Below are 144,179 nucleotides of genomic sequence, written 5' to 3' on the forward strand. Positions count from 1 at the left end.
CCAAGATATGAATCAAACCCATGTCCCTGGTGCTGTGAGGCAGCAGTGCTAACCACTGTGCCACCATGCCAACCAGTGAATGTCTTGAATGTTCTGAGGAGTGCAGGATAAAAAGCTCCAAGAAAAATATTTCTCTTTTTTCTTTATAATACTCAAGCTCAGTACAATCAAATGACATTTACACACCAAATACATTTTTACAACATCAAACATTTAATTCATGTGCAAAAACCTTTTATCACAATGGGCATTTGAACTCATAATTTCACATTAAAGAGCCCATAACTACTTGTAGCTGTCAAGGGAAATGGTAGCACAACGGTTAGCACCTTTGTTTCACAGCTCCAGAGTCCCGTGTTCGATTCCCAGATTGGGTCACTTTCTGTGCGGAGTCTGCACATTCTCCCCATGTCTGTGTGGGTTTCCTGTGGGTGCTCTGGTTTCCTCCCACAGTCCAAAGGTGTGCACGCTAGGTGTATTGGCCATGCTAATTGCCTTTAGTGTCCAAAAAGGTTAGGTGGGGTTGCGGGGATAGGGTGGAGATGTGGGTTCAAGTAGGGTGGTTTCCAAGAGCCGGTGCAGACTTGATGGGCTGAATGGCCTCCTTCTGCAATGCAAATTCTGTAAATAAAATATCAAACTGTGAAATAGGAGGCACCATACTGTGGTAATGGCTATTTATTAAATAAGTCCTGCATCACCAATCCTGTAATGAAAACCCTGAGATTTTTGTCAAGAGGGAAAGTGAAAGAACAAGCAATATTTTTGAAAGCTCCAGACATTTATTACAAAGATTTAAAGGGCTGGAATTTTAAATGCCTTGATAATTGACAGCTCCCTTTGACAGGTGCTTCTGAAATCTTTGCCAGTTAATTTGACAATTCTGTTGACAGCTCCAATGAGCTTGACAGTAATTAGTTCATACACTTTTTACACAAATTTATGCCTTTTTTTAACACTTGCAAAGGGCAGCTGGCATACCCCAGGAGGCAATGTACTGATCCCAAAGGGGTCCCTGGAACATATCTAAAAGAGCAACTTACCTCTCCAAATGTGTAGCTGAAGCTATCCAAACACATCTATGAGAGACAGAGCTGATCTTACCTGGTCTAATCTGCAGAAATTGGATTTCATTCTTCCTGGTCTGCCAAAACTCCACTTCAGTGTGGACATTTGGTGATTTAAATGCCCAGCTATCTCCCCAATTGGCATTGCGTGAAACATGCCAATTCCGCCGCCACGCAAATGGGAAGTGCTGTGCCCGGGACATTTTCCGGCTTTTCTGCTATTTTTGGCATGACGGACAGCCTCTCGTGGTGCAAATCTGGAGCCAACTGTTTACACCTACAGCTATTCGAGAACTTGAAAAGTGTACAGGTGTGTCCTAATTGGACGTTCTGATCGGTAAACAAATAAAGGATACAAATTCACGGGAGCACAATGGAAATATTTTAATGTACTGACTATTTTAATTTCTGCTCTTTAGATTCAACAGAATAACTTATATTTGTGAAGGAATGGACAATCTGAATCTGGGTTTATATCATGTCTCAGCTCAGATTATGCGTTATCCCTTGGTTATTGGCTGTTGAAACAGACACAATGCATGTCCATGTTCTTTTTGTCGACAAAGAACAGGGCCCTGTATCTGCTTCCAGTAAGTACAAATGCACAACACTGCAAGTCTGACTGACAAATTGGATGTTGAAACTTCCTTGAAGAGAGATAAGTGCAGAAAATTGTGGATTATTTGGAGAAAGAAAAATATATTTCTTTTTCAGAAGAACTGTAATGGGTGGTTCACCGTGGCATAGTACGAGTAGGCGCCGGATCTGATCCCTGGTCTGAGTTGAATGAACTGATCTCAGACAAGGTGGCAGGCGTGATGCTCTAATTAGCCTCAGCCACCCCCTGTTAGACAGGAGAAAATCGATCAGGGCTTTTGATTGCTATCCATCGATTCTTGCAGAGAATGTCTGCGTATGGATGACCAGTGAGAAAGGAAACAGCCCAGCTGTGATGTTCTCCGGATTGAAAAACTCATTGACACTCGGGAGTAAATATTCTGATTTTGTACTTGCCGGCCTATGATATTCATTTTAACGAAGGGCAGATCAAGGCTGGGGGAGGGGGGGGATTTCTGCAAATCACTTCTTATCTATGCCCAAACATGAGTTGCTGCTTCAGTGAGATTTCAGGAGATGCCGAGTTGTGTGGTGAACAGAGGAGATTATACAACTGGTTGAGGAACTGTGGAATGATAAAAAATAATGTAAAAAGAGAAGTTATTCTGCAGGTCAGGAAAAAATGGAGGACAATATGTAATCACCTTGTGCTGCAAACAAATGTCTTTTCAGGTCTGGCTGCAGAAAGTATCATTGCAAATCATATCTGCTTTATTTTATGCACATGCATGTTTAAGATAGAGGCTATCAAATGTTGAATTATGTAAGAGTCCTCAGTAGATAGTTACATTTTCTATCAGTTGAAGTATAATACTGTACATAATAAAATGTTACTTGTGTTAAAATTACAAACCTCAACCTCTGGTGTAACTAGTGTTGCACATACTTCCAGGGTAGCCTCCTTGCTCTTCTGTGTTATGCCAGAGCTAGTAAAGGAAACACAATTGCCACACAAATTCTTAACCATCTTCGTGACTTGCGCAACTACCTTTAAGGGTCTGTGGACACATAGCTCGATATTCTTCTGTTCTTCCACACAACTCACCACCTTCCACACTTGCCCTTTTGCACATCCCCAGATGCAGTACCTCACACTTTGGTGCAGCACAAGGAGTCACATATCTGTAGGGCTTAAGCAGAGTCAGTTAGAATTATAGTTGAGTTTGATTTCTTGGGTTTTGAGTTTGCTGGTTATCGTGAGTGCAGATCACATTCTGGCACCTCTCAGCTTTCCTATTTATCAATCGGTTTAGTTTGTGGATACAGCTTGCTTTACTCTGGGCGAGACCTCCTGGCTGTTCATGCCAGCGGGGTCTTCCAGTCCTGCCGTCGGCGCAGCCCCGCCGCGGATTTCTAGATGGCATGGGGTGGATTCAATGGGAAGTCCCGTTAACAGCGGCGCAACAGAAGATCCTGCTGCCACCCAATAGCGGGCCACCACCCGCCAGGAAACAAGCCACAGGGGAGGCCAGAGAATCTCTATTGTAATGTTGCATGTATATTATTATACATGTTATCTGTACTTTGTAAAATCTGTCAGATAGAATCATGGGTAAAAGAGGCCATTTGATACATTGTGCCTGTGTCAGCTCATTGACTAAGCTGTCTAATTAGTTGCATTTTCCTAGTCTTTTCCCATAAGTCTGTAAATTTCTCCCTTTCAATTATTTGGCCAATTCCCTTCTGAAAGTTATTGCTGATCCTGCTCCCATCATTATCAAGGTAGGCAATACATTGCAGATGAAAACAACTTGCTGTGTAAATTTTTTATCCTCATGTCGCCTTTAGTTTTTTTCAGCAATTTACCTCAAATCTGTGAACTCTGTAAACAGTTTCTCCTCACTTACTCTATCAAACCCATTTGTGCCTATGCTCAGGATATGCAATGGTTTGCAAGCTATATTTAAAAAGTATGAACCTCAGAGTGAATAACATATGTGGAATGTTTCACAGATGTTTCTCCACTAAAAACAGAACATAAGAAGATAATGCAACTCTTCTATGTGCTGTCGTTTAGAAAAGGTACCTTACTATATCACACAATGCTCATCCATTCTGGCAATTTGCTGATCTATAAAACAACTTATCATCACACTGTCCCAGCCTGATGCATGTACACATGTGCTGTGGCTAAACCTTACATCTGTTCACAATGTTGTCTTCAATGGAAAACAATGAGAATTAAATACTTCACTTTAGTATGTCTTGTAGAAGTATACTTAGTACAATCCTTATAGACTATAGTCTTCATACCCTCTTTGTGTGCCAAAGGAAAAGTGTATTGCAATGGATTGATTCGATAGTGAAACACATTGTCCTGCACAAAACTTTCTGAATGGGAAAAAAATGGATGAAATGAAAAATAAAATGTTACGGAAGTATTGCCAGATAACTGAGAATAATGATAGGAAACTCAAGTGAGACAAAGGGAAAATGGATGTGTGTATATCTTTGTCTTCCATTCAGGAACAAATAGGTAAAAGAACTTTAATATTGGAGATGGAGGGGCAGCGAGGTGGCCAAGCAGTTGGCACTGCTGCTTTGCAGCGACGGGGACCTGGGTTCAATTCTGACCTTCGGTGACTGCCTGTGTGAAGTAGGCACGTTCTCCCCGTGTCTCTGGGTCTCCTCCGGGTGCTCCGGTTGCCTCCCACAGTCCAAAGATGTGCAAGTTAGGTGGAGTGGCAATGCTGAATTGATCTTTATCATCCAGATGGGGTTACAAGAATAGGATGTGGGAGTAGGCCGAGAATGGATGCTCTTTCAGAGGGTCGGTGCAGACTTGATGGGCTGAATGGCCTCCTTTTTCACTGTAGGGATTCTATGATTCTATGTAAGGGAGAATTTACTGACTGCACAGTTCTACACTGCAACGGTTCAAGAAGCAGCTCGCCACCACCTTCTGAAGGGCAACTCGGGATGGAAGATAAATGCTGGCTTAGGCTGCAAAACCTACATCCCATAAATACATTTTTTTTCTAAATTGGTCCACCAGGATCATGTAGTAGCTGCCTACAGACAGTGTAAAATCATGAATCATGCATGCCCAATTTCCAGTCTGCACTCCTTACAGGCAAGTCTCCTGAACAGAGATGTGAAGTAGTTAAAAACAAGGAACATACAACTCCAAGGATCCTGGGCTGTATTCTCTCTTGGCAGGATCCTCCACTTTGCCAGCAGCGCACTCATGCCCGCGATTTCCCGATGGTGTGGGGGTGCCCACAACGGGAAACCTCATTGGCTGGCTGGCGGGAGGTAGGATCCCAATGTCAGTGGGTGCTCGCCCCACTGGAAAACAGGCAGGGCGGGATGGAGAATCCTGCCCTTTTTTTTGATCCTTTAGAGGCAGCAGAGGCGTTCAAAGGGCAGAAGGTCATGGTCTGGATTAAGGTTTGATATGATGTTCTATTATCGTTACCTCCATTTTGTACAGTTTTGCTGTATTTTGTTGACATATTTGGCTGTTTGTATTATATTAGGATTGTATACAAATATTTAAGAAAGAACTGGGGTCAAGAATTAGTATGTTTAGGAGGGGAAAAAAGAAAAAAACATTTATTTGGGGGGAAAAAATAGAAAAAGAAGGAAATAGGGGAGAAGGGCAATATGAAGAGGTCCCTTATATTTGAGACATTAATGTACAGGGCTGTGATGGGAGCCACCTCAACAGTAAGCAGGGGCTGGCTAGCAAACAGAAGAGTGGTGGGGGGAGTGGCTGCGACAGGTCAAACTGGCTAAAACAGGGTTACGCCGGCCAAGGAGATGTGAATGAATCGGGAATAGGGGTAAAGATAAGGAAAGTAGTTTCAAGTTGGATTGGATTGGATTGGATTTGTTTATTGTCACGTGTACCGAGGTACAGTGAAAAGTATGTTTCTGTGAGCAGCTCAACAGATCATTAAATACATGAAAAGGAAATAAAAGAAAATACATAATAGGGAAACAGAACATATACAATGTAACTACATAAGCACTGGCATCGGATGAAGCATACAGGGTGTAGTGTTAATGAGGTCAGTCCATATGACGGTCATATAGTAAGTATCTGGAAGATTTATGGAATATGGTGGAGGTTGGGGGAAGCTTGCTGATGGAATTATGGAATAAGTGTCGGGTGGGTAAGGCCAAAGGTTCTAAAAATGAGGTGAGGGATTGAAAATGCTGGCGAGGGGACAGTCATTCCCCTCAGAAGGACGACAGTTTAATGGGTAGAGAAGAGAGGTCAGAAATCCCCAGTCCAGTTTGTGGAACGTAAGGAGACTGGGAGGTGCAGCGAAGAGGAGAAGAGTCCTCTCACATCTGAAGAGGTTGAAAGCTGACATGGTGCTGCTACAGGAGACTCATTTGAGGGTAAAAGATCAGTTACTGCTCCAACAGGGTCAGATGTTCCACTGGGGTTTTAATAGCAGGGCCCTCGGGGTGGCAATGTTGGTGAGCAAAAGGATGAAACTTCAGATGGAGATCAAGGTGACGGGTACATCATCGTCAAGGGTATATCGGAGGGAAGATCAATGGTACTGGTCAGTGTATATGCCCCAAACTGGGACGATGTAGGATTTATGAAAAGGCTGGTGGCCTGCCATTCCCTGCACATCAGTTGTTTTTTGGTGGAGATTTAAACACTGTACTGAACCCAAAGTTGATCGTTCGAATTCACGCACATTTACTCCTTCAGGTGGGTGACATGATCTCGTACAAGGCACAGATGGATGGGAAAATAAGGGAGGAACACCAACGACTAGTGGATAACATTTTGAAGGAGGATGGGAAGAATGCGGAGAAACCCACACCCGGGTTATTGCTCAGCAGAAAGGAGCTTCAAATTAAGTTTAATTTGTTATCGACTGGGAATGTGGTCTGACTGTTAAGACGGGCTAGAGGGGCAATGTATGAATATGGGGTCAAAATTAGTCGGATGTTGGCAAGCCAACTTCGGCATCAGGTAGCCCCGTGGGAGTTTATGCAGGTATGGGAAGAAACAGGGAGTTTGGATCAACACCAGAACAGGTGAATTAGGTGTTCAAAATGTTTTATAGAAATTTGTATAGATCAGAACTCCCGGGGAATGAGTGGGATATACGAAAATTCTTCGAGGAACTGAAATTTCCTATTCTAGATTAAGAAGATGAGGCTGGACTCGAGGGGCACATAGGGGTGGAGGAAACACATATTGCAAAAGGGAAGATGCAGCCTGGGAAGGCAACAGGACTGGATGGATTCCCAGTGGAGCTCTATAAGAAATTTACGGTAGGTTGGATCCACTACGAGTAATGATGTTTAAAGATGCAGGGAAGGCGAGGATGCTCCCAGAGATGATGAGGAAAGCTTCAATTTCACTATTGTTGAAAAAAGATAAAGATCTGATGGAGTGTGGGTCATATCAACTGATATGATTCTTAAATGTGGACATTGAGTTATTGACAAAGTGATTGGTTCTTAAATTTGTTATGGGCGAGGCGTTTTCAGAACCCCAAAATGTATCACGGAGTTCAACCAACCTCTCCCTTTAATGGATTTGTTGCTTTTCCTAGCACACGGCTTTTTCCCTAGGTGTGGGATTACAATTATGGACATGTGGGTTTTTAAACACAAAACACTGTTTATTCCATGAACTCAACTTAACATCTTAAATAAACATTGGATCTCTTAACACCCCTTACTTCAAAGATAACTCAGAAAATATTGCAACAGTAAATAATTCCTTAACATGTTCCTTCAAACTTCCAAGAAACTTAACACCTTTAAACAAAATCACATCAAGTTAAAGGCTTTACAATTATGAGTTTAAATCACCCAAATGGCCCAGAGATGATCTATTGTGGCAGACACCACAGCTTACTGCAAACACAGACACACACAAGCTGTTTTTAAAACTTGCAGCTCTCTGGAAACACACAGACACACACAAGCTGTTTTTAAACCGCAAAACGAAACTGCAAAATTAAACGGCAAAATGGCTGACCTGACCTCAGCCCCACCCACTCTCTGACATCACTGTTTTCTTAAAGGTACATTGCTTAAACATCCATGTCTTAAAAGTACCCTCACATCACAAATTAGAGAAGTGCCTGCCGTGGATAGTAGGGGAAGACCAGATGGGATTCGTAAAGGGGAGATGGTTAGCTTCAAATGTACAACAGCTGTTAAACGTGGCTTTGACCCCAGCAGAGATGAAGGAGCAGGAGGTGATACTGGCATTAAATGCAGAGAAGGTGATTGATGCAGTCGAATGGAAATATTTGTTTTCAGTGTTGGAACAGTTTGAAATTGGGCCTAAGTGCATAGCTTCAATCAAATTATTGTACACAGATCCGAGGGCGACTATACGAATGAACATAATGAGCTTGGAGTATTTTCGGCTACAGAGGGGAACGAGACAGAGGTGTCCCCTTTACTATTTACATTAGTGATCGAACCCTTGACCATTGCACCAAGGAGGAAAAAGATGTGATCACGTTGAAAGATTTGTTTCTTAATAATAATAATAAGAAGAATAATCTTTATTACTACAAGTTGCCTTACATTAACTCTGCAATGAAATTACTGTAAAAATCCCCTAGTTGCTACATTCCGGTGCCTGTTCGGGTACACAGAGAGAGAATGTCCAAATTACGTAATAGCACGTCTTTCGGGACTTGGGGGAGGAAACTGGAGCACCGGAAAAATCCACACAGACAGGGGGACTAACAGACAGACTCCGTACGGACTGTGACCCAAGCCGGGAATCGAATCGCGGACCCTGCCACTGTGAAGCCACAGTGCTAACCACTGTGCTACTGTGCTGCCCTTGAAGGTTGTTTTGCAATATTTGAAAAACTGAGGGAAATATAAGCTCCCAAGGAGGGATGCCTTTACGTATACACAGATCGGAACTTTCGTATTGGTGATCTTCCCAATGTTACCCCTTTCTTCTTTGCTGGAGAGGTATTGATGGTGTTGGGGCAAGAAGGGAAAGTTGCCTCTACTATTTATGGAAAATTATGGAAGCAGGATCAGAGTCCCTGGATAGTGTTGAGGCCAAATGGAGGAGGAATTGGGGGAGACAGTAGAAGAATGGGTTTGGTGCAAAATTTTACAGAGGATAAATGCATCAACCTCATGCGCGAGGTAGTTCACAAAACACAATTGAAGTAGTTCACAAAACACATTTGATGAGATCGAGAACAGGTCACCTGTTGTTGCTAATTGTGTTGCTCTCTTTGGTTGGCTCTGAATATGGCGGTCAATATGGGCATCTTCCTTAATTCTAATTACGTTTTGCTCTAGAGTCGCCAGGTATCTTTCAATACCGCCACAAGGTTCAGAACGAATACTGATCAAAGACTCGATACACCAGTTAGTTAGTTCAAAGTCAAATGCTTATTTATTTACACACACAGTTAAATATACTCATGCACAAATACTACAGATCACTACTGCTAAAGCCTATACTAAGCTTCGGGCGCCCACTCAGTCAGAGGAACAATGGCCGTTGTTCGGTTCTGAGGCTGCTGGGGTGGAACTTCTTGTACCCAAAAAGGGCTTTGCGTGCTTTTGGGCGGGCCTTGAACTTGGCCCCAATTAACTGGGCCGTTTCTCAATCGTTCCTACCGATTTCCTGCAATAAAGGGGTGGGTGCCCTGATGGCTGGGCATGTCTTAGGTGGCCATTGGCCTGCTTTTTTCTGGTCTCCTCTGGTGCTGGGGTGCCTGCCTTAATATCGTTTACTTAAATGTTACTCTTTTGTCCCCGGAGATGGCCCATTAGTATGCCAATGGGTTTGCAGTTTTCGTCTTGTCTGGGAGGTGTGGCTCCAATCAACAGACAAACCCTGAACCTGCTTGTTTTCTCAGTATTTTCGATTTTCCCTGCAATCTTTGCAAAGTGTCCATTTTGTAATCGGGAAGTGGCCATCCCAGATGGCGACATGCCCTCTTTGTGATCCTCAACGCAAAGCGTGAAGGATCACATTACCGCGTGTCATCATTCTATGACCAAGCAGGGCACCCATAAGCACTTCACGGGCTCTACACTGCCCTATCCTATGAAATGCAATTTTTATCTAAAATCATTTTAATTACATAGATCAGTATAAAACTTTACGGGGTGCTATGACATTCAGGCATGCATTACAAAATAAAAAACTGGAACCTCTAACTATCCTCAATAAACTATCCTCACTCAAATAATCAAAAATAATTCTACAACACTTTAAATGTACAAATAGCAGCAACACAAGTTTCTCTGGCTTGGCAGTCAAGCACAGAGGTTTACATTTCTTTATTGAACAAAACACACATAAAGAAAAACGGATGCACTTTAATTCACTCAAGGGGTTGGGGGGTTTGGTTTATTCCGAAAATAGGGGACCTAAACGTGTATAGAGAGCGGTAGGCTCTCCTTCGCCATTTTCTGAGTCTAAATGTCTGCACGACACTGCAGAGTAGCGCCAGTACTAAGAGTGATTCTGCTATGTAAGGTAGTGAATACCAGGTTATGAACTTGTCACACCAGGTCGGGGTGTCGGTAACTGTCTTGGGGTTAACTATCTCGAGGTGTAGTGTATGGTAGGGGTGGGAATCATTCACGGCCTGTGTGGGAGGGGTCATGGGGGTAGCGTCCGCGTGCAACTGAAGGGATCCCACCAAGATCCAGGTGAAAAACGTGAAGGTTGTCTTCATCTTTCCTTTTGTCGGTCTTCTTCTTTTTCTTTCCCTGGGGTTCCTGAGATTCCCGAGTTCTATGGACACAAGCATAATATCTGTTATTATCTTGCTTAAGATCTCGCATGTCTGTCTGTCTGTATTTTGTTGCCAATTGCCCTTTATAATTGGTCACCATCTGTGACTCCCTCATTTTTTTGTTTTCAACCGGATATTTGGACAAGACATCCGAGAAAAATACTGACACAGTGCGAGCCATCTTGCAGCCTGTGCAATCTACCATCCTAGTGTTTGAGGATGTAAATAGCATACGGAGGCAAACTAAGGGTTGCCAAAAAACAAACAAAAGAATTTTGAGCCAAAATGGGGTGCTTATGGGCCGCGGCGGATAAGAAATGGGTGGAATTCCCGGGTAAGACGGTGATCAGTGCTATATGTGCTCTACCCGAGCGTAGCTAACCAGAGGGGTGGTCCTCAGGCAGGATGGGGATCAGTACCGTTTCTCCACTGCCTGAGCGACCGGCAAAAATGGGTAAGAATGTGGTCGTCGTGGGGGGCTGCCACTCGTGATCGAATCAGGAGAGTAGCTATGAGTGGTGTCTGCCGACAAACTAGTTCCTCTGAACGGTTGTCTGTGGACAAACTTGTTCCATTAACTGCCATTGGGCGTCAAAAGAGTGGTGGCGTGGGGCCATGAAAAACTTTCAAATTCACAAACAACAAACATGTACATTAAACGAACAAGCATACAACAAACATGGTGCAGGTTCCATTAGAAAGGACACCGTATCTTTCCATCGGTTCCTTTTTACCATCATCTGGACACCTCATTGCTCAGTAGCGAACAGGGTCGCAAAGGGATTTGTTTGGTGGGAGTCAGACTCTATGTCATCATCTTCTCCCGGCTGCCATACTCTTGACTGGAGTAGTTTGGCTAAAGCTGCTTGGGGCGAATTGGCGTCCATCTCATCATTCCAGATGAGCCTGAACGAATTGTATCGGTGCCAGAATCGTGTGTCGAGGTTGGAGCTACTAGGGTGTAATCCGTAATCGTCGGGCGGTGGGTCTGGTTCAGGGGCTTTGATGTATGTGATTTCAAAGAGGTCACTAGAATCATGCTCGGATTCACTGGGAGTGGGGCCTGGTGCAGGGGTATAATCATAACGTGGTGTGCTGTGGCTGTCGTCATTGCTGTCGCTATCACTGTCGCTGTCGCTGCTGGTTGAAGGAAGGGAGAGGCGGAGTCGTGCCTCTAGGGGTGGAGTTGAAGATGTGTCTGAGGACAGGCTGGACTGGCTGGGGGAGGGTAGGAATATGTCATCTGTGGGCGGGGCTTGCTCGTCTGCTGCTGCGAGCAAGATGTGGTGTGAATGGTTGTTCTGCGAGCCATAAGCCTTAAGCTGGTTTATGTGGAACCACGCAGACTTGCCATTGGGATATGTGATCTTGTATACAGAGGGGCTTACTTTGTCCAAAATGGAGTACGGTCCAGAAAATCTGGGGGAAAGGAATGAACTGGGGTTGTCTCGGGAAAGCATCAATTGCTGCCCTACTACAAACTCGGTGCGTGTACCTTTTTGTCGAAACAAGCTTTGCTTTGTTTCCTCCAGGTCCCAAGTCTCACAGCTGCTGCGTGTTGGACTGCCTTTATGTTCTCAATTAACTGCTGTACAGCATTTTCATGCATGAGAGTGGTGACTGCGGGGCTGGCCAAATCCAATCCTCATAAATACTCTGTCTCTTTCATGGGGCGTCCGGTCATGTGGATTTGGGGGGTTTATCTTGTGGTCGTGGATACCGTGTTTCTTAAGAACATTAGTGCAATTGGGAGAACTGAGTCCCAGATGCTGTTGTTCTGTTGTACCATTTTCCTGAGAGTGGCTTTTAGAGTTCTGTTCATCCTCTCTACAATGCCGCTTGACTGGGGGGTGGTAGGCTATGTGAAACTTCTGCCTAATTCCAAAAATTGTGAGCACGTTTTTCATTACTCGTCCTGTAAAATGGGAGCCTTGATCAGACTCTATACTACGTGCGAGACCCCATCTTGTAAAGATGTGCTGTGTTTGGATTTTAGCTGTTGTTTTGGCCATATTTGTTCTCGATGGAAAAGCTTCCACCCATTTTGTGAAGGTGTTGATGAACACCAACACATACTTATAACCATTTCTGCAGGGATGTAGGGGTCCTATATAATCTATAGGGGAGTCCTATAGGGGCCCTATAAATTTGGGCAGCATGGTAGCATTGTGGATAGCACAATTGCTTCACAGCTCCAGGGTCCCAGGTTCGATTCCAGCTTGGGTCACTGTCTGTGCGGAGTCTGCACATCCTCCCCGTGTGTGTGTGGGTTTCCTCCAGGTGCTCCGGTTTCCTCCCACAGTCCAAAGATGTGCAGGTTAGGTGGATTGGCCATGATAAACTGCCCTTAGTGTCCAAAATTGCCCTTAGTGTTGGGTGGGGTGGGTTGTGATGATGGAGTGGAGGTTTGACCTTGGGTGGGGTGCTCTTTCCAAGAGCCGGTGCAGACTCAATGGGCCGAATGGCCTCCTTCTGCACTGTAAATTCTGTAAAATCTATCTGCAAATTCATCCAAGGGCCATTAACAGGGCGGGTGTGACTAAGCTGAGCCTTTCTTGCATATCTGTCCGGATTGTTCTGGGCACAGATCAAGCAATTTTCAATGTAGTGAGTAACATGGGCTTTTAAATCAGGCCACCAGCAGAGAGGTCTGAGGTGGGTTAGGGTGGGTTCAATGCCTTGGTGTCCATGATTGTCATGGAACTGACAAATAATCTGGTTTCTGTCCTGGCTGGGAACTACAGAAATGCCTTCTTTCAAAATCACACCGCCATGTGTGGTAATTGCGTTCTTAAACTTGTCATACGGGGCTGGGATGGTTCTTTTAAAAACTGCTCTGAGTTTTTCATCTTCCTTTGGGGCCTTTGCTGGATCCTGAATGTTGGTCTGTGAGACCTGAACTTCGTGTACTGGGGTGCTCTCGGGGGGGTTCCAAAAGAAACCGTGTCTGGAACCTGCCTTCGCTAGGACGTCTGCTTTAACGTTACGGGGGGTGGGGGGGGGGGGAAGAATGGTGATGACTGCGAACATTAATTATGCCGTATTGCCTATCTTCAGCTGTCTCTCGGATATGTCGGAGTAATGGGGCTGAGGATAGGTGCTTTCCGGCTGTGGAAACAAATCCTCTAGTTTCCCACAGGGGTAGGAATTCCGTTAAACTATTACAGACATATAAGCTGTCCGAATAGATGTCTGCTGGGGTCAGAAATGAGTCAGGGTGGTCTACAATGGATGCTATGGCTGCCAGTTCTGCTGCCTGTGAGCCTAGATGTCCTGGCAATTTTAGTGAAATCTCATCTAGGGCGCGTCCCTGCACGTCTTCTACATAAATGCCGCAACCGGTAATTCTCTTTCCGTTCTAAACTGTGGAGGAGCCATCCACATAAATTTTCAGGGTGCGCACATGTCTGTGGGCTGGGGTCTCTGGGGTGTATTTCCTGCTTTCCTGGGAGCTGACTTAGGTATAAATGGTGTAGCCACTTAAAATGGCCAACTCCCGATTGAAAATGGCGAACGGCAAAGGCTGATGGGAAAGTCAGCCAACAAGACACAAATGAGCAGCTGCAGGTTGGCTGTATATTTACCTCTGGAAAGGCCAGACAAGATCGATACCAGCAATCATCAGCATAACAAAACACCAGCCATCTGCATACTAATGAGAAATCCCCGGGAACAATAAGCAACATTTAGACACACAAAGCAAAACCAGACTCTGGCCAGTTCTTAAACGTAGAATTTGTGCATGAGTAGTGATTACTGTGTATAATAAATGTGCTTTGATTTAAATCTTACTGATCGGTGTATTGGATTATTGATCATTACTCGGACATGAACCACATGGCGGTATCATAAAGATACCTGGTGACTCAAGAGCAAAGGTAACTAACAGAGCAATTGAACTAAGGCAAAATTAGCAACAATGGGCCTGAATTATGGTTTGTGGTGATGATCTCACACTCATGTGGGGTGCCTGCATATTGCAAATTATCGGGTAGGAAAGTGTGGGTCTTGGTTCTTTTAACTGTAATGTCCCGTCCCTGTAAAAGAAGGGTCCAACGGGCTGCACGGATTTGGATGACTGTGCCATCTTTAAGGCGACCGTCTAATAATAGCTGTGTTGGGGTGTGTTCAGTGGGAATGGTGATGGGGGTGAGTCCTGTAATGTAGGCAAAGTACTGTACTGCCCAAAAAACTGCGAGCAGGTGCCTTTTGCAGGAAGAAAATCCTTGCTCGACAGGATCTAACACGCGTGAGGCGTATGCCATGGGGCGTAATAGGTCATGATGTTCCTGGAGGAGCATGGCCCAAAGAGTTCGGTTGGTGCTTGCAACTTCGATTGCATACGGGGAAAGTGGATCTGGGACCTGTAATGCTGAGGGCTCTCTAAAAAGCATCCACGGCATCCGTGTGCTGTGGAAGCCATTCCCAAGGTGCCTATTTCTTGAGAAGGTCGGATAGGGGCGCTGCTTTTGTGGCGAAACCGTCGATATGGTTTCGGCAGTAGCCAACCAGTCCTAGAAATGACCGGAGGGCTGAGACATTATGGTGAAGGGGCAATTTGACGACCGAGTCATTTCTCTTTTGCTCGATCTCGCGTTTACCATGAGTGATTACTGTACCCAAGTAAATCACTTTTTTCTGCAAAATCTGGGCCTTCTTGGGGTTGACTTTACATCCAATTTCTTTTAGGAGTGCTAAAAGTTCGGCGAGAAGTGAAATGTACTCTCCCTTTGTGCCTGTCTGTGGTAGCAAGTCACCTACATACTGGACCAGACAATCGGGTCGGGAAAATTTTGCTCGTCCATTTGCCAGCTGTCGGTGGAAAATGGAGGGGGAGTTGATGAAGCCTTGTGGAAGGCACGTCCATGTATATTGTTGTCCCTGGAATGTAACGGCAAATTTGTACTGGCACGCTTTATCCAATGGAATGGAACAACAGCCGTTGCTAATGTCCAAACCCGAAAAAGTTTTTGACTGGAGTCCCTGTTTGAGCATGGTCTCGGGATTCATGGCTACGGTGGGGGCTGCTACTGGGGTAACTTTGTTCAGTTCCCGGTAATCAATGGTCAGTCGCCATGATCCATCAGGTTTCCTGACGGGCCAAATTGGTGCGTTGTTCATGGAGGCTACTGATCTGAGTACTATTTGATAAAGCAGACTCTCTATTACTTTGGAGATCTCTCCCTCTGCCTCTTGGGGAAAACCATACTGCTTTTGGGGTCTGGGGTCGGGACCTGTAATATTTACCAAGCCAGCTATTTTGCCACAGTCGTGCTTGTGCTGTGCAAATGCTGCTTTGTGTTGCTGCAGGTCTTCCCTAACTTGTTTGTCCTGACTAATGGCTCGAGGGTCGAACCAGAAGTCTCTACTGATCTAATCCTGTTTTCAAAGTCTCCAACTGTGAGCATGGCGGGGGCTCGTGCTGCCTTTGCCATTCTCCATACACTTTTATTAACTGGATCAAATGAGAGGTTATGGGAGCTAATAAAATCGATTCCTAGGATGTGTTCAGCTGTCTGGGGTAGATCGACCAAAACTACAGGGTGTTTAGTTGTAATGTTCCCTATTTGTATCGCTACAGGGGCTGTGATGGATACTTGTTGTAAATGACCTGTAAAGCCGCTGGTGTGATGGTGTCTGTCGTGGGCCACGTGTCTCGCTGGAATATCGTGGAGGAACTGAGTGTGGTGCGGGAACCTCCTGTGTCCCAAAGAAATTCTACGGGGTGCCCCCGGACTTTGCCTGCTATGACCGGTCTACCGGACTTGTCCCAAACGGTGTTGCAGACCCAAGTTGGGTTGCCTGAACACCGTCAGTCGGTGACGTTCATCTCTATGTTTTCTGAATGAGTGCTAACGCCAAGGATTGACTTTGCCCTATTCTTATTTATGGTGCCTGTCTGTTGGTTTCTCTGCTGCTTCTGGGGGGCTTGACACTCTCATGCCTAGTGTCCTTATTGTCCACAGTTGTAACATTCCTGGGATTTTGGCTGTGGTGAGTTGTTCCTGTCCTAATTTACCCATGCGAGGTTCTGGTGCGCTTTAACTGGATTCATGTCTGCCTGCTCTTCCTCGGGTTTTGCAAGTGTGGTTTTGGCTTGGACGGATTGTTCCCAAGGGCGGGACAATCTCTTCAAAACCCATTTCTCGTTGTGGGCCTCGTCTGAGGCGTCGTAATTTGCGCAAGCTCTCTGTCCTGCCTCTGTCGCATGAGAGACTAGGATTTGGCCATATTATCCGCGGACAAATGGGCGCGGGCTAACTCTCCGAATACCACTGTAAAATGTATCCACAAGCATCCAGCAAACGCTGTGGGATGCTCTATTTTCTTTTGCCTACACTTGTTTAGGCCTTCTAATGGGTCTCCTCTGTTATAGCCGATCGCATCTAGGATCGCTGTGTGCATCTCTTGGAGTGTGCCTCCTCCTACATTCTGTGGGTCGGGAAGGGCTACCACGACTGAAGGGTCGAGGCTTAAAACTGTGAGCTTCACTTGCTCCTTTTCGTTCAGGCCGTACATGGTAGCCTGCTGTTTAACTCTAGCGAAAAACTAGTGGGAGTTTCATGTGGGAAGGAACGGTGTAATTTCTCCACACGCTTCCCATAATTGGGTCACGGTTAATGGGGTTGTGTATAGGAAATCTGCATTTCCTTCTGCTGCGGTGTGTTTTTACAGGGTTCATGGAGGGGTGTTCTGCCTGTTCAGTTGGGGGTTGCAGCGTTTTCCTCTTTTGGGGTTTTTCTTGCATACATGTCCCATGTACGTATCTGTGGGCAGTTTTATTTAACTCCTGCCAATCGGGGCCGTTTTCCTGGTCTAACTGGAGTCCAAACGGACTTTGAAATCCATTCGGGACAGAAAGCAGAGATTGCAATTCAGCAATTTGCTTCCGGCACTTTGCGTGATCTACGGAGCTCTGCCTTTGTTCTGTCGTGGAAGTGTGGAGTTCTCGTAGGGCTGCTTTCAAATCATTGCACTGTTTCTGCAATTGTTCTACCTGTTTCTCGGTTTCTTGTCTTACCAAGACCGCACGTTGCGTGTCCTGGTAGGACTTTTCATACTGGGTCTGGAAACTACTCAAATGGGCGAGACAAGACTGGTGTGCCTACTTGGCATCATCCACCTCTCTGTCCCTCACTGCTAACTGTTCTCTTAAATCATTAGTTTCCTTCTCAAACTCGCTCACATCTCCCTCACTTTTTCTGTCTCTCTCCTCAATCTCTCTACGGAGCATTCCAACGACCTCCTCTGTTCCACGCAATTGTGCCAAGCAGGACACGATTACCATCGGCTTGCAAGCTTTCCCTAAGCTCTTCTGGTGGATCTCTGACAGGTTCTCCCACCAAGTATGTCCTATACTCCTGGGACCTGTTTCATCATTCGCGCAGAATTCGCTCCAAAGGGGCCATCCTTTCCCTTTGAGGTACTTTCTGATTTCCTCTCCCCATACGGGACACTATCCTACTCGACTGGTTGCTGCAACCTCAACTTCCTGGGGGTTCATAAGGCGTTCCATTGCCTTCATTGACATTTTCTCTATCTCTGTGGTTCTCTACTGAATTTGGAACAGGGGGTGATAAAGTGGTGATGTAAACACGGGTACTGCTTACGCTATTTTCCGGCCTAATGTCGCCACCTGGGTTGGCCACCTCCCGACTTAAAATGGAGGTCCGCAAAAGCTGCAGGGAAATTCAGCCAACACAGGCAAAAACTAGCAAGTGCAGTCATCCTGTGTATTAGAACTTGCAAAAGCCCAGACAGCACTGAAACTCACAGCCATCTGCTTACTAATGAGCGATCCCCGGGTTTAAGGTGAATAAGGCCAAGCCAGACTCCTCGGCGCCAGCAGGAGCCAAGACAAAGGAAAGCCAACGGACAATCAGGGACCACTCAGCGATCAGAGAACAGCTCCAGTATTGGAGAAATCGATCCAAGTGATCAGAACTTAGTCCAATCACTTGGAACCAGGTACGGGGTCCACCACGAATGGCACAAAGCCCCTGGGAACTATAACGTAGAGTCCCCAAGTTCAAATCATCCTTCTTGGCAAGGTCACTCAGCAGCGAATCAACCCTCGAGAGTGAACTGCCCAAGCTGCCGCACCAACCAAGTAAGTCTCCAGTCAACGCACGCTACGAGATAGGTGCTCTTAGCTACCAGTCCATACCAGCTTTTGAATCCTGCAGTTACAGAACCCAAACAAAAGGTCATTTGTTACCTTGACCTGGTGGACCAGTCCAAAGCTAAGTATAGGCCTTTTAGTGATAGAGAATAGTCTAGAAAGTAGAGTTTATGCTTGATTAGTGATTTACTGTGGATAATAAATGTGTTTTGATTTGAATCTTATTAATTGGTGTGTTGAGTTATTGATCAGTACTTGAACTTGAACCTCGTGTCTTTGTAAAGATACCTGGTGACTCTCGAGCAAAGGTTATAAAACAGAACAAATTGAACCAACCAAAAGTTATCAACACTACAAAACTCTTAACAGTTTTACGCAACAAAATCTCTCAGGTTTAGCTCATATCCCTGTTAGTACGCATGCATTAACACACTTCCGAATCTCAGAGGTTTGATCAGTATCGTTCTCACACTTATGGTTTTTCTGTTTCCAATTGGATTCCAATTCAAATTTGGGTTCTCTCAGAGTGACTTGGCCACTTCTAAGTCGAGTCCCGTCAGAGGTTGCCAGTAAATGTTGCTAATTGTGTTGCTCTCTTTCGTTGGCTCTGAATATGGCAGTCAATGCGGTCGCCTTCCTTAATTCTAATTACGTTTTGCTCTAGAGTCGCCAGGTATCTTTCGATACCGCCACAAGGTTCAAACCGAATACTGATCAAAGACTCGATACACCAGTTAGTTAGTTCAAAGTCAAATGCTTATTTATTTACACACACAGTTAAATATACTCATGCACAAATACTACAGACTAAACTATCACTACTGCTAAAGCCTATACTTAGCTTCGGGGCCCACTCAGTCAGAGGAACAATGGCCGTTGCTCGGTTCTGAGGCTGCTGGGGTGGAACTGGTGTGGGATAACAGCTAAGGACGTCTGTCTGGTAGCGTGTGTTGACCTTGGACTTACTTGTTCTGGTGCAGCTATTGGGCAGGTCTCTCCTCGGTGAGAGCCGGAGCCAAGAGAACGATTCTCTCTTGGGGGATCCTTCTTATACCCAAAAGGGGCTTTGCATGCTTTTGGGCAGGCCTTGGACATGGCCCCAGTTAATTGGGCTGTTTCTCAATCGTTCCTATCGATTTCCTCCAATTAAGGGGTGGGTGCCCTGATGGCTGGTCGTGTCCTAGGTGGCCATTGGCCTGCTTTGTTCTGGTCTCCTCTGACGCCGGGGTGTCTGCCTTAGTATTGTTTACTTAAATGTTACTCTTTTGTCCCCAGAGATGGCCCATTAGTATGCTCATGGGTTTGCAGTTTTGGTCTTGTCTGGGAGCTGCGGCTCCAATCAACAGACAAACCCTGAACCTGCTTGTTTCCTCAGTCTTGTCCATTTTCCCTGCAATCTTTGCAAAGTGTCCATTTTGTAATCGGGAAGTGGCCATCCCAGGTGGCTACACTGTTTGAAGGGGTTGAGGACATTTGTGATAAATGCAGGAGGGGGCTGGCCAATCATGTACACATGTTTTGGTCGTGACTGAATCTGAGGAAATTTTGGAACACCTTCTTTGGGACCACGTCGGCAGTGTTACAGTTGGACCTAGACCCCAGTACCCTTGGGGCCATATTTGTGGTGTCGGACATTCAGGGAGCTCCAGATAGGGGCAGGGGCAAATGTCTTAGACTTTGCCTCGCTGGTGGCGAGCAGGTGGATCCTATTGGGTTGGAGGTCAGTTTCTCCACCCTGTGCCTCAATATGGCTGGAAAATGTAAATGGAGTTCATGAGCCAAGAGAAGGTCAAATTTAGTTGAAGAGGGAATGAGGAGGGGTTTCATAAAAGATGGCATCCATTCATATCTCACTTTAACTAAATAACCTCAGTCAGCAGCTAAAAGAGGGGGGTATTTATTTAGTTAATGAATTGTTTTTGGGTTGAGGAAGGGATTGTTAAATGATAGTTAAATATGTGTGATATAATTTATGTAAACAAAAATTGTAAATGCTAATCAAAATATTTTTAAAATAGACATTGCTAATGGCGGTTTCTTGATGCAGACACCAAGGATACAAAGAATCTGAAGAAAAAACGGTTTGTAAAGTTGAGATTCACGGAAAACAAAATACAACGGTGTGCGAGAATTATTGGCAATGTTTTGAAAACTTTTGCTTCTCCCAACGCTACTCATTATAGTGCTATTTATTAAGCTCCCGTGCCCTTTAAGTTGCTTTCATTGTGCTGAATTGAATTTTAATTGCATCATCACCACCTTTTAAATGCCTTTCACTTTTCTATTATAGTTGCATCAACCAATTAATCTGTTTAAACTTGCGTTGATTTGAAAAAAATCTCCTCCTTTAAAGTTCAGATTTAGTCGAATATAATTCCATTCACTGCCCATAGAGACAGCATGTAGAAATGTCATTTGATGGTTGATAAATTAAGCTGATTGTTTTGTTTACTTTTTACAGCACATCAATGCGTTGTATTATCTTGAAAATCCCTTGTCCCGCTAATTCAGAGTCTGTGGATCAAACCTATATTGAACATTTTACAATGAAACTTAGGCTGATTCAATATGCTTAGACGTTTTGTCTTTACCTTTGCTCGAGAATTCCCTTTAATTGCTTGCAGACTCTCACTCCATGGAGATAGGAGTCGATTTCCCATTGCCTTGGTGCAGCAGTTCGATCTTCAATAAGCTAAATTTATATTAATTTCGCTTAATTTATTTGGATGAGTTTACCAGGAATCTACCAGCATATTGTATTAATTATGCTGCAATTTACTATATACAGTCCGTCGAGGTTGAAGTGAAAATTTTCATAGGCAAATTCTTTACAATGTAAGCACAAAGAGGAGTACAGAATACACAGTACAAACTATCCTGGATTGTGAAATAGTATTTTACAAGGTCATATTGAAGCATGGATGTGAACACAGTGGAGAGAGGAGACATACTTTTCTCCCCCTGAGTGCACATGGACCTTCTTTTGGCACATGTTATTACCTCTGCCACACAGCCGTGTGTCAATCGCAGTCCAATCATTTGGAACCAGGTACGGGGTCTGCCCCGAAGGGCGGGAAGCCCCTGGGGACTATAAAGTAAAGCCCCCAAGTTCAAATCGTCCTTCTTGGCAGGGTCACTCAACAACGCGAATCAACCCCTGAGAGTGAACTGCTCAAGCGGCTACATCAACCAAGTAAGTCTCCAGTCAACGCCCGCTACGATATAGACGCTCCTTGCTACAAGTCCATACCAACTTTTGAATCATGCAGACTCAGGACCTGAACGAAAGGGCATTTGTTCCCCTAACCTGGTGGGCCAATTCCGAAGCTAAGTTTAGGCTTTTGAGTGATAGAAATAGTCTAGAAAGTAGAGTTATATGTATAAGTAGTGACTTACTGTACATAATAAATGTGTTTTGATTTGAATCTTACTAATTGGTGTGTTGAGTTATTGCTCAGTACTTGAACTTGCACCTCGTGGCGGTATCATAAAGATACCTGGCGACTCTAGAGCAAAGGTTAAACAAACAGAGCAAATTACGAATTAAGAGCCAACCAAAAGTTAGCAACAATAGGATGCTCTTTCGGAGGGTCGGTACAGACCTGTTGGAATGAATGGCCTCCTTCTGCACTGTAGGTATTCTACGATTCGACAATTATTCGCAGCAGTTTGTCAATCTGACACTCTCTTATGAAACATCAATGGATCATTATTGTCTATTCCATATACACTATTTTCTACAACCCATCAAGGTAATTTACAAACAGCCATTTCCGAACCTCATCCCACCTCCGCAATGGAGAATGACCAGATATGGAATTACAGGCTGGTCATGAAGATCGACTGGGCCAGCATGTCACCAATCTTACTGGTGTAGCTCCAACTTTAGGGCTTGTGGGCACCTTTCCTCAGTTGTTCAACAGTTTCATAATTTCACCACCAGCAGTAATGCTTCTTTCGATGATTTTTCTCCCAACTGACCATACCAGAACACATCACCCAGAATCCTTAGAAGGCTGCAGAATGTGTTTAATCTACTAGAAATCATGTCCCTCCTGCATCCAGCTATGGTAGCTCACAAAGACAAACAGCCTTTTCTCTCTGAGGTCTGTGTGATGCGACCATCAATTCACACGAGACAGAGAGTTGAAGTGAACAGTGGCTTTAATCAACTAGAACAGTGCCTGCCTGTGACTGTTCTGCACTGAGAGCCGCCTACAGGGCAGCTGCTCTATATACCTCTCCTCAAGGATGCGGAGCCAGGGACAGAGCCCACAAGGGTACCAACATGATACAAGCGGTGTAATACAATACAATGGTCCATAGGTGGAGCCCACAAGGGCAACAACATAGTACAATGCAATACAGTGGTGAATGGTTGGCATAATACGTTCACCACATTCATCCCCTGTTAAAAAATTGAAGTCCAGCAGGGGTGAAGGGCACACAGGTTGAGTCTGTCCGGCGCCCTGATTGTGCGCTGCCATCGCCTGAGCTCTGGCTTCGCAGCGGGCACGGGTGTCGAATTCGTCGGTGAGGGCATGGATATTGAACTCGGCGATGCGGGCATGGGTGGTGAACTCGGCGATGCGGGCACAGGTGTGGACACCGAGACCATGTCTTCTGGAGCTTCATCCCTGTTGGCCAGCGATGGGTGGACGGGGTATCAGACGGGGTGTGGAGGCCATGCAGGGGCGGGGGCGCTGTTCGGTGTAGGTTGGGGGGTGTAGGGAATGGTCGTTGGGGATCCTGCGGGCGTCAGGTCCCGGAGGGAGAGCATATCTTGTCGGCCGTCGGGGTGCGCTACGTATGCATACAGGGGGTTGGTGTGAAGGAGCTGGACCCTGTCGACCAGGGGGTCGGACTTATGGGTCCTCACGGGTTTCCGGAGGAGTACGGGCCCCAGTGTCTTCCGCCAGGCTGGAAGCGAGACCCCGGAGGTGGATTTCCTAGGGAAAACAAATAGGCGGTCATGAGAGGTCTCGTTCGTGGCTGTGCAAAGAAGTGACCAAGTGGAGTGGAGCACGTCGGGGAGGACCTCCTGCCAGTGGGAAACTGGGAGATTCCTAGACCACAGGGCCAGGTGGACAGCCTTCCATACCGTCGCGTTCTCCCTCTCCACCTGTCTGTTTCCCCGGGGGTTGTAACTGGTAGTCCTGCTCGAGGCGATGCCCTTACCGAGCAGGTATTGATGCAGTTCGTCGCTCATAAAACGAGGAGCCCCGGTCACTGTGGACCTAAGTGGGGAAACCAAACAAGCTGAAGATACTAGACGGTGGCCGGGGTCATGTCGGGGTATGGGATTGCAAAGGGGAAGCAGGAGAACTCGCCAACGACGTTGAGGAAATACGCGTTGCGGTTGGTAGAGGGGAGGGGCCCTGTGAAGTCGATACTGAGGAGCTCAAAGGGCCGGAATGCCTTCACCAGATGGGCCTTATCCGGTCGATAGAAGTGCGGCTCACACTCCGGCAGATTTGGCAGTCCCTGGTCATGGCCCTGACTTCCTTGGTGGAGTAGGGCAGGTTGTGGGCCTTGATGTAGTGGATAAGCCGGGTGACCCCCGGGTGGCAGAGGTCATTGTGGATGGCCTGGAGTCGGTCATCTTGCGTGCTGCCGCATGTGCCGCGGGACAGGGCATCAGGGCATCTGGGGGCTCATTGGATTTCCCAGGACGATATACTATATCATAATTATAGGTGGAGAGTTCGATCCTCCACCTCAAGATTTTATCGTTCTTGATTTTGCACCGCTGTGTATTCACGAACATGAAGGCTACCGACCGTTGGTCGGTGACGAGGGTAAACCTCCTGCCAGCGATGTAGTGCCTCCAGTGCCATATAGCTTCCACGATGGCTTGAGCTTCTTTTTCGACTGAGTAGTGTCGAATCTCAGAGTGTTGAGGGTACGGGAGAAAAATGCTCCGGGCCTGCCTGCCTGGTTAAGAGTGGTGGCGAGGGCGACCTCTGACGCATCGCTCTCCACCTGGAAGGGGACGGACTCATCCGCCGCGTGCATAGCGGCTTTGGCAATATCTGCTTTGATGAGCTGAAGGCCTGGCGGGCCTCAGCCGCCAGTGGGAAGATGGTGGCTTTGATAAGTGAGCGGGCTTTGTCCGCATAGTTGGGGACCCACTGGGCGTAATAGGTAAAGTACCCAAGGCATCCTTTCAGGGCCCTGGGGCAGTGGGGAAGGGGGAACATAGAACATAGAACACCGAAAAATACAGCACAGAACAGGCCCTTCGGCCCACGATTTTGTGCCAAACCTTTGTCCTAGATTAATCACAGATTATCATTCAATTTACAGTGCAGAAGGAGGCCATTCGGCCCATTGAGTCTGCACCGGCTCTTGAAAAGAGCACCCGACCCAAAGTCAACACCTCCACCCAACACTAAGGGCAATTTTGGACACTAAGGGCAATTTATTATGGCCAATCCACCTAACCTGCACATCTTTGGACTGTGGGAGGAAACCGGAGCACCCGGAAGAAACCCACGCAGACATGGGGAGGATGTGCAGACTCAGCACAGTCAGTGACCCAAGCCGGAATCGAACCTGGGACCCTGGAGCTGTGAAGCAATTGTGCTATCCACAATGCTACCGTGCTACCCTTAAGAACACATAAATCTACACTATATCATTTTACCGTAATCCATGTACCTATCCAATAGCTGTTTGAAGGTCCCTAATGTTTCCGACTCAACTACTTCCACAGGCAGTGCATTCCATGCCCCCACTACTCTCTGGGTAAAGAACCTACCTCTGATATCCCTCCTATATCTTCCACCTTTCACCTTAAATTTATGTCCCCTTGTAATGGTTTGTTCCACCCGAGGAAAAAGTCTCTGACTGTCTACTCTATCTATCTATTCCCCTGATCATCTTATTAACCTCTATCAAGTCGCACCTCATCCTTCTCCGTTCTAATGAGAAAAGGCCTAGCACTCTCAACCTTTCCTCGTAAGACCTACTCTCCATTCCAGGCAACATCCTGGTAAATCTCCTTTGCACCTTTTCCAAAGCTTCCACATCCTTCCTAAAATGAGGCGACCAGAACTGTACACAGTACTTCAAATGTTGAATTACCAAAGTTTTGTACAGCTGCATCATCACCTCACGGCTCTTAAATTCAATCCCTCTGTTAATGAACGCGAGCACACCATAGGCTTTCTTCACAGCTCTATCCACTTGAGTGGCAACTTTCAAAGATATATGAACATAGACCCCAAGATCTCTCTGCTCCTCCACATTGCCAAGAACTCTATCGTTAAACCTGTATTCCGCATTCATATTTGTTCTTCCAAAATGGACAACCTCACACTTTTCAGGGTTAAACTCCATCTGCCACTTCTCAGCCCAGCTCTGCATCCTATCTATGTCTCTTTGCAGCCGACAACAGCCCTCCTCACTATCCACAACTCCACCAATCTTCGTATCGTCTGCAAATTTACTGACCCACCCTTCAACTCCCTCATCCAAGTCATTAATGAAAATCACAAACAGCAGAGGACCCAGGACTGATCCCTGCGACGCCACTGGTAACTGGGTTCCAGGCTGAATATTTGCCATCCACCACCACTCTCTGACTTCTATCGGTTAGCCAGTTTGTTATCCAACTGGCCAAATTTCCCACTATCCCATGCCTCCTTACTTTCTGCAGAAGCCTACCATGGGGAACCATATCAAATGCCTTACTCTACATGTACTCTACATCCACTGCTTTACCTTCATCCACATGCTTGGTCACATCCTCAAAGAATTCAATAAGACTTGTAAGGCAAGACCTACCCCTCACAAATCCGTGCTGACTATCCCTAATCAAGCAGTGTCTTTCCAGATGCTCAGAAATCCTATCCTTCAGTACCCTTTCCATGACTTTGCCTACCGCCGAAGTAAGACTAACTGGCCTGTAATTCCCAGGGTTATCCCTAGTCCCTTTGTTGAACAGGGGCATGACATTCGCCACTCTCCAATCCCCTGGTACCACCCCTGTTGACAGTGAGGACGAAAAGATCATTGCCAACGGCTTTGCAATTTCATCTCTTGCTTCCCATAGAATCCTTGGATATATCCCGTCAGGCCCGGGGGACTTGTCTATCCTCAAGTTTTTCAAAATGCCCAACACATCTTCCTTCCTAACAAGTATTTCCTCGAGCTTACCAGTCTGTTTCACACTGTCCTCTCCAACAATATGGCCCCTCTCATTTGTAAAACAGAAGAAAAGTACTTGTTCAAGACCTCTCCTATCTCTTCAGACTCAATACACAATCTCCCGCTACTGTCCTTGATCGGACCTACCCTCGCTCTAGTCATTCTCATATTTCTCACATATGTGTAAAAGGCCTTGGGGCTTTCCTTGATCCTACCCACCAAAGATTGTTCATGCCCTCTCTTAGCTCTCCTAATCCCTTTCTTCAGTTCCCTCCTGGCTATCTTGTATCCCTCCAACGCCCTGTCTGAACTTTGTTTCCTCAGCCTTACATAAGTCTCCTTTTTCCTCTTAACAAGACATTCAACCTCTCTTGTCAACCTTGGTTCCCTCACTTGACCATCTCTTCCCTGCCTGACAGGGACGTACATATCAAGGACACGTAGTACCTGTTCCTTGAACAAGTTCCACATTTCACTTGTGTCCTTCCCTGACAGCCTATGTTCCCAACTTATGCACGCCAATTCTTGTCTGACAACATCATATTTACCCTTCCCCCAATTGTAAACCTTGCCCTGTTGCACGCACCTATCCCTCTCCATTACTAAAGTGAAAGTCACAGAATTGTGGTCACTAGCTCCAAAATGCACCCCCACGAACAAATCTATCACTTGCCCTGGTTCATTACCAAGTACTAAATCCAATATTGCCCCTCCTCTGGTCGGACAAACTATATACTGTGTTAGAAAAGCTTCCTGGACACACTGCACAAACACCACCCCATCCAAATTATTTGATCTAAAGAGTTTCCACTCAATGTTTGGGAAGTTAAAGTCACCCATGACTACTACCCTGTGACTTCTGCACCTTCCCAAGATCTGTTTCCCAATCTGTTCCTCCACATCTCTGCTACTATTGGGGGGCCTATAGAAAACTCCTAACAAAGTGACTGCTCCTTTCCTATTTCTGACTTCAACCCATACTACCTCAGTAGGCTGATACTCCTCAAACTGCCTTTCTGCAGCTGTTATACTATCTCTAATTAACAATGCCGCCCCCACCTCTTTTACCACCCTCCCTAATCTTATTGAAACATCTAGAACCAGGGACCTCCAACAACCATTTCTGCCCCTCTTCTGTCCAAGTTTCCGTGATGGCCATCACATCGTAGTCCCAAGTACCGATCCATGCAGGGGAGTTGCAGGAGGGGGCGCATACGGTCGGGGTCGTGCCCTAGGACTCCATTTTCCATGACATAGCCGAGGATGGCTAGTCTGGTTGTGCGGAAAACGCATTTCTCCTTGTTATTAGTGAGTTTGAGGGCCTGGGCGGTTTGGAAAAACTTCTGAACGTTGGCGTCGTGGTCCTGCTGGTCGTGGCTGCAGATGGTGACATTGTCCAAGTACGGAAATGTGGCCCGCAGCCCGTACTGGTCCACCATTCGGTCCATCGTTCTTTGGTAACGCCAAAGGAGACCCGGAGGAAGTGGAAGAGGCGGCCGTCTGCCTCAAAGGCCGTGTAGTGGCGGTCTTCTGGGTGAATTGGGAGCTTGTGGTATACGGACTTCAGATCTACCGTAGAGAACACCCAGTAGTGTGCAATCTGATTCACCACGTCCGTTATCCGGGGGAGGGGGTACACATCGAGTTGCGTGTACCGGTTTATGGTTTGGCTGTAATCTACAACCATCCGGTTCTTTTCCCCGGTCCTGACGACCACCACTGGGCTCTCCAGGGGCTGTTACTGGCCTCGATGATCCCTTCCCGCAAGAGCCGCTGGACCTCAGACTTGATAAAAGTTCTGTCCTAGATACTGTACCGCCTGCTCCTGGTGGCGACGGGTTTACAGTCGGCGGTGAGATTTGCGAAGAGCGGGGGAGGGTCGACCTTCAGGATCGCGGGGCTACAAACGGTGAGGGGAGGCAGGGGCCCGCCGAACGTTAGGATCAGGCTCCTGAGGTTGCACTGGAAGTCCAGTCCCGACAGAAGAGTAGCGCAGAGATCGGGGAGTACACATAGTTTAAAGTTTGCATATTCAACGCCCTGTATCGCGAGGTTCGCGGCACAGTACCCCCGAATCTGCACTGAGTGCGATCCGGAAGCGAGGGAGATTGTTTGAAAAGCAGGGGAGATTTGGAGAGAACAGCGCTTTACCGTGTCTGGGTGTACGAAGTTCTCCATACTCCCGGAGTCAAACAGGCAGGGCGTTTCGTGCCCATTGACCCGGACGGTCGTCATGGAGTTCCTGAGATACTTTGGGCATGACTAGTCGAGGGTGAACGCGCTGAGTTGCGGGTAGCCGGCGTTGTCAGAGGTGGTGGGGTGGTCCCAAGATGGCTGTCCCCATCGGCCGCACGTGTCGGGCGGCATTGAAGGTGGGGCCAAGATGGCGGCCCCCATGAGTCGCACATGGCGGGCTGCGTGGGAGACGGCGGCCAAGATGGCAGCCCCCGTGAGTTGCACATGTTGCGTAGAGTCGAAGTTGGCTGTCCCCACAGACAACACAAGGCGGGTGATGGGTCCGACGGGGGCGGAGCTGGCAGGCACGCAGCCACGCTGCGGGGCCTGCGAGCCTGTGAGTCTGAGAGTCGGGCCTATGATTTGGAGGACTTGGACCTGGCCAGGCAAGCTTTGGCAAAGTGTCCTTTCTTGCCGCAGTAGCTACAGTTCGCGTCCCGAGCCGGGCAACGCTGCCTGGTGTGCTGGTTCTGGCCACAAAAGTAGTAGGGCAGCCCCCCGGGTTGGGCGAGCAGCCACGCGGCACAGGCCAGAGGTACTCTCTGGTCAGGTGTCCACGAGGGGGTCGCGTGGTCGGAGGGGAAAGCGTTGAGTCTCTGAAATGCTACTCCTAGGGAGGTGGCTAGTTTTATCGTCTCTTCTAGGTCGAGGGTGCCCTTCTCGAGCAGGTGCTGTCTGACGTAGTTGGACCAGACTCCAGCCACGTATGCGTCCCGGATGGCGAGTTCCATGTGTTGCGAGGTCGTGACGGCCTTGTAGTTGCAGCTTCGCGCGAGGACTTTCAGGTCACGTAGGTACTCCTCCAGCGATTCCCTGGGGCGTTGGCGGCAAGTGGTGAGGAGATGCCGTGCAAGGACTTTGTTCACCGGCCTCACGTATTGCCGCTTCATGGTTGCCAGCACGTCTGCGTATGTGGTCACTTCCTCGATTTGCATGGAGATTCGATGGCTCACCCAGGCATGGAGGAGGCTCAGTTTCTGTTCGTCGATGACGGAGGGAGGGGAGGACGCGGCGAGGTAGGCCTCGAAATATCGGAGCCAGTGCGAAAAAATCCCTTTGGCTTCCGCGGCCTGTGGGTCGAGTTCCAGTCAGTCAGGTTTGAGGGCTGCTTCCATCGCAATGTTGTAGTTGATTAAATTGATGCGACCATCAATTCACAGGAGACAGAGAGTTGAAGTGAACAGTGGCTTTAATCAACTGGAACAGTGCCTGCCTGCGACTGCTCTGCACTGAGAGCCGCCTCCAGGGCAGCTGCTCTATGTACCTCCCCTCAAGGGGGCGGAGCCATGGGCGGAGCCCACCAGGGCACCAACATGACACAAGCGGTGTAATACAATACAATGGTCCATAGGTGGAGCCCACAAGAGCAACAACATAGTACAAAGCAATACAATGGTGAATGGTTGCCATAATACGTTCACCACACTGTGATATCCATTGATTTGTAGAGAAGCTGTAACCTAATCTCAAAAATGGCTTCCTCTGCACTTTTCCTCAGGGCAGCATGAAAAACGCACCTTATCTCTCCCAGTATTCAATGCTGATTCGCTATTCTTGACCACGACTCTCTTCTATTTTCAAAGTAAATGGACAGTTTGCAGCACAACTGTTCACAGCCCGATACCTTCAACAACTTTCTGGGACTTTAGGAGACTCCGACTCAACCCATCATCAATTCAGAGTCTGTTGCCATTGCCTCCAAGCACCTTCTCCCCAGCAAAACAAATCAACCCATACTTTGATCTCTGATGACTAACCACCCAGGCTTACTGTAATCTAGATATCAAAACTGGTCGCATGCTCCCTTCATTTACTCTAAATTTAAAGACACAGCTGAGTAACATAAACTTATAAACCTCATAATTGTAACAATATGCCTGATGATTTGGAGTGGAAGGCACAGATGAATTTGGGTTAGCAGAGCAGCAGGATAAGGAGTAAAACAGGGAGGATTGCGGAGATTACAATATGCTTTTGGCTATTTGCCAGATCTGGAATTTTGCCAAGAAAGAGTTCACATTTTAGCAATTAGCCACCATGCTGTTTCTCCATTGTGCTTCTCGTCCTTTGAAAACAGGGTCATTTTTCCTAAAAGAGTAAAATCCATTAGGACTGACATGACATTATGTGTAATATTTGCTCTTCTCGTCTGCTGCTCATCCATCAATCACAGGATTTGTTCACTGTCTGGATTGATGAAATAGGTGATCCTCAAATACTTTAATTAGCTAAATGTTTGCTTGAGCACTGTGAGGGAGTTGTCACTGCAGATTCCTGATTGGCCACTTCCTGCTTGTCTCCATAGGGAATACACACTGAGGGTTGTTTCCCCCCACCCCAGCATGAACATTAGGGGTGAGTCCACCCCCACTTTAAATATTTTAGTGAGGGCTCTTTAATTAACACGTGCCAAGAATTCTATCCATCTCCAGGAGGAGGTCCTGTCCCATGGAATTGTTGGCTGATCGGAGGCCACACCAGGTCCTTGCCAGTAGTGCAGGAGGCCCGGGTGGAAGAGGCACCATGGACTTCCTGAAACCCAGGTAAGCCCATGATCTTGTTGGGGCCAGGTTGGCCTCGGCGCGGAGTGGGGGGCGTGTAGGGTGGGTGTGCTTGACAGGGGAGGGAAGAGGAATTGAAGCACCGGAACAAAACCGAAGGGGGGAGGGGGGTGGGTGCCTCCAAATGACTGGGGGCCAGGAAAGAAGGCACCCTGCACTCTTTTCATTGCCCAACAACCAGAGTATTAAACCTGCTGAGCTCCACATTGGGCGCAGCCATCCCCAGCCGTCTGTTACATCTGATTGACAGTAGGATCAGACCCTGGTATTTACTGCCCATTTAAGGGCCTCAATTGGGATCTGGGTGGGTCCATCCACAGGCTTCCCCACCACCTAAAATCCTAGAGCGGTGCAGGTGGGTGGACCAGAGGTGGGCGATAGCATGATGCCCTAATTCATGTGCCCACCTGCCTGATTTCCCAGATGTAGCGACCAGTAAAGTTCAGTTCCTATGAGTACTCTGGCAGTGAATTCACCCTTTCCAAAATCATAACAACCTGCTATCTTCCTTCACTTCTAGAGAAAGATCACAGAATCACTGAATCTCTACACTGAAGAAGGAGGCCATTTGGCCCATCGTGTCTGCACAGATCCTTTGAAAGAGCACCTACCCATGTCCACTCCCCCATCCCCATAACCCAGTAACCTAACGTGCACATCCCTGGACACTAAAGGGCAATTTAGCATGGCCAATCCACCTAACCTGCACATCTTTGGACTGTGGGAGGAATCCGGACAGTACACAGTCCCCCAAGGCCGAAATTGAATCCAGGTCCCTAGCACTGTAAGGCAGTAGTGCTAACCACTGTGCCACCATGTGCCACCCACTTTTTTTTTTAACAATTTATCTTGCATCAATTGCAGTTTGTGGAAGAGAGTTTCAAACCACCACCACCCTTTGTTTGTAGAAGTGCTTCCTTTTTTAAACTTTAAAAAAATTCAATTAAGGGGCAATTTAGCGTGGCCAATCCACCTACCCTGCACATCATTGGGTTGTGGGGGCGAGACCCACGCACACACGGGGAGAATGTGCAAGCTCCACACAGCCAGTGACCAGGGGCTGGGGTCGAACCCGAGTCCTCGGCGTTGCGAGGCAGCAGTGCTAACCATTGCTCCACCGTGCCGCCCCGTCCTTCATCTGTAACACGTCCTTCATCTGTAACATTAACTCTGTTTATCTCTCCATAGATGCTGCCAGACCAGCTGAGTATGTCCAGTGTTTTCTGTTCTCCTTTCAGATTTCCAGTAGTGGTCTTTACTTCACTGCTACTTCTCTTCCAAGAAGACTTGAAGAATCTATGCTCATCTCTTCGACTGGATTTGCGTTTGATTTTTCGCTAAAGGCTGTAACATTTCTATCTTCCTTCAGTTCTGAAGGTCCATGACATGAAGCATTAATTCTGCTTCACTCCTCCACAGATGCTGCCAGATCTCCCAAGTACCTCCAGCATTCATTTGTGACCTCTTTGCTATCAGAGAAAGTCTTCCCTCTGGATGTTGCTCCACATTATCTTCCACATTGGTATTTTTAAATCTTCTTCATGAGTTCGCCTTCTTCATTATTCTTTCTTCATCCATTGTCTTCTAGGTCTCCACATGCCCCCTTCTTGGGGTTCTCTGTTAGTGGGCAGCACGGTAGCATTGTGGGCAGCACGGTAGCATTGTGGATAGCACAATTGCTTCACAGCTCCAGGGTCCCAGGTTCGATTCCGGTTTGGGTCACTGTCTGTGCGGAGTCTGCACATCCTCCCCGTGTGTGCGTGGGTTTCCTCCAGGTGCTCCGGTTTCCTCCCACAGTCCAAAGATGTGCAGGTTAGGTGGATTGGCCATGATAAATTGCCCTTAGTGTCCAAAATTAGTGTTGGGTGGGGTTACTGGGTTATGGGGATAGGGTGGAGGTGTTGACCTTGGGTAGGGTGCTCTTTCCAAGAGCCGGTGGAGACTCGATGGGCCGAATGGCCCCCTTCTGCACTGTAAATTCGATGATAATCTATGAAATGAAGATTGACAATATCAACCTCGTCCCGAATGGGCATCAATTAATATAAAACATTTCAACGCTAAATGGCAATCCCAGAATAAGCATGAAGATGAAAACTGAGGAAATAAATATAACATACCGGTGCAGAGGCACTTGTCCTGTTCAGTAAAATACTGTGAATGGTTCATCTGGCATTGACCTTGTCAATTATTTGAAAAAAACAGTGGAAGAATTCTTCCCAATTAATTACACAGTTATTCTTCATTTTGTGTGGCATAAGACTACAATAAAAATGGAATTACATTCTTGAAAACTGGAGAAATATTCAAAATCCAACTAATTAATTTAAAATAATGTTTATTGTATGCAAAATAAAATAATGATTGTCATAAGAGCAGTTTGGTCTTTGTTAAAACAATTGTATGACGTTACAATTGGAGAGGCGGGTGGCATGTTGGTATTGTCACTGGAGTAGTAATCCAGAGACAGAGAGCCTGGAGTTCAAATCCCACCATGGCAATGGTGAAATTTGAATTCAATAAAAATGGAAATGATGACTGTGACACCACAACCGATTGTTGTAAAAACCCATCTGGTTGACTAATCTGTTATCCTTACCTGGTCTGGCCAACTTGTGACTCCACATCCACAGCAAAGTGGTTGACTCTTAAGTGCCCTCTGCAATGTCAGAGTTGAACGGCAAATTGGAATAAATGCGGGTCCAGCCAGTGACACCCACATAATGGGCAGCACAGTAGCACAGTGGCTAGCACTGTTGCTTCACAGTGCCAGGGACCCGGGTTCGATTACCGGCTTGGGTCACTGTCTGTGCGGAGTCTGCACGTCCTCCCCGTGGCTGCGTGGCTTTCCTCCGGGTGCTCCGGTTTCCTCCCACTAAGTCCCGAAAAGATGTGAATCCTTGCTGGTGAAATCCCACTCTTTTGCAGTGCAAGAAAAAAAGAAATTAGGAGTTTGCTGACGGCATTTTGTGTGGCTCACCCAGGGAATCTACCGGGGGGAGGAACACCTGCGGAGGGACTGGAAGATACCGTCGGTGAGAAGGGCTGGAGAATCCCGCCCATTGTTTTGCTTATAAATACGGGTTATTTTAGGCGATTCAAAACATAATTGTAATGGAAACTGTAAATCATCTGAATTTTACCAATGTTATTGCCAGCTAATTTTAATTATTGTCAGCAGTTTCTTCTTCGATTGCTGCAATTATAATTATTTATTACCAATGTTTTTTAATATTATATCTGATGCTTTTATCAGGCAACGGTACATTTTAAACGAGTAAGCACAATAATTAATAATAGTTTTCCCTCATTCTTACAGTAATAATTAATGCATGAAGTGTAGAATGAATTAGAGTTAATAGGGTATTAACAGTGCAACATCTCAAAAATGCAATGCAATTTATAACTCTCAAGGTATGTGATTTATTACTATTGTGCTTATGATAAACTTGGTCCAATTTATGTTCAGCTTACTTTTTTGCTTGATTTATGTTCAGCTGTTTAATGGAACGATGTGCAAGCTGTTATATGTACAGGTTGCATGCTCGAGAAGGGATCAAAATCACAAGAGGAGGCAGTCTCCTGGGCAAAGAAGAAAGCCTGGAGGTTAAATTGGCCGAGGTTGACCTGAGCAATTATATTGAGCTCGAAGATTCATCGGGGAGTGGGCAGAGAGAGATAAATGTGAGATCCTTTCCGAAACCAGAAAGAAAAAGGTCAAAAAGGAGAGTGAGAATCCAACAAACAAGCATCGATACAGAAGGATAGCTGGAAGTGAAAATGTGATCAGAGAAAACATGAAGGGAAATATGCTGCAGAACATTTTTGTTCACATGAAGGATTTGCTTGAGGTTCTGGGCTCTGCTGCCTGAAAACTTCACAGCCATTTTAAACTTACATCAAGAAATCTAACTCTGTCAACACTACCAAAATGAGAGTTTACATCATAAATCCTTCTTTGCTTCACTGCAAGTCGTTATTAAAATTAACAGGTGGAAAATTACCTCATGTTTTGTTGTCTATTTTTATATTTATCTATTGCTAATCTTGAGCTCATTACTTTGAGAAAAGTACCAATTTGACCATTCTCAATGGCTCCAAGCGTACTCAGACCAGAGCACTCATCAACTTGCATTTATATAGCATGGTGAACATAATACAATGTTCCAAGGTACTTCAGAGGAATAGCTGGATAGCATCAATGACGACAAAACTGGCTGAATCTTGAAGGACGTATTTTCCAGACTGGACCTATAACAGGCTGCGATGAAACCAATACGAGGGGAATCGCTACTAGATCTGATCCTCACGAGTCCACCCGTCTCTAATGCACCTGTCCATGACAGAATTCGCCAGGCATGTATTTGTGAAGGAGAAGTCTTCTCTCCACACTGAGCAGGCTGCCCATAATGTTGTGTGGCACTACCACTGTGCTGAATTAGATAGATTCAGGACAAATGTAGCAGCTCAGCCCTGGGCTACTGTGAGGTGCAGCGCGCCAGCAGCAGTGGCAGAATTATATTCAACCACAATCTGTAACCACATGGCCCACACATCCCCCACAAAGTCCACCATGACAGGCCATGCTGGTGGAGACCACATGTGATCCCTGGCCGCGGGACTGCTCTCGGGCTTCCAGACAGGGGTCACATTTCTGGGTAGGGGGGCATGTCTGTGTGTGGGAGGGATCTGTGTGTGGTGGGTGTCTGTGGAGGGGTTATTTTAGGCAGCGTATCTCTGTGAGGGATGCCCCCATTACAAAGGTCCCTGTTTTTTTTCCCCTATTACAGAAAAGCAGAGACGATAGTGACATTTAAGGGGCATCTTGACAAATACATGAATAGGATGGGAATAGAGGGATACGGACTCAGGAAACGTAGAAGGTTTTAGTTTAGACGGGCAGCATGGTCGGCGCAGGCTTGGAGGGCCGAAGGGCCTGTTCCTGTGCTGTACTGAATGGGGTTCTTCCATTACAGGGGTCCTTGAGGAGTCCCCCATAACTGGGGTCCCTGGGGGGGGTCCCCCTATTACAGGGGTCCCTGGTTGAGTTGGGTCACTCCCATATCTGGGGTGAGGTGGCACCCAGGCAATTGTGTGTGGGGGGGGGGGGCGGGGTTGCTGTGTGGTTGTGGGGGGGTTGAGGCTGATCGACAGTGGGGGTGGAGTGTCAGGGCCAATTTGCGGTGGGGGGGGGGGGATCGGAGCCGATTTACAGTGCATTGGGGGTGGCTGGCTCAATATGGCAGCCGATGGTGGTGTTCACTGGGATGCCCTCTTATTCCGTGCCATGCATAAATTTACATGGAACACTGAATTGCATCCGGCTTTACAACCACAAAGGGATTGTAAAACGACGGGGCAGGACTGCGAGGGTGGGGGCCGCAGTGCCAACCGGGGCCACCGTGTAGCCCATGGAACCTGGCTGGGCACGGGAGTATCTGCCGTGGTAACATGTTGGTCTTCCACCCCCTGGAGACAATGGCGTTTGGAGTACAACCAGCAAGTCTGGCCGCCTTGGCGATGGTGGCAGCTCTGTGAGATGCCCTACGGCCGTGTGAGCGGGGGCCGCTCGGAGAGGAGGGGGAAGCTGCAGTAGCGGAGTGGACAGCAGCAGAGCGGGCAGCAGTGGAACAGACAGCAGTGGACCGGGCTGCACAGGAATGGGCTGCAGAGGGGCAGGTAGCCGCCGCACAGGCTGGAGGGCCGGCTGCACTACAGGCCGAGGAGGAGGAGGTGCCAAGTTGGCACCCCATGAGGCTTTATGTGTACCAGCACTGTCTGTCATTTGAGGACCTGCCGGACAGGGCATGCCGTCGGAGACTCCGGATGAACAGAGAGTCAGTGTGACACATCCACCAGATGATGGCACATCTGGCTCCACGGGGGTATGGGGGTGGGGGGGTGGGGGGTACACCTGCTCCCGGTCACCTTGAACTGCTACTCGACGGGGTCCTCCCAGTCACCGAATGGGGACCTGTCCGGACTCTCACAGACCTCAGCGCGCAGGTGCATCCATGCCGTCACAGAGGCCCTATATGCCCAGGCGCTTCAAACCAGAATGCCCGGGCAGCAGGGTCGCTGCCATCGCTAAAATGCCCCGGGTCCAGGGGGTGATAGACGGGATGCATGTCACCCTACAGGCACATGTGGATAACAGGCCGCTCTACACTAACCGAAGGGGGTACCACTCGATGAACATCAAGCTGGTCTGTGACCATCAGCTGCGCATTGTGCACCTCTACGCCCGATACCCAGGCAGTGTGCACGACTCCTTCTTCCTGGCACACTCAGTGATTCCTGACATATCCGATGGTCATCCCCTCCCCCGGCTGAGGGGTTGGCTCCTGGGCGACAGGGGTTACCCGCTGCGGCCGTTGCTGCTGACACCTATCCGGAGGCCACAGACCGACGCGGAGATCCGCTACAGCAATGCCCATACAGCGACCAGGAATGTGATCGAGCAGTGCGTCAGCCTCCTGATGATGTGCTTCAGGAACCTGGATCACTCTGAAAAGGCCCTGCAGTATGATGCTGTGAGCGTCGCCCGCATCGTGGTGGCCTGCTGCTACCTCCACAACATTGCCGAGCAGAGAGGCGATGTGCTGGAGGAGGAGGAAGGAGAGGCCTCGTCCAATGAGGAGGATGTGGGGGAAGGAGACAATGAGCAAGATATGGGGCCCAGTCAGGCACGGGAGGCTGCACAACATCGTCACCTGGGCCAAAGCGCACGGTACATTCTGATCGCCTCCAGGTTCACCGACTAGGAGGGAGGGGCTGGAGAGGGTGGGTGGGTGGTGATCGCTGGCCAGGGGCACGGATACCACACCCTGGACCCACATCCACTCATTTCCCACACCGCCAAACCGCCTGCTTGCACACCCCTCCTTTATACATACCTGCGGCGCTATGAGCTGGGGGCCCTGGGTTGGCAGTAACAGCGGGTCAGGTCCATGGGTTGGAGGATGATGACAACCCGCTCTGCGATGAGCTCTGGTACTCCACATCGTCTGACAATTTCTGACTCCTGCCCACAATAGCACCTTCCACCTGGGTGAACCCTGCATGCGAGCTGGCTGGTCCATCAAATGGACCCGTCAAATCCCTGGGCTAGGGGTGCTGGGACGGTCGGGTCACGGGGGTGGGGGGGTGTCGTGTTAGGTACACTGGTCTAACACTGGCTGCAACTGGATGCAGCTTAGATCAGAAAGATACTCCAGACCTTGAAGTTAGTTCAATCAGGTTTATTGAACTAATAGCACAGTTAGCACAGATCTCTGTGAGTTCAACTCTCTGCTAACTTAAGTGTGGTTACTCTGTCTGACTGAACCAGACTAGCTCTTAGCCACGTGGTGGAGGTGTGAGATTGTAACAACACCCTTGACAGACTCTCTAGATGTTCATCAGTGGAAAGAGACGGAGTGTGAGTGCCTCGTGTCTTTTATAGTCAGACTCCACCCCTGAGTGTCCTGCCTGCTCATTGGTCATGTCCTGTTCTCTGTGTCCATTAGCTGCTTGTCTATATATCATTATGTGTGTGTCTGCATATCATGACAGGGGGGAAGCAGGGTGGGGAAGCACGGTTCTCCCACAGGGCCTGCGCTGGGTCCCCCCGCAGCACCCCCCCCCTCCCTCCTTCCCACTACCCCACCCGACCAGCCTGGACCAGCCCACCCCCACATCCAACATCCATCAGCTATGAGACAGAGCACCGAGACAGGATTTAACGGTGTTATCGTGTGTTTATTGTGAAGAAGTCTGTGCTCTAACTCCTATGACTGAACTGTGCCCTGTACCCGTGCCAACTGAACTGGTGTCTAACTTTCTGGCCTTACGGGCCCTAAGCCTACACCTACGTGGTTCCCCAGATGGTACTGCAGGAGTGGAGGTGGTCTGCTGTGACTTCTGCCCTGCGACAAGGGTCCCCGTTGCCGTGCGTCCCCTGGAGTGACCTGGCCTAGATAGGTGTCGCCCTGTTCTGCCTGCTGCCCACTAGATTCACCAGGGGCTGGTAGGGGTAGTCTGAGGTGTTACGGTGTTCGAGCACTTCCTCCTACGTGAGTCACGGGCAAGGGGCCCATCACCGCCTCCTCCCTCGGGGTGCCTGATAGGCCCCGGGCTACTCCATTGGACGGGCGTGCGCGTGGAGCCATCCCCTGAGGCCCCCCCTGCCACCTGGTGCTGCCAGTCCTGAGGCCTGCTCTGGTCTTGACCATGGTCTGCACACTCGCGGCCATGGAGCACAGGGAGTGGACCATCTCCGTCTGGGACTGCACCACATCACCTTGCGACTGTGCTACCACCCTGTGGGTCTGTGCCACCTCACTGTGAGTCTGGGTAATCTTCCCCTGGGTCTGGGCCACGACCCTCTGGGACTGGGTCAGCCCGCCCAGTGGCTGCACCACGTCGGGCAGTGCCTGGGCAATGCCGCCGCTGTTCCCAGCCGTGGCCTGCTGTGACTGGGCCATGCTGAGGAGCGCCGCTGCAATGTCCAGGTGGCTCTGACACATGGCTGTCTGTGAGAGGGTAGCCCTGTCCTCGGGCTCAGCTACCGCCTGCACAGAATGACCGACACACTGATCCATAACCAAAAACGTCACCCCCAATGCCTCCACCGCGGACGCCACCTGTGCAGTGTCGGCCTGGGTGGCAAGCACCCCCTGGTCCAGCACGCGGATGGACTCCTCCACCTGTGCCCGCAGGTGCTGGATGCTCGCCGCCATCTCCTCCCCTAGTCCCTGGGTGTCTGACAGCACCTGCACTGTGGCTGGGACTGGATGTTCCAGAAGCCCAGGGCCCGTCTGGGCGGAAGCTGGTTCCTGGGGCTGGCCTGCCCTCCTACTGTCCAGCCCCTTGGCTGCTCCTAACACCACCTGCTGTACCGGATGCGATGTGTCTCCTGCACTGGATAGTGTCCCAGAAACCTCTTCACTAATCTGGCCAACCGCAATAATGGGGTGAGGGGTTGGGAGTGAGGGAGGGGTGGAGTGAGGGGTATGAGGGGTGGGGGGGTGTAGAGTGGCACACATGTGTCATGGGGATCGGCAAATAAGCAGGGTCTCACTTGCTCGCCCGCCACCGAACACTGCCTCGTGGCCACCTTTTCCTCCGGTCCCGACCATGTCCACTGCCCTCTGCTCGGTCATGGTGGTGGGCTGCAATCCTGCTGGTCCCTTGGTCCCTCTCCGGTCTTCTCCCACTCCCGGCGGTTGTGCACGGCCTTCTCCTACGGCGGGTGTGTGGGGGGGGGGGGGGGGGGGGTGTTGGTACACAAACAGATCCGACGCATGCAGCCCAGGGGTTGGATAGATGGTAGCCCCAGTGGCCAGCGTACTCAGCCATCGCGGCTGGCATGTGCGGCAGGATGGAGGATCGGCTGTCCCCCGGTCGGAGAGGCCGGGTTACAGGTGTTTTTTGGGGGGAGCGGGGCTAGTGCTAGGGACACAGTGCTGCCTACTCACCCTGGCAGCCCTGAGGAGGTCATGGCGTTTCTTCCAGCACAGCGGACGTGCCTGGAGGCCTTCCTCCTGGGCCAGGGTACAGGAGCATTCACCTCTCCTCCACGCTGTCTATGAGGGTGATCAGCTCAGCATCCCTGAACCATGTCGCTGCTCTCCTTCCAGCCAGCTTGTTGACTGGGACGTTGTGTGTGGGGGGATGGATCGCTTAAGTGCCGTGTGTGAGCCTCATGGGCGCCAATCACAGACCTGAGGAATCCAGCACCGTTTTGCATGGAATTGATTGGTGCTAGTCCATTTAAAGTAGCTGAATCGGAGCAGCTGTTGCGCCGTTTTTTTTCTGTCGTAAAACAACACTGTTCCCACGCCGGCATCGGCACTTAGTCCCAAGATCAGAGAATCCAGCCCATAGTCTCACAAACTTTGACAAATCTCATTCTAAATATTTATAGATGTGTAACTCAGCTCCTGACTTGACAAGACATGTCCACCCATCTACAAACACATGTCAGGAGTGTAATCAGATACTCTCCACTTGCCTGGGTAAGTGCAGCTCCAACCGCAGTCAAAAAGCTTGCCACGATCCAGGACAAAGCAGTCCACTTAATTGGCAACCAATCCACCAAATTAAACATTCACTCCCTCCACCGGCAACATACTATGGCAGCGGTGTGCACCACATATGGGATGATTCACTATGGCTCCTTCAACAGCACTTTCCAAACCCATGACTATTGCCACTTAGAAGGCAGCAGATGTGTGGGAATATCAGCTGCACATTTCCCTCCAAGCCACACACTAACCTGACTTGGAAATATATCGCTGTTCCTTTGCTGTTTCTGGAACTCATTTCCTGACAGCACTATAGGCGCACCTACACTATATGGACCTCAGTGATTCAAGTAACCACTGTTATGTTATGCTGTTTGATTAACATAAGTTGCTACTGACCATAGACGACGTTGAAAGAGACTCCAGTCCTTGAAGTAAGTTGAAAGGATTTATTCAGTAACAACAACTAGATAAATGAGTTTGACACTCTGTTGATCTCGCTCTAGTAACTCAGTGATACTGACTAACTGTACAACTGGGATCTAGGCCACATGTGTTGACCCAGCCTGAGATCTAAACTATTCTGGTGCTAGCCCGGTAGCATTGTGGATAACACAATTGCTTCACAGCTCCAGGGTCCCAGGTTCGATTCCGGCTTGGGTCACTGTCTGTGCGGAGTCTGCACATCCTCCCCGTGTGTGCGTGGGTTTCCTCCGGGTGCTCCGGTTTCCTCCCACAGTCCAAAGATGTGCGAGTTAGGTGGATTGGCCATGCTAAATTGCCCTTAGTGTCCAAAATTGCCCTTAGTGTTGGGTGGGGTTACTGGGTTATGGGGATAGGGTTGAGGTGTTGACCTTGGGCAGGGTGCTCTTTCCAAGAGCTGGTGCAGACTTGATGGGCTGAATGGCCTCCTTCTGCACTGTAAATTCTATCTATCTATCTAATCCTACAGTCCCTGCCAGGAGTGAGAGGGAGCGTCTAGTGTGTGTCTGGTTTTATAATGAGTTGTGTCGTGCCCTCCAGTGGTTGTGCCACAGCCGGGTGTTCTGATTAACCCCTTAATTATATGTCAGTTGACATATCATTACAGCCACCTCACCACCATCAAGAGCAATTAAACGTGGGCAACAAATGCTGGCCCAGCCAGTGAGATCCACATCCCATGAAATGAAAGAAAAGTTAGGAAATAAACTGTTGCACCAAGTCACATTAAGGGACAAAAGCTTGGTCAAACAGATTAAAAGTTGTGTTTCAAAAAGGGAGCTAGAGATGGAGAGAGGTCTTTAAAAGGAATCGCAGAGCTTAGGACCTACGCAGCTGAGGTCATTGAACAATAGCTGTGTTTATATATAAATAAATATTCATAATTAATGCAAAATCCCAGTGTTCGCACAGGCCAGTTTTGGAGCTTCATGCATTACTCTGTGGATATTGTTATTTTGGAAATCTCACTTTTGAATGATACCATAATACAGACTGCTCAAATATATTTTTTAAAAGAGTGAAAATCTTAAGTGTAAAAATAAGATGGATACAAATAAGATGATACATTTAAAAAGCAAATTGCGGCATTTATGGCCAAAGAAATTTGATTTAAAAATTTCAAATGTCCAATTTTTGAACTCTGACCAAACCCAAGCTTTGCAGTTATATTAGATTAGCAGAAGGGATTTTGCTGCAAAAATGACTTCACTGCCCGGGAAAATGATCACTAACTCTACACGCATGCAATGACACAATTGTGACTGAGCAGAATGTCAATGGAAGCTGGTCACAAGTATTTCATTTGGTCCTCTATAACCACCAAAGTGAAATCTGAGTTGGTGAAAATAATTCTGGGTGCGATTCTCCTGAAAGAATTCTAAGTATGGCAGCGAGCGGGAACAGCTGTGAGCTTCCCGGAGCTCAGCCCGGCGAGGCTGGGAACGCTATTCAACATTAATTGGTCCATTTAACGAGGCCCCACAGGCTTCACGTCACAAATGGACGCTCGCCAGCCGATTCATCAGGACCGCGCTCGCCAGCCCCCCACTAACAAGGTCGAGCAGCACTTAAACAGCACTTGCACAGCCAACCCCACTCAGCTCGCAGCCATGGCGTCAAGAAGACCAGTCCCAGGATTGGAGGCACGCAACTAGGAAGGCTCCTAGATGCAGTCGAGGTGAGGAGGGGTGTCCTGTTCCTCTGGGGGTCCCAGAGGATGAGCTGCAGGACAGTCTGGGATGCCTAGGACGAAATGGCAGGAAGCCGTCAGCTCGGGAAGTGTGACCAGGACGACTGACCTCCAGTGCCGCAAGAAAGTCAGCGACCTACACCGGGCGGCACTGATGAGTCGACACCAACGCACATCCCCCGGCTCCCCCCGAGACCTTTCTGCCCCAAACAAGCATCCACCCCCCTCAACTCTCCATGGGGCCTCAAACCGTCCCTTCACATCCTCTCCCTTCAACTACCCCTCCCATCACCCCTCAAACTATTCCTTCACCACCACCCCATCACTGTGTACCACGCGTGCGGCTAACGATCACGTGCGGTTGACGAGGGCCTCTCTGTGTCTCCACAGGAGAAGCTCTCCCACAATCGCCTGGAGAGGGAACAGACTGGTGGAGGTGTGCCAGACATGAGAATCCTCACAACTTTCCAGGAATGGGCCCTGCAGGGGAGGGGGGGGGGGGGGGGGGGGGGGGAGTGCGCCGAGGACAGAGCGGTCTCCAATGCGGAGGTCGGCGCATGCCACAGAGGTGAGGATCCATTGGGCCCCGCCCGGAGGATCTGTCAAATGTGAGTTGTTATTGCCATATAGACTGACCCATCCCTCCCACTGGCTGCGGGCTCATTCGTCCGCAGGTCCTCCAGCTGACGGCGCCAGCCCATCCGGCGTGGCCCCCTCTCTAGCCTGCCATGAGACCACCTCGGAGGAGAGCTCCAAGGATGCCATGATCGACATGTCACATCTGTCATCCCCTCCCTCCACCAGCGCAGATACACACACCTCGGTGGGCAACACACTTCGGTGGGCAACACACCTCGGTGGGCAACGATAGTGGTCAAACTTCTGGGGCACAATCTGGAGGCAATAACGCCCAGGCAAGACAGCAGCCGGAGGTCTGCTGGATGCCAGGACCCAGCTGGGTCCCAGCCAGATGCTGAGCCTCCGGAACATGCTATCCCGGAAATGATGGAGACGTTAGGGAGCAGCCCAGACATCCAGTGGGAGATGTCAAGCAACACTCCAGTAGGTCCACAGCCAATTGAATGAGTCCCAGAGACAATGGGCGCAGGAGGTGGCACCGGCAATTTGTGGCACCGAGGCTAGGGTGAAGGTGGCCAAGGCATCATGCAGTCGGTGACGACCTCGGGGTCGGCTGTGGGCCTCGGCAGAATGTTCGACTCACTGGGGGATGTGACCCAGTGATGTGATACTGCGGGACATGTCCCGCTTTCAAATGGATATTGCCTAGGCACTGCAGAGCATGACCCAATCACAGAGGATCATCACTGAGGGTGTCGCCACCATGATGCAGACATCGGGGAGCTGCCAGGGCTGGCAGAGCCAGGTGACGGAGGGGCAGCCGGAACTCAAACCAACTGCCCCTCCATCCCGAACGAAACCCCAGGGCCCTATGGGCACTGACCGATAACTGCCAAACCGGACCTGCACCATGAGGTGGCAATAGTGGGCACCATCTCCCCCGAGTTCCAACCCTCTGATGAGGCAGTCAGTACACAGGACAGAGCAGCACGTCTGTGCGCCAGAGACCCCAGAGGATGCTTGCAATGGGCATGGAAGGCACGGGAAGTGGGAAGCAGCTGGCTGCCTCCACCTCTGATATGCAACCTGGGGATATACCTGGATGTAGAGCGGTAGAGCAAGGACAGCTAAGCATGTTGAGGATCATTGAGAGCACCGGGGGAGGCAGGGGGAAGAGGGCTGGCGGGGGGTAGGTAGAGGTGTGGGGGGGGGTGAGGGGGTGATGAGGAGAGTGGGGTGGCACCATCGGGAGAGGGGAGCATTGTTGGACACCTGTGAAACATTAAAAACCCTTCACCATAACCAGTATGATGCCTCTGTCACTTTCTTCTGCATTGCGGGCCGACCTCCGAACCCTTGGTCCTTCTCTCCAGGCATCCCCCCCTCTCCGGGCACACCATGTGCAGGTGATGGGTGTGAGCGAGAACTCAGCAGACAGGCAGGGGTCAGACTATGGCATAGACTGAGGAGCACCAGCTCTTAGCACTCTGCGAGTTATTAGCACCGTCCCTGCCCTCGACAGTGACCCGCTGACAGTGCCGCCACAGTCCCAGCACCCTGGACTGATGTCACACATACCCTGGGATGTTGGGAAATGGGGGTGGGGGGGTGGGGAGGAGGGCTGGGGAAGGTAGCGATTACGGATCAGGCCACAACCTTAGTGAATAAGGCAGTCTGAGGGCTTCCCTGGCCCTCCGGGCTTGCCAGGCCCTTGCCGCTGCTGCCTGTCCTGCAGCCTCCGGCTGGTCCTTCGGTTCATCTGCGGGATCGTCCTCCAGCCCCTCGTCCAGCCCCTCTTCATCATCCTTGTCCTCGGCCTCCTCCTCCTCCTCGGAGGTGGGCACATGTTCCTCATCTCCCACCCCCAGCATGTCTCCCCACTGCTGTGCCAGTTTGTGGAGGACACAACAGACCACCACAAAGCAGGCAACCCTCCGGGCGGTGTACTGCAGGGCACGACCTGAGCAGTCGAGGCAGCAGAACCGCATTTTGAATAGTCCGATGCACCACTCAATGCCAGCCCAGGTGACCAGATGGTCAATGCGTTGGTCTCCAGCCTCCGTATTGGCATCATTAGCCAGGTGCTCAGCGCGTACTCCTTACCCTCAAGAGCCAGCCGGGGTGGTCATCGAAGGCGCCGGGGAAGTCTGACTGCACCAGGATGTAGCTGTCATGCATACTCCCTGAGAGGAATGCACACGTGTATATGATCTTCATTTGGAAGTCACACACGAACTGCATGTTCAGGGAGTGGACCCCCTTCCTGTTAATGTAGGGCACTCCCAGATGGCTCGGTGAGCACATGGCAACATGCATGCAGTCTATTAGCCCCTGGTCTTGGGACATCCCGGTGATGGTGCAGAATCCTGCTGCCCGGGCATCTTGTTGGGCTTGGTCCATGTGAAAGTTTATATAGATTCCCGCCCGAGCAAACAGAGCATCTGTGACCTGTCGGAATCACCTGTGGGCCGCGGCCTGCGAGAAGTCACACAGGTCCCTGCTCGAGTCCTGGAATGACCCTGAGGCATAACAGTTCAGGGCTGCGGTGACCTTGACAGCCATTGAGAATGGGTGCCTCCTCCTCCATGTGGTGACAGGTCCGCGAGGACATGGCACATGTGCCATCCTGAATCCTTGTTGAGGTGGAGCCTCCTGCGGTACGTGCTGTCCGTCATTTATTCAAAGGACAAACGATGCCCATGCACCCCGGGCCTGGCGAGCCGCCCCCTCTGGGTCTCACCCTGGCCTGATGGGTGGCGGGTCCTTAGGGTGTGGGGTGGATTCCTGCATGTGGGCCACTTCCTTGAGCCTCTGCAGATGTCGCTGCTGCTGCCGTCTCCGGCGTCTGGCCACCCGGCCGACCAGCAGCAACACTAGGGCCTTTTCTGCGGGGCCCAAAATACCGTCCGTAGTATATAATGTCCGTAAGAATTTCGGAGAGGGTTTTAGACTGACAGACAGCGGTGGCTCCCACCCTGGGATCCTCCATTCTGCAATGATTCCACCCCCACACCTGGCACACCCTGCCCACTCACTCCCAGCCACAGCAGGCCTCCCTCAACAGACACCAGACTCTGTACTCCAGGCACCTGCACATAAATTCACGCGGACGAGAGCTGGTCCCCTCCCTGTAGCGCTCACCCACACTCCTGCCATGGACATGTCCCCGGTGCTGGGGCCTGTAGTGATCTGTACATCTGTACATACATCTGCACATACACCAGGGACTGCAGCACAGATGTAACAGCCACAGCATCACTAGAGGGCAGCATCAGAGACGGGTATAAAGGGTCCAGTCCAAGGTAGGATCCGCCTCTTTCAGAAGCACGGGGCTAGTGAGCAGCAGCACACAGAGACAGCTCAGCATAGGCAGCTTACCTTAGCTTCACTGGTCATACCTCTTGACTGTATTATATCTAGTTAAGCTCTGGAAACAGAACAAACCCATTGAATAAAATATTTGTATTAACTGGAAGTCTACAATCTTTACTCAGACTTAGAGAATAACATAGAACATAGAACAATACAGCGCAGTACAGGCCCTTCGGCCCACGATGTTGCACCGAAACAAAAGCCATCTAACCTACACTGTACCATTATCATCCATATGTTTATCCAATAAACTTTTAAATGCCCTCAATGTTGGCGAGTTCACGACTGTAGCAGGTAGGGCATTCCACGGCCTCACTACCCTTTGCGTAAAGAACCTACCCCTGACCTCTGTCCTATATCTATTACCCCTCAGTTTAAGGCTATGTCCCCTCGTGCTAGCCATTTCCATCCGCGGGAGAAGGCTCTCACTGTCCACCCTATCTAACCCTCTGATCACATATGACACATAACATATGGTACCATGAGTGATTTCAGAAAGCTAGCGAGACACCAGCAAGAGAAGAAAAACTTAAACCGGATATTCGACTGTGGAAGACTTCGCAGCAAATGGATCCTCGATGACTAACTGATTTGATGGAACCTGTTGGAAACAACCGACAATTTAAGTTATAACTGGAAAATGTTTGAATAGCTGTTCCAAATATTGATCATAGCTAATGATTTATGCACTGCCTCTAACGTAACAAAAATAGGACTACTGCTCTCATCAGGAGGGCATGAAGCTAGAGAAATCTATAATTGCTTTAAGTACTTAGAAGGTGAAGACAACACCAAAATAGAAGTTAAACTCAAAACATTTGATGAACATAGCAACAGTCAGACTGCTGAGATGCTGGAAAGATTTAACAATTGTCACAAATGCCAGAGAAACGGAGGGCTCATCACTGATTTTATTACAAATCTCAAGTTAATAGGGGCAGCACGGTAGCATTGTGGATCCTTCACAGCTCCACGGTACCAGGTTCAATTCTGGCTTGTGTCACTGTCTGTTCGGAGTCTGCACATCCTCCCCGTGTGTGCGTGGGTTTCCTCCGGGTGCTCCGGTTTCCTCCCACAGTCCAAAGGTGTGCAGGTTAGATGAATTGGCCATGATAAATTGCCCTTAGTGTCCAAAATTTCCCTTAGTGTTGGGTGTGGTTACTGGGTGATGGGGATAGGGTGGAGGTGTTGACCTTGGGCAGGGTGCTCTTTCCAAGAGCCGGTGCAGACTCGATGGGCCGAATGGCCTCCTTCTGCTCTGTAAATTCTATGATAATCTATGATAATACCACAAGGCTGTGATTATGCTGATTTCAGAGACACTGTGATAATGCATCAGTTAGATTCTGGACTATCTGATAAAAATTTGAGGGAAGAACTATCACAAAATAAGCATCTAACTCTAGAAACTGCTATACAAAAATGCCTTGCTTATGAACAAAAACAAAATCAACACTGTCAGTCTTTACAAACACAGAATCGGTGTCTAGAAAAGAAAATCGGAAAAAACGGCGCCAAAACTTACCACGAGGCAGAGGCAGGACTGAAGGAAGTTCTGAGCGGCAGCCATCTTGAGAAAGGAGCCGCACATGCGCAATTGCAAAAAGAGCGCACAGTACAGGAAACTGAGAGTGCACATGGGCAATCGTGTCTTACGCATGAAGTCACGAACATCATGATGTCAGAAGACCAGGACCACGCCCACTTAAAAGGGAAATGCACGGAAATGAACAAAAAGACATTTAAAGCTGCAAAACCCAATTTTCTTGCCTCAAAAGACAGAACAATGCCCAAACTTACACCAGCAGTTGAAAATAACTTTCACCACACCCTGGAACAAGCAGTTAGCACCACCCTAGAAGATGATATGGTCCATGTAAACTACGACTCAGACGAAGATTTCATCTTGGGAGATGGTTACCCCAGTACCAAATCCGAACCACAACTAGAGGTGTTGTACCGTGAAGACCCCGACGATCAGTTCTTCGGATTGGGGAATCTTCAGCCCAGCATATATGACATCCCGACTCGTGAGTGCAGGATTATGCTGCGGTCTGACGCCAAGAAACAGAGTGGTCCACGCACCACGGAGGGTCCCACCCTCCACACAAGAAGATGATTTGTTCATTGAACATGAAGAGAACGATCACAACTCCAAAATAAAAAGGGATGATTTGCTATTGAACAATACACACAATACTGCTCAGACATGGCTGAGTTATTCGGAGATCCTGATCACAGCATCAGCAACACAGTTGAAAAGCTTAATACGACTCTTCTCATGGTAGATGAATCCAATACCATGGTGCCATGGCAGATCGTCGATACATTGGATGACAGCAATGCCCAAGACAAAGACGACGCCACACAGAGAGCACAGAACGACTCCGTTGAAAGAGCACAGATCGACTCTACAGCGAGAACACTGCACGATTCCACAGAGAGAGCGATGACAGACTCCTCAGAGAGAGCGATGACAGACTCCACAGAGAGAGCGATGAATGACTCCACACAGAGAGCGATGACAAACTCCACAGAGAGAGCAATGAAGAACTCCACAAAGCCTCCACAGACAGCTCGGTGACAGACTCAAAAATGGAAGCAAGCAAACACTCCATAGAGCACGCCATGCATGTATAAGACCATGAAGATCTATCAAGCTTATTTGAGCCACCAGAAGAAGACACTGAATGTCTACCCATTGTATGTGAGACAAGTGATGAAGCAATCACAATTCCCATACAGGATGTGCAGGATCACAGCGAGACTGACATATCTCAACTCGTCTGCACAGAAGCACTCAATAATCAGAGGATGGCCACCCATGAGTCCAGAGAGACCACGTCAATAGAAATCTTGAAGATTTTGACTCCAGAAAAGGAGCACCAAGAGACCACAGATAATTCAAATGAACCTGAAATTAGTCCAAAAGAGGAGCACCAAGAAATCAATGATAATTCAAGTGAACGTGAAATGACTCCAAAAAAAGAGCACCTAGAAATCAATGATGATTCAAGTGAACCAGAAATGACTCTAGAAGAGGAGTACCAAGTAGGCAAAGACGAGGAATCAAATCCACCACAAATGACTGATGTCACCAACATCAATGCAACATCAGATCATTCTCACAATTCTCAAGAAGATACGCCCAATGTAGCAGAGACCACAAAGGACACTGACACCAATAACTGTGACAATGACTCAAATCATCCAGATGGCACACTCATTGAGCGCAACAAGAACAACAAAAACCGCAAGAAGCACAGCAGAAACAAGAACAACAACAGCAACAACAAAAACAACATGCAGCACAACAAGAACGACAAAAGCAACAAAAAGCATCCCAGAAACAACAAGCACGACAAGAAAAAGAACATGAATAAATCGAAAACAACGAAAACAGAATCATCAAGCGCAACAAAAAGAACAAGGATGACAACAACAAGAACGCCAACGAAAACAATCAAGACAGAAGCGACAGAAACAACAACAATGAAACAACGACCTGTACAACATGGTACAACTCTGCACGTGAAGGACAATGCCACAGCACACTGCGAAACAATGACAAGACTGCAAACATGCCATGGCATGATAAAGAATCTCACAAATTCACATCTACTCCAGAACAAACAAGCAAAACAGCTTTCACGAACGATGACATACAGAATCAATACCACAAACACAGGAAAAAGTCGAGGTCAGACAACGGTGCGACACAGAATTGCTACCCGCAATCAAATGGAAAAGGGGAAAAAGGTGTCCAAATCATTAAACGACTCATCTGCGACATCAACCTAGCTCTGTTATCGTACCGAGCAACCCCATTGAGCTCAGGACTGTCGCCAGCGTAAATGCTCTTCGGCAGAGACATCCGGACAACCCTACCGGCAAAGCAATTCCGAGACCCCAGCAACGCACCGGTTCTCGACGACAAGCGGGCAATATGCTCCAAACAAAAATTATACTACGATCACACGCTATCCCACTCAAGCCACTGACAATAGGTGATGCCACCAGAATCAGGGACCCAGAAGGCAGATGGTCTGAGTCAGCTACGGTGATCAGGCAGGAGGCACTGCGGTCATACATTGTCAAATCGTCTGTGGGAGTACTTTTTCGCCGTAACCGCCGGGATCTATTAGAGATTCGACCTACAATGCCAGTGTTTCCCACACTGGACTTGACCGAGTCCATTTGTCCACAGGACGTTCCTCGCCACACAACGCCAGACAGCTCTCTTGATGACACCAAACCATCATCCCTACTACCACCGTTAAGACGCTCCAGCAGAAGCCATAAGGCACCCGACCGATAGATTTGTAACGACACTTCAACACACCCACAAGACAAAGATGAATATTTCTCACGATAGACTCATAACACTGTTAATTGTTTCTGTATTACTTTATCATTTTCGCAGCGTGCAGGTTTGCTTATTCTCACCACTTGTTATGTCGAGTTTTCTTGCGGCCAGTCTAGAAAACATATCAAATCAAAAGGGGAGGGTTGTAGTGATCTGTACATCTGTACATACATCTGCACATACACCAGGGACTGCAGCACAGATGTAACAGCCACAGCACCACTAGAGGGCAGCATCAGAGACGGGTATAAAGGGTCGAGCCCAAGGCAAGATCCGCCTCTTTCAGACGCACAGAGCTATGGAGCAGCTGCACACAGAGACAGCTCAGCATAGGCAGCTTACCTTAGCTTCACTGGTCATACCTCTTGACTGTATTATATCTAGTTAAGATCTGGAAACAGAACAAACCCATTGAATAAAGTATTTGTGTTAACTGGAAGTCTACAATCTTTATTCAGACTTAGAGAATAACATAGGGCCCATCCCATGGGTGCTCGAATTCTGGCTAATGTGTGTGTGGTGTTACTTCCCACAGTGTTCGGGCACACTGTCCAGGCATCGCGGTGTGATTGGGAGGCTCGGCAATGACTCCCACATGCTACATAGCTCGCCCACCCATAGGAATCCACTTGGGTTGTGTGAAGTGCTCACTTAACTACGATTGCCAATTCAGCCGCACAGCCAGAGGCTTCCGCAGTCGCCGGAGGGTATGGGTGGTCGATGGGGCAGATGGGCAGGGACAAGGGTTGCTCCCAGAATAGGTACACACGATCTAAGGGAGCCGCACGTGGTTAACTCCCCCAGCGCCCACCCCCCATGGTGGCCCACCCCAACTGAGAGCGCCTTAACCCCACCCGAGGGTGCCCCGACCCACCCCCCCACCCCCACGGAGCTCTGGGGTGGCAAGCCATTCGCACCTGGGCTCTTTGCCTGCGACGCCGACGAATTGGATACGGGGTGGCTCCCGTTAATTGTATGGAAATAGTGCTTAAGTGGTGATAATTGGCTTCTCGCCACGCTATGGTGGGATCCCGATTTTGCCTACAGGAGTAGGCTGGTTGCATCGCAAACTGTTTGGTGCCTGGCACGGTTCTCATTTTCAGCCTGTCCCGCTATTCACCGGCCTCTTTGCGCTCAAATGAGAGAGCAAGGAAGCCTGAAAATCGTGGCCTAAATTAGTTGGCCTGAATTTCTCACCTTTTTTTCAAATGAGATTTGTAAAGTGAGATATTAATAAATAATTAATTACTCTGTTGAAATATCCCCTATAATTTTGTTCAGTTCCCCTGAATAGGAATAGTATTGTATCTGACCAGATGATGTGGAAAGGTGATTGCTATCTTCTGCAGCCTGAAGGTCTGACAAAATAATTAGTATGAACCCTTGTGGGTAACAAATGTCCTTTATACCCCAACATCTAAATTCTAGTTTAGTGTATACTCGAGGTCCCAACACTCATCCCTGTTTCCTTGCAAAGTTAAAGACAACATTGTAGTCCAATCATTTATTTCTGTTTAAATTTATGCTGTTTAGTTGACCTTGAAAAGTAATGTACCATGTATTGTCACACAAAATCCTAATCAATTGCATATTGTCTTCGATAAAGGCAATTAGAAATTAACTACTTCAGAAATTACAATGACTTACATCAGTCGCTGTATACATAATGGACAATTGGAAATGCAGGACATTTAATCTGTCTATAATCAACTCCTGTGGGCAAACAAGTGAGGTGCAGAATCAAAAGGTTATATTTATCACATGTAAATACCTTAACAATTTATAGGTGTAAATATGGGGCTTCCTCCTCTTAAAAGCTTCCTCCTTTTGTATAGCCCTGCAATTTTTTGTTGTCTTCAAATATTTACTCAATTTTCTTTTGAATGCCTCAATTGAGTCTGCCTCCACCACACTCTCAGGCACTGCATTCCAAATTCTAATCATGTGTTGCAGGCCATCGTTGCAACATTTGACAATCACCTTCAATTGGTGCCTTCTAGATAATTCTTATAATTGATAATGGGTTCTTGATATTCTTGCTGAAGGGAACAGCATCTCGCTATTCACTCATGAGACACCTCATGATTTTGAGCACCTGTCAAATCTCCCCTTAAATCACATATTTTCCATGGAGAAGAGCCAAGCGTCTACAATCTATTTTCATGACTGAAGTTCCTCAACCTTGGAATCATTCACATGATTTTTTTTTTGCTTCACTCTCTCCAATGCCTTTGCATTCTTCTTAAAATGTGGGATCCAGATTTGGAACAGTACCTCAGTTTTAGCTGAAGCAATTTTTGTCTTGCACACATTTATTACATCTTCCTTGCTTTTGTATTTTACGCCACTATTTATAAAGCCCAGGGTCCTGTATGCTTCACTAACTGCTTTCTCTACCTGCTTTATCTTCAATGATTTGTGCAAAGATATTCCCAATTCTCCTGAATTCCTTTCAGAATTGCGTCATTTATTTTATATTGTCTCTCCTCGTCTCCCAATCAAAATAAATCACTTCAGACTTAATTAATGGCAAATACAAAAAAGACAGATCTTATGAATTGGCTCGACAGTCCACTCAAAATTCCATGGGCGTAGTGGGTCACAAAGGCCTTCAAACTCTATCTTACTTGTGAGGAATTTCAGATTCTCCCCTTCTGGGAACTAGTCTGATTCCCAATCGACAGCAATACACAATCAACCTGAGTTCCATAGGCACTAGCCTCACCCCAAATTGTACATACCTGCAGAATCTGCTCAAGTTGGCCTGGATGGGATAGACCCACCAATCTTATCTTCAAGTAGTAGAAACAGCTGCAGCAACTTTTCTCAGCTTTTGGATTGAGTCTCTCCTCTTTAGTCTTCTTCAGGATGCTTGCCCTGCTCAGTGGATTCAACAACTGCTGCAGCTGCTTGGACTGATCTGTGTCCTTTTATATCTTCAAAGCAGAGTTCAGTTTAGTTACCCAAAGTTAATACCGCAGCCTATATTGGAAACATTATAACACCCCATTACAACTACTGTATAATTCTTGCACCTCTTTCAGTAAATGTCTTGCAAATGTGTTCCGCTATATCGTTCACAACAACTGATTGCCTATAGGATACACCAAGCAATGTAATTGGACCCCTGTTGCCTCTTAACTGTTCCCAAATAGATTTGGCCCTTGATGCACCCCTATCCCCCTCGTCCGGGATGTCCTCTCACTCGAGCACTGTTCTTCTTAATAATACTGCTATCCCTTTTCCTTTCTATCCATCACTACATTTCCTGAACACCATCCATCCTGGAATATTTAATATCCAATTTAGCTACTTTTTGAGCCACATCACTATTATCACCACAACATCATATTTCCATGTGACTATATATGCCTGAAGCATAACCACCAACCTTATTTTCCATGCTGTGGGTACTCAGATATGTATACGATATATCTAATTTAGGTTCCCGTAACAGCCTCCCTGAACAGGCGCCGGAAGGTGGCGATTAAGGGCTTTTCACAGTAACTTCATTGAAGCCTACTTGTGACAATAAGCGATTTTCATTTCATTTTCATTTCATTTTTTCTACATTCCGTCTCCCATACCCCCACCTGATACCTTATTGTTTTTTGTTCAAGTGCATTCTCACCCCAATTCACTGTGCATCCAGGTTTTCATCTGTAATATTACCAACTGATTCTCAAATTACTTTCAAGTTCCCTTCCCATAACACCAGCAAATGACTCTGTAAGGACATTGGTCCCAGCTTTGCTCAGATGCAACATGTCCAGCCTGTGCTAGTCGCATCTTCCCTGAGATCCAACCCCAATGTCACAAGAATCTAAAACCTTTCCTTTTGCATCATCTCTCCAACCATGCATTCAGCTGCTCTACTGTCCTATTTCAATACACATTTGTACGTTGTGCTGGGGGTAATCCAGAGATTACTACTTTTGAGGTTCTGCTTGCTATTTTCATACCTAATTCCCTCAATTCTGACTGCACTACCACATCCCTCTTTCTCCCTGTACCAATGGGGACCACAATCCTGGCTGTTCACCCTCCCACAGAGTGCTCTGCAGCTGCTCAGTCACATCCTTGACCCTGGCACCAGTGAGATAAGGCACCAGCCTGCTGCAGAAATGCTTGTTTGTTCCTCTGACCATTGCATCCCCCATCATTATTGCTTTTCAGTTTTTCCTCTTCCTCCCCTGTAGAGTTGTGCCAGCCATGGTGCAATGGGCATGGCTCTTGGCTCACATGATGCCTGATAGCACTTTGCAGCACAAAATGCAATAAAGTGTAGTCTCTGTTATATTATAGGAAACATGGCAGCCAATAGGTCTGCAGCAGGATCCCATAAACAACAATAATGTCCTCTGTTTTATGGTCAAATATTGACCAGGACTAATGAGAATTCCTTGTTCTGAAATAGTGCCACATAACCCTTTACTTCTATCTGAGAGGACAGACACGACTTGGTTTAATATCTCATATGAAGTCTATGAATGTCAGCCTGGATCTTGCTCTCAAGTGTCTGCACTGGGACTCAAATCCGTAACGTTGTGACTCAGAGGTGAGTGTTCTCTGCCTGAGTCACCGCTGCCATTGAACCCATACAGAGTATTCAGTTGCTAGTTTTCTTATGCACACTTTTCCTGATAGTGAGCAGTTAAATATTGACCAGAAAATGGTGCAAAATAATGAGTGAGTTAATTTCATATGAACACATGTAATAAAAGTTAATTGAGAATCGGGGAGTGGAGGACATTCCCATTTACTCAGTGGGCTGGATTATCCTCGTAAAATTCAGTCTGCTTTGAGTTGATAATTTAGGGAAACGGGGCAATGAGGCGTTACACTGAAATGATGTCTCCCAGGAATCACCATTAAAGTGTTCCACCAATCTGAGCCTGCACCATCACACATAGCTGACTTCCCCAACATTTTTCTGACTTCCCACCCTGAAAAGCAGAACCACCATTATTACTGTGCAGTTGTAAAGAGTGGAATGAATTCACAGAAGTTAGAGGCACAGTGATTGGAGAAGTCTGTTCTAAATTTCAGTGCACTTACACAGAGGGACAGCGTTTTAAAAAAATGTATTAACTGTTTCAGAACTGCAAAATTCTACAAGATATATTGCAAGCTGTGGTGAATGTATTACTGCTACCATTCGCCCTTGTAATTGCATTACATTGTGTTGTATTATGTTAATGCCCTTGTGGGTTCTGCCTGTGGCTCCGCCCCCTCGGAGGAGGTATATAGAGCTGCAGCCTGTAGGCAGCACTCAGTACAGAGTAGTCGCAGGCAGGCACAGTTCTAGCTCATTAAAACCACTGTTCACTTCAACTCTCCGTCTCGTGTGAATTGATAGTCGCATCAATTTAATCAGCTACAATATCGCTATGGAAGCAGCCCTCAAACCTGATCGACTGGAACTCGATCCTAAGGCAGCAGAAGCCAAAGGAATTTTTTCGCACTATTTTGAGGCCTACCTCGCCGCCTCCCCCTCGCCCACCATCACCGAGGAACAGAAACTGAGTCTCCTCCACGCCTGGGTGAGCCACAGAATCTCTGCACAGATCGAGGAAGCGACCGCGTATGCAGATGCGGTCGCAATCCTGAAAAGGCAGTGCATGAGCCCTGTGAATGAAGTGTTTGCACGGCATCTCCTCACCACTCGCCATCAACGCCCTGGGGAATCGCTGGAGGAATACCCACGCGATTTGAAGGTACTCACTCGAAACTGCAATTACAAGGACATCATGGCCTCGCAGCATATGGCACTCGCTATCCAGGATACCTATGTGGCTGGAGTCCGGTGCAACTACGTCAGACAGCGTTTGCTTGAAAAGGGCGCCCTCGACCTAGAAGAGTCGGTAAAACTATTCACCTCCTTAGAAGTAGCATTTCAAAGCCTCAATGCTTTCCCCTCCGACCACGCGATCCCCACGTGGACACCCGACCAGAGGGTGTCCCAGGCCTGTGCCGCGTGGCTGCCCGCCCAACCCGGGGGGGGCTGCCCTGCTATTTCTGCGATCAGAACCAGCACCTCAGACAGCGTTGCCAGGCTCGGAACGCGACCTGCAGCGACTGCGGCAAGAAAGGACACTTTGCCGAAGTCTGCCTGGCCAGATCCAAAGCTCCTAAATCACAGACCCGACTTTCAGACACACAGGGCCATCTCCAATGCCGCCCGACACGTGCGACCGACGGGGACCGCCATCTTGGCCGCCATCTTCAACGCCACCCGACACGTGCGACCGATGGGGGTCGCCATCTTGGGACCTCCCCACCACCTCCGACCACGCCGGCTACCTGCAGCTCGGCACTGCCACCCTTGACCAGTCATGGCCCAAGCACCTCAGGAACTCGATGATGACCGTCTGGGTCAATGGACATGCAACGCCCTGCTTGTTTGACTCTGGGAGCACGGAGAGTTTCATACATCCAGACACGGTAAGGCGCTGTTCTCTCCAAATTTCCCCCGCATTCCAAACAATCTCCCTCGCTTCCGGATCGCATTCAGTGCAGATCCGGGGGTACTGTGCCGCGAACCTCGCAATACAGGGCGCCGAGTACGCCAATGTAAAATTATATGTCCTCCCCGACCTCTGCGCTCCTCTCCTGTTTGGACTGGACTTCCAGTGCAATCTCAGAAGCCTGACCCTGAAGTTCGGTGGACCCCTACCCCCTCTCACCGTATGTAGCCTCGCTGCCCTTAAGGTCGCCCCTCCCCCATTCTTCGCGAACCTCACCGCTGACTGTAAACCCGTCGCCACCAGGAGCAGGCGATACAATGCCCAGGACAGGACTTTTATCAAGTCAGAGGTCCAGCAGCTCTTGAGGGAAGGGGTCATTGAAGCCAGTAATAGCCCATGGAAAGCCCAAGTGGTGGTCGTCAGGACCGGGGGAAAGAACCAGATGGTTGTAGACTACAGCCAAACCATAAACCGGTTGCGTCCCCCCTTCCCCGGACAGCGGACATGGTAAATCAGATTGCACACTGCCGGGTGTTCTCCACGGTAGATCAGAAGTCCGCATACCACCAGCTTCCGATCCGCCCGGAAGATCGCCACTACATGGCTTTTGAGGCAGACGGCCGCCTCTTCCACTTCCTCCGGGTCCCCTTCGACGTCACCAACGGGGTCTCGGTCTTCGACAGAACGATGGACCGAATGGTGGACCAATACGGGCTGCAGGCCACATTTCCGTACTTGGACAACGTCACCATCTGTGGCCATGATCAGCAGGACCACGACGCCAACTATCAGAGGTTGCTCCAAACTGCCCAAGCCCTCAAACTCACCTATAACAAGGAGAATGGTGTTTTTCGCACAACCAGACTGGCCATCCTCGGCTATGTCGTGGAAAACGGAGTCCTAGGGCCCGACTCCGACCGCATGCGCCCCCTTATGCAATTCCCCCTCCCCTGCTGCCCCAAGGCCCTGAAAAGATGCCGTGGGTTCTTTTCATATTATGCCCAGTGGGTCCCCAACAATGCGGACAAAGCCCGCTCACTTATCAGAGCCACCATCTTCCCCCTGACGACTGAGGCCCGCCTGACCTTCAGCCGCATCAAGGCAAATATTACCAAAGCCGTGATGCACGCGGTGGACGAGTCCACCCCCGTCCAGGTGAAGAGCGACACGTCAGATGTCGCCCTGGCCGCTACCCTTAACCAGGCAGGCAGATCCGTAGACTTTTTTTTCCGTACCTTCAATGCCTCCGAGATTCGACAGTCCTCTGTCGAAAAGGAAGCTCAAGCCATTGTGGAAGCTGTGCGGAATTGGAGGCACTACCTGGCTGGTAGGAGGTTCACCCTCGTCGCCGACCAACGGTCGGTAGCCTTTATGTTCAACAATACACAGCGGGGCAAGATCAAGAATGATAAAATCTTGAGGTGGAGGATCGAACTCTCCACCTATAATTACGATGTTGTGTATCGTCCCGGGAAGCTCAACGGGCCCCAGGATGCCCTGTCCCGCGGCACATGCGCCAGCGTGCAAGATGACTGACTCCGGGCCATCCACAATGACCTCTGTCACCCGGGGGGTCACTTGGCGTCTCCACTTCATCAAGGCCCGCAACCTGTACTACTCCACGAGGAGGTCAGGGCCATGACCAGGGACTGCCAAGTCTGCGCTGAGTGTAAGCCGCACTTCTATCATCCAGACAAGGCCCACCTGGTGAAGGCATCCCAGCCCTTTGAGCGCCTCAGCATCGATTTCAAAGGGCCCCTCCCCTCCACTGACTGCAACACGTATTTTCTTAACATCGTTGACGAGTATTCCCTTTTGCCATACCATTCCCCCAACATGACCTCGGCCACTGTCATTAAGGCCCTGCATAATATCTTCACCCTGTTCGGTTTCCCCACTTACGTCCACAGTGACTGGGGCTCCTCATTTATGAGCGATGAGCTGCGTCAGTACCTGCTCGGTAAGGGCACCGCCTCGAGCAGGATTACCGGTTACAACCCCCGGGGAAACGTATGGGTGGAGAGGGAGAACGCGACGGTATGGAAGGCCGTCCTTCTGGCCCTACGGTCTAGGAGTCTCCCACTTTCCCGCTGGCAGGAAGTCCTCCAGTGACGTGCTCCACTCCATTAGGTCACTCCTCTGCACAGCCACGAACAAGACACCTCATGGCCGCCTATTTATTTTCCCCAGGAAATCCACCTCCGGGGTCTCGTTTCCATCCTGGCTGACGACACCGGGGCCTGTCCTCCTCTGAAAGCACGTGAGGAGCCATAAGTCCGACCCCCTGGTTGAGAGGGTCCAGCTCCTTCACGCCAACCCCCAGTATGCCTACGTGGCACACCACGATGGCCGATAAGATACAGTCTCCCTCCAGGATCTGGCACCCGTGGTTCCCCTGCGACCATCACCTACCCCCCCCCCCACCCTACACTGAACACCGCCCCCGCCCCTACATGGCCTACAACCCCCCTCAACCCGTCGCCAACTTACAGTGATGAAGCTCCAGAAAATACGCTCCCGGCTTCAACGAGCCCAACACCCGTGCCCGCAACAACGAGTTCAACACCCGTGCCCACAACGAAACCAGAGCTCAGGCGATTGCAGCGAATGATCAAGGCGCCAGACAGACCCGATCTGTGAGCCCACTTCACCCCCGCTGGACTTCAGTTTTTAACAGGGGGTGAATGTGGTGAATGTATTACTGCTACCATTCACCATTGTAATTGCATTACATTGGATTGTATTATGTTGATGCCCTTGTGGGCTCCGCCTGTGACTCCGCCCCCTCAGGGGAGGTATATAGAGCTGCAGCCTATAGGCGGCATCAGCACAGATCAGTCGCAGGCTGGCACAGTTCTAGCTGATTAAAACCACTGTTCACTGCAACTCTCTGCCTCGTGTGAATTGATGATCGCATCACAGGCATACAAAATGACTCGTTTTGGATTTCATGTTCAGTCTGGGGGAGGCTGGTGGAGGGGGGAGGGGGAGGAGGTGGGTGTTGGTTGTGGGATAGTTACCTGTAGAATATCTCTATTTCCTTATCTAAAACAAGATGATCATGAGCATAGGCAAGAAGAAAGCAGAGACAAATTCAGTTTGGGTTCACTGAAACCAGTTGTATCACATTGGGTACACGGGTGTCATCAGTCTTACCATGTTTTCTCAACTCATCCATTGTATTTCCCATTGAGGCCATAAGGAATTACAGCAGCTTCTGGCTAATATCTTGCAGCACATATCCACAAAGGACACAGCAAAATGTGACTATAAAAGTGAGCACAGCAGTGATTTAATCTTCTGACTGGTACCTGTGTTCGATGAGTCAAGGAGCCATGCTTCACCGCACTAAAGGTAAGAGGTCACCAATGCTCACTTTAGGTGGGCTTCTCAAATGATGAATTGCCCTAGAGTGCAAAAAGATTGAACTGTCTCATTTTACAGAGAAGCTGTACATCCCACAGGTGCCCAGATTTCACTCTGGTTTTGCTATTTACTCATTCAAAAGATTGGATGATACTGGGAAGCTCAGCATTTATTACCCAACACTAATTGCCCTTGAGCAAGTGCCGGGGAGCCACCTTCTGGAACTGCTACGTTACGTGTGACAAAGATACCAATTAGGTGGAGACTTCCAAGATTTTGTCTCAATGATGGTAAAAAAGCGACAATATATTTTCAAGTCAGGATGATTTATTTTCAAGTCAGGGTGGTGTGAGGCTTGGAGGGGGACTTGCATGTGTTGGTGCTCGCATTCATCTGCCTCCCTTGCCCTTCTCAGTGAGGAGGTCACAGGTTTGGAAGATGCAGTTGAAGGAACCGTGGTGAGTGGCTGCAGTGAGTTGTTGTGGATGATACACATTGCAGTCATTTTGCATCAGTGGTAGAGCGAGTGAATGTTCGAGATGGTGGATGGAGTGTTGATCAACCTTTATCCTAAAGGTTATCCTGGAGCTGCACTCATCTCAGTAAGTAGGGAGCGTCCATCAAACTCCTTATTTGTGCCTAACAGGCCGTGGAAAGGCAGAGATGTTTATGGCTCCCATCCATCATCTCAAATCCCGGATATCACTGTCAGAAGTATGATCCAATACTCTTCATTGCCTGGAGTATTACAGCTCCAACAATATTTAAGGATCTCAACACCAGCCAGAGCAAAGCAGTCTGCTTGATTGGCACCCCATTGGCACTTTTAGCATTCACTTCCTCCACCACTGGCACACATTGACAGCAGCGTGCCCTATTTATAAGGTGCACTGCAGAAATTCCCCAAGGCTCTTTCAGCAGCAATATCCAAACCAGCGACCTCTAACAGCTCGAAGAACAAGCAGAGCAGCGTTACAAACCATTACAAACACTACAAATCACATACATTCTGACATATAACTACATCATCCTTCCTTCTTCATTGTTTGGTCAAATCCTGGGACTTCCCCCCTGCCAGCACTATGGGTGCACCTGCACCACTTAAACTGCAGCAGTTCAAGAAGGTGGCTCACAACCAACTTCTCAAAGGCAATTATCGATGAGCAATAAATGCTGACAATGCCAGTGGTATCCTCACCTCAGAACGAATAAAAAACAACATAAGATCCCATGACATAATTAAAACCCCAATGCAAATGTAGCTGAATGGGGAGGAAATCCCGCCTAATGTCCAACCTGCTCAGTTAGGGCTCAAGGATTGGCCTCAGAAAGGAACTTGCTGACAAATTTAAAAGGGTAATCACTTGCATTCATATAAATTAATAGGATTATTGTGCATTTCCGATTAATACATTCCATATGCATGATAGAGCTTGGTGTTTGCACGGTGAACATCTGGGGCGAGATTCTCTGACTCCCCACCGGGCAGGGGCGGGATTCACCGGCGTGAATCCCGCCCCTGCCATCCTCCGAATTCCCTGGCCCCCCAAAAATCGCCCCGGCATGAATCGCGCTGCCCGCCTCAGAGAATGGCGGGGACCAGCGCGACTCAATGGGCCCCGGGGCCGCCCGAATTCTCGGGGCCGCGATGGGCCGAAGTCCCGCCCGTTTAATGAGGGTCCCACCGGCGTGAATCAAGGCTGGTCCCTGCCGGCGGGACCCAGCTCCGGGAGGTGCCCCCACAGTGGCCTGGCCCGCGATCAGCGCCCACCGATCCACGGGCGGGTCTGTGCCATGGGGGCACTCTATACCTCCGCATCGGCCGCTGTGGTCCTCCGTCATGGCCGATGTGGAGACGAACCCTCCCGCGCATGCGCCGGGATGACGCCAGAACACGCTGATGCTCCCGCGCATGCGCCAACTCGTGCCGGCCGGCCGAGGCCCTTCGGCGCCAGTTGGCGTGGCGCCAAGCACCTTTCCCGCCGGCCGTCACGGCGCAAACCACTCCGGGGCGGGCCTAACCCCTGAAGGTGCGGAGGATTCCGCCACTCCTCGCCACCGGGACACCCCGCCCCACTGGGTAGGGGAGAATCCCGCCCCTGATCTCTCAGCACTTTGTTGACCTACTCAATCTGTTCACCAGAAAATAAGTCCTTCACAACAACAATCCTTGTCCCTTTTATCCCTCCATTTGTTCCACATTAAATAGTCAAACCATTTTGCCAATCTATATAACTGACAATGCAGATTTAACAGCTACAATGAAAAGAGACACACTAAGTGCAGGATTTTCAGCACCCATTCGCCACGGGTTCAAATCAAGTTATAACCGTTAACTCTCGTGAGAGGACCAAAATGGGATTTGAGCCATTGAGATTTCTGAGCCCGATGACACGATCTGCATTAAACTGATTTCAATAAATTAGAAAGCATATAAATGTAATTAGTCGGCTTGTCGCCGCATCTGCGGGAAACAGCAGATGCTCCCCTACCACCGGCCTAAATGGGAGACCAGTTGTGATTACCAAGCCAGGGGCGCAGAGTTGAATATAGCTCCCGGGTGCTGAGGGACAGCCCTGAATCTGCTCCCTTGTACCCTGGCACTCTGGCACTGCCCTGACACTGCCCCCTGCCCAGGGTCTAGTGTTAAATTGGCAGTGCTGGGTTGGGGGCGTGGGGGGTGGGGGGGGGGGGGGGGTGGCTAGGGACAGCGTCTTCTGGGAACCCCATTTTGGGGGAGTTTCCATTATGTGCGGGCGAACCATGGAGAAGGGGGGGACGTTATGGCTGCATGGTGGTGCAGGGAGACAGACAATTAAAATAGGGGAGTTCCCCGATGCCGAAGAAGATGGGGGGTAGTGAGAGTTGGGTCACCCTGATGCCTGTCTGGTGTGGGGGGGCCTAATCCAACCATTTAGTGGTGGGGGTAGGGTGGCACTCTGTGTTGGTAAGTTGGGGGTGTCATGATATTCAAACACACACATCATGATGGACACACCAACAGACAAATCAGAACACACGACACCACAACCAATCACACACAAAGGCACGAACACGACACCTGGTGGACAGTAGGTCTGGGGACAAGGACACGGACACGACCTGTTTAAACATCACAAACAGGGAATCCCCACGTGCAGAGTATCAAGACAAAACTGTACATAGAAAGTTTAAATAAAATAGCGTTGTAACATACACAACTGTGTTGGCTCATCTGTGTGTCAGAACGCCCAACACCACATGGTACAGGAGTGGTTCGATACCTGCCAACTAACCTGCCATTCTGGACATGGACCGCACCGACAAACCGCAGCTGTTGCAAGTCGCGGGGAACCTTGGTACCAATTGGAAGCTCTTCAGGCAGTGATTTGACCTGTACATCCGAGCCAACGAGAAACAGAGTGCCTCGGATGAAACAAAGATTGCACTGCTCCTCTTCTACGCAGGGCAGCACGCCCTTGACGTCTTCAACTCACTGGTGTTCGAAGAAGGGGAAAACCAATCCAAGTATGACACGGTCATCCTCAAACTGGACCAGCACTTTAATGTTGAAGTGAATGAAAGTTTTGAAAGATACCTCTTTCACCAACGCCTGCAAAGGAGGAGCTTTTTCAACCCTTTTTGACGCACCTCCGAATTCTCGCGCAGTCCTGCGGTTACGGCAGCACCACAGAGTCCATGATCAGGGACCAGATTGTTTTTGGTGTTGCCTCCAGTGGCCTACGCCAGCAGCTTCTTAAAATAAAAGGCCTCACCTTAGCGTCTGCTGTGGAAGCCTGTGACCTCCACGAGAATGCAACCAGCCGTTTTGCCCGATTTCAGGCGTCCGAATTGGCACGGAGGGGGTCCCCTGCCATCGAATCGGCAAGCCAGGCCGCCCACGACGCCGAACGCATCCAGGCCGTCGATTACTTCCCGACTCGCGGCCCCGACGAGAGCGGCCGCTTCCGCGCTTTTCGCGGTCTCCCGCGCTGGTGCGCGCCAAAAATAACGGCCACATCGAGGGACGCACTGCGCAGGCGCGCCCACCGCAAGATCGCACTGCGCATGCGCAGTGGCGCAACGAACGCCGTGACGTCATGACGTGCGGCAATTGTGGAGCTGTACACTTAAAAGGGCAATGTCCTGCTAAAAACCGACAGTGCCTCAGATGTGGCAAGATGGGCCAATATGCTGCCCACTGTCGTGCGGCTCAACCCATGGATCCTGCACATCCCCGACAATCTCGCAGACAAGTCAGGACCGTCCAGCCCACGCATCAAGACTTCCAGTTAAGTGATGCAGATGACCAGGATGCCTTCCGCGTTTCCATCATCGATGTCAACAAGGTCAATGCCATCAATCCAGCCGATGAGTGGTGTGCCACCCTGACGGTCAACCGATCACGCGTCACCTTCCGTCTGGACACCGGCGCATCCGCCAACCTGATTGCATATTCTGAATTCCAGGCCATGAAGGTCAAACCACCCATCACGCCATCCCGGCTCAAGATGGTTGATTATAACGGGAACGTCATCCCGTCCATAGGATCTTGCCAGCTACAGATAACTCACAAGACGCACACGGCCACACTCCCCTTCGAAGTTGTCGGCTCATCAAAAGACTCGTTACTGGGCGCATAGCCGTGTAAGGTCCTTCACCTGGTACAGCGCATTATGTCTCTCTCTCCAGATGAGATATCCGACTTCCCAGATGCTGAGTACCACGCAAATCTCCATTCCCTCCTTGCTCACAACCAGGAGGTTTTTGAAGGCATGGGGACATTGCCATACACGTACAAGATTCGACTCAAACCGGACGCCATCCCTGTCGTTCACGCACCTCGCAGGGTTCCTGCGCCACTCAAAGACCACCTCAAGTTGCAGCTGCAGGCTCTTCAGGACCAAGGGGTCCTATCCAGGGTCACGGAGCCCACGCCATGGGTCAGCTCCATGGTCTGTGTAAAGAAGCCCTCTGGCGAGCTCCGCATATGTATAGATCCTAAAGATCTGAATAACAACATCATGCGGGAACACTATCCCATCCCAAAACGAGAGGAACTCACCAGCGAGATGGCGCAAGCCAAAATATTTACCAAATTGGATGCGTCCAAAGGATTTTGGCAGATCCAATTAGACCCGGCCAGCCGAAGGCTATGCACGTTCAACACCCCTTTTGGCAGATTCTGCTACAACCGGATGCCATTCGGCATCATTTCAGCATCTGATGTTTTCCACTGCATTATGGAGCAGATGATGGAAGGCATCGAAGGGGTATGTGTATATGTGGACGATATCATCATTTCGTCCACCACTCCGCAGGAACACATGCATCGTCTACGACGCGTCTTCACCCGCATACGACAAAATGGCCTGCGTCTCAACCGCGCCAAGTGTGCCTTCGGCCAGACTGAGCTGAAATTCCTCGGGGACCACATCTCACGATCAGGGGTCCGTCCCGATGCAGACAAAGTTAGCGCCATCACAGCCATGCCACGGCCGGCTGACAAGAAGGCTGTCCTAAGATTCTTGGGCATGGTCAACTTCCTTGGGAAGTTCATTCCCAACCTGGCTTCTCATACAACGAATATGCGCCATCTCATAAAAAAATCAACAGAATTCCACTGGCAACAATCGCATCAGCTGGAATGGGAGGAGCTCAAGCACAAACTGGCCACGGCACCAGTGTTGGCGTTCTTTGACACGGCTCGCCCAACAAAGATCTCAACGGATGCCAGCCAATCTGGTATTGGAGCAGTACTCCTGCAAAAAGACAGCACGTCGTCATGGGCCCCGGTTGCATATGCATCACGAGCCATGACCCCTACCGAACAGCCCTACGCGCAAATAGAAAAAGAATGCCTGGGCTTGTTAACTGGACTGGACAAGTTCCACGACTATGTGTATGGTCTTCCACAATTTACGGTTGAAACTGACCACCGCCCCCTGGTCAACATCATTAACAAAGACCTGAACGACATGACCCCTCGCCTCCAGCGCATCTTACTTAAACTCAGGAGGTATGATTTCGAACTGATCTACACTCCGGGGAAGGATCTCATCGTGGCGGACATGCTCTCCCGAGCAGTGAGCACACCACCAGATGCGGAGGGGTTCGTGCGCCAAATTGAGGCACATGTGACTCTGACAGCAGCAAATCTGCCAGCTGATGACCCAAGTCTGGCCCACATACGCGCAGAGACGGCGACTGACCCCCTTCTACAGCGAGTGATGTGCCACATGGCGGAAGGGTGGCTCAAAGGGCAGTGCCCCCAGTTTTATAATGTGCGAGATGACCTTACCAACATAGACGGGGTCCTTATGAAATTAGACAGGATTGTTATTCCGCACAGCATGCGCCAGATGATTCTTAATCAACTACACGAAGGCCACTTGGGCGTCGAAAAATGCAGACGAAGGGCCCGAGAGGCGGTATATTGGCCGGGTATTAATGAAGACATAGCCAACATGGTGCTCAATTGCACAACCTGTCAGAGGTTTCAGCCGGCGCAACCTCCGGAGACGCTTCTACCACACGCGTTGGTGACGTCCCCCCGGGCGAAGGTGGGTGTTGACCTATTTCACGCGCTCGGCAGAGATTACATCATTATTATAGATTACTTCTCAAACTACCCGGAAGTCATGCCTCTACATGATCTGACGTCGTCCGCAGTCATTGGGGCCTGCAAGGAAAGATTTGCTCGCCATGGCATTCCAAGGACTGTCATGTCAGACAATGGACCCTGTTTCGCCAGCCGTGAATGGTCATCCTTTGCCGCAGCATATGGTTTCACTCATGTGACATCCAGCCCTCTACATCCACAGTCGAATGGGAAGGCAGAGAAGGGCGTCCACATTGCCAAGCGGCTCCTGTGCAAGGCGGCTGCTGCCGGATCAGACTTTAACCTCGCCTTGCTGGCCTATCAATCGGCCCCGCTTTCCACGGGTCTCTCGCCAGCGCAGCTCCTAATGGGTCGCTCCCTCAGGACGACGGTACCATCCATCCTGGCACCAACAACGGACCATGAGACGGTTCTTCGTAACATGCAAATGCAGCGTGATCGCCAGAAAAGTCAGTATGACACACGAGCGACGGACCTGCCCTCCCTGTCCTCCGGAGACAAAGTACGCGTCCATCAACCGTATGGTGGCTGGTCAGCACCGGCCGAAGCCCTCCGACGTGTGGCTCCCCGCTCGTTCCTGATTCGCATGCCGGATGGTTCAGTGCATCGCCGCAATCGGCGCGCCCTTCGCCGGCTTCCACGCTCGCAGCCACACAGTACACACACACCAGATCCTCAACAGTCTTCCGAGGATGACTTTGTGGAGCTGCCGCAGATCACGCCCTCTCCATCGCCACCCATGGCCACGCTTACACATCAGCCGGTGGTTCTTGACCCACCCTTGAGGCGGTCAACCCGAACTCGTCGCAAGCCCATTAGACTGGACTTATAACACCGTTCATATGTTCAAAAAGTTACACACTTCTGTATTATAACCTGTTGTTATTTATCGTTCCAGATATCGTCTGACTGGACCAGTGTTCAAGTTTTTTTTTCTCGTTTGCATTCATGTTCTGATATGGTACAAGCTTGTTGATGTGACGCACCCGACATCGTCCCATGTAAATAGTTACGTCATATGCACATGCTGTACACAACACACACACACTCTTAGATGCACTCACGACACGATTATATTTATTACCACGTAGGCACATACCTTTGTAAAAAGGGGGGATGTCATGATATTCAAACACACACATCATGATGGACACACCAACAGACAAATCAGAACACACAACACCACAACCAATCACACACAAAGACAGGAACCTTATAAAAGCACGAACACGACACCTGGTGGACAGTAGGTCTGGGGACAAGGACACGGACACGACCTGTTTAAACATCACAAACAGGGAATCCCCACATGCAGAGTATCAAGACAAAACTGTACATAGAAAGTTTAAATAAAATAGTGTTGTAACATATACAACTGTGTTGGCTCATCTGTGTGTCAGAACGCCCAACACCACAGGGGGTCTTCCCCATGTTTGCCAGGGTTTCAATGTCCTGGGAGGGGGGGAGGATATGGGGGAGGGTGGACTTTAACTTTACTTTGAAATTGGAACATCCTTTTTAAAGGGGGCCCTGATCTCAGAATCCCAGCTGTGCTGGCAAATTGAGCACCCCCCACTCCCCCCCCCCCCCCCCCCCCACCGCCACCGCCACTCCTAGCACCCCCACTCCTAGCTGGCTGTGTAATCCTTGCCAGCACTTTGCAATTGCACAGAGTGCTGTTTGATCTGGCTAAAAAAGGCAGCTATGTAACCAAACAGTTTGACGTTGCTTTATGCGTCCCACCCAGCGCTCCGTGCAATTTCCTGATTGTCCCGCCCTAAATTTCCAAATGTGAAAATGAAAAATAACTTATTCATAAACAGAAAATTGATCTAAATTCTTCAGTGCCCGTCCTTGGTGTTTTACTGACTCAAGGTTTCCTGACTCCATCACCTCTGTGAGACGTTCCCCAAAAAGCTCAGTTGTCTCATTTTGTATCTCTATTTGTTTGGCTATACCCTCTCTGTGAGAAAGCAGGGTTGAATTTGCTCGTATCTGCAGCAGGGTAGTAGAGGGAACAGGGAGTAATATTGCTCTTGGAATGATTTTTGAGTGAAGTGTTTTGGCTCGGTCCATTTATTCATGCCTCAGTGAAGAAATATGGGATCTTTTTGCATGTTACACGTACTATTGCTGTTATCATTGTTTCCTTTAATGTTCCGTTGCATCATTCCCACTCAAGTATTCTTTCATCAATGATTTCACAAAATAAGCAAAATATGGAATTTGTTATTTCCACCGCTATTAACCTAGTCGTTGAACATTAGCTGGCAGTTGCCTCCTCAGCTTCTGCAATTTGAATACTTGTTACTCATCGTGTTCGACAGATAAGTCTTCATTTTGAAATTACAGGAAGGCTTTAAAGGACAGAAAGAAGCTCAATTAGCATTCTTCGCGTGGAGAATGAAAGACCCAGCCACACTTTGAACAGAATCTGGTTCAGTTTGGAGCAAATAACAAGTTAGCCTGTTTGAAGAAATACAATGTGAGCAAGGAGCTGGCTTCAAAATTGTCACGAGAATTCCCTTGAGGAAGATTTAAAGTGCCTTTTGATTTTCCAGTTCCCCTTGAGGACCATTTATTTTCAGAGATGCGCCACAGCTACTCAAAATAACCTGCTCCATTTACCTGCTGATCCAATAAATGAAGGATAACATTAAGACGAGAAGAAAACTCCCATTTCTGGTCCAAACACTGACTATTTTGCACAGTAATTGTTCTGATTAAATTATCCTATTGTAAAAATGAACAGTCTGATGGGCAATTTTACAGTGCTATAAACCATTAAAATATACTAAAAGGAAGAGCATCCATGAGACAATAGGTAAGAGGGATTTTGAACGGGGATCTTTTACTGTGGTTGGCAGCAATATAGTCTGAATTTAATACTTGACAGTGGGTTCCTGTGGTCCCAACGCCAGTACTTTTGCATTAATTCACCCAGCCTGTTTTCCTTTCTGATCGCTACATGGCTCTTTCACTGAAGTGTCAATCCATCCCATTTCTACTCTGGCACAGTGGTTGGCACAGCTGCCTCAAGCGGCAGGGGCCTGGGTTCGATTCTGACCCTGGGTGACTGTGTGGAGTTTGCACTGTCTCCCAGTGTCGGCGTGGGTTTCCCCTGGGTGCTCCGGTTTCCTCCCGCAGTCCAAAGATGTGCAGGTTAGGTGGATTGGCCATGCTAAATTGTCCCTTAGGGTGGGGTCACTGGGATAGGTCAGGGGATTGGGTCTCGGTAGGGTGTTCTTTCGAAGGGTCAGTAGAGACTCAATGGGCCTCCTTCTGCACTGTAGGGAATCTAAGATTCATGAGACTCATTCTTTCAGTATTAAAAAAGCCTACAGGATAAATACTTGCTTAGAAATAAAGCTGAGAGTTATAAGAATAGATGCATGCAGCCATAATTACCACAGAACGCAATGAATGGTGTTCAATTCTTTACTGGCCACAGAAGGGTCCAAAGCGAGAGGCGTAAAGAAACTTATTTTATTGCAAAGCAAACTATATACACAACTATGTATAGCCAGGACTTCTTTATTCGGCTCCCATCTGGGATGGCTTTAATGACAGAGTCTGTTACTCCGCTGATGGCCCCTCGCCCCTCAGCAGGGAAGCTCGTATTGGATTGGATTGGATTTGTTTATTGTCACGTGTACCGAGGTACAGTGAAAAGTATTTTTCTGCGAGCAGCTCAACAGATCATTAAGTACATGAGAAGAAAAGGGAATAAAAGAAAATACATAATAGGGCAACACAATATATACAATGTAACTACAAAAGCACTGGCATCGGATGAAGCATGCAGGGTGTAGTGTTAATGAAATCAGTCCATATGACGGTCATTTAGGAGTCTGGTGACAGTGGGGAAGAAGCTGTTTTTGAGTCTGTTCGTGCATGTTCTAAGACTTGTGTATCTCCTGCCCGATGGAAGAAGTTGGAAGAGTGAGTAAGCCGGGTGGGAGGGATCTTTGATTATACTGCCCGCTTTCCCCAGGCAACGGGAGGTGTAGATGGAGTCAATGGATGGGAGGCAGGTTTGTGTGATGGACTGGGCGGTGTTCATGACTCTCTGAAGTTTCTTGCGGTCCTGGGCCGAGCAGTTGCCATACCAGGCTGTGATGCAGCCTGATAGGATGCTTTCTATGGTGCATCTGTAAAAGTTGGTAAGAGTCAATGTGAACATGCCGAATTTCCTTAGTTTCCTGAGGAAGTATAGGCGCTGTCGTGCTTTCTTGGTGGTAGCGTCGACGTGGGTGGACCAGGACAGATTTTTGGAGATGTGCACCCCTAGGAATTTGAAACTGCTAACCATCTCCACCTCGGCCCCGTTGATGCTGACAGGGGTGTGTACAGTACTTTGCTTCCTGAAGTCAATTACCTGCTCTTTAGTTTTGCTGGCATTGAGGGAGAGATTGTTGTCGCTACACCACTCCACTAGGTTCTCTATCTCCCTCCTGTATTCGGACTCATCGTTATTCGAGATCCGGCCCACTATGGTCGTATCGTCAGCAAACTTGTAGATGGAGTTGGAACCAAGTTTTGCCATGCAGTCGTGTACAGGGAGTAGAGTAGGGGGCTAAGTACGCAGCCTTGCGGGGCGCCGGTGTTGAGGACTATTGTGGAGGAGGTGTTGTTGTTCATTCTTACTGATTGTGGTCTGTTGGTCAGAAAATCGAGGATCCAGTTGCAGAATGAGGAGCCAAGTCCTAGGTTTTGGAGCTTTGATATGAGCTTGGCTGGGATTATGATGTTGAAGGCGGAGCTGTAGTCAATAAATAGGAGTCTAATGTAGGAGTCCTTGTTTTCGAGATGCTCTAGGGATGAGTGTAGGGCCAGGGAAATGGTGTCTGATGTGGATCGGTTGCAGCGGTATGCGAATTGCAGTGGATCAAGGCGTTCTGGGAGTATGGAGGTGATGCGCTTCATGATCAACCTCTCGAAGCACTTCATTACGACTGAAGCCAGGGCCACTGGTCGGTAGTTATTGAGGCACGTTGCCTGGTTCTTCTTTGGTACCGGTATGATGGTGGTCTTCTTGAAGCAGGTGGGGACCTCGGAGTGGAGTAGGGACAGGTTAAAGATGTCCGTGAACACCTCTGCCAGCTGGTCCGCGCAGGCTCTGAGTGCATGACCAGGGATCCCGTCTGGGCCCGTCGCCTTCCGAGGGTTCACTTTCAGGAAGGCCAATCTGACTTCAGAAGCTGTGATGGTGGGTATGGGTGAATTATGGGCTACTGGGGCAGTCGCCAGCGGATTGTTGGTTACCTGCTTGAACCGAGCATAGAATGCATTGAGTTCATCGGGGAGTGGTGCGCTGCTGCCAGATATACTGTTCGGCTTCGCTTTGTAGCCCATTATGTTGTTTAGTCCTTGCCACAACCGCTGAGAGTCTGTCTGTGACTCTAGCTTGGTTTGATATTCTCTCTTAGCATTCCGGAAGGCTTTGCGGAGGTCGTACGGTTTTTGAACGATTTTTATATTTCATCTACTGTCTGGCTAATTAGAATCGGTTCTGTTCCTAAGTCTTGAGTCGTTTTATATTGGGAATGCCCTGATCATGGGATAGAACAAATGTGATCGACAGCACATGCCACAATTCTGACATTTACTATGTTGCTATTTCGAAACTAATGCGTGTCCCCTGGCATTGCTCAGAGTGTCAGTGGATTTTCAGTTTTACAGACCACATGTTTATGCCATGTAGTAATCAAAAGAATCACTGGTGTTTTGGGAGTTGAATTCCAAGATCTTATCCATCGATCCATAGCACAAAGCACAACAAGCACAAATCTGGTGTTCTTTATAAATAAGGGGATCAGGCAGGAGAATGAGAATGAAGAACATATCAGTCAAGATCGAATGGCGGAGAAGTCTCGATGGGCTGAATGGCCTAATTCTGTTCCTATATATTATGGTCTTACAACAGCTATGTACAAGTGGCTTTTGAAATATACACACCTTTATCAATGTATTTAATTTTTATCCTTTATCTAGTTAAAGACGAGGGGAAGAATTTAGTTGTGGTGTTCGGGCTCCCAGCACCGAGGCAGCAAATGGCGACAAGGCGGCGTGGGGTCTTCGTCCACCGGCTCAATGTGATTACATGCTGGCCAGTCGATTAGTGGAACCAGTGCCTGCAGGCCACCCAGTCCCGTGTGGGGGAGGGGAGCTCCGCACGTCGGGTGTCATGAGTGTCGGAGCTGGAACCATTTTCGAAAGGCACCCGGAGCAGCACTGCGAACATGAAAGGCTGTTTTACTGAAAGTGGTCAATGTTTACCCTCAAAGGAAGCAAATCTCGATGGGAAGATTATGCTTCGTTTAGCAAAGAGTCGAAAATGGAGTTGTGCCAACAGAGAACCTTTGGTCAATTTCAGCAGACTGGACAGCACTCTGTCTGTGATGGTGAAACCCAAGATTTTGTGCCACAGGTTCAGTTCAAGCAGCCACAGGCTGTTGTGATCTGCTATTAAGTGAAAGCAGCATGACATCACTTGAAGGTAAATATGTCATGCAATCCAGTTTTGGTATTCAACCAACGGTGAGAATTGAGACAGGTGGGGCCAGAAGATGTGGTGAGGTTTAAAAAATAGGCTCTCTCAACATCGGGAAAGGAGTTCGGATTCTGTTCTCCTGACTTTCATGCCGGGTTAATGGCAGGTTGACTGATGTACGTCGGGAGCCACTTTTGCATCTCATGACTACTCATTCAAACCCAACAGACAGGAATCCTGTTCCCCCGTTAAATCTTCCAGCCCACCAGCGGGAATTTAGACTGTACTATTTCACAAATAAACAGCGTGTGCCCAGCGAGGCGGACTTCAAAGACTTACCAGACGGCCTATGCTGCTTGCACCATTGCCAATGGCTGCTCTCCGATGCCGGGAGTGATGTAGGATATGGTCCACATGGGAAAGGGGTTCAGGACATGAAGGCCAGGATGGAAGTTTTCAGGGGGGCGGGTTAAAGACACAAAGGCCGTGGGGTGGGGGTGGGGGGGGGGGGGGGTGGCGTTGGATGATAGGAAAGAGAGTAGTTGGCTGGAAAGGAATGAAGGGGCAGAGTGTTGTATCGGATGGAGTCTGTTGAGTCTGTTGTGGAATCCTAAGGGGAGAACTGAGAGTACTGGTGGTAGGAGGAAAGGGTTACAGTGAGAAAGGCAGAGGAATGCAGGAGGGTGGGAGGATCAGGGGGGGTGTTTGGCAGGTGGATGGGAAAGATGATAAAAGGGCGGGGAAGGCATGCAAAGGTAGATGGTGATGGAGTTTGAGGTAACGGGGACAGGTTTAAGGATTGCAGGGGGGAGAATAAAGGTTACATTTGGGGGTCAATGTTGATGTGGGGAAGTTGGTGGGTGACAGGAAGTTGGTTAAAAAGTGGGGTGAGGAGATCTGGAAGGAGACATACACCATCTCTTCACCAGCAAGGCAACGTTTTTGATATCCAACTGTGATACGTCGAGCTGAGAGAAAGGTCTACTCGGGTGGATGTACATCCAGGTCAGCACAACTGGCCAACAAAAGTGACTCCCAATAATCATGAGGGAACTATGTGTGAGCAATGTCATTTGAAATCCTCACTGTATGGTGCCACCCACACGGCAACAGGTCTGGCCCAGAGGATTCACATAACCTTGAGATCCCAGCAATGTGGAGCCAATTAACATTGGCTGCAGTCAGAGAAGAAGGGAGAGGGGGAGAGAGGTGGATGTCGATAAAGGGCTGGTGAATGGCAGCCAACTGGCGATGACAGACCTCCATGGTCCTGGAGGAATAGTCACGCCTAACAAGGGTTCATCTGGTTAGAGCTTCTATTATGACAAGGCAAAGGCCTCTCAAGCGTCCATGGGCAGTGGAGGCAAATGGATAGCGTGGGAGGGAAACTTCTTGCACATGGCTCTCATCAAGTTTGTCAAAGAGCAATGTCTTTATGTGTAGATATGTTTACATAGGAGGGAAACCTATGGTCCTCCAGGATGTTCGTTACCTGGAAGGGGTGGTGTGTGCATGAACTTTAAAGCAACTAACAATAAGATTGAATCTAGGAGACATCGAAATAATGCAAATGAACATATATTTACAAGTTCCAGAACTATAGACAATGATTTTAATCCTGTCCCACCAGTGTGCATTCAAAACTTCTTAATTTGTCTTGCTCTATGATACAACTTGATGCATCCCAGACATTTGAAGCAGAGGTGGAGGCAGCCTGCTGATGGCTATGCCCTATTATTTCAATTGACATTCCACCCATTCCCATCACACTCAGGCGGTGCTGAAACATTGCCAGGGCTGGTGTGATGGAATGATGGCCTGAGCATCTATCCATCAAAAACCACTGCACCTTTATCTTCAAGGCAGATGTATACTTCCTATGAGCACCTTTTGACACTAGCATATTGACCCATGACACCAGACAGCACACGGACACACTTCTGCATCTCTCATGCCACTCTGGTGAAGGCCTCGAACAGCCCTGCCTTATGCTCACCTGCATCTCTTCGAATCGCCAGCATGCGTGCTGTGGCCAATTGCAGAGCTTCGTAAGCTGACGCGGACTCTGCAAGGGCCTGTTCTCCAGCAGTTCTTCGAGTGCCAGCCAGGGTAAGTGAACCTTCTACTCTCCAAACTCACACCACTCCTTTCAGGGAATGAACATCCTGGAGGACCAAGGATGTTCATTCCCTGGAAGGAGTGGTGTGAGTTTGGGTTTTCCTTCCATTATAGTATCTGCACATAAAGACATTGCTCTTTGGCAGGTCTGATGAGAGCCATTTGTGAGAAGCCTCCCTCCCATGCTATCCGTTTGCCTCCACTGCCCATGGACTCTATAGGGAGGCCTTTGCCTTGTTATAATAGAAGGACAAACCGGATGAACCCTTGTCAGGCAATCCCCCAGGGGGGTGGATGGTAATCATCGTGAGTTGGCTGCCATTCAGCTCTCATTGCCTCCACCTGCTGCTGGGAAGACGCATTAGTGTAATGATCACCAGTGAGTGGCCCTTACTTTACTCTTGAGCTATGACCCAGCCATGTGTGTGTGGCTGGGCTGGTGGAGGGTGTAGGTGAACTCTGACAGCTCTACGGGTGTGAAAGGCTCTTCTGAGGTGGCTTGGGGCTTTCCTCAGTAGAGGAGGCTTCCTCCCTGCCACCCCTGTTCTTACTGGCACCTGCAATGTATAAAAGAGCGAATAAGTGGCTGCCATGTGTCATGTGAGAGTACCTTTAAGAAATGGATGTTTAAGCAATGTACCTTTAACAGATGAAGCTGATCATATTACTGAAGTGATGTCACAGGGGGCGGGCTGAGCTTACTTCTGCTTTTGGTTTCAGTTTGAGAAAGCAGCTTGGGTGTGTCTGTGTGTTTCCAGAGAGCTGCAGGAAGAAAATCAAGGTGCTGGAACTGAAGTCACCAAGCTGATATATCTCTGCCATCCAACAGAAAATATATATATTCTGTGACCTGGTGTGTTACTGTTTTGAAGGTTTGAAGCCTTTTGGATGTTTGAACGAACATTTTGAGGGATTATTTAGTGTTGTATTATTTTTGGGGTTATCTTTGAAGTAAGGGGTGTTAAGGGATCCAATGTTTATTTAACAGGTTAAATTGAGTTCATGGAATAAATATTGTTTTGTGTTAAAAACCGCGTGTCCATAATTGTAATATCACACCTGGGGAACAAGCCGTGTGCTTCAAAAGCTAACAATCTATTAAAGGGGGAGGTTGGTTGAACTCCATTATACATTTTGGAGTTCTGAAAACACCTTGCCCATAACAATTAGGGGCTCGTCCGGGATAAAAGTCTGTCTGTTGGATTGGCTTTTGTGAACTTAAAGACAGTGAAGGATCACTGCTTTTCCAGTGTGGTATTTTAGTTTAAGTGGGGAGAGTGTTGTGAACAATGGCTCTTTCGGAGGCTCAGAAGTTTTAGGGGTGGACGCGGTAACACGTGATACCTTACGGACAGAGAGTAAAAACAGACTGCAAAAGCATTGCAGTTAACACTGCCAAGCAAAATACGAAAAGCTGAGGTACTTAACGCGGTATCTGCACAATTACGTTTGCCTGTGATACATTCTGACTCATTAGAAATGGCAAAGCTCCAGTTACAGATTAAGCGATTTGAACATGAAAAAGAATTAAAGCAACTGAACATGAAAAAGAATTAAAGCGGCTTGAATATGCAATGAAAGAAAAAGAAATAGATAGAGATAGAGAGGAAAAGGAAAAGGAGAGAGAAGAAAGAAACAAAGAAAGAGATAGAGAGGAAAGGGAAAAAGAGAAAGAGTTTGAACTTCGGAAAATGGCTCTGAAACATTAAAATCAGTTAAAATTGGCAGGCGCAAAGGGTACATACAGTTGGAGGAGATAGATGAGGATAATGAGACAGAGTGTCATAGTCGAAGACATGGTGGGGATCTATTTAAATATTTCCAAGCATTCCAAGGTTTGATGAGAAGGAGGTAGAAGCCTTTTTCATTTAATTTGAGAAGGTAGATAAACAAATGCAATGGCCACAGGACATGTGGGTATTACTGATTCAAACAAAGCTGGTAGGTAGGGCTAGTGAAGTGTTTGCATCACAACGGAGGAGGTATCTGGAACAGATGAGGAGGTGAAGAAATGCATCTTCAGTGCATATGAGCTAGTGCCTGAAACTTACAGACAAATGTTTAGAAATTTAAGGAAAGTATTTGGTCAAACATACATGGAGTTTGAAAGGCTCAAACAGAGTATTTTTAATAGATGGATAAGGGCTTTGAAAATAGACCAAACGTATGAAGCTCTTCGAGAAATTATACTTTTGGAGGAGTTTAAAAATTCAATTCCTGATGTAGTGAGAACTCATGTGGAAGAACAGAGGGTTAAAACTGCGAGATTAGCAGCGAAAATAGCAGATGATTATGAATTAGTTCATAAATCAAAGATTGGTTTCCGACATCAGTTTCAGCCGGTGAGGGATAGAAACTGGGGACATGAGAAATACTCAAGTGGTAAAGGTAAAGGTGATCTGATGGGAGACAATTAAGAGAGTGTACCTCAGATTAAAAAAGAAATCCAGGAGGGTGCAAAAGAGATGAAGAGTTTCAAATGTTTTCACTGTAATAAACTAGGCCATGTAAAGTCACAGTGTTGGTGGTTGAAGAAAAGCACTGGAAAGGCTGATGTGGGAAAACAGGATAAGACAGTGGGATTTGTTAGAGTGGTAAAGGAAAGCCCAAGGGAAGCGAAGGAGGTGCAAACGATTGTACACCCTGTTCAAGAAGTAATTGTTAAGAAGGTGCCAGATGTCTTTAAAGAATTTACTTGTGTGGGTAAAGTTTACTCATGTGCATCAGGAGGAGCAGGTAAAGAAGTCACAATTTTAAGAGATACAGGGGCTAGTCAATCTTTAATAGTAAGGGATGAGGAATTATGTAGTTTGGGAAGAATGTTGCCAGAAAAGGTGGTGATATGTGGAATTCAGGGTGAGAGGAGTAGAGTTCCATTATATAAGGTAAGGTTGGAAAGTCCAGTGAAGAGTGGTGAAGTAGTCGTAGGAGTAATAGATAAACTATCTTGTCCAGGAATACAGTTTATCTTGGGTAATGATATAGCTGGATCGCAGGTGGGAGTGATGCCTACTGTGGTTGATAAGCCATTGGAAAATCAGTCAACTGAAGTGTTGAAGAACGAATATCCTGGGATTTTTCTGGATTGTGTAGTAACAAAGTCGCAAAGTCACAGGTTAAGACAAGAGGAAAAATCAAAGAGTGAAGATGAAGTTGAAGCGCAATTATCAGAAACAATTTTTGATCAGGTGGTTGAAAAAGAACAAGAACAGGTGGGAGGATGAGGTGGATATTTTTAGCTGAGGAAAATTGGCGGAGTTACAACAGAAAAATGTTAAAATAAAACGGATATATCAGAAAGCATATACGGAAGAGGAATCTGAGAGTATACCAGAGTGTTATTACTGTAAAAGTGATGTCTTGATGAGAAAATGGACATCTGTACATATGCAGGCGGATGAAAAGTGGGCAGAAGTTAATCAAGTAGTATTGCCGCTAGGGTATAGAAAGGAGGTGTTGCGAGTTGCACATGAGGTACCAGTGGGAGGTCATTTGGGAATAAGGAAAACTCAAGCTAAAATCCAGAAACATTTTTATTGGCCTGGACTACATAAAGATGTAGTTAAACTTTGTCAATCATGTCACACATGTCAAGTGATATGGAAACCTCAAGCAGTGATACAACCAGTGCCCTTAATACCCATTCCAGCATTTGAGGAAACTTTTACGAGGGTTCTAATTGATTGTGTCGGACAGCTTCCTAAAATGAAAAGTGGTAATCAATATCTTTTGACTATAATGGATGTGTCTACTAGGTTTCCAGAGGCTATTCCAGTATGTAATATTACAGCTAAAAGGATTGTGGAGGAGTTACTTAAATTCTTTACTAGATATGGACTACCCACAGAAATTCAAACGGATCAAGGATCAAATTTTACTTCAAAGTTATTCAAAGAAGTTATGGATAGCTTAGGAATAAAACAATTTAAATCAACTGCGTACCATCCAGAATCGCAGGGAGCATTAGAAAGGTGGCATCAGGCATTAAAGACAATGTTGAGAGCGTATTGTCAAGATTATGCAGAGGATTGGGATAAAGGAATGTCATTCGTATTGTTTGCAATTAGGGATGCACCTAATGAGTCTACCAAATTTAGTCCTTTTGAACAAATTTTTGGTCATGAGGTAAGACGACCACTTAAATTGATTAAGGAAAAATTGTTGAGTGAGAAATCGAAAATTACACTATTGGATTACGTGTCAAATTTTAGGGAATGATTAAATAGAGCAGGGGAATTGGCTAGACAACATTTGAAAGTTGCACAAAATGTGATGAAACGGGTAGCGGACAAGAAATCCAAAGTTCGTAGTTTTGCCAGTGGGGATAAAGTTTTAGTGTTGTTAGCAGGGGTAGGTGAGCCTTTAAAAGCTAGGTTTTGTGGACCGTTTCAGATTGAAAGGAAATTAAGTGAGGTGAATTATGTGGTAAAAACACCAGATAGAAGGAAAACTCACCGAGTGTGTCATGTGAATCTGCTTAAAAGGTACTTTGAAAGGGAAGGAGAGAAAAAGGTTTTAATGATTCTAACTCGAAGAGACGAACCAAATCCAGATGACTGTAAATTTGACATACCTCAAATTAAATTGGAAAATGAGGATGTTCTTAAAAATTGGGATGAATTGTTAAGTTACCTTCCAGAGGAAAAACAAACTGACCTGCAAGAGTTATTGATAACACATGGGCAAGTTTGTAAAGATAAATTGGGAAGTACTAAAATGGCTCTCCATGATGTAGATGTGGGAAATGCTGTTCTATCAAACAACATCCATATCGACTTAATCCTTTAAAATTGGCACAGGTTAACAGAGAGATTGAGAGTATGCTTAGAAATGGCATAATTGAAGTGGGTTGCCATCAATGGAGCTCACCCATAGTGATGGTACCTAAACCAGACTGTACCCAACGGTTGTGTGTGGACTGTAGAAAGGTGAATGCAGTTACAAGAACGGACTCTTATCCTATCCCACATTTGGAGGATTGAAGTGGGACAATCCGCTTTTATTTCCAAATTGGATTTACTGAAAGGTTACTGGCAAGTACCTTTATCTGAAAGGGCGAAGGAAATTTCAGCTTTTGTAACTCCGGATGGGAGATACCAATTCAAAGTTATGCCATTCGGCATGAAAAACGCACCAGCAACATTTCAACGGTTAACTAACACAGTCGTTTCAGGATTACCCAATTGTGCGGTATACATCAACGATCTGGTAGTTTTCAGCCAGACATGGAAAGAACATTTAAAACATCTGAGGGAATTATTCAATCAACTTCAGGAGGCGGTTTGGTGATAAACCTAGTCAAAAGTGAATTTGGAAAAGCCCAAGTCACTTTCCTTGGCCATGCAATCGGACAGGGTCAAATGCTCCCACGGAATGTGAAAACGAAAGTTATTGGGGAGTTTCCGATACCCTCGACACACGAGAAATAATGCGATTTCTTGATATGAGTGAATTTTACCGGAAATTTGGACTACATTTTAGCAGTGTGGTCGCTCCACTGATGGACTTGCTCAAAAAGCATAACAAATTTCAGTGGACAGCTGAGTGTCAACAGGCATTTGACGGCCTGAAGGCTGTGTTAACCACTGCTCCTGTGTTAGTCATCCCAAATTATACCAAACCATTCAAAGTGGCTGTCGATGCGAGTGATGTGGGCGTAGGTGCGGTGCTTCTACGAGATGACGACAAAGGGCTGGAGCGGCCTGTTGGTTATTTTTCAAATAAATTGAATTCTCACCAGAAAAAGTATTCAACGATTGAGAAGGAGACTTTGAGTTTGGTGCTGGCTTTGCAACATTTTCACATTTATGTGACCGGCAATCCACCTGACACCATTATACATACTGATCATAATCCTTTGACGTTTTTGGAGCAATTCCGGAATAAAAATGCAAGGCTGTTTCGCTGGAGTTTATTGTTACAGCCATTTCATGTAAAAATAGTACATGTGGCAGGACGGGAAAATGTGATAGCCGATGTTTTGTCAAGAATGTGATGAATGGAAGGATTTTGTTTGGAGGAAGAAGAGCAAAGAAAAATGGACTATATTATTATACCTGTTTGCGTGTGTTGTTTTTTTTTGAAAAACGAAAAGGTATATTTACGATGTACATTTCTTCGTGGATGGTGCAAAAGTGAAAAAGTTGGTGGTTTATTTTTTTTATTGGGGGGAGGTGTCATGTGAGAGTACTTTTAAGAAATGGATGATTAAGCAATGTACCTTTAACAGATGAAGCTGATCATATTAGTGAAGTGATGTCACGGGGGGGGAGCTGAGCTCACTTCTGCTTTTGGTTTCAGTTTGAGAAGGCAGCTTGGGTCTGTGTGTTTGCAGAGTGTGTTTGCAGTCTGTGTGTTTCCAGAGAGCTGCAGGAAAAAATGCAAGGTGCTAAAGCTGAAGTCAACCAAGCTGATATATCTCTGCCATCCAACAGAAAATGTATATATTTTGTGACCTGGTGTGTTACTGTTTTGAAAGTTTGAAGCCTTTTGGATGTTTGAAGGAACATTTTGAGGGATTATTTAGTGTTGTATTATTTTTGGGGTTATCTTTGACGTCAGGGGTGTTAAGGGATCCAATGTGTATTTAACAGGTGAAGTTGAGTTCATGGAATAAACATTGTTTTGTGTTAAAAACCACATGTCCATAATTGTAATACCACACCTGGGGAATAAACCGTGTGCTGGAAAAGCTAACAATCCATTAAAGGGGGAGGTTGGCTGAACTCCATGATACATTTTGGGGTTCTGAAATCACCTCGCCCATAATACATGAATCATGCGCACTCTTGTTAAAAGTTGTCTCTGATTTCTCACTGGATTGTGAGAGTGGCAGACCTCGCTATCAGGGCCATGACGGCCTTCGTCCTCCCCTCCCAACTCTGCAGTCTGTTGCTCAAGTCCATGAGGTTTCAATCTCTGACATTCCACTTCCTGTCTTCTCTCTCTCCCTCCTGCTGTGGGCAATCTTGTCCTGCAGGAAGGTAGATTGGTTGAGTGGGATCAGGTTGGATGAAAGAGCAGGTCAGAGGCTGGAATTCTTGCCGAGAGGACCTCACCTTCTGACTCCCCAAAGCTTGTGCAGCATCCTGGATGACTATCCACTTATGAGGATGCGAGCAATTCCACTAACAATGATAAAGGTGGACAGCATCCCTCTGTCTTTCCCTTCAGCTCTGGCGCAATGGCAGCTGTTGTGTACCACATACAACATGCAGCAACTTTCTGAGGTTCCTTTGACAGTGCCTTATAAACCCGCAACCTCTACCATCTTGAAGGACATGGGAACACCACCACCTGTATCACTGTCCTTCACTGCTGGTGGATAACAATACTGCAAGTCTTTCCCTAACAGCACTGTGGGTGTACCTATGCCACATGGACCGCAGCAGTTCCAAAAGGCAGCTCCCCGCCACTTTCTCATGGGAAATTATCGATAGGTAATAAAAATGCTGGTCTCGCCAGTGATGCCCAAGTCCCATCAAGATTAAATAAAAACACTGCTGATGTGAGTTTGGAGAATATAAGCTTCACTTACTTTAATGGAGTGAATGAGATCATTCACCCACTTCCTGCACTGCAAAGCTGTCCTCCTTTGCACCCCACAGGCGCTGACCACAGAGGCGACTTCCTCCAAGGCCACTGTGGTCAGACGGGAAGACCTTCTCCTTTCATCCTTTGGAAAGACAGCTTGGAGGAGAATCTCCAGGGTGGTATGATTTAAGCATGGGGCTGGAGCTTGATCTCTTCTCCTCGACATTTTCAGTCTCCGTAGATCTTGATGCAATGAATGAAAAGCGGTCCAGGTGCCTTTTAAATATGGTGCCCAGGCATGATGGCACAGTGGGGGACTTCCACCACTGCACGCTTGGTGACGTGACCCCCGCAGTTGCATAATTAATCGGGTGGACGGAACATGATTTATCATTCTCACCCGCCCTGCTCTCCAACAGAAATCACTCGGACATCCTGCTGCTGCCACCGGACTTTGTCCTGGAGCAGAAAATTCCAGCCTTGGTTTCACTTTTGCCTTTGAGTAGAGCACACACACACAACTCTACTGTGATATCTTCAAGCTTTCCATCTATCTGTAATTGTTCTTGTGTGCCCAATCTCAATAAATTAACCCTCGATCTGTTTACTTTATGAGCGATTGGTACCTTCAAACATTACAAAAATAGGGCGCTGGGATCTATGTAATCTTGATTAAGGCCATCTGGTCATGGATTTGTCAATTAACTGACAAACGTAAGGAAAGCTGGAAACTTTTGGTTTTGAACATCAGTGAGGCAGCAACATGAAGTGCCCATTCATTTTCATTGCTGACAATGACCATTTATCATCCTGAAAACATTAAGAACCAAACACATTCTACCGGACTGAAGCTACATTCTGGTAGTGCTGACAGGTTTCTCCCTGAAGGGGATTAGTGAACCAATTGTGTTTCATGATAATCCAGCAACATTCATGGCCCACAGCTTTCCACTCTGGTATTTGAGCATATGAGTTGCATAACTTACATCTGTGGTTTGCTTGTGCTCATTATAAGCTTCTCAAAAATTGACATGAATCATCATGTTCTTTTCTTACACTGTGGATCTCCTTGGTGTCTAAATATGACCTGATTTCTCTTTCACTATTTCCCTAAGATGCAACCTGAGTGTCAATATTTTGGGAGGTAGTGTACCTACTCCTACAATTAAAAAAATCCCAGGAGACTGAGGTTACCCTCCTATCGTAGCAGTGATTGGAGTGAAGCTCAAAGAGGGTACTCCTAGTTTTCATCCATGGAGTTCGTACACATACAAATTTATGTTTCTTCCTGTGTGTGATCGGAAAGATACTCTGAGGCAGCCAGGCTGAATACCTGACATGTGCTGCAACACTGAGAAATTTGGGGCTGAATTCTCCATTCCTGAGACTAAGTAAGTGTTGATGCCCGGGCAGGATTCGTGGAGTTCCACGACAGCAAAACTGACGCCGCATCTGGGCCGATTCAACAACCGTTGAGGGACTAGCACCGGCACCACGTAGAACACAATCAATTCCAGTGTGAAACAGTGCGGGACGAAGACATGTCAACAACACCCTTTTAGAAAGTAGCATCCACCATCAGAAGCGATGCGACGGAGGTGAAAGGATTGAGAGAATGGGATGGAGTCCTTACAGGATGTGGGATGTGAAGAGCTATAGTCGAGGTAGCTGTGGGAATCGGTGGTCTACTGTGGCTTCCCATCCACTGTGGTCAACAGGGCTCCCAACCATGTCTGACCCATCCCCCGCACCTCTGGCCTCACCCCCTCTCATCCCTCCCCAGAACCATGATAGGGCTCCCCTTGTCGTCAAATTTTACCCCACCAGCCTCCGCATTCAAAGAATCATCCTCCACCTGTTCCGCCAACTCCAGCATGATTCCACCACCAAAGCCATCTTCCCCTCACTCCACCATCAGCATTTTGCAGGGACCTTTCCCTCTGGGATACCCTGGTCCACTTCTCCATCACCCCCAACACCTCTCCCTCTTCCTACGACGCCTTCCCATGTGAACGCAGAAGGTGTAACACCTGCCCCTTTACCTCCTCCCTGCTCACCATCTCAGGCCCTAAACACTATTTTCAGGTGAGGCAGCATTTCACATGCACCTCCTTCAATCTGTTCTATTGCATTCTACGCTCCCAGTGCGGTCTACTCTACATTGGACAGACTAAACGCAGACTGGGTGACCGCTTGGCAGAACACCTCCGGTCCGTTTCCAAGCAGGACCCAGACCTTCCTGTCGCTTGCCATTTCAAATCACCGTCCTGCTCACATGTCCACATGTCCGTCCTTGGCCTGCTGCAATATTCCAGTGGAGCCCAGCGCAAACTGGAGGAACAGCACCTCATCTTCCGATTAGGCATGTTACAGCACTTCAGGACTTAACATTGAGTTCAACTACTTCAGACTGTGAACTCTCTCCTCCACTTTCACCCCATTTTTAATTCTATCAATTCATTTTTCTTTTCATTTCTTCCATTGATCTGTTTTTCCCTCACCATTGTTTTCCCCCTCCCCCCACTCCACTTGGCCAACTGTTCCTAATTGCCCTATACACACTGCTCACCTTCATTCTGCCATTTACACATTCTAATCACTTTATATACCACTATCAGCACCTTTCTTAGCCTTAATCACTGCCATTTACATTCCTATTGTCTTTCTGTCCTCGACATCTTTGTCAATCTCCACCTATGGCTGTCCCCCTATCCAGCCCCACCGCTTCACCCTCCACCCCCACTACAGTGTAAATCTTATCCCACTTCCAGTTCCCTCTGGCTTCGACAAAGAGTCATCCAGACCCGAAACATTATCTCCCTTTTCTCTCCACAGATGCTATCAGACCTGCTGAGATTGTCCAGCATTTTCTGTTTTTGTTTCAGGTTCCAGCATCCACAGTAATTTGCTTTTCCCTGGATCTAAAAAGTTACCTCCAGCTACTGGACTGTAGTCTGGAGAGCGTCAAGTTTTTAGCTGTCCAGATCACCAACAACCTGTCCTGGTCCCCCCATGCCGACACTAGAGTTAAGAAAACCCAGCAATGACTCTACTTTCTCAGAAGACTCAGGAAATTTGGCATGTCAGCTACGACCCTCACCAACCTTTACAGATGCACCATGAAAGCATTCTTTCTGGTTGTATCACTGCTTGGTATAGATCCTGCTCTGCCCAAGGCCGCAGGAAACTACAAACGGTCATGAATATAGCCCAATACATCACGCAAACCAGCCTCCCATCCATTGGCTCTGTCTACAATTCCCGCTGCCGCGGAAAGGCAGCCAGCATAATTAAGGACCACATGCACCCCGGACCTACTCTCTTCCACCGTCTTCTGCCAGGAAAGAGATACAAACGTTTGAGGTCATGTACCAAACAACTCAAGAACAGCTTCTTCCCTGCTGCCATCAGACTTTTGAATGGATCTACCTCGTATTAAGTTGATCTTTTCTCTATACCTTGCTATGACTGTAACATTACATTCTACAGTCTCTCCTTCCTTCCCTATGTACGGTATGCATTGTCTGTACAGCATGCAAGAAACAATAATTTTCACGGTCTACAAATACGTTTGATAATAATAAATCAAATCAGATCCAAGTTACAATTAAAGCTTCTTTGTCTCCTTTTGAATTGTGACACATTTTAAAAAAAATTTGTATGATTAACCTCAACAATGGTTTCCATAAGGTTCATATCTGCAGAGTTCTGTTATGTATTTTAAGCACTGTCACACTCATGAAATATATTGTCATGTGAGAGTACTTTTAAGAAATGGGTGTTTAATAAATGTACCTTTAAGAAATGGGTGTTTATCAGTGATGTCAGTGTGTGGGTGGAGCTGGGCTGTCTGTCAGCTTTTTACTTTTGTTTTAGGCTGTTTGCTGCAGGGTGTGCTTTAGTTTCGTTTTCAGTGTTGGAGCTGAAGCCAGACAAACCAGGTGTACTGCTGATCTCTCTGCCAAGAAAAGACTATCTCTTGATCATTTGATGAATTCAAAATTATAAATGTTTTCAGTAGTGAATGTAAACCTGATGTGCTTCTGTTAAAAGGTGTTTCTTTTGTCTTCTGGATGTTGTTTGGGAAGTTATTAAAGATTACTTAGTGTTGTATTCCTTGGGGGGTGTATTTGAATTGATGATTGCTAAGATTTCACTGTATGTTTTAAAAAGGTTAACTTGAGTTCATAGACTAAACATTGTTTTGCTTTAAAAAAATACTTTTCCATTTCTGCTGTACCACACCTGTAGAGTGGGCCGTGTGCTCCCCATACCACAATCTATTAAAAGTTGTGGGTCAGGTGAACTCCATGATACACTTTGGGGTTCTCTAAACCTTGGCCCGTTACAATATATTCCTGAATTTATGGAAATCGGGCATTATCTTCCAGATCTGTAATAATAATGGGAATATTTCTGTAATTGCTGGATTAATCAGTAATTAAGTGACTCAATTAATATTGATATAGTTGCTTTAAGTATATTTCTGAAGTTCAGAATTCTGTCTTAAGGGCTGCATAGCTTGATCAGAGGAGCAAAAATCTTTAAATTAAAGATGTTTAACATATTCATAATTATAGGAAAATACACCGCCGACAGTCTTCTGACTTAGGGCACAATTAGTTCCTGAAAACTGCATCTTAGGTCAAAATGTCATTAGTCAGAACAGCTTTTCCCAAAAGATCACTGTTATAAATGGGGGATTGATTCCTGATACCCAATTTTCACCAAAATAACCCAGAATGTTGCACTCAACCAATTATCAAAAGTTAATATAGCAATAAATGAATATTCTAAACTATAAATCTGAAGGACAATTTTGCAAACACAATAGTCGTGATTCTCCCCTACCCGGCAGGGCGGGGGTTCCCAGTGCCGAGGAGTGGCGTGAAGCACTCCGGCGTCGGGCAGCCCCAAAGGTGCGGAATCCTCTGCACTTTCAGGGCTAGGCCTGCCCCGGGGTGGTTTGCGCCCCACCAGCTGGTGGGGAAGGGGCTTGGCGCCACGCCAACCGATGCCGAAGGGCCTCCGCCGGCCAGCGTGAGTTGGCACATGCGCGGGAGCACCAGTGTGTGGTGGCATCATCCCCGTGCATGCGCAGAGGGCTTCGTTTCCGCACCGGCAATGGCGGACCGCTACAGCCGCCGGTGCGGAAGATTAGAGTGCCCCCACGGCACAGGCCTGCGCACAGATCGGTGGGCCCCGATCGTGGGCCAGGCCACCATGGGGGCACCTCCCAGGGCCAGATACCCCCGCGCGCCCCCCCCCCCCCCCCAAGAAACCCAGAGGCCACCCGCGCCGCCAGGTCCCACCGGTAAGGACCTACTCCAATTTACACTGGCAAAAAAACGGGCGGCCACTCGCCCCATTGCGGGCCGGAGAATCGCCGCGGGGGCCGCTGCTAGCGGCCGCTGACGGGCGCGGTGCGATTCCCGCCCCCGCCAAATTCCCGGCGCCAGAGAATTCGGCAGCCGGCGGGGGCAAGATTCACGCCGCACCCCGCCGATTCACCGCCCAATGATTCACCAAGTAAAAATGCACCGGAGCAGCAACTGAGTGTTTTGAGTCGCAGGTGGTGGCACAGAAGATCAATGAGCACATATGAGTGTTGGAACTTATTCACTGGTGTGGCAAGGTAAAGTCAAAACCGATGTTGCAAATTCGAAACAGGATGTTAACTTGTAAATGTTGTAAGTGCCGTTCGTTGTATCTCAAATGACATAAAGTCAAGGGCTGCCTTTAAGAGGCATTATTTTCTTTGCTTTTTGGTTTGTTTGTCTTATGTCCTTGAATGTACCACTCCAGAACTGGGTAAGTGATATATCAGCCACATGTGTAGAGGCAATTCCAGCTAACTTATTAAATAATAAAAGTTAATTTTCCATCCAAATAGTAAATGGAATACAATTATTCAAAATGTAAAGGGTTCCACTTCATCGTTATTCCACTTAAATGAAGTGAAGAGATCATATTGTGTTTGCTTTTAAAACCCCTTTTGGCAACATTAGCTTTGACACATAATGGTTTGGCTACTATAAACATGCTCAGTTATAATTTCTCTTGCGCTGATGTAGAACCCAGCAGACATCTTCTCAGGCATGAGTTACTTCAAACAGGTACATAACATTTCATGTAACCTAACAGTTTATGTTCATGCAAGATCACATTGGCCCCAATACTAATGGAACGTGGGAATGGTTTGGAGGAGCTCAGTAGTGGGTGAAGAACCAGGCAAGGTCAAGATGTGGAGGCCCTGCTGATTTTAATTGAATAATCTTTGGCACATCCCTGCCCAACAGCTGGACAGATTGGCAGCCTGGTCATCAGGAAGCTCCACTCTTGCAGCGAGGGGAGTCATTGTGAGGCCTTGCAGTCAGTAAGAGGGGAAAGTTGCAAGCTGCCGTTGAACGGGTGCTAAAGGCTTCCTTCTAAAGCCTCATGGGAGCACCTCTGCATCTCCTGGTAAACTGGGAATATGGTGCTGGATAGGACAAAAACCCAATGAATTATATAGTAGACATGACTGGATGCATATCTTTTGCTTATTTTGCATTCAAAGAAAATTGAAAAACAGAATGCAGATTTGGGCCTGATTTTCACTCCCAACTTGAGAAATCCTACCAGTTTACCTGTATGTGGAGGGATTCACCTGAGTGACAGACACAGAATGGGACATCATAACTGGATATAGATCCTGGGCTGCCACAAGAGCTCCTGAATACTGAGGTGGGCTTTTTAAAAAATCTAGTTGTTTGCTCAATATCGGACCTTCTTGCCTTCGTGCCCAGACTTTCTCTCTGGTGTCAGACATGGTACAGGTTGTGGGGGGGGGGGGGTAAAGGTAAAAGTAGTTGTAATCAGAGATAGTATAGTTCATACAATCATCGAATCCCTACAGTGCAAAAGGAGGCCATTCGGTCCATTGAGTCTGCACAGACCTTCTGAAAGAGCACCCTACCTAGGGTCATGTCCCCATCCTATCCCCGTAACCCAGTAACCCCACCTAACCTTTTGGACACTAAGGGGAAATTTGGCATGGCCAATTCTGGTTGTATTTTTCAATATTAGGCCTTCTTGCCTCTCCCCTCACACCAATCCACCCATTCCCCATGCTCCATCCATGTGAACTCATGCCAACCCATGCCCCTACAACCCCCAAGGGCCTTTTACATTCTCGGTGTCAATATATGCCCCCACCATTCCCCCGAAAGCCATGTAATGCCCTGATACCAACTAAAAGACAACCATCTTTGTGAACACATGCACCACCACACTTTACCTTCCCTGCTAACTCATCCATTGTCCACCATGGGCAGGCATCATAAGCCATGTGGAGATGAAATAAAATAAGGCTCCAAATATCTATTGCAGCCATATTAAAAACACACAGGCTCCTCATGAAAATTCTGCAAAACTATATAAATCCTCTCAAATACTTAATCCCATATAAAACAAATAGACTTGGACTCTTAATCCCACAATAAAGACAGATGACCCTTTAAGAACCTCTTTCCGATGTCAATGAAACTGTGAATGTAGCCCCCCCACTATTGTGTTGCTGAATGGTCATGGAAAACATACCAGCAGTCGTAATGATATAATGATAGGCCCTGGGGTAATGTCAGCAAAGACCTATTTTAATTGCTAGCACTGTTTTGTTTTTCAACCCTTGCTGACACAGGCAGCCTTTTTTTACAGCTTGTTTTCTTTTTACTTCTCACTGACACAGGCAGCCTGTCTTTTTCAGGGCTGTCGATTTAAATAAATGCACAGCTTGACAGTTCTACAGACCTTAACGAAGAACATGTTCGTCTATTCTAATAAGTCTTGGCTCCCACACTTTTGATAAGGCAGTGTTAATGGAGTCTTTTTGAAGTTCAAGTGTCCCTCTTTTTTAAAATAATCTTTATTGTCACAAGTAGGCTTACATTAACACTGCAACGCAGTTACTGTGAAAAGCCCCTCGTCGCCACATTCTGACGCCTGTTCGATACCGGGAGGGAGAATTCAGAATGTCCAAATTACCTAACAACACGTCTTTCTGGACTTGTGGGAGGAAACCAGAGCACCCTGAGGAAACCCATGCAGACACAGGCAGAACGTGCAGACTCCACACAGACAGTAGTCCAAGCCAGGGATCGAACCTGGGACCCTGGAGTCCGGCCTTTCCCCTACCAGTGAAAATCAGATCTGGTGGAAATGGATGCAGGCTGTATAGAATCGGATCCCATTTTTAAACCTCTGTCAAGTATCCATAACTCCATGAAAATTCTTTGTTTTGAGAAATGAACATTACTGTAACATTTATAGGATTAAAAGCACAAAAAATGTTTGCTTCTGATCAAGGCCTTGAATTCACGAATGCCTTGGCCACGGATCTATACGTATTCCAGTGGAATAATGATTTTCATATGGTCCAATCTTGCTAGGGTAGTGTTATTCAATATATTTCTGTAATTTATTTGGTAGGCTTCACCTTATTTTTGAAAACTCTTAAAATTAAACAATGCTGCATTATCAGCTCGTTATTAATCTTCCATTCCAAACAGTTGTGCTGTATGGTATTCATATAGCACTTGTTAAGTGTTCTTTTCTCTTTTCCTTCTGAACAAAAGCATTAATCAATTAAAAAAAGAGTTAATATCTTCTCTTAAATATCTGACAAAAGCTTTTGCCTGTAACATCTCTCCAAATGGCATAGCTCCAATACCTGAATTATGTTAGCTAACATAATCAAGTCTCCCCACTGAAGACTGCCCTTCTGTGCAGCATTTTGGAGAGTTATTTAAGATTGTTTGCCTGCTTGTCGACATGAAAAAGTGGTAATAATGATCGTTTGCCTTTTGTCATCAAAACAATAAAACATTGTAATGACTTAGACCAGGCCTTTGAGTTTGGCCAATTGGAATGTGAGTTCCCTGATTAGTGGGCCAATCAGAGAATCTCTTCTTTGCGTATAACAGGGAGAGTCAAATCCTCTGCACTCCCAGTGAAGACAGCAAGCTGAATGCACATGATTGTCCAACTGTATGCTTTGTTAATAAAAGGGATTCTGGTGAAGGGACTACTGCCTCCGTGAACTTATTACAGACATGCTTTCCCTTTAAATTCCTGGTGGAGAGTTTGAGGCCTGCATTTTCATCTTCAATGCAGGTATTGAGAGTCAGGAAGATTCTCCACCTACAAAGATGGGGGGCTGGATTCTCGGTTTGGGAGACTAATTCCCGACGCTGGCGTTAAAATGTTGGTGTTTGACGCCAGGAGAACTAGCACAAAACGACCACCGGTCCGTCGTTTCGTTGGGGGCTAGCAGGGAGGCATCATAGAGCTCCCAGCTCTAGCTGCCAATATGGCATGCAGCAGTTCCAGGTCCATTACTGTGCATGTGCACGGAGGTGGCCTGCAGTGGCCGCGCCGTGCTTCATGGCGGACTCAGCCCGCGGACCCAGACAGCAAAAATAGTACCCCCCCCCCTTTGGCCACTTGTGCGCCCCATACCGCCCACCCACAGTGCCCCCAGCCCCAAATGATGCCCCCCTTGCCTGCAGATCGGCCCTCCCATGACTATGGCGGTGCCGGACTGAGTCTGCATCCGCCATGCTGAGTTCAAGACGGGTGAGACCATGAGAGTCCCACGCGGAAGGGAACTCAGCCGGTCAGGGACGGAGCATCGCGGGGTGGGTCTTAGGCAATGGCCTTAGGCCATGGAAACGTGGTGCAATGTAGTCCTAGGGTATGGCACTTTTCAGCAGGCGGAGAATCCGAAAACCGGCACCGCCCCCAATTTTGGTGGCAAAACGGATTCTCCGCCCCATCGTCAAACGCGATTTCGGCGTCAGGGAGCAGAGAATCCAGCCCGGGGACATAATTGCCAGGGAGTGGATGTGGGCCACAGTCTGGCCAGCTGACCTGAGAAAGAGGACGCAAGTGCCAAGACAGGTTTTTTAGAGGGCTTGCCTCGGTGCTGTGGGAATTCATCCCAGTTATAATGACAAAGTTAAGGTTGTACAGCCCTCATCCCCCATGCCACATTCATTTCAACTTATGTCCTGGATGCCAGGTTCAGGCCCTCATCCACTTCCCATGGTCCATCACGTTCCCTATGCCAGGTTATGATTCTCCACGCACCTCCGATCAATCCTCATGCACCCTCAGGCTATGCTGTGTCCCCCACCCACCTTCCATGGCCTCTCATGGTCCCCATGCTGTGCTATGGCACTTCCATGTCCATTGACCCACTCTGCATTGTACTAAACCAATGAACACTATAGACTAAGAGGTGAAAAACACTTCAAATAAATCATTAATTTATGAGTTTCCACTATGTATTTTTAAATTTATAAATGTGGCAATCCTTTTAAATGTAAATAGCAGAAACTGCAAGAACTTGATACCACTTGTGTGAATTAACTTTGTGCAATTGACAGCAGCGATCAGAGATCAAGGTTGTTAATCAGGCAGTGGTTTCCCTGGGGATCAGATATTTTAATGCTTTAATGGATGTCTGGAATCTCAGCCAATAATACAGGTTTCTACTTTATGGAACAGTGCCACCCCTCCAGACTGTTACCTTAGTAAGCTCGTTGGAGTATGACTGATGTTCTGCTGTAATGTCTTGGAAGCCCCTTTAAATAGTGATATCTTGGGCCACAGAGGTATGTGTCAGAGTTTCCAAGGAAACATTCTGGCCTTTGATAGATGTTTGTACTGAAACGGAAACTATGATAGCGATCATTTAAACATTTTTTTTAGAGTATTCAATTCATTTTTTCCAATTGAGGGGCAATTTAGCGTGGCCAATCCACCTATCCTGCATATCTTTTGGGTTGTGCGGGCGCACCCACGCAAACACGGGGTGAATGTGCAAACTCCACACGGACAGTGAGCCAGAGCCGGGATCGAACCTGGGACCTCGGCACCGTGAGGCAACTGTGCTAACCACTTGCACCACCGTGCTGCCCTATGATATCAATCATAAGATGCTTCTTCAAATTAGGAGGAGGTGACCACCCATTCCATGTTGGAAAAGATGGGCTCCAATGTCTACATACAGACCTGAGTCAAATTGGTAGTGAACTGCTCCCTTCTCTTTGACATTGTGCAGTGTTTATTCAAGTATTTGGTTGTATACGATCCTCATTCTGCAGCCTGGACAATCACAGCACTCATCTGAAACCTCAACAGCAGAACTAGTGGGTGACTTCATCCTGCTGCAACTTCTGGTGTTCCTTCCACCAGTATGGCTTTTGTGTGTTTCCACACTGTAATTTTGCACTGGGGTGGGAAACGCTTGGACTGGAAGCTCACTCTTGCTCCAATTGAGACCCTTAAGTGGCCAATTATTTTCCAACTCATTTCATGCCCTGTCTCAATTTTTAGGGATGAATGAACTTGCATGGGGTTGGCCGATGATGAACAGGGAATTAGAAGCAAAGTTCTGAAGTCGGGCGCCTCTCCTTTAAGGTCTGGTGGTTTCCCTGAGACTCCAGTCACCCCCTTTGTGCCCCACCCCGGCATTCCCTGCCTGACCTTCCCCATCCTGGGCCTCCATATGGAGGGCATTTGCGATGAGGAGAGGTTGAATAAACTTAGTTTGTTCTCACTGGAACGATGGACGTTGAGGGGCGACCTGATAGAGGTCTACAAACTTATGAGGGGCATAGACAGGGTGCATAGTCAGAGACTTTTTCCCAGGGTTGGGGGGGGGGGGTCAATTACCAGGGGCATAGGTTTAAGATGCGAGCGGCAAGGTTTAGAGGAGATGTACGAGGCAAGTTTTTTACACAGAGGGTAGTGGGTGCCTGGAACGCGCTGCGGGAGGAGGTGGTGGAAGCTGGGATGATAGTGACGTTTAAGGGGCATCTTGACAAACACATGAATAGGATGGGAATAGAGGGATACGGACCCCGGAAGTGTAGAAGATTTGAGTTTAGATGGGCAGCAGACTTGGAGGGCCGAAGGGCCTGTTCCTGTGCTGTACTTTTCTTTGTTCTTTGTTCATTGTCCAGTGCCCAGATTTACTCCTTGGTGTCAGCCATGGTACACAGTGTATTTCAAGTTGGGGGAGTAAAGAGAATTGTAACTGTAATCAGAGATAGTGTAGTTCATCCAATCATAGAATCACTGCAGTGCAAAAGGAGGCCATTCAGCCCATCGGGTCTGCACCAATCCTCTGAAAGAGCACCATATCCCAGTACCTCACCTAACTTTTTGGCCACTAAGGGGCAATTTAGCCAATCCACCTAACCTGCACATCTTTGAATTGTAGAAGGAAACCGGAGCACCCGGAGGAAATGCACGTAGACACGGAGAGAACGTGCAAACCCACCCAAGGCTGGAATTGAACACGGATCCCTGGCACTGTGGGGAAGCAGTGATTACCACTGTGCCACTGTACCACCCTTAGGGGAATAGACACTGTTCTCTCTAGCCAGGATTGAGAGTCCCGAAGGTGGTGTTGCCTAACTGGTGCCGGGCTAAGGATATGTCATCTGCAGCAGAACGTGGAGTGGGAGGTCAAAGATCCAGCTGTCGTGGTCGATGCAGATATCAATGATATAGGTTGAATGAGGAAAGAGGTTCTGCAGAGGGAATATGGGCAGCTAGGTGCTAAATTAAAATGCTGCACCACAAAGGTAATAATCTCCGGAATACTACTTGAGCGATGAGCTAATTGGCAAAGAGTCAATAAGATTAAGGTGGTAAATGCGTAGCTCAAAGTTTAGCACGGGATAAATTAATTTCAGTTCATGGGGCATTGGCACCCATTCTGGGGAACAAGGAGCTATTCTGTGGTGATAGGCACAACTTGAATCATGCTGGGACCAGTGTCCTGGCAAATCATTAACTAGGGCTCTATATAGGGGTTTAAACTAAATAGTAGAGGGAACGGTTTTGTTTCATGTAAATTTAAAATATCAAAGTGTAAGGAGAAAGTAGGAGCACAGATTAATGGGAGTCTAAGTGTTACCAGTAATGAAAGGAAAGGCCAAAGCAGGTGAAAGCCATATTACACCAGAGAATTGCACAAGAGTAGGGAAAATTGATAATAAGACAAATGTAAAGGCTTTGTATCTGAAAGTACATGACATTCAGAATAAAATTAATGAATTAACAGTGCAAATAGAGACAACGGGGTATGATTTGTTGGTGATTACTGAGACATGGTTACAAGGAGACCAGGTCTGGGAGCTTAATATCCAAGGCTGTGCGTAATGTTTTGGAAGGATAGACAGAAAGAAAAAGGAGGTGGTGTCGCTTTGTTTGTAAAGGAAGTGATCAGTGCCAAAGTGAGAAATGATATTGGCACTGGAGGCCAATATGTGGAATCAGTCTGGGTCCACATCAAATGAAATAAGTCCCTGGTGGGAGTAATCTACAGATCCCCTACTAGTAGTTCCACAGCAGGATGCAGTATAAACCAGGAAATAATGGGGGCTTGTAAAAAAAGGTACTGCAATAATCATGGCTGATTATAATCTGAATACAGACTGGATTAATCAAATTGGCAAGGTTTCCTCAAGGGAGATTTAGTGGAGTGCATTAGAGATTTTTTTCTCAGACCATTATGTTGTCAAACCAACCAGCGAGCAGGCTATTTTGGATTGAGTATTGTGTAATGAGATGGGATTAATTAATGATCTTGTAGTAAAGGATCATCAAGGGGAGAGTGAACATCGAATGCTTGAATTTCAAATTCAGTTTGAGGGCAATAAACTTGAGTCCCACACTGGTTTTCAGGTGTTAAACCGAGGTACTTTCATAGGCATGAGAACATATTTGGGCTGGGCGGTAAGGCTAAAAGTTAGGACACCTGATGAACAGTGGTAGACATTTAAGGATATATTCAATTCCTAACAACTAAAATATATCCAGAGAGGAATAAAGATTGTAAGAGGGTAAAATGCAACTGTGGCTAATCAAGGAGGTTAAAGATAATATTTAGGTAAAATCTAAGGCATACCATATTGCAAAGGTCAGTGCCAGACTGGAAGATTGGGAAACTTTTAAAGACCAACAAAGGGTTACTAAAGAAAAAAGGAACAAAGGTAAGTTATGAAAGAAATCTAGTGCATCATATAAAAACAGATAGCAAAAGATTCTCTCAGTATATTTGAAAGAAGAGAGCAGCGGAAGTCGAAGTCGTCCCTTAGAGAACAAAACTAGGGAGTTTATAATGGGGAAACACAGAAATGGCGCCAAATCAATATTTTTGCCCAGTTTTTTATGGTGGAGCTTACTAAAACCATTCCAATAGTTACAGCAATTTAGAGATTGATAAAAAGGATGAACTTAAAACAATCGCTATCACTAGCGAAAAATGTACTGTGCAAATTATCGGGATTAAAGGCAAACAAGTCCCCAAAGCCAAATGACCTTCATCCCAGGGTCTTAAAGGAAATGGCAGCAGAGATATTGGAGGAATTGGCTATAATATACCAAACTTCCCTGGATTCAGGAAAGTTTCCAGTGGATTGGAGAAAGGCAAATTTTACGCAACCCATTAGAGTCAGCATGGTTTACTGAAGGGCAAATCGTGTTTGACTAATTTGCTAGAGTTCTTTGAAGATGTAACAAGCAAAGTGAATAATGGGGATCCTGTAGATTGGTACCTGGACTTCCAGAAGGCATGTGATAATGTGCCACACAAAAGTTAAATAATACCCAAAGTATGATCCCACGAGGTTTGGGGTAATTTATTAGCTAGGATAGAGGATTGGCTAACCAACAGAAAGCAGATAGCGGAGATTAATGGGTCTTTGTCTGGTTGGCAATCTGTAACCAGTGGTGTGCCACAAGGTTCAGTCTCCGGGCTGATGTGTTGGCTGTTCTGGATCACAAACAGGTCACCAACACTGGAAGTGGTGCAACTCTATTTTATTATAAGGTTAACTATATTAACATACTTGAATTGTGGGTAAATGCAATACCAGCTTTAACTGTTGACCCTTGCCTAGTCCTAACCAGGTGATGCACTCAGCACATGGTGAATGTCTGTGTTGCAGGCTGTGAGCTCTGTGCTCCGAGCTGGCTGATACTCGAAAGAGCGGGAACTCTCCCGCCCCCTGTCTTTATAGTGCGTGTGCGCTCACTGGTGATTGGCTGCGGTGTTATGTATGCTGATTGGTCCCACTGCATGTCCATCAGTGTGTGTGTGTCTGCACCATGATATACTGGTGTATATTATCCCCCCTTTTATATAAAGAATATGTGCCTGCGTGACAATAAATATTGTGTAGTGAATGTACCTGACTATGTGTGTGCGTGTTATTTACATGACTATGTACATGAGGCTCATCTATTTACACGGGAAGGTGCCTGGTGGCGCGAAATAGGGTGTCACACCAACAACAAAATGAACATTATATACAAACTACTGGAACGATGAAACAGGATAACAGAACAGATCAAAGAGTCCAACATCATAAAACTCATAAGTCAAGTCTCGGAGGTGGGCGACGAATTCTGGTTGACCGCCTCAAGGGTGGGTCAGGAGCCACCGGCTGAGGAACGGGCTGGGCCACGGCAGAGTGAGGAGGATGCAGAGTATTCGGAATCTCCACGTAGTCCAGGTTGGGGACAACAGGAGGGCGTGGCACCGGTGGAAGATCACGTAGCGAGCGTGGAACGATACGAAGGGCACGCCGATTGCGGCGGCGAATGGAACCATCAGGCAGATGAACCAGGAACGAGCGGGGAGACACCTGCCGAAGAACCACAGCAGTTGCAGACCAGCCACCCTCCGGAAGATGGATGCGGACGTTGTCATCCAGCGCCAGAGCAGGGAGATCAGTCGCCCGAGCATCATGCGCCGCCTTGTGTTGTGCACGAGACTGTTGCATCCGCTGAAGGACCAGAACGTGGTTGAGGTCTGGGAGGTGAATGGACGCACCGTGGTCCTGAGGGTGCGACCCTTGAGCTGGCGACAGGCCCGTGGAGAGTGGGGCTGAACGATAGGCCAGCAAGGCGAGGTAGAAGTTGGATCCTGCATCGGCAGCCTTGCAGAGGAGCCGTTTGACGATGTGGACACCCTTTTCCGCTTTGCCATTGGATTGGGGGTGCAGGGGACTGGATGTCACATGCACAAAGTTGCATCTGCTGGCAAAGTTGGACCATTCCTGGCTCGCGAAGCAGAGGCCATTGTTCGACATCACAGTGAGTGGGATGCCGTGACGAGCAAAGGTCTCCTTGCAGGCACGGATGACCGCCGATGATGTGATGTCGTGCAGGCGTACGACCTCCGGGTAGTTCGAAAAATAGTCTAAATCAGAACATAGTCCCTGCCGAGCGCATGGAACAGGTCAACGCCTACCTTAGACCAAGGGGACGTGACCAACTCATGGGGCTGTAGGGTCTCACGTGGTTGGGCCGGCTGGGCCCGCTGACAGGTGGGGAAGTTGAGCATTGTGTTGGCGATGTCCTCATCGATGCCGGGCCAGTACACAGCCTCTCGGGCCCTCCGTCAGCACTTCTCCACGCCAAGATGGCCCTCGTGTAGCTGTTCCAAAAATGAGCTGGCGCCTGCTGTGCGGGATCACAATGCGGTCCAGCTTCAGGAGGACACCATCGACTACTGCCAGATCGTCTCTGATATTGTAGACCTGCGGGCATTGGCCCTTGAGCCACCCGTCCGTCATGTGGCGCATAACACGCTGTAGTAGGGGGTTAGCCGCAGTCTCGCGGCGAATGTGGATAAGGCGTTCATCCGTGGCCGGCAGATTAGAAGCCGTGAAGGCCACATGAGCATCAACCTGGCAACAAACCCCTCTGGGTCACACGGGGTGTTGACTGCCCTGGACAGAGCGTCAGGTCCTTGCCCGGGGTGTATAGGAGCTGGAAACCGTACCACCGGAGTTTAAGTAGAATGCGCTGGAGGCGAGGGGTCATATCATTCAGGTCTTTTTGTATAATATTGACCAGCGGGCGATGGTCGGTCTCGACAGTGAATTGGGGGAGGCCGTACACGTAATCATGAAATTTGTCGACCCCAGTCAATAGGCCCAGGCACTCCTTTTCGATCTGCGCGTAGTGCTGTTCCGTGGGGGTCATGGCACGTGACGCATATGCAACGGGAACCCATGATGAGGCCTCACCGCGGCGCAGGAGCACCGCCCCAATGCCAGATTGGCTGGCATCCATTAAAATTTTTATTTCCTTTGTGTGGTCAAAAAAGGCCAATACCGGGGCCATCGTAAGCTTGGTCTTAAGCTCCTCCCATTCGTGCTCATGAGAGGGAAGCCATTGGATGTCTGTCGTCTTCCTGACCAGGTTCCAGAGAGCTTTGGTATGGGAGGCGAGGTTGGGGATGAACTTCCCCAGGAAGTTGACCATGCCCAAAAATCGGAGGACCGCCTTCTTATCCGCTGGCCTCTGCATGGCCGTGATGGCTGCCACCTTGTCCGCATCCGGCCGCTCACCCAACCGGGAGATGTGGTCCCCTAGGAACTTGAGTTCCGTCTGGCCGAAGGAACATTTGGCTCTGTTGAGGCGAAGGCCTTGGTCCCGTATTTGTTTGAAAACGCGCTGGAGGCGACTGATATGCTCCTGATATGGACCAAATGATGATGTCGTCAACATATCCGCGCATACCCTCAATGCCCTCCATCATTTGCTCCATGATCCGGTGGAATACTTCTGATGCCGATATAATCCCAAACGGCATCCTGTTGTAGCAGTATCTGCCAAACGGGGTGTTACAGGCACACAGCTTTCTGCTGGACCTGTCCAGTTGAATTTGCCAGAATCCTTTCGAGGCATCAAGTTTGGTGAAGATGTTGGCCCGAGCCATCTCGCACGTGGTCTCCTCGCGCTTGGGTATAGGGTAATGCTCCCTCATTATGTTGCGATTCAGATCCTTTGGATCCGGAGCTCGCCGGAGGGCTTCTTTACGCACACCATGGAACTGACCCAGTCGGTTGGTTCCGTCACTCTGGAGAGCACTCCTTGGTCCTGGAGGTCCTGCAGCTGCTGCTTGAGGTGGTACTTGAGGGGTGCTGGGACTCTGCGAGGTACATGAACCACAGGTGTGGCATCTTGTTTGAGCAGGATTTTGTAAGTGTATGGAAGCGTGTCCATGCCTTCGAAAACGTCGCGGTGCTGGTCGATGATGGCATTGAGTTGCGCCCTGAAGTCCGCATCCTGGAAGGCAGACGTGTCCTCTGGAGAGAGAGAGTGTACTCATTGAACGCGGTTTAGGAGTTTGCATGCCTGTGCACCTAGCAGATAGTCCTTCGAGGAGCCCACGATCTCGAAGGGAAGGATGGCTTTTCGCGAGTTGTTCATCACTTCAAGTTGGCTTGTACCAGTAGCAGGAATGACGTTGCCGTTGTAGTCCACTAGTTGGCAAGTCGATGGAAGAATGGTTGGTTTAACCTCAAGGGTCTGAAAGGCTGACCACGCTAGGAGATTAGCGGAAGCACCAGTGTTCAGGCGGAATCGTATCTGGGATCGGTTGACCGTCAGGGTGGCACACCACCCGTCGCCTGGATCAATGCTGTGCACCAACAGTGGCTGGTGGTTTGATTCGGGGACAGCCTGTTCTTTGTTATAACAGCGACTGGAAAAGGCTCCCTCGGGTCTTCAGTGTCACTGATCTGCGGGAAGTCGGAATCGGACTTGGTTTGGGGGTAGGTAACTGCTTGTTGCAGGATTCTTCGGAGGTTCATTTCATTTCCTGGTTCAATTCAAGGCATTGTGCTGTCATTCCAGGTGAAGGAAGGTTGTTTTACAGCTTTAACAGATTTTTTCTTTGATTTGGGATGTTTCCCCTTTAAATGGTCGTGGTCCGGGGCCTCTGACGTCATGACGCGTGTGACGTAGCACGTAGGAGGCATTTGCACATGCGCAGATTGCGGTTCCTTTACTGATGGTCGTTTTCGTGATTGCGCATGCGCGGCGTCGCGCAACGTTGCGCATGTGCAGTTCCTTTACAATGATGGCCGCCAACCAAAATTGTTCTGTGCTCCGGGATTTCGGCCTCGAGGTAAGTACTGTCGCTTCTCTTACCTTTCCTTGCTGGTTGGAGTGTGTTGTCCTCACAGTATTTGTCGAATTTGTCCAGGACTGCCTGGAAGTGGCTCCTGTTTTGCCCCTTGGAGAACTTGAATTTTAAAAAGATTTATTCTGCTCTGGCACCGGCGATGGTGAGGAGAAGCTCTGTTTTTTCAGAATTGGCCAGGTCTTCTCGTTCGGCTGCCAGCAGGAAGATTTCAAACAGTTGCCGGAACGCCCGCCAGTTTTCACGGAGATCGCCGTGGCACTGGAGCTGCTGCGGAACCCGGATCTTGAACATCTTGCCTGGGTATCGTTGCTGGTTGTCACTGTACGCTGAGGTGCCGGCGATGCGGAGCGGCAGAGGCGGGTTGATGTTCTCCATACTGCAGGATGCCGGAATGCTGATTAGTTGCAGGTGGGTCTCAGAAGTGCTAGTATGCAACCACTCCTTGTACCATGATGTGTTGGGTGTCCTGGATCACAAACAGGTCACCAACACTGGAAGAGGTGCAACTCTATTTTATTATAAGGTTAACTATATTAACATTCTTGAACTGTGGTTAAATGCAATACCAGCTTTAACTGTTGACCCTTGCCTAGTCCTAACCAGGTGATGCACTCAGCACATGGTGAATGTCTGTGTTGCAGGCTGTGAGCTCTGTGCTCTGAGCTGGCTGCTACTAGAATGAGCGGGAACTCTCCCGTCCCCTGTCTTTATAGTACGTGTGCTCTCACTGGTGATTGGCTGCGGTGTTGTGTATGCTGATTGGTCCCACTGCATGTCCATCAGTGTATGTGTGTGTGTCTGCACCATGATATACTGGTGTATATTATGACACGGGCCTCAAACTATTTAAAGTCTATAATAATGACTTGGATGCAAGGATAGAAGGTACTATCGCCAACTTTACAGATGACACTAAAATAGGTGGGAAAGCAAGTTGCAATGAGAAGATAAGAAATTTACAAATAGATATGAATAGATTCGGTGAGTAAGCCAAAATTTGACAGATGAAATTTAATGTGGATAAGTGTGAGTTTGTATGCAGGTGCAGCAGGAAGGCAAATGGAATTTTGGTATTCATAACTAATGGAACAGAGTATTAAAATAGGGAAGCACTGTTGCAACTTTTCGTAAGAAGTCTTCCAACACCAGGTTAAAGTCCAACAGGATTGTTTCAATGTCACTAGCTTTCGGAGCGCTGCTCCTTCCTCAGATGAATGAAGAGGTATGTTCCAGAAACATGTATATAGACAGATTCAAATATGCCAGACGTGGTCCAACGCCGGCATCTCCACATCATGGCAACTTTATAGGGCATAGTTGAGACCACGGGCGCAATCCTCGGGCCTCGCTGTGTCAGAAGAGTAACTCGCCATGATGCAGTGTGGCCGGTGAAAGCCAGGGGACTCCGTTCACGGAGTCTACCTGGCTCGCAATGCCTCGTGTGATTCAATGCAATCTTGCGAGACATTGCGATTTCAATCCCGCCCACAATGGACGGGTTCACATTTTAGCAAATCTGCATATTAGAGCGAGGCACTCAGCCTTACTCTAATGGGCAGATTCCTGAGGTACCTGAGGCTTTGGTATTTAACCCTTTCACCTCAGAGGCCTCGGGAGAGCGGCATTTGGTACTGTACCAAACAAACGGGGATCAGATGGAATGGCAATTGTGGGGTCTCCAAGGGGATTGGACGCCCCAGCTGCATTCTCTTTGGGCAGGGTGCTGGCCTGGCACTGCTGGTGCCACCTGGGTACCCTGGCAGTGCCACCCTGGGAAACCTGGAAGTACCACCAGGGTGCCAACCTAGCACTGCCAATGTGCCCAGGTGGCACTGTCAGCCGGCATGAGCACTGCCAGTGTGCCAGGTTGGAACTGCCAAGGTGCACACAGGGGCTTTGTTTTATTTAAGGCCTCTGCGGGGAATGCCCCACTGAGGCTCAGTCTAATTTCTAAACCTGCATTTTTAAATGGCGCCCTGATCTTGGGGCCCCCCCAACGAGAAAAATTGCCACCCAAATACCTTGGCACTGCTAGCCGGGTACTCTGGCATCAGGGGTGCCAGAGTACCACCCTGCTCAGGGCTCAGCCACTCGGGGCCCCCAATCCCCTCGGAGACTCCCCCAATTGCCTGCACCCCCGGTCCCCATCTGTGGAGACCAGTACTAACCGGCATCGCTCGGGGTTGATCCTCGGGTAACCCGGTGAGTGTAAATGAAAGAGCTGCTTACAGCAGTGGATGCCCCAATTGTGGGCAGGAAGAAAATCACAATGTCTCGCGAGATCCCGTTAGATCTCATGAGGCATGGCAAGCTGGATAAATCCTGAAAGAGGCCGCTCCCAGGATCTACCAGTCCCAATTCCGGTGGGACGCGACCAGCAGATCGTGCCCCCAGCATCTTATTCCAAGCTAATTGTTTTATTTTGATGCATCCCTTATTGTAGCTTTGGGTGCTTTTCAAGCACTTTAAGACATCTGATAGTCATGAAATGCGCGTTTATCTGTAGAAATCCAACATTTGTTTCAGATTTGATTCTTTTGCATACTTGTTTGTTTTTCCTCCTTCCAACCTTTCTCTTTTTTAAAAATGTAAATTTCTTTCTTCCATGTTTCACGTGCAGTGCTTTCTAAAGAAATCATTGATGTAGTGTTGCACCAATGAGACATTTCACTGAATCTCAGTTTACTCACGGATTGGGTTGGCTGATTAACTCCGGCTCTAATATCCAACGTAAACATATCAGACTTCATTATCTACCCTGATAGCTCCTACTGCAAACAAACGGTCCACTTCACCAACTAACTACAAAAACTGGCTCAGAATATTTATTTAATAATTTGACCTGTGGAAAATACTGAAAAAATATCTTCTTTAGTCACTGCCATACATGCATCAGAATGATTATTCTGACATTTTCTGGCTGATCCTTACAGTAGAATCATCGTACATAGGCTTTACACACTGATCTGAATTTAACACCACTCGGGATGGGATTCTCTGTTCATTCAGGCCGATGGGATCCTCGTTTCCCGTTGCAGTGAATGGAGTTTTGGCTCAGCCGGACAAATTCGGAACATAAGAACATAAGAACTAGGAGCAGGAGTAGGCCATCTGGCCCCTCGAGCCTGCTCCACCATTCAATGAGATCATGGCTGATCTTTTGTGGACTCAGCTCCACTTTTCGGCCCGAACACCATCACCCTTAATCCCTTTATTCTTCAAAAAATTATCTATCTTTATCTTAAAAACATTTAATGAAGGAGCCTCTACTGCTTCACTGGGCATGGAATTCCATAGATTCACAACCCTTTGGGTGAAGAAGTTCCTCCTAAACTCAGTCGTAAAGCTATTTCCCCTTATTTTGAGGCTATGCTCCCTAGTTCTGCTTTCACACGCCAGTGGAAACAACCTGCCCGCATCTATCCTATCTATTCCCTTCATAGTTTTATATGTTTCTATAAGATCCCCCCTCATCCTTCTGAATTCCAATGAGTACAGTCCCAGGCCACTCAACCTCTCCTCATAATCCAACCCCTTCAGCTCTGGGATTAACCTAGTGAATCTCCTCTGCACACCCTCCAGTGCCAGTACGTCCTTTCTCAAGTAAGGAGACCAAAACTGAACACAATACTCCAGGTGTGGCCTCACTAACACCTTATACAATTGCAGCATAACCTCCCTAGTCTTAAACTCCATCCCTCTCGCAATGAAGGACAAAATTCCATTTGCCTTCTTAATCACCTGTTGCACCTGTAAACCAACTTTTTACGACTCATGCACTAGCACACCCAGGTCTCTCTGCACAGCAGCATGTTTTAATATTTTATCATTTAAATAATAATCCCTTTTGCTGTTATTCCTACCAAAATGGATCACCTCACATTTGTCAACATTGTATTCCATCTGCCAGACCCTAGCCCATTCACTTAGCCTATCCAAATACCTCTGCAGACTTCCAGTATCCTCTGCCCTTTTTGCTTTACCACTTATCTTAGTGTCGTCTGCAAACTTGGACACATTGCCCTTGGTCCCCAACTCCAAATCATCTATGTAAATTGTGAACAGTTGTGGGCCCAACACTGATCCTTGAGGGACACCACTAGCTACTGATTGCCAACCAGAGAAACACCCATTAATCCCCACTCTTTGCTTTCTATTAATTAACCAGTCCTCTATCCATGCTACTACTTTCCCCTTAATGCCATGCATCTTTATCTTATGCAGCAACCTTTTGTGTGGCACCTTGTCAAAGGCTTTCTGGAAATCCAGATATACCACATCCATTTGCTCCCTGTTATCTACCGCACTAGTAATGTCCTCAAAAAATTCCACTAAATTAGTTAGGCACGACCTGCCCTTTATGAACCCATGCTGCGCCTGCCAAATGGGACAATTTCCATCCAGATGCCTCGCTATTTCTTCCTTGATGATAGAGTCCAGCATCTTCCCTACTACCGAAGTTAAGCTCACTGGCCTATAATTACCCGCTTTCTGCCTACCTCCTTTTTTAAACAGTGGTGTCACGTTTGCTAATTTCCAATCCGCCGGGACCACCCCAGAGTCTAATGAATTTTGGTAAATTATCACTAGTGCATTTGCAATTTCCCTAGCCATCTCTTTTAGCACTCTGGGATGCATTCCATCAGGGCCAGGAGACTTGTCAAACTTTAGCCCCATTAGCTTGCCCATCACTAGCTCCTTGGTGATAACAATCCTCTCAAGGTCCTCACCTGTCATAGCCTCATTTCCATCAGTCACTGGCATGTTATTTGTGTCTTGTGAACGGACAATCCTGGCCTATGTCTGTTTTTCTGAAATGGGATAAACAATAACAGGTTTAGCAGTACACATTACATGTCTGTGCCAGATCGCCATGGAAGTTTGAGTCTGTTAAATTCCATATTGAGGTGAGGGCCGAGTACTGATTCCAGTTCTGGATGTTAACTTTTTTTTCACTTTTAACTTGACCAAGTTCAGATTGTCACTTCAGGCTCCTGAACAGGTTGTTTATTGAGGAGACGACTTGTGTGGGTCCAAAAATTGGCCCCAACACGCCAAAAAATTGTTTTTTGTTGAAAAGAGTGGGCGAACCCGACCTTGGTGCAGAGAATAATGTCAAGTCATTAAATGACTGTTTTCAATTCTCGACAATCGCCTCATCCCACGTCATCCCACACTGCCCTCCACCCAACGTGGACTTGCTTGAAGACCTTGGGATGAGTCAAATTTCTTAAAGCGCTGACAAGCAAGTTGTGCCTAACCATAACCTGATTTCATTTTTTTTCTCTTTGTTGAGTCCAAAGGGTATGTTTACTTCAGCTTTCGCCTCTCTCCGTTCCAGCGCACCACTGTGCTGTGCCATTAGAATCGTGTTTGTATGGCGCACCAAGGCATTTAGACACCAGAATTCCATCACTGTTCAGAACTCTTACAGAAGAGCGAACCTGTGTGGGGAAAACCCCCTGCGTGGATTTCAAGCATTAAGTTAATTTTCTGGGTAGGATTTAGTGACTTTTCGATTTTATTTAACTTACATATGTGTTAAAATAGTTCGAACCTGAGAATTAGCATACCAGGTTATGCTGCGGGAACATATGTTGGAATTCTGAATCACAGAGGCCAATGCTCCCTGGATGATTTTCGCTCCATTAAAATTAAACGGATGGAAATATATGTTCTGCGGGCTGACCTCCGTTGCCCAACATCCTGATCTGAATTCCTGTCACATGAAGCTTTTGCATAAGAAATGCTAATTCATAACATCTACCACTAAATGGTATTTCTGGTTGTTACCATTTAGCTCAGTCAAGAAGAAAATGCATTTTCAAAACCATACAAAGAAATCAGTATGATTGTTTGGTGTTCTGTATCTGCTGGTTCCTATACAGCACTTTGCTAATTTTTGATTTATTCACATTTAATCAAGCACAGATTTTGTTACAGAACAGTTAAGTGGTTCCTTATCAGCGAAATGTGGTCTCTTGTGGACGTGTAACAACGTGAATTTACAGGCCTGAAAACAGAATTAACTGGGCCCGTTTCTTCTGATGCAGGCAGAAAACATTTTGCTGCTCGCTCATTCCAATGTCAGCCTGCTACCCAGTACCCATTGTATACTGGTGGGCGGCTGCACATCTCACAATGAGGCCCAGTGTTTGGGTCAGGCTAACACTTCTTCAAACGAATGTGCATTTTGCTCCAGCATGTACTGGAATGCATTGCCGAACACATTCTGAGAGTAATAAATATGGGATGGGACTTTCCAGTCCCGCCTGCCCCAGGACTGGAAATCCTGACGATCCTGAAGAGTGCTGAAGATCTATGCACGAGAACAAGCTTCAACCCTAGCCAAGCTGTTCCAGTGTCACTACAACACAGGCCAGGGGTGGATCTACTATGAAACTCATTAAGTTTAAGATTCAGGGCCCCTAATCCCGGAGGGGCCCCAGAAGCGACTTTAGTCCATATTGCTTAAATATTTTGGGTCTATTGTATGAGAAGGGGTTTCTAAAAAATAATAATATTAATAAAATAGTGTAATTCAATACAAAATAATAGTTAAAATAAAAATTAAAAGGTTATTAAAGGATCATGTAGGCTAGCCGTAAACGAAAAAAACGTTCAAATTAAGGATGTTTTATTCTAAATATATTTAATATAAAATAATTATAAATAATTTAAAACACTATTAATATTTATGATAGAAATACAAACAGTAGATGACGTGTCATAACAAAAAAGGGGAGCCGTTGAAAAGGCAATCACAATGCTAACGTGAATTTTCAACGTGATAGCACTCGTGATAGCGATCTAGACAAGAATTTTTTTCAATAAAGTGTTCATAAGGATACAATATTTTAATTACCCCTACTCAAAACTAAATGTTATATTTAGAAAAGTAAGGTAAATAATAAAGGTGAAATAGTGTTAGATTAGCCTAAGCCTATTGTTTTTATGAAGAGGTGAACGGAAGGTAGACTACAACCGCAGAGCCTAGGCTAATACTTTAACAAGTATTTATGAAAAATAATAAAAGGGTGAATTTGTGTTAAATTACAGGTGTTTATTATGAAAAGTGTTCAAATAATGGTAAAATTGTGTTACAAGCACGGTAGCCTTGTGGATAGCACAATTGCTTCACAGCTCCAGGGTCCCAGGTTCGATTCCGGCTTGGGTCACTGTCTGTGCGGAGTCTGCACATCCTCCCCGTGAGTGCGTGGGTTTCCTCCGGGTGCTCCGGTTTCCTCCCACAGTCCAAAGATGTGCAGGTTAGGTGGATTGGCCATGATAAATTGCCCTTAGTGTCCAAAATTGCCCTTAGTGTTGGGTGGGGTTACTGGGTTATGGGGATAGGGTGGCGGTGTTGACCTTGGGTAGGGTGCTCTTTCCAAGAGCCGGTGCAGACTCGATGGGCCGAATGGCCTCCTTCTGCACTGTAAATTCTATGATAATCTATGATTACCTTAGCCTATGAGTTTTGGTGGCCTAGTCTTGCCTACCTTAGTCCAGCCTGGCGTAGGCTAGCTTGAACATAGCCTAGTTTAGCCTATTTAGTTTATTTATTATAAATCTTAAAAAATGGCGCTTTACTTTCTGAGAAGGTGTTTTCAACAATCCCAAAGTTTGAGAGTCAGTAGCACAGATGTTGGAAAGGTGGAGTGTCGCGTAAGTTGGCTGTTCTGCTGTGGCTAATGCAATTGTTTTCCCTTTTTAACAGAGGTCAAGACCCTCGAGGAATAACAATGAGTTCACGAAAGTACTTCAGTGGATACCAAAAATGCAAACTCAATGAAAAGTGATCTGACGAAATTTCTAAATGTCAAAAACTAACAAACTATTTTGCAATGTCAAGTTTGTCAACACCTACAGTTGAAACAAGCCAAGCAAACACCATTGAAGCCAATGATAGTGCACAAACCGTGGAAGCTCTTTCTAACAATATTCAACCCACTGTTGACGCTTTTGATACAGATGACGATCACAGTGATCAACATGAAAGTACCGCGGAACAAACAGAGACTGAGCAGAAACATGAAACAGGAAGCAAATTCAGTGATTTCAAAGAATACAGTGACCTCGAAAACTGGCCCATAACAGTTGATAATGATTTCATGCAAAATTGTTTCATGCAAGACATAGGTTTTTTTCAAAATAAAAAAACAGATGATGTATAACCGAATCAAGCAGGTTTTACAAGGAGCAAAACAGAAGTTTTTTTAAACAAATATTTTGAAAAAGATTGAAAAATGGCCAGACTGTGATGAGATCCTGGTTAGTTTACTCAAAGAGCAAAGGCTGTATATACTGTTTTGTTTGCAAACTCTTTTCTAAATGCCAAACATCACTTAAAACAGGTGGGTTTTCTGACTGGATGAATGTACTCAGAACTCTGGAGAATCACGAAGACAGCATGGAACATAAGAGGGTGATGTTGTGTTGGATATCAAGAAAGTCAAATAAAAATACTGTGGATCCGCAACTTGACGAACAGATGAGAAAAACCATACAGTACTATTTTGAAGTACTGAAAAGAGTTGTAGCTGTTCTAAAGTATTTAAGTGAAAAAGGTTTGTCATTTAGAGGTCATGAGGAGAAGTGGGGCTCACCAAATAATGGAAACTTCATGGGGGCCATTGAACTTATTGCCGAGTTCAACCCATTTTTACATGAACATCTCGAGAAATGTAAAAATGAAAAAATAAATGCGACTTACCTATCCAAACCCGTGTATGGAGAATTGATAGAAATCATGGGAAAACATGTGCAAGATGAAATTGTGAATCAAATCAACAACCTAGACACCAAATACTACTCTATTATTGTTGACTCTACGCCTGACTTGACACATGTTGACCAGCTGGTAATTGTGGTTCGATACTGCTATAATGGAAAACCCTGTGAGAGATTTTTAACATTTTTACCGATAAAAAACCATTCATCCACGACATTCTTCAACAAAATAAAACAAGTCCTGGGTGAACATAAGCTTTCACTTGAAAATATCCATGGTCAGTCCTATGATAATGTACCATGTACAGCCCATTCACTTAACCTTGTTGGAAAAAAGGCAGTGTCTACTGTACCTGAAGTTGTTGACTATTTTGGTATTTTGCAGGAGCTGTATGGTTTCTTTTCTGGATCTTCACGAAGATGGGGGATTTTAAACACACAGGGCAATCTACATTTTTCTCTAATGAGCTTAAGTGTAATGAGATGGTCTGCACACTGTGAAGCAGTCCGGGCAATTAAAAATGGACATATGGGTATTTTACAAACTCTCAAACATATTTTTGAAGACTCAGAAGAGAAGCCTGAATGGAAACGAGATGCAAAGAATTTATACCACAAGTTGGTAAAGCTGGAATATGCTATTTTAATAGTCGTTTGGGATGAAGTGCTGGAGCGTTTCAACAAAACAAGTAAGAGACTCCAAACCCCTGGTTTTGATGTATTTGAAGGTTATCTTCTGCTATCATCTTTACTTTCGTTTGTTAAAGAACTCAGAGAAAATTCAGCCGATACGATTGCACACTATGAATCAGAAGCAAAAGGTTTGTGTGAAGATATCACCTCAAGTTATTCTGATGCTTCCAAATGCATTGTTACAAGGAAATTTTCAGTTGGAACAAGTGGTATTGCTTCTTTGAGAGTAGCTGACAAATTTAGGATAGAAGTTCTCTATCAACTCTATGACTGCTTGAAAATCCAGTTACACAAGAGGATTGACCAATATGAGCAGATTGCAAAAAGGTTCAAGTTCCTCTCAGAATTGGTGAACAATTCTGAAATTGAGGAGGACAGTATTAAACTTATAATGATGTATTACAAAGATGATATTGACCACAAATTAGTAAACAAATGTTACCAGTTCAAAGAATATTTGCACCTTTGGAAATCCCAGAACACAGAAGAAAACACATCATCGAAAATGCAATGCGCAGAAGTTCTTCAGCTTATTTGTGAGCAACACCTAATTGAAGAGTTCCCCAATATTACATCGAACATAGAACATTACAGCACAGTACAGGCCCTTCAGCCCTTAATGTTGCGCCGACCTGTGAAACCATTCTAAAGTCCATTTACATTATTCTCTTATCGTCCATATGTCTATCCAATGACCATTTGAATGCCCTTAGTGTTGGAGAGTCCACTACTGTTGCAGGCAGGGCATTCCATGCCCTTACTACTCTCTTAGTAAAGAATCTACCTCTGACATCTGTCCTATATCTATCTCCCCTCAATTTGAAGCTATGTCCCCTCATGCGAGACATCACCATCCGAGGAAAAAGGCTCTCACTGTCCACCCTATCCATTCCTCTGATCATCTTGTATGCCTCAATTAAGTCACCTCTTAACCTTCTTCTCTCTAATGAAAACAGCCTCAAGACCCTCAGCCTTCTCTCATAAGATCTTCCCTCCATACCAGGCAACATTCTGGTAAATCTCCTCTGCACCCTTTCTAATGCTTCCACATCCTTCCTATAATGCGGCGACCAGAATTGCACGCAATACTCCAAATGCGGCCGCACCAGAGTTTTGTACAGCTGCAACATGACCTCATGGCTCCGAAACTCAATCCCTCTACCAATAAAAGCTAACACACCGTACGCCTTCTTAACAACCCTCTCAACCTGGGTGGCAACTTGCAGGGATTTATGTACATGGACACCGAGATCTCTCTGCTCATCCACACTGCCAAGAATCTTACCATTAGCCCAGTACTCTGTCTTCCTGTTTTCCCTTCCAAAATGAATCACCTCACACTTTTCTGCATTAAACTCCATTTGCCACCTCTCAGCCCAGCACTGCAGCTTATCTATGTCCCTCTGTAACTTGTAACATCCTTCCGCACTGTCCACAACTTCACCAACATTAGTGTCATCTGCAAATTTACTCACCCATCCTTCTACACCCTCCTCCAGGTCATTTATAAAAATGACAAACAGCAGTGGCCCCAAAACAGATCCTTGTGGTACACCACTAGTAACTGGACTCCAGTCTGAACATTTCCCATCAACCATCACCCTTTGTCTTCTTCCAGCTAGCCAATTTCTGATCCAAACTGCTAAATCACCCTGAATCCCATGCCTCCGTATTTTCTGCAGTAGCCAACCGTGAGGAACCTTATCAAACGCTTTACTGAAATCCATATACACCACATCAAATGCTTTACCCTCATCTGCCTGTTTGGTCACCTTCTCAAAGAACTCAATAAGGTTTGTGAGGCACGACCTACCCTTCACAAAACCGTGTTGACTATCTCTAATCAAATTATTCCTTTCCAGATGATTATCCATCCTATCTCTTATAAACCTTTCCAAGATTTTGCCCACAACAGAAGTAAGGCTCACTGGTGTATAGTTACCGGGGTTGTCTCTACTCCCCTTCTTGAACAAGGGGACAACATTTGCTATCCTCCAGTCTTCTGGCACTATTCCTGTAGACAAAGATGACTAAAAGATTAAAGCCAAAGGCTCAGCAATCTCCTCCCTAGCTTCCCAGAGAATCCTAGGATAAATCCATCCAGCCCAGGGGACTTACTACTGCACTTAAGATGTACTTGACAATGCCTATCACGAGCTGTGAAGCAGAAAGGAATTTTTCAAAGCTATCCTTTATAAAGAACACATTTTGGTCTACCATGACTGAGGAGTGCTTAAATTCTTTATGCATATTGTCTCTAGAAAATTACATTGCAAGGAAGCTCTCATATGACAAAACTGTACGTGAATATGTTGCTAGAAAAAACAGAAAAAAGAGTATTTTATAAAATGTGCTTCATGTAGTATGTATTTTCATAGGTGTCTAAAATAAAATATTATATTGACTATGGCCTTTTCTATGTTTTATTTCATCATTCTATGATGCATCATGCTTGTATATAACATTTCTCTAAGTTTCACCCCCCCATAACTCGAAAACTATAAGGCACAGGAAATTTTTATTCCCACCAGTGACTTTGACATGTGAGATAATCCAGTACAGCAATTTTAATCAAAATCTGAGATGTAGTGGTTAAATTTTTAAAAATTTGTGGTGATCTGTCGTGGAACAACCCCATTGAAGAAGATGACAGTGTTTACCCAGACCTCGTTGCTGGTTGCGAAGGGGCCCCCATAACAGATCAAGTTTCTGGTCCCCAAAAATGAAGGTCCGCCACTGACACAGGCACCAAACATCACCTGCAGCATTAAAACTGCCAAAACAATGTAGCCCAATTTTGCAGCTGGGGATATTCCACGGTACTGCTGGAGATCGTGGCTACCCTGGGTTATGACAGCTTTGTTGTGAGGATTCCTGCCAAGGTGTGAAGTGACAGAGGATCCAGCAGACACTTGTCCTTTAATTATATTGGTGGATGTGGCTTTGTGCTTATAATGCATCATTCATTGCTCTTTGTACTGCAAAATAATCCGTGTGACTGTTATGCATTGACCCATTTCTTGTATCCCCAGTGACTTTGGCTCCATGAACAATTTTCTCTTGTTTTTCAGCATTTTACACACACCCATATTCTATGTATTCCAAAATTCCAATGTTATAGGATGGGATTCCCCCCCCCCCCCACTGCCCCTCCAGCCCTTCAAACCACAGCGAGGGCCTCACCCCTGGCAGGATCCTTCAGTACCGCCAAAGTCAATGGCTATTTGTGTTGCTCGTTGGCTGCGTAGCCGGTGAATCCACCATAGGGAGAGGCCTTAGGCAGGACCGGGAGACCCCGCCGGCAGGAAGGGTCAGAAAATCCCATCCGTAGCTGAAAATAATAATTTCTTAATGTGTTTATATCATTGATCTATTTATCTCAGAACAGCTGCATTTTACGCCAGTGTGCGTAAACTGAGGGATCAGTTTCCTAAGTAACCAGGTTTATTTATTTTAAATTAACATCAGCCTTAACATATTTCATCTTCCGCTGAGCACCCGTCATTACCTGTTCTTGCTGTTCCAGGTTAACATTGCTGGATTGCTGTACACATTAGAGCTTTTGAGTATAATTCATGTTTTATGTATTTAGCATCAGGTTATTCGTCAACGTCTGAGGGAGAAAAAGAATCACTCCTTCTTACAATTACTCTCTGACCCAAAATTTTATACTGTAGAAGCAAACAGCCATTAATCTGTATCGCTCTTGCAGCGTAGCACAATGAACTTGAAGGGACAGCTAAAAATAGAAACAATTACTTCAACAATTTTAGCCTCATAAATCTTACTCGGAATTAATTATAAAATCTTATCATTAGGCATGTATTTATCGCATCTTTAAAAAGCAACAATTAGCAACAATAACATGCGTCTGACAAACAGATAATGTGTTACCTGGAATCATTTTCATGGGCATTCAAGAGGGAAAGGATTGAATAGCACTGGTTTTTCAGGCTTGGGCATCGTGATCAGCAATTAGCCTGCACCCAGTCCCATTGAGACAGGCAGCATACCCAGCAGTGTACCCAGTGAAGCTCTTAAAGGCAATCCACCTCTCTTAAAGTGGAGCTGTCATCGTGCAACAGGGGCTTCTAGACCTGTCTCCGGAACACTGTGTTCAAAGGAAAATCACAGCAAATGGAGCAACAGGCAAATGGTTTTCTAACGTGGCAGTGGAAGCATTAGAGGTAGAGGGAGGGGGGGGGAGGGGGAGATGCCATGGTCTGCAAAGAGTCAAAGGGTCAGGAGGGTCACAAGGCACACTCCATGAAGGGAATAAAAGTGTGTGTGTGTGTATGTGCGTGGTAGTGGGGTAGAGGATGGGAAGTGCAGGAGTCAATTCCCAGAGTCTGACCGTGAAAACCTGGCTGCAGTCAGAGAAGAGTATAATGACCTCACACAGGTGGTTAAGGTAAATGAATGCTTCTTAATCTGATCCCTGTCATAATATACACCAGTATATCGTGGTGCAGACACACACACACACTGATGGACATGCAGTGGGACCAATTAACATACACAACACCGCAGCCAATCACCAGTGAGAGCACGATAAAGACAGGGAGCATCACAGTACCCGTTCATTCGAGTTGCAGCTAGCTAGGAGGACAGGGCTCACAGCCTGTAACACAGACATTCACCATGTGCTGAGTTCACCTACTGGTTAGGACAAGGCAGAGGTTTTTAGTTAAAGCTAGTATTGTATTAACCCACAGTCTAAGTCTGTTTAAACAGTTAATGATTCAATAAAATAGTGTTGCACTATTTCAAGTGTTGGTGACCTGTATGTGATCCAGAACACCCAACACATCATGATACCAGGTGTGGTGGGATACTAGCACTTCTTAGACCTGCCTGCAAGTGATCTGCCTTCCACCAGCATTCCGTCATCCTGCAACATGGACAACATCAGCCCGCCGCCACCGCTCTGCATCGTCGGCAACCTCGGGGCCAACTGGAAGATTTTCAAACAGCGCTTCCAGCTCTTGCTCGAAGCCACGGACAGGGAGGGTGCCTTGGACACCAGAAAGTTTGCTCTTCTCCTCTCCACGGCCGGGGATCTTGCCATTCACATTTTCAACTCTCTCACCTTTGCAGATGATGAAGACAAGACGAAGTTCAAGACGGTCCTCCTCAAGTTTGACACTCACTGCCAACGTAGAGGTGAATGAAAGTTTTGAACGCTACGTGTTCCAGCAGCGTTTGCAGGGTAAGGATGAACCTTTCCAATCCTTTCTCACGCACCTCCGCATCCTTGCGCAATCTTGCAGCTACGGGCCCACCTCCGACTCCATGATACCCGACCAGATCGTTTTCGGTGTTCAGTCGGACCCCCTACGTCAGCAGCTCCTCAAAGTAAAGCAACTCACCCTGGTGACTGGCATCGAGACCTGTGTCTTACATGAAAACGCCACGAGTCGGTATTCCCATATACTTTGAAACGGCGCGGCAAGGTCCCCACGAGGCAGAATGGGTCCAAGTGATTGAGCACCTCCAGGGCCTCAGCCTGGATGAGGGCGGCCATTTTGTGCGCTTTTCGCGGACTCCCGCACTTGTACGCACCAAACGAGGGGACAGCGACGTTGAGGAACGTAATGCGTAGGCGCGCACCACGCACGACTGCACCGCGCATGCGCGGTGGCGCAGCGAACGTGCTGACATCACGACGTGCGGCAACTGTGGCTCCGCCCATTTAAAGCGACAATGCCCCGCAAAATCTCGACAATGTCTACGATGTGGAAGACTTGGTCACTATGCTGCCTTCTGTCAAGCAGCTCAGCCTGTCAACTCCCATCGCGTCAGCCAACCTCGCAGGAATGTTTGGGCAGTTCAACCCATGGTCACCAGGTCCGATGCGGACCTCCCACGCAGTAGTGACACCGAGGACCCGAAGGCGCCTTTTTGAGTCGGTGTCGTAACGAAAAACAGGCTGTCCCCGAAGCAAAGACACCAGCCGCTGTCGGTATACAGCATTGATCCAGGCGATGAGTGGTGTGCCACCCTGACGGTCAACTGGTCCCAAATACGATTCCGCCTGGACACTGGTGCCTCTGCCATTCTCATTGCGTGGTCTGCTTTCCAAAGCCTTCATGTCAAACCAGCCATCCTTCCATCGGCCTGCCAGCTATTGGACTACAATGGCAACATCATTCCTGCTACCGGCTCGTGCCAACTTGAAGTGACGCACAAGTCACGGAAAGCCATCCTTCCTTTCGAGATTGTGGGCTCCTTGAAGGACTCCCTGCTTGGCGCACAGGTGTGCAAGCTGTTGAACCTCATTCAAAGAGTTCGCTCTCTCTCTCCTGATGACCGCCTGCCTGCCAGGATGCTGACTTCAGGGTGCAACTCGACGCCATCACCGACAAGCACCGCGACGTCTTCGAAGGCATGGGCACGCTCCCATATACTTACAAGATCCTACTCAAACAGAACGCCACGCCTGTGGTGATGCACCTCGCAGAGTCCCAGCACCCGTCAAGGACAGCCTCAAGCAGCAGCTGTAGGACCTCCAGGACCAAGGAGTGATCTCAAGAGTTATGGAGCCAACCGACTGAGTCAGTTCCATGGTGTGCGTAAAAATGCCTTCCGGCGAGCTAAGAATTTGCATTGATCCCATGGATCTGAATCGCAATATCATGAGGGAGCATTATCCGATTCCCAGCGCGAAGAGATCACATGCGAGATGGCTCGCGCCAAGCTCTTCACCAAACTTGACGCCGCGAAAGGATTCTGGCAAATTCAGCTCGACAAATCCAGCAGGAAACTGTGTACCTTTAACACCCACTTTGGCAGATATTGATACAACAGGATGCCGTTTGGGATCATATCGGCTTCAGAAGTGTTCCACAGTGTGGTGGTATGTATTAGGGGTAATACGGTACACCACATGTTGACAGGCTATTAGTGGAGGGATGCCAGGTCCTGATAGGATCTGCCACCTACTGGACTCCACCCAGAAATGCCGGTATAAGAACCCAGTTTTTCCCTCCATTTCCCTCAGCAGCTGCATTCTGTAACCACGCTGTTGGGGATAAAGTTCTGCTTAATAAAGCCTTCAATTGACATTACCTCAACTGCCTCGCGTCATATTGACGGTGCTACACACAGGATCATTGAACAAATGATGGAAGGCATTGAAGGAGTCCCGCTATGTTGATGACTTAATCATTTGGTACATCACCTCGCAGGAGCATATCAGTCGCCTCCAGCGCGTGTTCAAACGCATATGGGAGCAGGGCCTATGCATCAACAGAGCCAAATGCTCGTTTGGTCAGACGGAACTCAGGTTCCTAGGGGTATTGAACATTGTCAGGATGTGAGGGAGGGTGTTGAACATTGTCAGGGGGTGAGGGAGGGTGTTGAACATTGTCAGGGGGTGAGGGAGGGTGGTGAGCATTGTCAGGGGGTGAGGGAGGGTGGTGAGCATTGTCAGGGGGTGAGTTAGGGTGCTGAACATTGTCAGGGGGTGAGGGAGGGTGGTGAGAATTGTCAGGGGATGAGGGAGAGTGTTGAACATTGTCAGAGAGTGAGGGAGGCTGTTGAACATTGTCAGAGGGTGAGGGAGGGTGTTGAACATTGTCAGGGGGTGAGGGAGGGTGTTGAACATTGTCAGAGGGTGAGGGAGGAGTTGAACATTGTCAGGGGGTGAGGTTGGGTGTTGAACATTGTCAGGGGGTGAGGTAGGGTGTTGAACATTGTCAGGGGGTGAGTGTGGGTGTTGAACATTGTCAGAGGGTGAGGGAGGGGGTTAAACATTGTCAGGGGGTGAGTGTGGGTGTTGAACATTATCAGGGGGTGAGGGAGGGTGTTGAACATTGTCAGAGGGTGAGGGAGGGTGTTGAACATTGTCAGGGGGTGCGGGAGGGTGTTGAACATTGACAGGGGGTGAGGGAGGATGTTGAACATTGTCAGGGGGTGAGGGAGTGTGTTGAACATTGTCAGAGAGTGAGGGAGGGTGTTGAACATTGTAAGGGGGTGAGGGAGGATGTTGAACATTGTCAGAGGGTGAGGGAGGTGTGGTGTTGGGTGCTCTGGTGCACAGATGAGCCAACACAGTTGTATGTGGTACAACTCTATTTTATTTTAACTCTTATAATACAGTTCGTTCTGGATATTCTGCACGTGCTGTCTCCCTGAGTGTGTTTGGTAGCAGATGTGTCCTGGTCCTCCTCTGCAGCTAATACTGACCACCGGGGGTCGTGTCTGTGCTTTTATATCTTTCTGTCATTGGTTGTGGTGTTGTGTGTTCTGATTTGTCTGTTGGTGTGTCTATCATGATGTGTGTGTTTGAATATCATGACATCCCCCCTTTTTACAAAGATATGTGCCGACGTGGTTATAAATATAATTGTGTCGTGAGTGCATCTAAGAGTGTGTGTGTGTGTTGTGTACAGCGTGTGTATATGACGTAACTATTTACATGGGGCGATGTCGGGTGCGTCACACTAACAAGGTTGTACCATAACAAAACTTGGATGCGAGAGAAAAAAAAAAACTTGAACATTGGTCCGGTCAGACGATATCTGGAACAATAAACAACAACAGGTTATAATACAGAAGTGTTTGACTTTTTGAACGTATGAACAGCGTTATAAGTCCAGTCTAATGGGTGACCGCCTCAAGAATGGGCTGGTCCTCAAGCCGGTTCAGCTGTGGAGATTTGGGGTCACACTGGTTCACCTTGGACTGTTGGAGGTGATGCTGTTGCCGAAGTCTCTACTTTACCATTTGTTGTACTTCGTGCAGTGCTTGGTTTTTTCATTCGTGCAAATATAACATTCAACATCTTTGTTAGTGGTGCCTTGGCTGTGGTTTGGTTCTGGTGGCGATGGAAGGGGCATGATCCGTGGCATCTCCACGAAGTCATCCTTGGGAACCAGTGGAGGATCCGGCGTGTGCGTACGGTTCAGTTGCGAGCGTGGAAGGCGGCGCAAAGCTCGCTGATTGCGCCTACGCACCAATCCATCCGCCCTGCATGCCAGGAACAAGGTGGAGTCTTTTTTCTTTTTATGTTTGTGGTGGACGGCATCTTGTAGCCGATGGGTCGTTGCCATCGAAGTAGCACCATCACTAATATCATGCAAGGCGATGACTGTGCCAGATGTGGAAGTTGGCCGAGACCGTGCACGCTGGTTCCGGCCACCTGCTGTGCCGGAAGGGCGACTCCGCAGAGAAACGTCGAAGCATGTCACCTTGGAGAGAGAATTGTTGCTCGCATCAACGTCTGGCGATGGCGCGAATTGGTGTGTCCATCTTGGACCGCCGGTGCTGGTTGCCACAGCCGACCCAGTGGGACTGCCACGCGATCCATTCCCTGTCGCCGTGGCATCCGCCGTCACCCTGAGCGTGCCATCACCGAGGCCGCGACACCGCCCGTCCGGAGCAAGGTCTGGCGTGCGCAAATCAGAGTCGGTGCTTGGCTGCTCCCCATCTGGAGTCCGGTCTGCCTTCCGTCGATGCCCCCCGTCCGGAGTCCCAACAGGTTCACTGGAGGCAGCCGAGATTCCCTGAAGCTGCACTTCTGGAGTCGGAACATGCAGGAATGCACCAACCAGTGGAGAGGCTCGAGCCATCGAGGGTGGAAGCGGTGCGCCGCCACCGCAGTCGTCAGTGGTCCCACCGTGATCGTCGAGTGCCTCGATACGCACTAGGCGAGGTCTGTCACCTTGCACCTTTTGCATGGGAAGTGGGATGCTGTCGTCACTCGTCTCACATCCCGTGGATAGATCCTCATTAGCAGCTTGCTGTTCACTAGGGTTGGATAAATTGTCAGAGTTTTCATCTGGTGGTGCACACCATGTCGGTGGACTGTCATTGTCTTGCCGTTGTCCTTCATTTGGGCTTTTCTTCTTTGGAATTTTAAATCTTCCCCCAGACATTGCAGAACCTTGTTTATTACCCCCAAATTCTCCCATATGTATGGTCTCGAATATAGGATCCAATGTTTCTATCGACATTGTACTATTTTCCAAAGAACATTCCGTTTCACTTTTCTTCTCAGGTACCTCATATGTATCTTTGTCTAATGTACATGCCTTCATGGTCTCTGGGTCTGATTTTGCTGGGACTGGCATGGTCACAGTCTCTCTTTTACTGTTCTCAATTGCCCACATTATACTCCCCATACATAACTGCTTAATCACTGGGGTTAGTGTGGTACAATGGATAATCGGGTCGACCTTATCTGCATCTTCACCATTAGTGGAAAGCACACTTGGTTCACTTGAAACTGCTGTGGGTTTTAAATTCATTATCTGGCTACTCGATGTCGGTGTCCTCAGGATTCTTGCTCCAATGTTCTGCTCATTTATCAGTGGAGTGTGTATAGGTTCAATGCAATTAATGTTCCCCTCAAGGTTTGAAGAGTCATTACTGACTAACTGCTGGTCTCCGAAGTTGGGATTTTGCGGCGTTGTGTTGAAGGGAGACATTTGTCCCTGCTGTAGATATGATTCAGGTTGTGTTATTTCCATTACCTGAGGATCAATGTCTTGTCCATTTTTTCGATCCGTACTAAAACACTGGCAATTCTCAGTCTGCTCCTTGCAAGTTAAACATTCAATAAATTTCTTTAGCAAATCCTCAGCATCCTTCTGTGGCCGTGCAGCATTATTAATCTCTGTTCGGCTATAATGATCCTGAAGGTCAGCGCATAAACCTTTTTTCTTCGGGCTTGGACGAGGCGATTCTTTTGGCTTGTCTTCAGTTGGGCTTGAACAGTCATCAGCGCTGTGCCCTTCATTGTAGCATGAGAGACCTTCATGGTCATGCTGCTGTGTAGTGGAGCATGGTAGGCTGTTATAGCCTTCTTGCTGTTCACGTGAGCATGGCAGACTTGCATCATCTGCCGCTGGTTGGTCAGGAGAGGTTGCTAGACCCTCATGGTCTTGTTCCTGCAAGGACTGCACATTGGAGTCTTGCGTTGCTTCTATCGTGGAGGCTGTCCACGAGCTCTCTGTGGAGGCTTGTGACACTGGAGTCACTTCTTGTTCGTGCAAGGACTGCGCTCTGGAGTCTTGCGTTGCTTCTATCGTGGAGGCTGTCCACGAGCTCTCTGTGGAGGCTTGTGACACTGGAGTCACTTCTTGTTCGTGCAAGGACTGCGCTCTGGAGTCTTGCGTTGCTTCTATCGTGGAGGCTGTCCACGAGCTCTCTGTGGAGGCTTGTGACACTGGAGTCACTTCTTGTCCGTGCAAGGACTGCGCTCTGGAGTCTTGCATTTCTGCAATTGTGGAGTCTGTCCACGAGCTTGCTGTGGAGGCTTGTGACACTGGAGTCACTTCTGGTTCATGCGAGGACTGCGCTCTGGAGTCTTGCATGTCTTCTTTCATAGAGTCGGGAACGTTGAGCGGGACGTGGACCACGCTCTGTGTGGCAGCAGGGCACTCTCCGTGTGCTTGCACCGCTCCCTGTCTGTTAATGTCAGGCTGCAGCATCATCCGGTACTGATAAGTTGGAACGTCATATCTGCTGGATTGAAGATCCTCAAATCCGAAAAATGAATCCGCATCTGCGTCGGATTCAATGTGGGGGCCGCCAATGTGCAACACGAAAGGTTCGTCCGAGTCATAGTCGTATAGGACCACGGAGCTATCATTGGGCTCGCGAGGTCCGGAAACACTGTAAAGATCGTCATCGAAGTATTCGAGGTCGGAATCATCGGCTCGTGCGTAGGTAACTGCTTGTCGGAGGGTTCTTCGGAGGTCAAATTCATCTCCTGGGTCAATTTGCGGCACTGTGCTGTCATTCCAGGTGAGGGAAGGTTGTTTTACAGCTTTAACAGATTTTTGTTTTTTTGATTTGGGACGTTTCCCTTTTAAATTGGATTTGGGACGTTTCCCCTTTAAATTGGTGCAGTCTGGGGCCTCTGACATCCTGACGCTCGGTATGTAGCACGTAGGAAGCGACTGCGCATGCTCAAATCGCTGTTCCTTTACCGATATCCGTTTTCTTGACTGCGCATGCGCAGCATCTCGCGCATGCGCAAACGAAACTTCCGGTTCTGCGCACTGCTCGCGCAACTGTGCTAGCGTGATACCTTTAGCAAGATGGCCGCCGACCTCGACCCAGCCCCCTCTCAGGCCCGGGATTTTGGCCTCTGGGAATTCGGGCTCCGGGATCCCAGCCACGAGGTGAGTACTGCAGCTTTTCTTACCTTTACTTGCCGATTGGATTGCGTTTTCTTCACAGTACTTGGAGAATTTGTCCAGGACTGCCTGGTAATCGTACCTTTGCTGCCTCCTGAAGAACCTGAACCTTGTGAATATTTCTCTTGCCCTTGCACCGGCGATGGTGAGGAGAAATTCAATTTTTTCGCTATCATCCAGGTCTTGGAGTTCAGCTGCCACCAGGAACAATTCGAACCATTGCCGGAATCGCCGCCAGTTTTCGCGGAGATCGCCGTAGCACTGGAGCGGCTGCGGAACCGGGAGCTCTATCATTTTGCCTGGGCACTGCTGGTTGTCTGTGTACACGGAGGTATGCCGGCAGGTATCGATCCACTCCTGTACCATGTGGTGTTGGGTGCTCTGGTGCACAGATGAGCCAACACAGTTGTATGTGGTACAACTCTATTTTATTTTAACTCTTATAATACAGTTCGTTCTGGATACTCTGCACGTGCTGTCTCCCTGAGTGTGTTTGGTAGCAGATGTGTCCTGGTCCTCCTCTGCAGCTAATACTGACCACCGGGGGTCGTGTCTGTGCTTTTATATCTTTCTGTCATTGGTTGTGGTGTTGTGTGTTCTGATTTGTCTGTTGGTGTGTCTATCATGATGTGTGTGTTTGAATATCATGACAGGAGGGTGTTGAACATTGTCAGGGGGTGAGGGAGGATGTTGAACATTGTCAGGGGGTGAGGGAGGGTGTTGAACATTGTCAGAGAGTGAGGGAGGGTGTTGAACATTGTAAGGGGGTGAGGGAGGATGTTGAATATTGTCAGAGGGTGAGGGAGGGTGATGAACAATGTCAGGGGGTGAGGGAGGATGTTGAACATTGTCAGAGGGTGAGGGAGGATGTTGAACATTGTCAGGGGGTGCGGGAGGGTGCTGAACATTGCCAGGGGGTGAGGGAGGGTGTTGAACATTGTCAGAGGGTGAGGGAGGGTGTTGAACATTGTCAGGGGGTGAGGGAGGATGTTGAACATTCTCAGGGGTGAGGGAGGATGTTGAACATTGTCAGGGGGTGACGGAGGGTGTTGAACATTGTCAGGGGGTGAGGGAGGGTGTTGAACATTGTCAGAGGGTGAGGGAGGGTGTTGAACATTGTCAGGGGGTGAGGGAGGGTGTTGAACATTGTCAGGGGGTGAGGGAGGCTGTTGAACATTGTCAGAGGGTGAGGGAGGCTGTTGAACATTGTCAGGGGGTGAGGGAGGCTGTTAAACATTGTCAGGGGGTAAGGGAGGGTGTTGAACGTTGTCAGAGGGTGAGGGAGTGTGTTGAACGTTGTCAGAGGGTGAGGGAGAGTGTTGAACGTTGTCAGAGGGTGAGGGAGGGTGTTGCACATTGTCAGGGGGTGAGTGTGGGTGTTGAACATTATCAGGGGGTGAGGGAGGGTGTTGAACATTGTCAGAGGGTGAGGGAGGGTGTTGAACATTGTCAGGGGGTGCGGGAGGGTGTTGAACATTGACAGGGGGTGAGGGAGGATGTTAAACATTGTCAGGGGGTGAGGGAGGGTGTTGAACATTGTCAGAGAGTGAGGGAGGGTGTTGAACATTGTCAGAGGGTGAGGGAGGGTGATGAACATTGTCAGGGGGTGAGGGAGGATGTTGAACATTGTCAGAGGGTGAGGGAGGATGTTGAACATTGTCAGGGGGTGCGGGAGGGTGTTGAACATTGTCAGGGGGTGAGGGAGGGTGTTGAACATTGTCAGAGGGTGAGGGAGGGTGTTGAACATTGTCAGGGGGTGAGGGAGGATGTTGAACATTCTCAGGGGTGAGGGAGCATGTTGAACATTGTCAGGGGGTGAGGGAGGGTGTTGAACATTGTCAGAGGGTGAGGGCGGGTGTTGAACATTGTCAGGGTGTGAGGGAGGGTGTTGAACATTGTCAGGGGGTGAGGGAGGCTGTTGAACATTGTCAGGGGGTGAGGGAGGCTGTTGAACATTGTCAGGGTGTCAGGGAGGGTGTTGAACGTTGTCAGAGGGTGAGGGAGAGTGTTGAACGTTGTCAGAGGGTGAGGGAGGGTGTTGCACATTGTCAGGGGGTGAGGGAGGGTATTGAACATTGTCAGTGGGTGAGGGAGGGTGTTGATCATTGTCAGAGTGTGAGGGAGGCTGTTGAACATTGTCAGAGGGTGAGGGAGGGTGTTGAACATTGTCAGTGGGTGAGGGAGGCTGTTGAACATTGTCAGGGGGTGAGGGAGGGTGTTGAACATTGTCAGAGGATGAGGGAGGGTGTTGAACATTGTCAGGGGGTGAGGGAGGGTGTTGAACATTGTCAGTAGGTGAGGGAGGGTGTTGAACATTGTCAGGGGGTGAGGGAGGGTGTTGAACATTGTTAGGGGGTGAGGAGGGTGTTGAACATTGTCAGAGAGTGAGGGAGGGTGTTGAACATTGTCAGAGGGTGAGGGAGGGTGTTGAACATTGTCAGGGGGTGAGGGAGAGTGTTGAACTGAGGTACCCTCAATAATGACGCTTCGAGATTAAACTGTAAAGAAGGCTTTATTAGACTAATAACTATACTACAGCGAGAGACGAGAGCTGACTGTTACACAGACCATTAGGCAGGCCTTTATGTATGGCTCCCAGATGGGCGGAGCCAGCGGCGGAGTCCCCAGGTGAGGTACCCTCAATAATGATGCTTAGAGATTAAACTGTAAAGAAGGCTTTATTAGTCTAATAACTATGCTACAGATTTGGACGAGAGCTGACTGCTATACAGACCATGAGGCAGGCCTATATGTATGGCTCCCAGATGGGCGGAGCCAGAGGCGGAGTCCCCAGTGTTCCAAACCTGGTCTTAAAGGGGACATCACCTTACATGATGATAAGGCAGTAACCGTTCATCACATTCACCCCCTGTTTAAAAAGGAGTCCGGCGGGGGTGAAGTGCCATCATAGGTCCATCCGTCTCGGCGGCCGGATCGTCCTCCTCGATCTCCTCAGTTCGGGCGGTGGTGCGGCGGGCACGGACGTCCCGGTTGAGGGCACATCCGGGAGCACAGTGGTCGGAGCTTCGGTCCGGGTCGGAGCAGAGGAACTAGGCAGGGCCGGGGGTAGTGGAGTCGGGGCGGAGGAACTAGGCAGGGCCGGGGGTAGCGGAGCCGGCGCCGGCGGGGTGTGTAAAGGGGGGGCGCAAGGGGGGGGCGCACGGTAGGAGCTCACCAACGGGTGGTAGGGCCAGAAGGGGGTGTGTTGTAGGGGGCGACGGGTCCTGCAGGGGAGCGGCGCTGGAAGGGGAGTCTGTGGTGGAGGATCCAGCGGGCGCCAGATCCTGGAGGGAAACCGTATCTTGCCTGCCGTCGGAGTACTCCACGTAGGCGTAACTGGGGTTGGCGTGGAGCAGTCGGACCTTTTCAACTAGGGGGTCCGTTTTATGGCTCCTCGCGTGCCTCCGGAGAAAAACAGGTCCCGGAGCCGTCAGCCAAGGTGGAAGCGAGACCCCGGAGGTAGACTTCCTGGGGAAGCGAAACAATCGCTCATGAGGGGTCTCATTTGTGGCCGTGCAGAGGAATGACCTAATGGAGTGTAGGGCATCGGGTAGGACCTCCTGCCAGCGGGTGGTTGGGAGATTTCTCGACCGCAGGGCCAGAAGGACAGCCTTCCACACGGTCACGTTCTCCCTCTCCACCTGCCCGTTTCCCCGTGGGTTATAGCTGGTCGTTCTGCTCGAGGCGATGCCTTTGCTGAGCAGATACTGACGTAGTTCATCGCTCATGAACAATGTACCCCGGTCGCTGTGGATATAAGCAGGGAAACCGAACAGGGTGAAGATGCTGTGCAGTGCCTTAATCACCGTGGCTGAGGTCATGTCGGTGCAGGGAATGGCGAATGGGAAACGGGAGAACTCATCGATCACGGTGAGGAAATAGGCATAACGGTTGGTGGACGGGAGGGGCCCCTTGAAGTCCACGCTCAGTCGCTCAAAGGGGCCCGAGGCCTTCACGAGCCGAACCTTGTCTGGCCGATAGAAGTGCGGTTTGCACTCCGCACAGACCTGGCAAGCCCTGACCATGGCCTTGACCTCCTTGGTTGAGTAAGGTAGGTTGCGGGACTTGATGAAATGGACGAGCCGGGTAACCCCCGGGTGGCAGAGGTCATTGTGGATGGCTTGCAGGCGGTCCTCCTGCGCGTTGGCGCATGTGCCGCGGGACAGGGCATCTGGGGGCTCGTTGAGCTCCCCTGGACAATACTTGATATCGTACGAGTAGGTGGAGAGTTCGATCCTCCACCTCAAAATTTTATCGTTCTTTATTTTGCCCCGTTGCGTGTTATCGAACATATAGGCGACCGACCGTTGGTCGGTGACGAGGGTAAACCTCCTACCGGCGAGGTAGTGTCTCCAGCGCCGCACAGCCTCCACAATGGCTTGTGCCTCCTTTTCGACTGCAGAGTGTCGAATCTCGGAGGCGGTGAGGGTTCGGGAGAAGAACGCTACTGGTCTGCCTCCTTGATTGAGGGTAGCAGCCAGGGCGATGTCTGATGCATCGCTCTCTTCCTGGAAAGGGATGGTTTCGTCCACCGCGTGCATGGCGGCCTTGATGATGTCGGCCTTGATGCGGTTGAAGTCCAATTGGGCCTCAGCCGAGAGGGGAAAAGTGGTGGTCTTTAGGAGTGGGCGGGCTTTGTCCGCATACTTGGGGACCCACTGGGCGTAATAGGAGAAAAGTCCCAAGCACCGTTTGAGGGCCTTGAGGCTGCGGGGGAGAGGGAGTTCCTTAAGGGGGCGCATGGGGTCGGGACCTAGGACCCCGTCTTCCACGACATAGCCGGGGATGGCCAGCCGGGTGGTGTGGAAAACGCATTTGCCCTCGTTATAGGTCAGGTTAAGGGCTCGGGCGGTCTGGAGGAACTTTTTGAGGTTAGCATCATGGTCCTGCTGATCATGGCCGCAGATGGTGACATTGTCCAAGTACGGATATGTAGCCCGCAAACCGTACTGGTCCACCATTTGGTCCATCGCCCTTTGAAAGACGGAGACCCCATTTGTGACATCAAAGGGGACCCTGAGGAAGTGGAAGAGCCGGCCGGCTGCTTCGAAGGCAGTATAGGGGTGCTCTTTTGGTCGGATGGGGAGCTGGTGGTAGGCAGATTTGAGGTCGACCGTGGAAAAGACTCGGTATTGGGCGATCCGATTTACCATTTCCGCGATGCGAGGAAGGGGGTACGCATCAAGCTGCTTGAATCGGTTTATGGTCTGGCTATAATCCACGACCATCCGTTTCTTCTCCCCGGACCGGACTACCACCACTTGCGCTCTCCAAGGGCTGTTGCTAGCCTCAATGACCCCCTCTCCCAGTAAACGCTGGACCTCTGACTTGATAAAAGCCATATCTTGGGCACTGTAGCGCCGGCTCCTGGTGGCGACGGGCTTACAGTCAGGAGTAAGGTTAGCGAATAACGAGGGAGGTGCGACTTTCAATGTCGCAAGGCAGCACACCGTAAGGGGGGGCAAGGGTCCGCCGAACTTCAGTGTCAGGCTTCGGTGGCTGCACTGGAAATCCAGTCCGAGCAGCAGGGGGGCACAGAGGTGAGGGAGGATATAAAATTTGAAAAGGGTGTATTTGGCACCCTGGATCGAGAGATCCGCAATACAGTACCCCGTGATTTGTACCGAGTGGGACCCAGATTCGAGGGCTATGGTTTGGGATGTGGGATAGGTGCGTAGGGAGCAGCGCCTTACCGTTTCAGGGTGGATAAAGCTCTCCGTGCTCCCGGAGTCTAAGAGGCATGCAGTGTTGTGCCCGTTGACCTGGACCTGCATCATGGAGTCCTGCAGGTGTTTTGGCCGAGTTTGATCGAGGGTGATCGCACCCAGTCGCGGGTAGTCGGAGTCGTAAAATGGCCGCTGCCGTTGGTCGCACGTGTCGGGTCGAGAAGATGGCCGCTCCCATGATTCGCACGAGGCTGATGACGCGTCAGAAGAGGACGTGTCGGGTCGGTGCGCAGCAGCATTGCAAGGCCTGCGGGCCTGGGAGCCCGATTTTCGGGCCGGCTGTTCTTTGTTTTTCTGGCCCCTGGGTCTGGCCAGGCAGACCCTCGCAAAGTGCCCTTTCTTCCCGCAGTCGCTGCAGATCGCGGAGCGGGCTGGGCAGCGTGGGCGTGGGTGCTGGCCCTGCCCGCAGAAGTAGCAAGGTGTGCCCCCATGGTGAGCGGGTCGCCGTGTGGCGCAGGCCTGTAATACGGGCGAGTCTGAGGAAGTCCGGGGGGGGCTGGCAGAGTCCGCGGGGTACGTACCCAAGTTGTGTCGGGCCACCTCCAGCGAGGAGGCGAGCGTTAGCGTCTCCTGGAGGTCTTTTGCCCCGTTTTCGAGCAGTCGCTGCCGGATGTAGGTCGAGCGGATGCCGGACACGAAAGAATCTCTGATGTGCAGGTTCATATGGACTTCCCCTGTCACATCCTGATGGTCACAGTCCCTGGCCAGCGCGGTGAGTTTCTCAACAAACTCGTCGAGCGATTCCCCCGAGGGCTGCCGGCAGGTAGAGAGCAGATGCCGGGCGTGCACCTCATTGACGGGTTTGACAAACCGCCTGCGGAGCAACTCAATCGCTTCCTCATAACTCGTCGCCCTTTCGAGCGTGGCGGAGATTCTGTGACTCACCTGGGCGTGGAGTAGACGCAGCTTGCGTGGCCCCAGGATGGGAGTCTCTGCGGAGCCAAGGTAGGCCTCGAAGCACCGCAACCAGTATTTAAAAATTTCCTTTGCCTCCGGCGTTCGTGCTTCCAGATTGAGCTTCTCTGGTTTTAGGCCTGCGTCCATCCTGAATCTAGTTTAGCCGAATTAATTGAGGTACCCTCAATAATGATGCTTAGAGATTAAACTGTAAAGAAGGCTTTAATAGGCTAATAACTATGCTACAGATTTGGACGAGAGCTGACTGCTATACAGACTATGAGGCAGGCCTTTATGTATGGCTCCCAGATGGGCGGAGCCAGAGGCGGAGTCCCCAGTGTTCCAAGCCTGGTCTTAAAGGGGACATCACCTTACATGATGATAAGGCAGTAACCGTTCATCACACCAGGGTTCCAAGCCCGGTCTTAAAGGGGACATCACCTTACATGATGATAAGGCAGTAACCGTTCATCACATGAACATTGTCAGAGGTGAGGGAGGGTGTTGAATTTGTCAGGGTGTGAGGGAGGGTGTTGAACATTGTCAGGGGGTGAGGAGGGTGTTGAACATTATCAGAGGGTGAGGGAGGAAGTTGAACATTGTCAGGGGGTGAGGGGGGGTGTTGAACATTGTCAGGGGGTTAGGGAGGGTGTTGAACTTTGTCAGGGGGTGAGGGAGGGTGTTGAACATTGTCAGGGGGTGTGGGAGGGTATTGAACATTGTCAGGGGGTTAGGGAGGGTATTGAACATTGTGAGGGGGTGAGGGAGGGTATTGAGCATTGTCAGGGGGTGAGGGAGGGTGTTGCACATTGTCAGAGAGTGAGGGAGGCTGTTGAACATTGTCAGGGGGTGAGGGAGGGTGTTGAACATTGTCAGGGGGTGAGGGAGGGTGTCAAACATTGTCGGGGGTGAGGGAGGGTGTTGAACTGAGGTACCCTCAATAATGACGTTTAGAGATTAAACTGTAAAGAAGGCTTTATTAGACTAATAACTATACTACAGCTAGAGACGAGAGCTGACTGTTACACAGACCATGATGCAGGCCTTTATGTATGGCTCTCAGATGGGCGGAGCCAGCGGCGGAGTCCCCAGAGTTCCAAGCCCGGTCTTAAAGGGGACATCACCGAACATGATGATAAGGCAGTAACCGTTCATCACATGAACATTGTCAGAGGGTGAGGGAGGGTGTTGAATTTGTCAGGGGGTGAGGGAGGGTGTTGAATTTGTCAGGGGGTGAGGGAGGGTGTTGAACATTGTCAGGGGGTGAGGGTGGGTGTTGCACATTGTCAGAGGGTGAGGGAGGGTGTTGAAAATTGTCAGGGGGTGAGGGAGGGTGTTGAATTTGTCAGGGGGGGAGGGAGGGTGTTGAACATTGTCAGGGGGTGAGGGAGGGTGTTGAACATTGTCAGAGGGTGAGGGAGGGTGTTGAATTTGTCAGGGGGTGAGGGAGGGTGTTGAACATTGTCAGGGGGTGAGGGAGGGTGTTGAACATTGTCAGGGGGTGAGGGAGAGTGTTGAACATTGTCAGGGGGTGAGGGAGGGTGTTGAACATTGTCAGGGGTGGGGGAGGGTGTTGAACATTGTCAGGGGGTGAGGGAGGGTGTTGAACATTGTCAGGGGTGAGGGAGTGTGTTGTACATTGTCAGGGGGTGAGGGAGGGTATTGAACATTGTCAGGGGGTGAGGGAGGGTGTTCAACATTGTCAGGGGGTGAGGGAGGGTGTTGCACATTGTCAGGGGGTGAGGATAGGTGTTGAACATTGTCAGAGGGTGAGGGAGGGTGTTGCACATTGTCAGGGGTTGAGGGACGGTGTTGAACATTGTCAGGGGTGGGGGAGGGTGTTGAACATTATCAGGGGGTGAGGGAGGTTGTTGCACATTGTCAGGGGGTGAGGGAGGGTGTTTAACATTGTCAGCGGGTGAGGGAGAGTGTTGAACATTGTCAGAGGGTGAGGGAGGGTGTTGAACATTGTCAGGGATGGGGGAGGGTGTTGAACATTGTCAGATGGTGAGGGAGGGTGTTGAACATTGTCGGTGTGGGGGAGGGTGTTGAACATTGTCAGAGGGTGAGGGAGGGTGTTGAACATTATCAGGGGGTGAGGGAGGGTGTTGAACATTGTCAGGGGGTGAGGGAGGGTGTTGAACATTGTCAGGGGGTGAGGGAGGGTGTTGAACATTGTCAGGGGATGAGGGAGGCTGTTGAACATTGTCAGGGGGTGAGGGAGGGTGTTGAACATTGTCAGGGAGTGCGGGAGGGTGTTGAACATTGTCAGGGGGTGATGGAGAGTGGTTGACATTGTCAGAGGGTGAGGGAGTGTTGCACATTGTTGGAGGTGTGGGGCAGTTTTGAACATTGTCTGTGTGGGTGAGGGTGTTGAACATTGTCCTGGGGTGAGTGAGTGCATTGAACATTTATGGGGGTAAGGGAGATTGGTGGACATTTCCAGGCGTTGGGGAGGGTGCCGAACATTTTTGGAGGGGGTGAGGAATGGGGTTGAGCATTTTTGTGGAGTGAGCGAGGTGATTAAACATTTTCAACTGTGTCTTTTTCATCCTAAACCTTTGAAACATACACACGGAATGATGAAACAATACTCTTGGATCTGTATTTGAAGTTGAGACTATATAGAGATAAATTCACTGGGACTCTGTGAGGCACATACCTGACCTCAACTACTGCTGCTTCAGAATGACGACACGTCATGAGACTCACACATCACATCCTGTCTCGGTGTGTAATGATTGACAGTGTTTTAAGATTCTGCTCCCTGAAAGCTGTATGTCATCAGAACATGGGGATGGGGGTCCGGGGTGGAATGAGTGAGCAAAGCTGGTGCAGGAGGGTGTTGGACATGGTCCAGTGTGCAGCAGGAGGTTGAGGAATTTCGAGGGGTGAGGGAAGGTCAGTGAAGAGAGATGGTGTTGGGGCAATAGCTGTATTTTAAACAGTGTTACGAAATTAATTAAACGCAAATCTTATGCCTTCAGTTCATAACAAAACAATGGGCATGTCTGCACTCGAACTATGCTCACCATCTGACCTGTCTACTCCACTGTTCATTGCACCCCTGCTGGAGCCGGCACCAGAAGGTGCAAAGGTTTGAGCACAAAATGATAAGTGGGTGTGGTATTATCAGGTATTGCGGTACCTGAGAAGCTGATGACCATTGGTTAAACCGAGGAGTTTACCATTGGCTGTTGATACTTAGCTCCGCCCGGACAGGCGGAGTATAAGAACCGGTGCCGACCCAGCAGCCTTCACTTTCTGTACCGAAGCAGCTGGGGAACAAGTTCTAGTCGATTAAAGCCTTCAGTTATGAAATCATTTCGTCTTGAGTGTAATTGATCGTGCATCAATTTAATCGACTAGACTTAAGCTGGAAAGATGGATCTCTGAATCAAACAGGAGTGCCTACAACTCAGCCCCCACGCGGAGAACTCGGCTGCAACATTCAAACTCTTTCTGGCGTGCTTTAAAGGCTACCTCGAGATGGCCGGAGGCACCCCCTCAGAAGGACAGAAAATGCATCTCCTGCACTCAAGGGTCAGCCCTGGGATCTACACCCTTATCGTGGAAGGGGAAGGACTATGATGCCGCGATCGAACTGTTAAAAGGACATTATATCCGCCCTGTAAATCAGGTCTACGCACGTCACCTGCTTGCAACTAGACGGCAAAGCCCCGGGGAATCGTTGGAGGATTTCTACCGGCGCTACTCGTGCTGGGCCGAAACTGTGGCTGCCCGCAGGTTTCGGGGAGCGAGCACATGGAACTTTTAATCAGGGATGCCTTCGTAGCAGGTATCCGCCAGTGATCCACAAAGACTCCCAGAAAACGACACCCTGGGACTTAGAGAGGCACAGGCCCAGGCAAGGTCCATGGACATAGCCTCTCAAAACGCGCAGTCCTATGCGCCCGACCGAGCGGCAGCCCCCTGGGCTGCGTGGCACCCCGCAGCGGCAGCCCCACAGACCTTCCCCCTGACCCCGCAGGCCTGCGCTGTGAGACAGCCCGCTAACGCCGTCGGGCCCCGCTGTTTCTTCTGTGGGCAGGCGAATCATCCCCGCCCGCGCTGCCCGGCCTGCACCGCCACCTGCAAAAGGTGCGGCAAGAAAAGAGCCACTTTGTGGGGGTCTGCCAGGCCAGCGCCGTGGCCGCGGTCTCCAGCGACTCCAGACTGCCACGGCAACCCCCCCTTTAGGCCCCGACCGGCCAGCGCTCACCGCCACCCCCCCCTATCCTAGGGCCACGTGCAATGCACGGGCGTGGCCATCTTGCTCCCCGGACACCACGCTGGACGGGTGGGCGCCGCCATTTTGTCCATCCCCGCCACCATCTTGTCCATCCCCGGCCACCATGAGCGACCCATGGGAGACGCCATTTTGGATGGGGCCCCAGGCCCCCAGCACGGCCGACTACACACTGCCCGATCAGAACTCGCAACTGCTTCATCTGGCCTAAGTGACACTGGACCAAAGTCGACCTCGGACACTTGCAACAGCAACAACGACGGTCTTCATCAACGGCCACGAGACGTCTTGCCTGATTGACTCTGGGAGCACGGAAAGCTTTGTTCACCCCGACACGGGAAGGCGCTGTTCACTTGTTACCCACCCTGTAAACCAAAGAATCTCCCTGGCCTCCGGGTCACACTCGGTGGAGATAAAGGGGTTCTGCCTAGCGAACCTCACTGTCCAGGCAGGAGATTCAACAATTTCCGCCTTTATGTCCTGCCGCACCTCTGCGCGGCTACCCTCCTGGGGCTGGACTTCCAATGTAACTTGCAAAGCCTGACCTTTAAATTCAGCGGCCCTATACCCCCCTTACTGTCTCCGGCCTCGTGACCCTTAAGGTCGACCCGCCTTCCCTGTTTGCGAACCTCACCCCGGATTGCAAACCCGTCGCCACCAGGAGCAGGCGGTACAATGTCCAGGACCGGACCTTCATCAGGTCAGAGGTCCAAATTCTGCTGAGGGAAGGGGTAATCGAAGCGAGCAACAGTCCCTGGAGAGCTCAAGTAGTGGTGGTAAAGACCGTGGAGAAACATAGGATGGTCATTGACTACAGTCAGACCATCAAAAGGTTTATGCAGCTGGACGCGTACCCTCTCCCCCGTATAGCCGACCTGGTAAACAGGATCGCACAATACAAGGTCTTCTCCACGGTGGGTCTCAAGTCCGCCTACCACCAGCTACTCCTCCGTAATAGTGACTGCAAGTACACTGCCTTCGAAGCAGATGGGCGGCTCTATCAATATTTAAGAGTTACCTTTGGTGTCACTAATGGGGTCTCGGTCTTCCAGCGAGAGATGGACCGAATGGTTGACCGGTACGGCTTACGCGCAACGTTCCCGTATCTGGATAACGTCACCATCTGCGGCCATGACAAGCAGGACCATGATACCAACCTCCGCAAATTTCTCCAAACCGCAAAAATCCTTAACTTAACGTACAATAAGGATAAATGCGAATTTAGCACTGACCGTCTAGCCATTCTAGGCTACGTAGTGCGAAATGGAGTTATAGGCCCTGACCCTGAGCGCATACGCCCCCTTACGGTGTTCCCCCTCCCTCACTGTCCCAAGGCCCTGAAGCGCTGCCTCGGGTTTTTCAGTTATTACGCACAGTGGGTCCCCAACTATGCAGACAAAGCCTGACCCCTAATCCAGTCCACAACCTTCCCCCTATCGACGGAGGCCCGCCAGGCTTTCAGCCGCATCAAAGCAGACATTGCAAAGGCCACGATGCGCGCCATCGACAAATCCCTCCACTTCCAGGTCGAGAGCGATCCATCCGACGTAGCTCTGGCGGCCACCCTCAACCAAGCGGGCAGGCCCGTGGCCTTCTTCCCCCGTACTCTCCATGCTTCCGAAATTCGCCATTCCTCAGTCGAAAAAGAGGCACAAGCCATAGTTGAAGCTGTGAGACATTGGAGGCATTACCTGGCCGGCAGGAGATTCACTCTCCTCACGGACCAATGGTCGGTTGCTTTCATGTTCGACAATGCACAGCGGGGCAAGATTAAAAACGACAAGATCTTGAGGTGGAGGATAGAACTCTCCACCTTCAACTACGAGATCTTGTACCGTCCGGGGAAGCTAAACGAGCCTCCTGATGTCCTGTCCCGCGGCACTTGTTCACTCGTCACTCGTTTCTTCCACTTCATCAAGTCCTGCAACCTGCCCTACTCCATCGAGGAGGTCAGGACAGTCACCAGGGGCGGCCAAATCTGCGCGGAGTGCAAACCGCACTTCTACCGGTCAGAGAGGGTGCACCTGATAAAGGCTTCCCATCCCTTTGAACGCCTCAGCATGGATTTCAAAGGCCCCCTCTCCTCCACCGACTGCAACACGTATTTCCTGAACGTGATTGACGAGTACTCCCGGTTCCCATTCGCCATCCCCTGCCCAGACATGACCGCAGCCACCGTCATCAAGGCCCTCCAGGGTATCTTTACACTGTTCAGTTTCCCCGCGTACATACACAGTGATAGGGGGTCCTCCTTTATGAGCGACAAACTGCGTCAATTCCTGCTCAGCAGGGGCATTGCCTCAAGCAGGACGACCAGTTACAACCCCCGGGGAAACGAACAGGTAGAGAAGGAGAACGGAACGGTCTGGAAGACTGTTCTACTGGCCCTACGGTCCAGGAATCTCCCAGTCTCCCGCTGGCAAGAAGACCTACCGGTGGCCCTCCACGCCATCCGGTCGCTGCTCTGTACAACTACCAATCAGACACCTCATGAACGTCTCCTTGTTTTCCCCAGGAAGTCCTCCTCCGGGACCTCGCTCCCAACCTGGCTAGCGACCTGGACCCATCCTGCTTCGGAAGCACGTGCGGGCGCACAAGTCGGACCCGTTGGTCGAGAGGGTCCACCTGCTGCACGCTAACCCCCAGTATGCCTACGTGGCATTCCCCGACGACCGGCAAGATACGGTCTCCCTACGGGACCTGGCGCCCGCCGGAACCCCACGCGCAACCGAACCATTACCCCCACCCCCACCCCCCCACAACATCTCACTGGAGTGTCAGTACTCCTGCCGCTCCTGCCTAGGCCCGCCCACCCACCGACACCCCCTACAGGCGCCCCCCCCTGTGTCAACCGTTTGCCCCAACAGCGTCGCCTAGGGGTGACGAAGCTGCCAGGGAGGCCAAAACCACGCTCCCGGAGTCGCAACCACCTGGACCCCCACCAGAATTACCACCAAAGCCCAGACGGTCCAGAAGGACGACCAGTCCACCCGATCGACTGATTGCTTCGCTGTGACTTTAACCGTGAACGAACACTTTGTAATTATTCTCCACAGCCCTGTAAGGAGGTATCACGGTACCTCCATATCTGATCATACCATATTAAAGGCGACTTTTACCACTGGCCACCACCCCCGCCGGACTCATTTTTAACAGGGGGTGAATGTGGTATTATCAGGTATTGCGGTGCCTAAGAGGCTGATGACTATTGGTTAAACCTAGGAGTTTACCATTGGCTATTGATACGTAGCTCCGCCCTGACAGGCGGAGTATAAGAACCGGTGCCATCCCAGCAGCCTTCACTTTCTGTACCCAAGCTGCTGGGGAACAAGTTCTAGTCGATTAAAGCCTTCAGTTATGAAATCACTTTGTCTTGAGTGTAATTGATCATGCATCAGTGGGCAGATTAAATGATAGCGCTGGATGATCTGAGCCATCACTGGGCATGGCATCCACAGTGTCAAAAGCAAATAGTCCGATTGTTTATGATACATAAATTTAAAGTATATATAAACAACAATCTCAACAATAGTGCGGTGAATTCTCTGCTGGGTGGAATTACATCGTTACATAGGCATAGAACATACAGTGCAGAAGGAGGCCATTCAGCCCATCGAGTGTGCACCGACCCACTTAAGCCCTCACTTCCACCTTATGCCCATAACCCAATAACCCTTCCAAACCTTTTTTGGATACGAAGCACAATTTAGCATGCCCAATCCACCTAACCTGCACGTCTTTGGACTGAATGCTCCATTCCGCCGACAAGCGCGGAGCCCACCCCCAGGTTTATCGGCGGCGTGGGGAGGCTACAATGGGAAATTCCATTGGCCGGCAGCAGGAAAACAGAATGCCACTGCCATCGGTGGCACGCCGCCGAGCAACACACTGCTGGAGAGGCAGAGAATTCAGCCCAGTATAATTATGTATATATTTTCGAATTAATTAAAAGGAGACAGATATTTCTTTAGAGCACGCAAATTAAATTATCATAGATGTTGCTTAGGAAAAGAGAAGACAGATAAACTGATACCCCTATACATGAATAGGATGGAAATAGGTTACAGACCCCATAAATGTAGAAGGTTTTAGTTTAGACGGGCATCATGTTCGGTGCAGGCATGGAGAGCCGAAGGGCCTGATCCTGTGCTGTACTTTTCTTTGTTCTTTGTTTCTACCCTTCCTTCTGTCTGTAATCAATGTGATTTATTTTTGAAAATGTAGATCTATGTGTTTCTAAACCTCTGTTAGTGTGTAATTGAAAGTGTGCAGTGGACTTTACTGTGTTTAAAAAAAAAAGAGGATTCTTTATCCAAACACTGACAATGAAAGAGCTACACTACATCAGTCACGTACCACACACTCAAGAAAGATGCGATAAAGAGCAGTGTACTCTTCAACTCATATTAAATGAAAAGAATAGTTAACAGATCACATTTCTTTCAGAGTACAATGACGAATGAAGCTTTTTGCCACTCTAGAATTGTAGTTCAGGTAGGTTCAGGTGGCTGGGGGTTTGGATATCAAGGTTACTTTGAAGAGAAGAATGTTCAGCAGATCACAAAGTTAGGTACCCGTGATGTTGTAACGGGTGGTGCAATTTGCTTTCAGGTGAACTCGGAGCTTTGGAATCAGACTGGCATGCTTTACAAAATACTTTTAAGCCTCCTTGTTCTGAAAAGGCAAAGGTGTTACAGCCTTTATCTGCAGCTGCTGTCTTGTCTGTTATTCTGCAGACTTTCCCATGTCTCTTCTGAGTGTTTGGATGTAAGCGTTATAATATCAGTGAACCAGTTTCAGTCACATGGTCAATAGCCATTGGCAGATAATAGAAGATAGATTCCTCCTTGTGGGTCTTATTCACTTCATTTTGTGACAGTGGAAACCTTGAGTCATATGGGGCTGGATTCTCCCGCGCCACATTTCCGTTTTACCCCGCCGGCTGGATGCTCCGTTACGCCGGCTGGTCAATGGGGTTTCCCATTGTGGGGCAGCCCCATGACGTTGGGAAACCACCGGGTTGCCGGCAAAATGGAACATCTCACCGGCGGAGAATCCAGCCCAAGGAGTCTATTGACTGTATTTGGAGTAAATTTGAACAGGCATGAATTCTACAAAGGAATGCTTTCTGAGCATGCCCATGCAAAGAGGAGGCTCCCATACACTACAGTTAAATTCACATTTTCTGGGAGCTTGGTAGTCTGTATTAAAGTTGAAATTGTCATCTGACCTCTTTGGTAACTATATTAACAGTTAATCAGCATCTATTTTAAAGTAAATTAAGGCTGTTCCAAAAGCTACCACATCAGCAGAGTATATGTTTGAGATTATGAATATGAGATGCCTTTCACTGGTCATAACAAGGTGAAAATTATAATATTGCCTTTTAAACAGATCATTAAAAATTATTTACAAAAATAAAGACAAATTGTATTTTACAATTTTAAGTTTTTAAAATGTACAATCCCTGTAGAAACTAAAATAAGAAAATGTAACTGAACATATCTCAAGTCAGGAGTTTCTGCTATATTGTGGTGTTTCCTCAGTGAAAGAGAGCATCCAAATCACCCTAACAAGCAACAAATATTGAGGAATTTAACGCCCAAATTATGCTCAGCACAAATTGAATTTCTGGAATCTTTAGTGACGGCTTAAAAGCATTGTGCTGGAATTTTGCCTTGTCCATAAAACTGCGCACACCTCCAGGTTAAATGAAATCCGAGTACAAGTTTCTGGTAATTACACCTGTTTATGTGTGTACGATGAGGCTATTAATATTGGGGGGATTCTCTGGAGCTGTTAGCCTGAGGCGGGAATCTTAATGTCCTGCTGAGTCGGGCGCAAGAACAAACCCATTGCGAGTCTCGCGGCTTGCCCCGGCTATCCCGACGAGGTTTTCACCGACAGCATTGAGAACTTGCAAACACCTAATAAAACTTTGTTCCCATATCATGGTCGGGCACTCAGTCAGATTCACTGGCCTCTTGGGATGTTCCAGCTCCCCAGTCGGGAATCACGCTGGTGTAAATTGGTGCCAGTCCTGACAAGCGGGGTTCTAGTACCTTGCAGTCCGAAGGGGGGCAATGAGCTGAGTATTCTCTTTATACCTACATTCAGGGTGCCGGCGGTGGGGGTCCTTCAGGAAGAGTGGGGGTCTGTTGGGGGGGGGGGCTTTCCTGGGATGAGAGTCATTTGGCAGGTCTTCCCATCTGGAGCTGTGAAAATCAGTAAACTGCCTTTCAGCATGTCAAGTCTCAGTTTCAAGCCTTCCCTCCGATGTGCTGAAATCCTTTGATGTCACTTCCAGCATGTCAATTTCAACTATTTGTCAGAAGACGATGCAAGTGTTCCCTCTGTAGACTTCAAACTTTTAGTTTTTCACCCAGCCTATCAATATAGATGATGTGAAGGAGAAAAATTAAGTCTTCCCTTTAATGTGATGGAAACCGTTGAAGTGTTTTTTTGGCAGTCGACTTCATTGCCCTTTAATTTTTTCAAGCCACTGCACATGCTATGAAACCTAAAAGCTTTGAACTATATCGTGAACATTCAATTACGTGATACATTGCCTTTTACAAACCTCTTGATTGACAGGTCTAGCCATTTTCAAAGGAGGGTTCACCATTGTTAATTTTTATAGCTCTACAGGGGTCCATTACCTCTGAAGAACTTCATTTTTTGAGCAGGTGTTCTTTCTTTTTTTTTACATTTAGAGTGTCCAACTACTTTTTTTTCCAATTAAGGGGCAATTTAGTGTGGCCAATCCAGCTACCTTGCACATCTTTGGGTTGTGGGGGGTGAGACCCATGCAAACACCGGGAGAATGTGCAAACTCCACACGGACAGTGACCCGAGGCTGGGATCGAACCCGGGTCCTCGGCGCCATGAGGCAGCAGTGCTAATCACTGCACCACCGTGCTGCCCTGAGCAGGTGTTCTTTCTAACAGCAGTTTTTGTTTAAGAGGCAATCTGTGCTGTGCCTAAGTGGGTTCAGTTTAACTGCAGTTAACTCAAGCGTGTGATTGCAATGCACTTTCCTCTATTTGATGTTGTTGATGTTGTAAACATTGGGGTTTCAGCATTTAGCGTCATTCACCCATGAAGGGAGATGAACAATCAAGGCTGCAGCTGTTTCTGGAAGCTGTCAATCACAACCCATTAATAGAAATTGATATGGGCCAGGGTTTCGAGAATCCCAAAGTGTATCATGGAGTTCACCTGACCCACAACTTTTAATAGATTGTGGTATGGGGAGCACACGGCTCACTCTACAGGCATGGCACAGCAGAAATGGAAAAGTATTTTTTAAAACAAAACAATGTTTATTCTATGAACTCAAGTTAACCTTTTTAAAACAACAGTGAATATCTTAGCAACCATCAATTCAAATACAACTCCCAAAGTATACAACACAAAGTAACCCGTATGCTGTCCTTTTACACCCAAAAGACTTAACAAACATTTAAACAGAAGCAAGTCAAAGTTTACATTCAATACTGAAAACATTTATAATTCTGAATTCACCAAATGATTAAGAGATAGTCCTTCAAGGCAGAGAGCTCAACATTACAGCTGCTTTTTTCTGACTTCACACTGAAAAACGAAACCAAGAAGACAGAGACACACCCAAGCTTTTCTCAAAGTGAAACTAAAAGCAGACCCAGAGCTCAGCTCCACCCACACTTTGACATCACTGCAGTAACATGAGCAGCTAAACATTTCTTAAAGCAACATTCTCATGACAAAATGAATGAATGGCTTGCAGGTACAGGATCTGAGGGGTTTAACTTCAGGCCACAACTGTTCACTTTCCAGGAATGGACACTTGGTGCTTCCAGGTCAGTGTTACAACTGTACATTCTGTCACTGCCCCTGTCTGGACTGCTCTCTAGTTTCCAGACAGGAGTCTTTTTACTGAGTATCTGTGGAAGGGGTCCCTCTATTTCGGATGTACCTGTGGGGGACCATCTATTCAGAGGATCCTTGTGGGGGATCTGTCTAGTTAGGGGGTCCGGGTGGGGGTCTCTCCAGTTAGGGGTCTCTGTGGGTGGTTCCTTTAGTTAGGAGGTTCTTGGGGGGGGGGGGTCTCACTATTAGGAGGGTCCCTTGGGGGTTCCCCTCTTTGGAGGGTCTCATGGAGGTGTTGCTCTCTTTGGTTGGCTCTGAATATGGCGGTCAATATGGTCGCC

General features: G+C 48.2%; 1 long non-coding RNA gene across 1 annotated transcript; it reads right to left on the minus strand.

Moving 5' to 3' along the window:
- Positions 1–9,025: 9,025 nt before the first annotated feature.
- LOC140391384 (uncharacterized) lies at positions 9,026–116,988 on the minus strand. The gene is made up of 2 exons (XR_011935033.1): positions 116,867–116,988; positions 9,026–10,404 (listed from the first exon to the last, which is right to left on the minus strand). It is a non-coding gene; the product is annotated as an uncharacterized lncRNA (long non-coding RNA).
- Positions 116,989–144,179: the final 27,191 nt, after the last annotated feature.

This window comes from Scyliorhinus torazame, chromosome 15, assembly GCF_047496885.1.
Source record: "Scyliorhinus torazame isolate Kashiwa2021f chromosome 15, sScyTor2.1, whole genome shotgun sequence".
In the NCBI taxonomy this organism is placed as follows: domain Eukaryota; kingdom Metazoa; phylum Chordata; class Chondrichthyes; order Carcharhiniformes; family Scyliorhinidae; genus Scyliorhinus; species Scyliorhinus torazame.